This window comes from Malus domestica, chromosome 10 (genome assembly GCF_042453785.1).
Source record: "Malus domestica chromosome 10, GDT2T_hap1".
Taxonomy (NCBI): Eukaryota; Viridiplantae; Streptophyta; class Magnoliopsida; order Rosales; family Rosaceae; genus Malus; species Malus domestica.
The window spans coordinates 37,297,472-37,441,650 of record NC_091670.1 but is presented as its reverse complement, the minus strand read 5'-3'; the positions used below and the strand labels follow the sequence as shown (position 1 = coordinate 37,441,650).

Genomic DNA, 144,179 nt, shown 5'->3' with positions numbered 1-144,179 from the left:
TGAGCTCGACTTTGGTGAATACAAAGATCTGAAAAGTTATATTGATCTAACTTGACAACTCAAGAAAAAGTTTGATGATATTCTACTGCACATGAGATGTGTGAATCTAGGAAATCCACGCATGAACAATTATGCAGTCACTACTGTCCCACGCAATAATTTTTCTACTTCAAGGGGACATTAAGTACTACGCATGTTGCTGTTCTTTTTCCACAATTAGAAAAATTATATTTTGCCAAAATTAGACAAACCCTTCAATTATATATGTGCTTTATCCACGCATGAACAATCATGCAGTCAGTACCGTCCTATGCAAAAAAATGTCCACATTCAGTGCTATATGCATGATGCTGTTCGTTTTTCAAAAGTAGAAAAATTATATTTTGCCAAAATTAGACAAACCTTTTGTTGGAAATTTTCAATAGAATTTCATTGTCCAACATTGCTCACCACCATAAAGTCCCCTTACTTTATAAAGCTTTGTCCTTTATAGAAAATGATTGGAGTGATGAACCTTGGAGAATAAAATTGAGCTCACCCTTGGAGTTGGGTTTTGAGGTGTGCTAATTAATTGATAATTAATATATAATTAATTATCAAAAGATGGGCCTTGAGCTCGGGCTCTTATAATTAAATACTTTAATTAATTATTTTGGGATTTGATTAATTATTTTTAATTAATTTCGAATTTAATTAATTAATTATTTTATTATTATTTTAGCAACAGACTCATCATTTTAGATGAAGTCTGAAGTGTGAAAGAACGCAGAAAGAAAACACCCTTCTGAGAAGATGTCTCCCAACAGATGCATCCCTTCCTCATACCTCACTAGTAGAAAAAACACTTTGCGCGACGAAAACTTGCGCGACGCAGCCAAATTCGTCGCGCAAAGTATGTTTGCGTGACGTCAAACACAAAGCGTCGCGCAAACGGACTTTGCGCGACGGAAGTTTGCGCGACGAAGACCGACGTCACGCAAAAGTGTTTTGCGCGACTTAACTGAACCTACGTCGCGCAAACTTGTTTTGCGCGACCAAGACCGACGTCGCGCAACTTGCCGTCACGCAAAGGCCGTTTGTGCGACGTTTTGTGCGTCCCGCAAGATTTTGGCGCCAAATATAGATTGCTTTACCGTTTTTTTCATTGACTTTGCGCGACGCAAGGCCACCTACGTCAAGCAAACCAGCTTAGCGTGACGGAGGTTGACCTACGTCACGCAAAGCTGTTTTGCGTGACGTAGGTGGCGTCGCGCAAAGTCAACGACCTTTTCTTACTTCATTTAATCAGTTACCTCCCTCCCCCATCTCTCTTCAAAACATTCTCCATTCTTGGCGTATGAGATCTTGAAGCATATAAAAACATGTTTGACAGTTTGATCGTTGAAATTAATTTCGTACAATGCGTTTCCCATCAAAACAATTGATTTACTAACACTTAGAGTTTAATTATATTTTCATTAAGTATAACTTCATATTTTGTGGTATCCGCTTGTGTAAATACTTTAAATTGACGATCGAATATGTTCATTGTATTCATAAAGGGTCAAGGAGTGTATCTGTAAAAATTCATCAAAATCGGAGTTAAATGTACCGCTAAATCGTGATTTTTCGTTTATAACCGTCGAAATATTTTGTCATGTTACTTGATCTCTGCATGTTCGTTTTTTGCCATTCTTGGCGTATGAGATCTTGAAGCATATAAAAACATGTTTGACGGTTGGATCGTTGAAATTAATTTCGTACAATGCGTTTCCCATCAAAACAATTGATTTACTACACTTAGAGTTTAATTATATTTTCATTAAGTATAACTTCATATTTTGTGGTATCCGCTTGTGTAAATACTTTAAATTGACGATCGAATATGTTCATTGTATTCATAAAGGGTCAAGGAGTGTATCTGTAAAAATTCATCAAAATCGGAGTTAAATGTACCGCTAAATCGTGATTTTTCGTTTATAACCGTCGAAATATTTTGTCTTGTTGCTTGATCTCTGCATGTTCATTTTTTGCCATTCTTGGCGTATGAGATCTTGAAGCATATAAAAACATGTTTGACGGTTGGATCGTTGAAATTAATTTCGTACAATGCGTTTCCCATCAAAATAATTAATTTACTAACACATAGAGTTTAATTATATTTTCATTAAGTATAACTTAATATTTTGTGGTATCCGCTTCTGTAAACACTTTAAATTGACGATCGAATATGTTCATTGTATTCATATAGGGTCAAGGAGTGTATCTGTAAAAAATCATCAAAATCGGAGTTAAAAGTACCGTTAAATCGTGATTTTTCGTTTATAACCGTCGAAATATTTTGTCTTGTTGCTTGATCTCTGCATGTTCGTTTTTTGCCATTCTTGGCCTTGAAGCATATAAAAACATGTTTGACGGTTGGATCGTTGAAATTAATTTCGTACAATGCGTTTCCCATCAAAATAATTAATTTACTAACACATAGAGTTTAATTATATTTTCATTAAGTATAACTTAATATTTTGTGGTATCCGCTTCTGTAAACACTTTAAATTGACGATCGAATATGTTCATTGTATTCATATAGGGTCAAGGAGTGTATCTGTAAAAAATCATCAAAATCGGAGTTAAAAGTACCGTTAAATCGTGATTTTTCGTTTATAACCGTCGAAATATTTTGTCTTGTTGCTTGATCTCTGCATGTTCGTTTTTTGCCATTCTTGGCGTATGAGATCTTGAAGCATATAAAAACATGTTTGACGGTTGGATCGTTGAAATTAATTTCGTACAATGCGTTTCCCATCAAAACAATTGATTTACTAACACATAGAGTTTAATTATATTTTCATTAAGTATAACTTAATATTTTGTGGTATCCGCTTGTGTAAATACTTTAAATTGACGATCGAATATGTTCATTGTATTCATAAAGGGTCAAGGAGTGTATCTGTAAAAATTCATCAAAATCGGAGTTAAATGTACCGCTAAATCGTGATTTTTCGTTTATAACCGTCGAAATATTTTGTCATGTTACTTGATCTCTGCATGTTCGTTTTTTGCCATTCTTGGCGTATGAGATCTTGAAGCATATAAAAACATGTTTGACGGTTGGATCGTTGAAATTAATTTCGTACAATGCGTTTCCCATCAAAACAATTGATTTACTACACTTAGAGTTTAATTATATTTTCATTAAGTATAACTTCATATTTTGTGGTATCCGCTTGTGTAAATACTTTAAATTGACGATCGAATATGTTCATTGTATTCATAAAGGGTCAAGGAGTGTATCTGTAAAAATTCATCAAAATCGGAGTTAAATGTACCGCTAAATCGTGATTTTTCGTTTATAACCGTCGAAATATTTTGTCTTGTTGCTTGATCTCTGCATGTTCATTTTTTGCCATTCTTGGCATATGAGATCTTGAAGCATATAAAAACATGTTTGACGGTTGGATCGTTGAAATTAATTTCGTACAATGCGTTTCCTATCAAAACAATTGGTTTACTAACACTTAAAGTTTAATTATATTTTCATTAAGTATAACTTAATATTTTGTGGTATCCACTTGTGTAAATACTTTAAATTGACGATCGAATATGTTCATTGTATTCATAAAGGGTCAAGGAATGTATCTGTAAAAATCATCAAAATCGGAGTTAAATGTACCGTTAAATCGTGATTTTTCGTTTATAACCGTCGAAATATTTTGTCCCCGTTACTTGATATTTGCATGTTCGTTTGTTGCCATTTTTGGCATACGCGATCTCGAATCATATACAAATAAGTTTGACGGTTGGATCGTTCAAAATATTTTCGTACAGTGCGTTTCCTTTCAAGTTCAGTGGTATATATATTTACTATGTAGATTTTAATTTATTTATTTTGTAGTTATAACACTTAAGAGATTGAATGATATATATGTTAAAAAATTATTATGGATTTTTGTTAGAAAAATATATTATTGTGGGGTTTAAGTAAAAAAAAGAATTGAACTTGAATGGAGTAAAATCACATTTTCAGTAAAATTTTTAATAATTTTTTAAAAATAAAAATAACTTGCGTGACGCTTTAATGTAATCGTCGCGCAAAACCACTTTGCGCGACGTCAAATTGTATACCTACGTCACGCAAACTTGATAATTTTGGCGGATGAAAAATAGGTGAATAATGAAAATTTTTGGCGCTGAACCCGTTGACCTATTTCTTCCCTTTCGCTCTTTCTTTCCCGTATCTCCCCTACCCTTTCGCATAATCCTTCATCTTTCCCCTTTCCCGTATCTCCCTCTCGCTATATCTTTCCCTCATCTACTCTTCCCCTTTCGCATTATCTTCATCTTTCCCCGCATAATCCTTCATCCCAATTAGTTGCAGCAAAAGAAAATTTCTTAATTGTGGATCCGCAAATGCTTCATCTTTCCCCTTTCCCCTTTCCCGTATCTCCCTCTCGCTCTATCTTTCCCTCTCGCCCTCTCGCTCTATCTTCCCCGTCACTCTATCTCCCCTTTCCATAATCCTCATCTACTCTTCCCGTAGTCCTCATCTCCTCTATCTCTCATTTTCGCCTTGATCCCCAAATCTTGAACCCAGTACCGCAGCCACACGAATCTCGAAGCCGACGTGAATCAAGTCTCAAATTCAAGGTAAGGGTTTCTGATGCAAATGTTGGTCTGGTTACTGAATTTAGCTGATGCAAATCTCGAAGGCTTCAACATTCGAAGGCTTGACTGATTAATTTATGATTATGAGATGGGTTTTGTTTAGTCTCCAATAACTCTCAATATCTCTGATTTTATGAGATGGGTTTTACTGATTAATTTATGCAAATGTTGGTTTGGTTGAAATAGCAATTGAGTCTCCAACATTCGAAGGCTTGACGTTCTTGTGTGGTGTTTTTCTCCCTCTGTGTGCAGACGGTTCCTGCTTGTCAAAATCTCCAAGGCTTGACGGTTCCTGCAGACGGTTCCGGCTTGACGTTCTTTGCTGCTCCGTATAAATTAGCTTGAGGGTGAGCCTATCACTGTCCCTCACCTAATTGTAAACAGCAGTTTCTCAGCAGCCTCACCTACTTGTGGGGTTTCCTTCTTTGAATGGTTTTAATATGGTATTCCTGACGTTGCTATTATGTAATTGCCTTTTCTTTTCAAAATTTCCCTTAATATGATATATGTAAGAAAAGGAGGGCGAGGGTTTTGGTTTACAGTGAGGGATGAATGGGCACTATTCAGCTTTGAATTTACAGAAATGCCAAAAATTTAACTCTTGATATGTTTCGTGTGTTAAGGAACTAGTACATCAAACTGTAGAGCCAATAGGTAACTTACTATTGGGCTTTGCTTCTCATTAGACTTGGTCTCCAGTCTCAGCCAGAATATTCTCCAGTGAAGACTCAATTTTCAATACAACTCCAGTGGATGCCTTTACCAAACCAAAAATGAATAAACGTAAAATGAACCAATAGAAATACAATTCCATTATGATTTCTTGAAAAATGTGTAGAGTACCTTTTAAATTGTTGCTCGTCCTCAGGTCTTTGAGAAGTCTCTGCTATGCACTTTAACCCTTGATGAGGTACATATGTTCTTATAATTGATTTGTCTTTCTGTCTTTGTATCTAAACATGTGACAATATTTTTTAATATCTTTGTTCATTGAGCTTCTTTTCTTTAGTACCTAGATTTGTACCTCATCCGCGTAGATGGCTTAAGAAGAAGAATATCATGCGCTGTTGAAAGAGAGCATGGCTTGGAGTATTCATTAATCAGGGAAACCTTTCAGGTTTGTTTTTATTTTTCACTTATATAAAAACGTAATTCATTTTTGCGGCGAAGTTACAAGGAAAACTAGTTGGGATTAAACTTACCACAATTACTAAATTGCAATTAAATTGTATGTGTCTCTTGGTCTTCTAAATTAAGTGAGGTTTGGTCAGGGGTGGGTGGGGTGGGATTACAGGTGTTACATTGTTGTTTGCATATTCACTAGCTTGTTATTTTGTATATAAGCGTAACTCAGCTAAGTTTATTACGAAAGTTGCTTGACAAGTGCTAAATTGCTGATCGGGCATATGTCAAGTTTTGTTTAAACTGCTGAAATGGCATGCTGTTAAATGGAAGAATGAATAGAGAGTACTAGTGTATTTGGATATGTTTTCGGTGATTACTGCCTAGTTGGTTGTTAACATAATTTTGTTATTCTTCTGCCTGGAATCAGGTGGAAGGTTGCGTTATATGTTTGTTAAAATCATTGTGTCTCCTGCTGTCATCTCCGGGATGCCTAGAGCACATGTAGTGAGCAGTCTTGCAATTTTTTCACACATGGTTTATTTGTTCAGTTTTCTTGCCTTTTTCTTCTAGTTTCAAATGCAAGAAAGGATTAGTTTCTAATGTTATATTTTTATGGTTCAAAAAGTGTAGATGTCGCGGTTGATCACTCGTCGTAGGAGTGTGACCAATGCGCCTCCCGCATTATCACCATCTACTGCTCCGGCCGTGAGTGCTCCATTGATTGGGGAGCCTACACCTTTCATTGAGGCTACTGCTACGACATCCCAGGTGCCATTATCATCGACGTCATCAGTGTCCGTTCAGTTTCTCAATGCACGGCGGCCTCACCGGCGTCGCCGTGATTCAGAGTCTTCTATTCACAGTTCCTCGTCATCCAGAGTCGAGGATGGGGGCTCCCCTCCAGGTAGTTTTTTTTTTCTAATTCTCATTATGTTGTATTTTTTTTTCATTTTAAAATTATTATTTTTATGATTGTGAAAATCTGCTGGATTGTGAAAATCTGTTACGGGTTGTGAATTACTGTTATTTTACTTTTTTAAGGTTTTGGGAAATGATATATTGTTAGGGGAGGTTTTGCAGAATTTTTTGTAGAAATTTAAGCTTAGGGTTTTCACCATAGTTTTTTTGGGCAGCTAAAAAAAACACCAGGGGGCCTAATCGAATGCTGAAGGCGGCACAAATGGTACGTCTGTCCGCCTCCTTGATCAAGATTGCATATGACTCGCGACATCGTGGAGCGGCTACCTCACAGCAACATAGTATCGTCGTTACTAGCTGTGGTTATGTTATTAAAAATTGTTGTCCTATGCAATGGAAATCTTGGGCAGAAATTCCCGAGGAGACGAAGATACTGGTGCGAGACAAGTTGTCGGTTAGTATATTAATTTTTAGCCTTTTGTCATTTTTTTTTTCAATTATGTTTACAAATATTATAAGCCAAAGTGTACTATCTTAATATTATTAAATTTCTTACTATTATTTTGTTGTTTTTCATATTTGTAGGTCAATTTTGATTTTAAGGACATATCCCCCGAGGTCATCACCTACTTAGATGAGACCTTTGCAAACCGGTACAAAAATTGGAAGAGCGATCTTCATGCGCATTTTAAGATATGGGGTGATGTGGAGACTGCTCGCCTACAGGGTTGCCCATCCGAGTTGGCGGACCGGCGAGAGGATTGGGAGTGGCTTTGCAACCATTTTACGGACCCAAAATTTGTGGTATGTACATAATATTTTAATAATAATTCATTAATGTTTTAGTTATTTTTTTAAGCATTTTAAAATAATTGCTTTTAAATCGTCACACTAACATCTATATTATGTGTTTCACAGAAGAAATCTATTGCTGGCAAGATTGCTCGGGAGTCAAAGACACTTCTCCACCATTCCGGTTCGAAACCCTTTTCGTATAGGCTTGAGGCACGACGTGAGGTAAAAGTATATTACTTTTGAAATTTTATACAATTTATTTTTTATTATTGATTAATAAAATTTTCTTAATGTTTTTTTTTTCTTCAGGAGGGTTCTAAGTTCCCAGAGATCGACGTGTTCAATGACGTTTACGTTCAACCTGGCGATGAGACCAGTGAGCAGCTTTATGTAAGTATATGTAATTGTTATTATTCTTATATTTATGAATCGTTCAAATAATATTTATATTTTGTTATTAAACATTATATGTTTTTTCTTTATTATTACAGGCTTCTATGGTGGAAAAGCGTGATGTTGTTCTCCAAGAAGCAACATCGCAACTTCCCCCGGATACCCCGATTGAGGACGTCACTGTATCCGATGATGCAGGTTTTGAGATCATGACTGAGGTCCTGAATCAGAAGTTCGGTCGTCGTCATGGCAAAGTTGTTCGGGGCATGGGGAAGGCGCGTGTTCGTGAAACGGGTGCCTCCTCTTCCAGATCGACCACAGGAGAGGTCAATGCTCTGAAGGAGGAAGTGACAACCTTAAAAGGTCAGCTTGTAGCCCAGAATGAGCAGATGAAGGTTCAGAACGAGCAGTTGAGGGCCGAGAACGAGCAGATGAAGGTTCAGAACGAGCAGTTGAGGGCCGAGAACGAGCAGATGAAGGCTCAGGTTAGGACCCATGACGACAAGATGAATATGATTCTACAGGCCTTAGCGATATCCGGTCTTCAAATCCAGATGCCATCACCTGATCTTGTTCCACCTTCGACTTCCCAGCCATTTCATCCAACTGATACCTAGTAGTTTGATGTATCAAACCTAGAAGACTACTTATTGTAGTTTTTTCTTTTTTTGTTCGGACATGTTGTATGTATATTTTTATGTAGTTTATAATTAAATACTTTTTATTGGTTTATTATTTATTTTTTAGAATTGAATTACAGTATTTATTAAAAATTATATCAAAACTTTTTTTGTCCCCAAAAAAAAAAAGTTTGCGTGACGAAGAAGTTGCATAGGTCACGCAAAGTGCCTTTGCGTGACGCACAATCCTACGTCATGCAATTTTTTTGTCCAAAAAAAAGTTTGCGTGACGACGAAGAAGTTTCCTACGTCGCGCAAATATCTTTGCGTGACGCATATACGTCGCGCAAAGTAGCTTTGAGCGACGCAGGCAACTTCTTAGTCGTCACGCAAAGTAGCTTTGCGTGACGTATATCTACGTCACGCAAAGCTACTTTGCGCGACGTAGGTAAATGCGTCACGCAAAGTGGCTTTGCGCGACGCATGCAACTTCTTCGTCACGCAAACCCTGCTTTCACAGGCTTGGCGCGACGTGTGGTGCGTGACGAAGGTTCGTCGTGCAAAAACTTGCGTGACGTTTTTATGACTTTGCGCGACGAAGGACCTACGTCACGCAAAGTGTTTTTTTTACTAGTGCCTGTTGCGAATAGGCATAATCATATTATATATACATCCATCTGCATGACATTTAGAACACAGAAAATCAACATTCTTCTTCTACATTCACAAATATCCTTTCTGAGAGAACCACACAGAAATTCGCCAGAAGTCAAGTTTTCCGATGCTGAAATTCTGACTTGATCGTTGAATTCTGGTGAAGCAAACGTCTGTAGAACTACAAACACTGAGTATGTGCGAAATTTCTGTTTCAAGGACATTGCGGTACACAAGCCTCGATCTTCAATATTTCTGTTAAATATTATTTCACTGTTCATACATAGTTTGCATTTTATTATTTATTAGCATATATAAATTCATCACAGATTGTTAACATAGACCCAACACCTTTGAATTATATGTGCTTTTTCATCCTTAAAAGGTAATGTTGTTAAATCTATGAGTATTATATATACTAGCCTCCCTTCACGCACTCACGAGCATACGAAAGATCCTTTTATAATTACAGCGTTTTACGTGCAACTTATACAATTTAGATGTATTTATCTACGTGGATTTGAAAAGTGAATTAACATCAAAATAATGAATGTAATCTTATCATATATTTGATGGAAGCAAAATATCTTTGTACACAACATTTCTTGTGAAGACTCATTCGTGACCGTGTAATTCACCTTTCTTCACCAAGATTTTTGTTGAAGACAACAATACTCCCCTTGATAAAGCCACACACAATTGTTCATGACTGAATACTTGATTTGGTAGATAAATACCCACCTTTGGTAATGTCTGCCCTTGTGATTTATTTATGGTTAGTGCAAAACTCAATTTCACAGGAATTGTTTTCTCATCAGTTCAAATGGGAGTCCGGCACTTTTTGTGGTCTTTAAAGAGATTCACGGTAAAAATACTCTAGTTCCAACAAATTGGCCAAATAAGATTTCAACATCAATTAGATTATTATAAGCTCCATGGCAAGCTAGTCTTGTAACATTGCACAACCCCATCTTCGAATCGATATTTCTTAAAAGCATTATGGGGGCATTTTTTTTTTTTTAAGTTAATTGATGAGGGGGCATGCCACCAAGTGAAATTGAATTCAAGAATTCTTGTTGATACAAATTTCTCACATTGTCCTCAACTAAATCGAAAGAGTATAAGATGCGTTCAGACCCCCGAAAAATTATCAATGATCATTTGATTGAGTTTGTTAGCATCCTCATTTTTTGGAGTTATAACCGCTTTTTCCACCAAGTATCTTGCATCATTTACATGACATTCCAAATTGGGAAAAACTTGATTAACCAATTGGATAATGGATTCTTCGCCATTCCATGGTATGACTATAGATGATGGTAATTGCATCATGTCGTCAATCATTGTTTCTCATTCCCCATTACCAACACGAAGTAAGAATTCTGAAAAAATCTTGATCGTTGATGGATCTCTTGTTTTGCCTAAGACGAAGGATTTCCACACATCCCTAAAATGAAGCATTAATAATACTTGCTTGCATCAATTCAGACCTTGTACCTTTCGGAACAACAGGAAGAATTTGTCCAAAATCTCCTCCAAAAATCATAACCTTTCCTCCATAAGGCAAGTCAACTCCTATTATATCTTTGAATGTTTGATCAAGAGCCTCAAATGCAAATCGATGTGTCATTGTTGCTTCATCCCAAATAACAACTGATGTTCTTCTTATCAATTTTTCCAAATCAAACTAGATACTAATAGAGCATGTGGAAGATGCATCTAGACTGAGAGGAATTTTAAATCTTAAGTGTGTTGTCCTTCCTCCTGGCAATATTGATGTTGCAATTCCAGATGATGTTGTTGCCAATATAATATGACTATTGCTCCTTAAGGTTGCTGACAATGCATGATATAAGTATGTCTTTCTCGTCCCTTCAGGGCCATCCACAAAAAAATATGGCATTGTCTCGATGTTGAATTGCAGATACAATCGAGTCATATATCGCCATTTAATCTTCAATTGGATTATGCATTGCATTGAGGTCTTCTTCAAAGATATCAAGTGAAACTTCATCCTATATAATCCTTGGAAGTGTGTTGTCTTTAACACAATCTTGTGTTATTTATTGTAGATCGTAATCGGACACAGACTTACTATGTTGTACTAATAGCTCGTTTAAGTCTTGCAAAAGCTTGTTCAAGATAGAACTATTACTTGTGGTACTTGAAACAGAATAATCTTCTACCATAAATGAATTAAACTCATCTCACAATCTTCTTACTCCATGCGGCTCATAGTAAACCAAGATGGTAACAAATAACCTTCATAAAGCTCATAGCATCTGAATGTTAAAGGCCTCACGAAGACACTGTCTAATGTTATCATCATCTTCTAGCAAACCTCGTTGTTGCGTTGTTTTCTTAAATGTTGGTTGAACGATGTCATTGACTGTTCTTAAATTCTCAAATGATGTTGGTCCTTTAAGATGATTAAAAATGATGCGTAAGTAGAATTTTTTCACCCTCATTCGGAAAGACTGCATATATTCGGCCAATAACTTTCTGGTTATTGTTCTTCTCACTCCAGATTTTATCTTTTTGACTCCATTTGAACCGTTCAGGGAACTTTAGGTATAAGTATTGTCATGCTTCCGTGCAAGTGGCATTCTTGGTAAAAAAAAACTCTGTCAACATAGTCATTGAGTTTGTGTCATCTGCCAAAATATTTGATACTCTTTGGTGCAGGTAAAAGTGAACAGTTTGTCATTCGAGAAGATGAATCTGTAGTAATTTGACCGATGGATAAAGTCGATTAGTTACAATTTTGAATATTCTCCATAAAGCTTCAGGTGCACAAACCTATCTGGCATTAACAAACTGCTTTATTTCATCTTGAATAGGTTCCAGATGAACTTCGAAAGCTACTGTGTCGGGACCTTTGTAAACATATTTATACAAGTACTTAACACGTTTAATGATGCAACAAATCTCAACATTAATATGACAAACATATCTAAGGAGTAGCCATGAGTTATACGGAATGACCCACCGATTGTCCACCATTATACGTGCATTATAATTTAATGGAACATGATCATGATTGTCTCTTCTATGATAGACTGGATAAGAATCATTTCTTTGAACTGTAGTTGGTGCAAATGGTTTGGGATAATTTCGTTTACAGTTCCCACGTTTCATGCAGGGTGATTGTGAATTATGCCTTCCACATGGACTATGTATCATATGCCTTAACACAACATTATACAGTTCAAGCTCTTCGTTTGAATTTGGTATTTCAGCTCTCACCATCTGGTCATAATCATCGAGACTAACATGAGAAGCAGGTGGACATGGGGGAGACCACACTTTTGAAACTCAATGACATATACATATGCAAGAACTCTACCCAAAACAACTTTTTTTTTTTATAACATAATTCTTCCACTCTTCAAATTTTGCACGAAAAACCCTTGTAAGCAAATCTGGTCGATCTTGTAGTGCTTGGTCAGGTAGTAGCTCATCACTTATTTCTTCCCAAGTTGGATTACATGTCATTGTTAAGAAAATATCTAGTCTTCCATACTTTTGAACCAAAGTCATTGCATCTTGATACCTACATGTCACGAGGGACCACCAACAAAAGGTGATGGTAATATAGTCCTACATTTCCTGTATTTGTTTTGTTATAAATAATTAATAAGTTTGATTATATTTGTTTTGTTATAACTCATTAATAAGTCTCATTTGATATGATAGAACATGAAAATGAAGTGCATTATTTTGTCCTACAATTAATAAGTCTTGTAGTCCTCGATAAAATTTAGATCGAATTGTGTGTTGATTATCACACGTCCATCTAAGCTTTTGCGATTCAATCTTTACGTAGTTATCAACTACATATTGCTGCAACAGGCGACCACCACGAAGTAGAAGCGATTCATCGCGTTGACGAATCTAAAATGATAAAAAATTTCGCTCACCATAATATAATTTATAAAATTAATATTATGTGTACAGAGATGAAGGTCTTCGGTTACCTAAAGAACATAAGAATAATAGTCACAACATGTCACTTTTCTGCAGTTGTTATTTCGAATATTCACATCCCATCTATATGTTCCATAAGGTAACAACAATGGATATTGTAAAGGGTCATAGAAGTCGACACAATCTTTGATACTCTTAAGTTGATCATCTATAGTTTGCACAATGATATCCTGACCTCTAATGTTTTTTTATCCTTCACCACCTACTATGATTGCAGCAACCTGAGATATAGACAGTAAACAATATTGTTGTTGATTTGCAAGCTGCCCCTTAATAATCAATCTGCAATTTTGCAAATCTTGACATTGCACTAAGTGGTGAAATGTTTGCACAAATGGATTATATTGATTCAAGATTTCTTGGATTTTTTTAACAACATCTCTGTATAGTGCTTCATTTTCTTTCATCCAATTGTATATTTCATGAGTTGTGTCATATTTATACATTTGTAGGAACCTCAGTTTACTATCTCCAACAGGCAATAAACTTCCTATTTTATGATATATGGAACCTTGAGCACGAAAGTATGTAGTCATTATTTGACAAAAGGTTGATGGACGTATAGGAACGTGCATGTGATCCAATATCTTAGTGGATATGATATTAGGGTTTTATCCATTCACCCCGGGTTTGAAACTTCCTTTTCCCTAAATTAAGTAATAGTTTTGAACTCTCTCCCTCCCCTTAATAATAGTAAATTAAAAAAAAAAGTATAGGAACGTGCCAACTTATCACAAACAATGAAGTTCATATGGTTAACTGTAAATTGTAAAGTTTTAATAAAGATTGCATTTTTGCTGACCGCCTTTAGTGGTGGTAACTCTCACCACCATATTCAATACTGTTGGGCGAGTTTAAATTTTAAGAGTTGTGTAATAAATGGACTCATCTAACAATGATAAATAAGATGGTGAACATTACCATCATTTAAACGTGGTGAGCAAAAATATTTTCCTTTAGACCAACTTCAATGATTGGGGTTAAAACGAAAATTTTTAACTTAGAAAATTTAGATTTTAACCTAGACACAGTTTTTCTACTCCAAAGATTATGGGTAAAATTTTAGCACGAGATTATTAAGAATGAATTTAGGCTAGATTTTTTTTTCAGTAACTTTTTTAGAACAAAATTTATGTAGATTATCAAATTTTATTTTTACATTTTGACCTAAAAATATTTAGATTCCGATAAGCGTTGAATTTTTTTTCACTAAATCGACTCCATGAAACATGTATTTTTAGAGTTTTTGGGTTACTTTTGATTTAAATAAAATCTTTAATTTTTTTAACCGTTGGATTTAATTTTGAGTCGGTAAATTTTTTTTACCGTTAGATTTGACATATTCAATCTCATATGTTGGATTCAATGTATTTAATAGAATCTAGACCGTTGGATTAACCAAAGGTCCAATAATTAAAACCGTCGGATAAAAAAAAGAGTTGTTGGGCCCCTTTTTGGTGGTCTATACTTCCTGTCAACTCTTGTGCATCTCGCGCCTGGGGCACATCGCCTTGATGTGGCCTCCACTTTTCCAGGTGCGTCCACACCCTTAATATGGGCCAACCTTTTAACCGTGATCGGAATTCTGGATCAAATTTTCCCAAATTTTAGGTTTTAACTCAAAACTTATTTTAAACCCAGTCAATAAAAAATGATTGAGTTAGTTTAAAACCTAAATTTTAGATTTTAACCCAAGGAGTTGTTCTTAAAATAAAGAGAACTTTAACGAAAAGCTCTCGGTATTGTTTACTTTAAAGAAAAACCAAATTTTTACATTAAAAAATCAATTCTGATACTATTCATTTACAACACATTTTAGTCATTTTCGTTAAAACTCAAAGTTTTATTGTCATTTTCATTAGTTTTCTTTAAAATAAAACCCACTCATATTGATAAAAAAAAATGTAGTGTTATTGGGCCAGTGTTTTTTGGTCGATGTATTATCGGGTGAGGTTGAGTACACAACAAGGAATACCAACACCCTGCATCAAAGGTCAACCAGTTGGACTGAATTCAAGTACCCTGTCTTGGGTTGGGTTGGGCTCGTTAGGTTCGAGACCAAGCCCATAACTCATTCTGGACTCCACTAGCCCATCATTATTTTCCTTTTATTCGGTTACAAGCCCATCATTATTTTCAACTCACGATTTGCCACTTTTTTCTACCAAAAAAAAAAAAAAATGGTGTTTACCTTGTTGTTCATTCAATTCCTATTTATTTTGTACAATCAGAAATTACCATAATTAGTGCGCTGTTAAAATTTGCATTACAGATTGGAATGGAACAGAATCATGATGGTAATGGAATAAAAACCAAACAAGAATTAAGTAAGAGAGAAAACAACAAAAACAAAAAAACATATGGCTGGATTAAAAAAGGGAAGTGATTTTAGCGCACACTTTTTTTCTTTTTATACACTTTGTTTATTTTTTGCTTTTGGTTGAATAAACCCGAAAAAATAAATAAATAATAGAAATAAACAGGTGTGTATAGAGAAATAAATAGGTGTTCCATTAAGAAATTTGTTAAATTAAAGTTAATTAATTCATAATCTTTTATATAAGGGGTGTGCTATTCACGCACCATTTTTACTTCTCCCACACCATTTGTTAATTTCTGTCATTTGATCTTCTTTAATTCATCCGATCTGATGACCGAAAATTAAAAGAGTATAAGAGAAGTAAAAAAAGGTGTGTGGATATCACACCCCTTTATATAATTATTGTTGTATAATAGGAATGTAATTTCGAAATGTAACTAGGGTAGGACTCCAATCTAAATAGGCAATGATATAACCCAATTATATTGTAAAACTTTACACAAATCAAGGAGTCGTATTTCTACATACTATCATTCGTCTAGGTTTTTTTCCTCAATGTGTCATATTTCTATATACTATCATTCGTCTAGGCTTTTTTCCTCAATGTCCTGGTGTTTCTTTCTTCTTCTTCTTCTTCTAGATTTGGATTTAGGTCCCCTATGTTATTTCTTAGGTTTACATATGAATATTGTTGGCTATCTCACTCTCACTTGCTCTGATATTTCTTTTGCTGTCAATATTATTGCTTTGTTTATGAGCTCGCCTTGCCCTACTCATATGATTGCCGCTAAACGAATTTTCCGGTATATCAAATGTACAACGGATTTTGGCATCACATTGACTCCTTAGCTTGTTTCCGCTACCTTATCCACCTACTATGGTGCTGATTGGCCCGGCTATCCGAACACTTGTCGTTCCACCACGAGTTACGTTGTTTATCTTGGTTCTAATCGCATATCTTGGTGCTCAAAAAAGCAGTCGACCGTATCTCATTTCAGTACCGAATTGGAATACCGTGCCCTTGCTCATACATGTGCCAAAACCACCTTGATTTGTTTTCTCTTGCACGAGCTTGGTGTTCGTTTATATTTTCATGTTCTCTTGCATTGTAATAATCTTAGTGCCATTTACCATCCTTCTCACGTCATGTTGAACTTGATTATCATTTTGTTCGTGAAAATGTAGTTCGTGACAATCATCTAGTTTATTACATTTCTTTCACTGATCAAACTACTAACCTCTTTACCAAGGCTCTTCATCATCCTCGGCATAGTGTATTTTGTTCCAAACTTGTCCGATCAGGCTCGTCCAGTTTGTGGGGGGTGTTAAATTAAAGTTTAATTAATTCGAATTTTTTCCGTAATTATTGTTTGTATTATAGGAACGTCAATTTTAATTTAGCCAGTGTAAAATTCAAATCTAAATAAGAATACTATCCGATATATTATAATACTTTACACAGATCAGTACAAGGAGTCATATTTTTATAAAATAATTAATCACTAAAAAGAAAAAAAAACATGTTTAAACAGCCATGTAGAGTGAGCATTTTGGTTATTAAATAATTAATAATTTGGCGAACCTTTCTTAATTTAATATAAATGAAAATTCAGAGATCACACACGCATTTTGTTCTACATGTTTCCGAGCTGTATAATAACTCACCAGAGTGAGTGGCGACAGAGACCGCTTAGAGAGAGAGAGAGAGATCCACAAATCTCTCCTTTTCTCTTCTCTTCTCATTTTTCTCCGCTCCAGATTTGTTTGAGCAATGTCCGACGAGCCTGCTCCCAGTCGCTGGTCCTTTCAGGTACTCACTCACCAATTCGCTTATTATTTTCTGTTTGTTTCCCGAGAAAATGCTGGTCGAATTGAAAAGTTTGGCACTTGAACGAAACTATGAGTAGAGTAGCTGTTAGCTTTTTCTGGGTTTGAATCAGAAACTGAAGGAACCCAATTTCTATTTTTGTTTGTTTTGCTTGCTTCTGTTTTCTATGCTGGCAAATATGTGTTCACTGGCTCAGTGATCTCAATTAGTATAATTTTTGTTTTGGGATTAATTATATGCTTAGAGTTGAGTATATTTGGATTAAATTCTGGTTGTTGAGATTATGTAGTTGCGAATTTTGATCTGATGGATAGGATTGAATCAAGAATTCTTGGATTTATCTCAGCTAAAATTATGTGCATTTCTAGGATTTTAAATTGTTTTATGATGCTAAGTTTGGTAGAAAAAAAGCACCGGAGCCGCAGCAAAACGGGCAGTCCACTAATGGAGATGTGAGTAATGGAAGTAGTTCCGGAGTGACCGCGAAGAGGACAGCTGACTTGGCCATCTACGAGCAATTTCAAAACCAGGTAGTGGATTTGATCTTACCATGTAGTGAATTGGATTTGACATATTGCATGAACATGTACAGTTGCATTCATTTGTTCTTCGGTTTCATCTGTTTTTCAGGGTAGGGGCTCCGTGCCTTACTCAAATGGAGTCTTATCTGATCAGCATGATGAGATACCGTATGTTTTCTTGCAACTTTTCATTGAAGAATGCTTCTTTAAGAACCTACTGACATTTTTTTGTGAACTCCACAGGCAGAAGTCCCTTTTACCTGCTTTTGAATCGGCAGAAATGCGTTCTTTAGGAGAGAGTTTATGCAGGTGATTTTAGATGAATGACTTCACATGATGGAATACAAGTTACTGCTATTACATTTTTTTTCCCGGTGGCCAAGGATGATTACAGTTGCACCCTGAAAGTTTCGTCATTTATTTACCATGCATTGTGTCTTGTGCAGGGATATAATTCGGGGTAGTCCAGATGTTAAGTGGGAAAGCATCAAGGGATTAGAGAATGCCAAGCGTTTGCTCAAAGAAGCAGTGGTCATGCCAATCAAATATCCCAAGTACGTCTGGTCAATGAGCACCTCATGTACCAAATTTATTTAATAAACAATTAACGATTTAACGTGTTTGTTCTTGCATTTTTATGTACTCCTATATTTTTTTTGTTCGTAAAGTTCAAGAGAATCAGATTGCTGAATTGCTAGTTGTTTACTTGTGAAGCATGGTCTCAGTTTACATTCCTTTTTCTGTGACATTGAAACCAATATTAACTTAATTTAATCATGGTTCATGCTAATTGCTTTTAGTATTTCTTTTAAATTCGTGGAGTACCAAATGTTTTTCTTTATGTTAAGCTAAATTAATTAATATGTGCTAGAATATTTTGATACAGTTTCTTGCAGCTACTTGTCTGGAAACTGGGATAAAACTTTGAAACAACCAGATTGAATTAACTGGCAATACTTTTGAAATGATGGCATGATGCAAGATCATTCAAATATCAAACCGATCTTTCTATTTTCCTCAGGTACTTTACTGGACTTTTAACACCGTGGAAAGGTATTCTCCTTTTTGGACCTCCAGGGACAGGAAAGGTTTGTAATTCCTTCCAATCCTGTTGATTGTTTATGTTTCTTTTTCTGTGCTTTGGTTATACAGTATTTGCTCTTCTATTTGCTTACCCAAGAAAAGCTGTTAACCATATTGCATTTGTACCTTTCCTAGCTGAAGTGATCATGCTATTTGGTGGGGGTGGGGGATTGGGAGATGGGTTTTTTAAAATTAATTTGTTAAAATCTTACTTTCATCGAAAATTGCTCTCCATGCAATGAGTTCTTATGAAAAACTTACTCTGAAATGAAGATGCATTTTCAAAGTCCTGTTGATGCACAACCCAGTTAATCTTTTACAATGATACTTTGGACACAAATTAATTTAACATCTAATGGTGCAGACAATGCTTGCCAAGGCTGTTGCAACAGAGTGCAAGACCACATTTTTCAACATTTCAGCATCATCTGTTGTCAGTAAATGGCGCGGTATGTTAGGGTTGAACAATTTTCTGAAGATCATGCTTGTTTGTTTGCTTATTTGTCATAAAATGGATGGGGAAGAATTTAGTAGGGTCCAAATTTGCCACCTTGTTATTTGAGCTTCCTATCCGTTCTTTAACATTTCCTTCAATTTTAACGTTTGCATAATCTTTCAGGCGACTCAGAGAAGTTAGTGAAGGTGTTATTTGAGCTTGCTAGGCATCATGCGCCATCAACTATATTTATTGATGAAATTGACGCAATTATTAGTCAACGTGGTGAAGGACGAAGTGAGCATGAAGCAAGTAGGCGTCTGAAGACAGAGCTACTCGTACAGGTGATGTTTGTTTTTAAAGAGTGCTGCTTTCTTAGTGTTCTCTCCCATCATATGTTACTTGTGTTGATCACAGAATCTTGTTTACTGCATCGTATCAGTTTATAACATTTGAGAAACTATGTTAACACTGTGCTTAGAACTTTTAATTGTCTTGGTTCCGAGCATCAGGATATTCCACATGTCAACTATGCTTTGTTCAAAAATTGATTAGCTTGTATTAGATTGCAGATGGATGGTTTGACGAAGACAAGTGAACTTGTTTTTGTTTTGGCTGCTACAAATCTTCCCTGGGAACTGGATGCAGCCATGCTCCGGCGTCTTGAGAAGCGAGTATCCTTTTGAAAAGTTAAATTATGCTCAGTGAAATGTGCCAAGTCAACTATATGGAAACGACAGAAGTTATAATTATTAGCATATAATGTTATACACTTTGTTACAATCTCATAGGTCTGAATGCAAATCATAGTTTCACAAACATTAACGGAGTACGAGTTAGTTGAGTGCTGGTATCTATATTTGGGTGTATATGAATATGCATTACATGCCAGGATATTCGAGATGTCTAAATAGATGTAGGATCATTTTGCGGTTGATTATGGTATAGAATACGGGAAGGTTCACCTGCAGTATCACATCCATTATCCGTTATTTGCATTCTCTTCTAGCTAGGTATCCAAATACGAGGCAGTTTTTCACATGATCAAGCATATTCTGTATCCAGCCATTTTATTCGGGTTCTCCATTAACCATGAAAATTTTAGATTCTTGTGCCTCTGCCTGAACCAGAAGCAAGAAGAGCAATGTTCGAGGAGCTCCTGCCCGTACAGCCTGATGAGGAGAAGCTTCCTTATGATTTGTTGGTGGATAAAACTGAAGGATATTCAGGTTCAGATATTCGATTGGTGTGCAAGGAGGCTGCTATGCAGCCTCTGAGACGCATAATGACATTCCTTGAAGACAAAGAGGACACGGTTCCTGAGGATGGTATGTGACTCTAAAAGTATTAACCAAAATTGGATGCATATGAGCTTAATGTAAATATGAACTGGGCAACGGGATTTTGTTTAGACACGCTCGGTAAAAGGTTATGCCATGATGTTTTTGGTTTCAGAACTGCCCAAGGTTGGACCGATCAAACACGAAGATATTGAGACGGCTTTGAAGAACACAAGGCCGTCTGCTCATCTCCAAGCTCATCGTTATGAGAAGTTCAATGCTGATTATGGTAGTCAAATACTCCAATGACGGCACACAATCCCTCTCGTCTCGTATCATTAGATGATCTTTTCGTAGTTTTGGAGATCACTAGATTATCATTTCCTATTCACATTTATAGGGTTCTGAGAAGTGTGATTCACGTAAAACCGAATAAGAACTTGGCTTCCTTGACATGGAAATATGTTACTGTTTTGTATTTCTGCGGTTCCGATTTTGTGATTCCGATTTGATATGAGAACTGATTAGCCGGGATTGGCTTTAATCTTTCAAATTCAAATTTGTGCTCCCCCAGTGCAAGCGAACGGACGTTCTTTTGCCGGTGAAATGATTTTACAACTTTTAACTCACATAATTCCATTTCACAAAACCGTGCCAAGTGACATTCTAGGATTTATACAGCTGGGGATAAGACTGTTATTTATAACTCATGTTACTCCGTTTCCCGCCCGTGTTATGATTTGAGTTTCATTTGAGCAAAGTTCGGTTCTTCTTGTTACATGCTTGATACATGTTTGGTAGAGATGGCTTGACAAAGGACCCTCTAAACCCTAAACCCCAACTAACATGCCAACTATCCACATGTCATACCTCAAAACACCAGAACCCCAATGGAAAGGGATCCTCTCCGGATCCCTTTCCACCTAATCCGCCAATTCGGGATCTAGGCCATTGAAATTTGATCCTCTTTAAAAGTGATAAAAACTGTAGCCGTTGGATCGAATTTCAACGGCCCGGATCCCAGACTAGGTGGATTAGCTGAAAAGGGATCCTCCCTATGTCACAGTGAAACCATACGAAAATCTAAACCCTAAATTCCAGAATGCAACATTCACCCTTCCAATCCCACAAAAACACATCAGATCATCAATTAGCTGCTACTCAGGCGAGTTGTTCTGCTAAACTGTAAACTGATATTCTTCCAGTCTTTTACATAGAGCTTTAGAAAAGCTACGTGCAACAGAGTTTCATAACACGAAGAACCATCCTACCATGAAAGAACTCACTGAGGATTAAGATCATATAAACGAAAAAACTACTAAAAAAACAATGTCAGCTCCATGTTTAGTTGAAACCCCTTTGATAGATCACCCGGTTTGTCCAAACTTTGCATCAGTCCACGCTTTGGCAATTGTTCGTTTCATGTCCGGATCCCCTTCATCGTACATATTCTACAAGATCCGTTGCATACGGTAATTAACAAAGCAGAGAAGAAACACAGTACACATTTTCATATATGACAATGTAAATATTTGGTAACCTCACCTTCATCAAGTCCATGATTCCTGCCATGGGATCTTTCTCTTTATCCAGACTCGGCTTCAGCTGCAAGATCAAAATAACGAAAACATTCAGTTACATTTCTCCGTTTTCCGAAGCATAAAATGGGAGAGTTCAAAGATACGATGAGATATACCTTGTCCTCCTTAAATTTCAAGTCTAACCAGTAATCCTTTGAAGTTTTAGCCAAATTGATAACAGCCCTTGTAGGCTTAACCAGCACCCTACACTTCTCTGGATTGATCTCCTTGTTCAGCTTACCGAACCTGTAATTCTTTCCTTCCACATCATGGAGTTTGATGTCAAATGACATAGGCTTGAAGTCGGTCTCTATCTTCTCCTGATCAACTCCCTCCAGAAATATGTATATCTGCACGGAAAAAAAAAGTGAAGGTGATCAAACCGAAACAACAACCACTGAAGAAACCTAAAGTTAACAATGGAATAACATACGACCAGTCTAAACCTAAGGCAAAAACACATGGTGAATATGTTCGCACCTTCACTTTGTCGTTGTCCTGATCCCAGCTGAACGACGAAAGCGCAGTGTAATGCAGAGTTGGGGTGGCAGTATCAGTTGAAATTGGAGTTGGGATTTGCAGTGCAGGTGAAGCAGCAGCCTCTTGTGACATCTGCAATGATCAAAGACCACATTATTTCCCATACATGAACATAGCAAGATTCCATATCTGGCCTTGAAATGGCGGGTTCATACGATCTTAACAAGCGCTTATCCGTCACTAGATACCATAAAAATCTCATAATCTTTCAAACATTACAACATTTCAAAATGCTAAAGCAAAGACAAAGTTATGAAGTTGGTTTGAAACAGAAAATTTGATAAGACGATATTCTAAACTAGTCTAATATACGGAAAGAGAGATTCAAACTTGGGTTCATGACCCTTGCCAAATCATACTGCAACAACACATGTGAAAGAATCCATAGGCATTAATAATACTGAGCTCATATGCTCACTTCACACTAAATTCTAAAATCAAATACAAGTTTCCATAATTTTTTTTTCTGGGTCAAATATAAACCAAATTTCACACAAAAATGTGGGGACATAGCCAAAACAATCACATTGTGGCAAAAATTTCACTACATGTTAGAGGCATGTAAAAAATGTAAATATTAAATAGCAAATGCTGAGATACAAAACAAAAAATGGGACCTTTTTCTCCAGAGTGCGAATCTCAGTGGAAATGAGGTTGATGACACGGGATCGTTTCGCAATGCTCTGAAGGTGGTGGAGCTCCTCCACGTCCAGCGCCACTTCCTCTGCCATTTGCTATTTCGTTCTCCAAAGAAATGGCTTTTCTTTTTGGGATCTTTTAATATAGGCACATTATTTTTTAATTTTCTAGATCAAACATCTATGTCTTTTAGCGATTTGATTAAAAAAAAATTTTGTCATAATTTTGATGCTATATGCACATTATATTGTAACAAATTTTCTATAATTTAGCCTTTTGATTACACTCTCCTCCGTTAGAGATAATTGTAAAAAAAAAAAAGTTGGTTAGATTCAATTTATTTTCATAATAATGCTACAATTTAGTAATAATTATCTACGATTTAAGATATTTTCTTTTCAAAATAGTTTAAAATATTTTTAAATCCCCCAAAATTAAACGTACAGAAATAAAATTTTCTTTTAGTACGTTAAAAGAAAATAGAATTAAGAATAATATAAACATCATCCCCTAAAAATCTCTCCCGCTTCCTTCTACTTTTCTTTCTTCTCTTTCCATTCCCCGTCTTTTTTTTTTATGCTTTTTTCTGAGCTTTGTCTCATCTACCTGAGCTTTGGTCTTAGTTTTGTTCCCTCTCCTCAATCATTGATCGCTTATTGTCATCCCCCCCCCATACCTCCCCATCACACCCTGTTCTCCTACCTCCCTCCTGCTGCCCTTCATCTTTCCCAATTTTGAACCATGATTTAGATCTACGAGTATTGGGCTCTATCGTGAATCAAGACCCAACCCGCATAGCCCCATTGTCGATCTGGCTTATTAGAAAAATTGGGCGAAGTGTGGAACGATTCACGTCGGAACAAGGGTGTTTTACACACCCCCTTCGCCCTCCCCCTTCCCCTGTTACGTTTGGTGACTTTTCTTGCAGGTGTGGCTACGGTGGCTTTGGCTCCTGGTGGATTGATTTTGTGCAATACTCTCAGATCTGGGTTTTGCTTCGGGTGCATTTTTCTGTTTGGTGCGATGTCTTTCTTCAGGGAGGTAACGACGGATGTGGAGGTGGTGACCAAGTTTTTGCTTCGAGATTTGAGGGTTTTACTGTTTATTGTTTCTTTTGTAGCCTATGGGCCTAAATCAGTGCTGACCTTTGTAGCTAGAGTTGTAGCTCTCCCTTGTTTAGGCTTGTCCTCTATCTTATGTTTGCTTTGTTGTGTAGGGCTTAGTGCTCTGTTTAGGTTTAGACCTCCTTTAATTAATGAAGCTTCATTTTCGACCCAAAAAAAAAAAAAAAAAAAAAAAAAAAAAGTGAACTTCCGGCCATGGAAGTAAGTGCTCTACCACTAAAAATATGAATTAAGTACTCTAGCACTGAAGATATACGAACTAAGAAAATCGATCAAACCCCTTGAGTTTTCGAATTTGAAATTTTTTCTGTGCATCTGATTAGAGTTTTACCTCATCGATGCCATTTTTCAAAATTTGAACTTGCATTTGACATTCCAAAGCAAACCTCACGACATTTTGCTTGAACTCCTTCATCTCAAATCCCTTCAACTCATAAAAACTCTTCTTCTCCTTCTCCAACTCCTCAAGCTCCTCCACCTCACTCTTCAAAACCCTAAAATGATCCCCAATTCAATTTCAATTCCCAATCTAAGTCACTCCAGTTCAACCGAATTAATGAATCAAGCAACCGAGAACTTGATCAATCGAGAAACTTAAGTAATACCTCAGGTCCTCAACTGATGTGAATCGGATTGATATTTCTCGTCGAGGCGATCGATCTCGGAGAAGAGAGAGGCGCTGGTTTCGGGTACGTTCCATGTGTTCGAGTCCTTCCCGGAACGCGGCGGAAAGCGCCATCGCGATTTGCAGGGGGCGAAGGCGCGAAGAATTGTGGTTCTGTTTCTGAAGGTCAACGAAATTTTTGAACTTTGGGGAATACATAGTGGCAGTTTCGAATACGTGGTCTAATGCAATTGGTTGCAAAGTGTGTGGCATCCAATTAACTCTTTTGTACCTAAATTGTTTGCTAATGTATAAAAGCGTTGTTTATTTTCATAATTATTATTGAAAGATTATTTTTTGAAAAAAAAAAAAAAAACCATTCAACTTGGTGCTTGTTCAATCATCTGTATAGGATAAAAATGAATATTTTTGCTCACCACCTTCAAGTGACGGTAATGCTTATTACCTTATTTATCATTTTAATGAATTTAAATTTCGAGATTTGTGTATTAGATAGACACAAATATTAAAATTTAAACCCCTACAATGTTGATAAAAAATTTGGTGAGTATTATAACCACTTGAGGGTGATGAACAAAAATATACCGATAGAATAAATCAACGTTTTCTTAATCATTGATAATTTCATGATGAACCAAGTATTTAGTTGAGTAGATTTTTTCTAAAGAATTAAGTTTAATCTATAGAAACAACGCAAAGTGCAAACATCTTCAAATTAGAGAATTAGTGAAGTGCACCATTAGTTTCTCTAAAATACTAAAATTTAGCACCTGAAAAAACAGTGATAATTAAAATGCACCATGTACTAATCAAAGTGGAAGCCAGCTAGTTAATTTCTACTGCATTACTAGTACTTTTACAGGAGTGGAGATCCTCTCCGAATCTCTGTATTAGAACTCTAAAGATTCGAAGATCCAGACTGTTGAAGAGAGAGAAAGAGATACAGATTCTTGATTTAAGGTGCGTCAATAAATAGGCTAATGATGACAGCAAAATTTAAAATAAACACTATGAAATCTCCAATTCCGTCGGCCACGACATGAATATCCAGATAAGAACTCAATTCCTTTCTACAGGGAGTGTGTTAATTTACTAACCGACTTTTGTTAATATATTGAGGTAACAACGAGGACAAACAGCCCTTCGAATCTAATTGTCAAAAGAAAATATTACTTTGAATTTAAAACTGTTATTCCTCAAAGCTCTCCTCACTTTCTCCAAATGCTGACACGGTTATCATCTTACTTATAAAATTTCATACAGCTTTCAAAGGAAGATCCTACTGCACATGAAGAACTATTTGCAGATCTTGGAGAGCTTTCTTAGTGAGAAAGGATTTGAGAATTATTTAAGACTATTGACTTGCATTGTTAGATATATACATTGGCAGTTTCGGAGGAGGGATTCCTAGTTTTTGAGCTCTACATTGTATGCATGCAACCGGTTATATGAATTGTGACTAAAAAATAGACGGTTTGAATCTTTGAAATACAATGTAAAATGAAGGCTCATTTGGAAGTGCTTTTAAAATAACTAAAATGTTTTTGGTGAAAATATTTTTGAAATCATTTAAAATGCTTTTAGAACCAACGTTAAATTTTAAAGCACTTTAAGTGAATTCAAAAAGCACTAAAAGTGCTTTTAATCCTTTTAAAAGCGATTCCAAACGAGCACTGAGTCTCACAAATAGACAGAGGATCAGGATTCCCTCTCCTAAAAGTGTCTTTTACATAGAATGTTCATTACCATTTTAATAAAAATAACTAATGGGGCATTTGTTTGGCTTCATTAGTTTTCACTGGACTAGACTATTTGGGTAGGATTATTATTCTGTGTTTGATGCAAGCCAGGATTGAGTTTAATGGGATTAAGCCAGACTCGTGTCGACTAAATCCTTCGTTAGCTGGGCTTAGTGAGAGCCCCGAAAAGGAGGGGATTGCTAGTCCCGTTTCCCCGCTTCCCCTCACTTCGCCTTGCCCTAAGCCTGAGCTCTTGCCCTCCCACTGTCTCTCTCCCCACCTCCCTCTCGTCTGTCCAGAAGATTTCCAAGTCTGCAAGAATTTTCAGGTCTGCAAGAATCCCCAAGTCTGCACCTGGATTTGACAGAAACGATTCAAACGAATCTAAAAAGTCCAAGTATGCAAGACTTGATTTGCAAGTATTTTCCCTTTTTCTGGGTTTTCGAATTGATTTTTTTGGGTTTTTTAATCGATTTTTCTGGGATTGGATTTTTCTAGGTTTTCAATTCATTTTTTTCTAGGATTCGATTTTCCTTCGGAGTGGAATCCCTAATTGGGTTTCTGAATTTTGAACAGGATAAACGGTTCTGGGTTGGGCACCCTGCATTTTGTCTCGAAGGATTACAACTATGGAGGATTTCAAATTATTTGATGGAAGGTCGAGAAGGAATTTGTTGTTGTTATTGAAGAGCTATTCGGCTACAAATCTGCATAAAATAAACAGAGGACTTATGAAGGAGATGAACTCTCATATATCAGGAAAATGATTATGTGCATTGGGTTGGATTTGTGAGTTGTCTGTGAAATACCAAATTGAAGGATTTGATTTTTCTGGGATATTAGAGCTTTTGAGCAATTTGGAGTGGTTGAGCAAATTGAATGATTTCAATAGTTCTGCTTTTTCTGGGATAGCAAATTGAATGATTTCATTTAGTTCTGCTTTTTCTGGGATAGCAAATTGAAGAATTTGGTTAATTCTACAGAAACTTTCATGTTGGGGTTCACTTTCATTAGATGAGAATATTTTGTTACAGATCATCGTTTTTTTTTTGTCATTATTTTGCTCCTAGTTTGATATTGCACCAAACGCTTCACTAAGTTAGTCCAGCTTAATCTAGTCTAAGGCATTCCAGCTTAGTCCTTGAAGCTAGTTCAGTCCGAGATAGTCTGGTGCAACAAACGCATCCTAAATTAACTTCTAAGATCTAAAATGTTGGTGTGTTGGTATTGAATCTTTAATTTTTATGCACTTTTCCTTCCACATGATCACTTAAAACTTGAAAGAGTTTCTGTAAATACCATGTAAAGACACATAGTTCACATTTGTTGTGACTTAATTGTAAACAGTTTTATTCTACATATTGTTTACTATTGATGTTAATTAGATCCGACTAAGCAAACTTCCGAAAACTGAAAACTTCCACGTGAAAGAGGATGCCTTTGATGGCCTAAAATATATGAGGAATTGAAGCCACTTTATAAAAGCATCTTCCACAATTATGTACCAATTAAAGTTATCATTAAACAAGTAATTAAGGCCTAATATAGATCCCCCTAAACATGGAATGTGAAGCTAATCAACCTATCATTGTGCGCTTATTAAAACCTACCACAATCGGACAATTGCCTTTGACCTTTGGCAACAAAAGCTGGGGTTGTAGCACTGTATTACTTTGCATATGTAAATTATAAACTCCATTTTATCATCCATTAGCTTTTTATAATTATAAGAGGTAAAAGACATGGAATTTCGTGTATATGTCAAGTTAGGGAATGTTGTAAATGCTAGAGAACGTTGTAAATGAATCTTACATGTTTTAACGCCTAACAATTATTCACGGGCAAGGGAGGATATACATTGGGACCAAGGTGGTCCCAAGATCATTCGAAGATCAAAAAACACGCATGGTGAAGGTTCTTAGGGGACCCTCTGAATGTTTGGCATGAGTCTCATTTGTGCCCACAAAAGGCTTAATGTAATGTATGGTAGACATATCTCGACAGTTTGCGTTGATAATACTCGATAATAGCTCTTGATAGCACTCATCAAATTATCGATATGTACTGAAGGTGTGCAACATGGTTTGATTGATGACAACAAGCTTACCAAGTGTATGACAGTTCCTCAATGAATAAACTAATTTTTTTTTTCATGCTTCGTGCTCTATTTCTATCTAAAACACTTAGACATTTAAATTAAGACCTACAAAATTCGAATCCTAAATTCGCCATTGTTCAAAGGTAAACCTCCACACAAAAGTTTTGTGGGATATACTTCTACCATGAATTATTTTGTTTCAATCATTTTGGAATATTACGATCATGATAATTCTCATCATGCTAATGTGGCGACAAATGATTAAACTAATTCTCCGCCAAAGATCATATATAATATACAAAAGGAGTACCATATATTCTATGTCAGATCATTGTGTCGACAGATCATTTCTAAGAATTATAGCCGCAGCATGTATCCTGCTCTTTTGGCTTGCTAATAATTTCTGATATCAAATCTCATTTTAGATGCCCATACATAACGTAAAAGCCACCTACAACGTGTCCTTTCCAAGCCATGCAATATATATACCGCGGATTCGCGACATGATAAAAAGACACGAGTTTTGACACAATTTTTAGATTATTAAATTTATAAATTTTGAATGGTTGAGATGTAATCTGATCAGTCAAATTTATTTTTATTATTTAAGTAATTCTCTCTCAATCTTTTTCTTCTCCTTATTTCTTTTCGTTCTCTACGATATCCTAGACTGCTCTTTCTTGTCCATTTGTGATCTTCTAATATTTTCATTTCTCTACCTCTTTTTTCCTTTCTATCACTCAATTGTCTAACTATGTTGATGTACAAAATCAGTGAGGACTTTGGTATAACAGAAAGTGTCAAGTTTGTGACCTTCGCTAGATTGCTCCGGTCACTAGTGTGGATAAGTATGTAAATGGATAGAGACAGGGAAACAAACACAAGATGTACGTGGTTCACCCAGATTGGCTACGTCCATGAAGTAGAGGAGTTCTCATTAATTGTGAAGGGTTTACACAAGTACATAGGTTCAAGCTCTCCTTTAGTGAGTACTAGTGAATGATTTAGTACAAATGACATTAGGAAATATTGTGTGAGAATGATCTCCTTTTATAGAATAGAGTTTCTAGCTTTGTTCTGACATTGATATGTGTCGTGTTGTGATTGGCTTCTGATGTTAACACGTGTCGCGCTATGATCAGCTTCTGATGTCGACATGTGTCACGCTGTGATTGGCCTCCTGGTTGAAGAGAAACTCTTCTGGGTCCTTGACGGTATAACGTTGACCAGTGCTCAGTAGTTTCGGGATTGGTCAAGTAGGGTACAAACAGTGCTCCCCTAAGTTCCTGAGTGAGGGAAGCTCCTCGGTTGGGGACTTGCAAGATCCAAGCTGCTGAGTAATCACGAAACTTCTAAGTACCGAAGTGTGGTATCATTTTCACTTGCCTTATCTATCTTACAGGTAGATGTGGCATCTTCTCTGGAAGTACTTTTCCACCATTCAGGGGTGGTATCTTTAACCGGTGAAGATGCACAAGGTAATGTATCAATTTGACTTGAAGCTTACTTGTAGTTTCAGGCTTGGTCAAGCGCGATACAAACCATGTAGTAGGAGTCCCCCAAGTCGCCGAGTTAGGAGATTTGCCGAAAGAGGTGATAGACAAGGTAAGCAATCAAAGTTCCAAGCAATCAGTTCCAAATCAGAAGTTTGATTTCGAGTTCCGGCTGATTGTTCTCATTCTCTCTATTTTGCAGGCAGCAAGAATGATAAAGAGAAGAAAAATGAGAAGAGATGATATGAGATACTTTTACTTTTGAAGAAGTAACTTTCCACAGGCTTATTCTTGAACTGGGCTGGAGGGTTTTCTGGTTTCTTCCAGAGTATAAGGCCGACTCAAGAATTTGAGGGTCAAAACAAGTCCATCAAATCTAGAGTATGTTCGACCCTGATGATATGTGATACTTTTGATGTTGACAAAGTAGTGGATGTATCGGCACGTGTTCTGTTATGCTTGTCTCCACATGCTTCCTTGTATCCTTCTCACTTGCCCTATCTGTTCCTCAGGCAGATGTGGTATCTAATCTGGAAGCATAAGATGTTGAAGATGAGTACTCGAGAGTAATGCCAGGTAAGTAATCAGGCAAGGGGTTCCAGGCAGTCAATTCCTGACTGGAAGCTTGATTCCAAGTGCTGACTGATTGCTCTCTTTCTCATTGTCTTGCAGGTAAGAACAAGGGCAAAGGAAAAGACAAGGAAAAAGCATGATATGAGATACTCTTGCTTTTGACCCTGATGATATGAGATACTCTTGCTCTGGTATGGCTGGTTGCATAGGTATTATCGGTAGGGAAGAAAGCTGAGTATTTCGAGAGGCTTCGTTGGGAGTGCAGTCTCAGATATGAGGAAGGGTTGAACAATTTTGCAGGTCTGCCTATCCGTGAAGGATGAAGGTCGACATATATATGAGTTTCTCTAATAACAAGTAGTAATCTATTTATTTACCCTTCTTAGTCATAGCAATGTAGTGGGAGCTGCAAGCTTCACATGTTTTAACTTTGTCAGAGCACTTTGAAAAAGTGGTCTGTGGTAGTTGGAAAGCTAATGTTATGTGTGAAGATTACAGACAAGCTTTATCGAAAGAAATCTGGCTCTCGAAGTTCGGAGAGTGGTGCCTCTTTGGTTTTCGAACAAGCAATCCTGTCGAAGATCTGGTTTTCGAGATTCGGAGAACGGTGCCTTTTCGATTTTTGAGAAAGCAATCCTGTTGGGAGATTCGAAAAGCGGTGCCTCTTCGATTTTTGAGAAAGCAATCCTGGTGGGAGTCTGGCTCTCAAGATTCGGAAAGTGGTGCCTCTTCGATTTTTGAAAAAACAATCCTGTTGGGAGTCTGGCTCTCGAGATTCGGAGAGCGGTGCCTCTTCAATTTTTGAGAAAGCAATCCTGGTGGGAGTCTGGCTCTCGAGATTCGGAGAGCGGTGCCTTTCGATTTTTGAGCAAGTAATCATGTTGGGAGTGTTTTCTCAATGTGAGTAAAGGTTGGGCATTTTTGCCAATCTGCCTTGCCACGGAGCACGGAGGTTGACACACATAGAGACTTTCTAGTTATCAAACAGTGGTGTTGTTCCTTTACCCTTGTGGGTAATGGTAGAGTATCTGGACCTTCAAAATTTATGTGTCTAAACTTTGTCAGAGATCTTTGGCAAAGTTATCTGTGTTACCCGAGGAGCTGATGTTGCGTGTGGGGATTGTTGACATATTTTACTCAGGAAAATCTGCTTCTTGAAATCCGGAGAGTGGTGCCTCTTCGATTTTTGAACAAACGGCCATGTTGCCCTTTCTTTTATAAGGGCACCAATTATGTGCAAGAAGTACATTAAGAGAGTTATTGCTTGTAGGAATTTTCTCCTTATTTTTGTACTTCAGAGATTTATTGAACCTCATTTCTCCTTCATCATTTCTGAAAATGTCTGGCCCATCCGACCGTCGTTTTGACTTGAACTTTAGTGAAGAGGCAGCCATGCCTCCTCAAGACAACATATGGCGTTCATCTTTCTTATCCCCTATTGGTTTTCTTACCGTTGGGGACTCTGTGATGAAGAATGATATGACCACTGCGGTGGTGGCCAGGAACCTTCTCACTTCCAAAGATAGCAGACTACTTTCCAAATGGTTTGATGAGTTGGCTGTTAAGGATTCTCTGGATTTCAGTGTTCAGTGTACATGTTATGTGTCTAATATGGTCCAACGCCTATTTGCTCGAACCTGCCAAGTTGAATCATTGGTGGCTGAAGTGATAAGTCTCAAACAGAAGATTATAGAGCTCAAACATGAGAATAAACAGTTGCACATGCTCGCACATGACTATGCTACAAACATGAAGAGGAAGCTTGACCAGCTGTAAGAATCTGATGGTCAGATTTTACTTGATCATCAGAGGTTTGTGGGTTTGTTCCAAAGGCATTTATTGCCTTCATCTTCTGGGGCTATACCGCGTAATGAAGCTCCAAATGATCAACCTCAAATGCCTCCTCCTTCTGGGGTTCTGCCCAATACTGAGGCTCCGAATGATCACCTCACGGTGCCTACTCTTTCTGGGGCTCTGCCGACTGCTGAGACTTCTTCTGAGCAACTTTTGTGAATGCTTCATCTTGTTTGTTTATTTTGATTCATGTATATGTACATATTTGTAACTTATTGGAGATATCAATAAATAAGTTTTGCTTCATTTCAACGTATTGTGTTAAATACACCAAAGACTCATTCACTAAGTTCTTTGAAATTTTTTTCTTTTGTTGAAGCTTGTATGTTGAAACTTTGTGAGTGAAGCATGAAAGTTGAGGTAGTGCTCTCTTAATTTCCTGAGTGAGAAAAACTTCTTGGTTGGAGACTTGAAAGATCCAAGTCACTAAGTAGTCATGAAACTTCCAAGTACCGAGGTGCAGTAGTATATAGTAGGAGTCCCCCAAGTCTCCGGTCGAAGGAGTTGACGAATGAAGTGTCTTGCTAGTATCCAAGTTTCCAAAGTAACAAAACTTCACCATTTTCCTTTCTAAGTGGTAGCTCAAAATTCCTCTTTCATGTACATTTGTTATGAAAGTTGTTAGGCCCAAAGAATGGGAGGTCTAGGCTCTCTTTTTTTTTTTTTTTTTTTTTTTTAATTTTCAAATTTTCAAATTTTTAATTTTAATTTTTATTTTTTTAAGCTTTGGTGTTGAAGCTTTTTAGGTGAAGTTTTAGGAGTTGAAGCTTTTATAGGTGAAGCTTTGGAGTTGAAGCTTTGTAGGTAAAGCTTTGGTGTTGAAGGTTTGTAGGCGAAGTTTTGGTGTTGAGGCTTTGTAGGTGAAGCTTTGGTGTTAAAGCTTTTGTAGGTAAAACTTTTGTAGGTAAAACCTTTGTAGGTGAAGCTTTGATGTTGAAGCTTTTGTAGGTGAAACTTTGGAGTTGAAGCTTTGTAGGTGAAGCTTTGATGTTGAAGCTTTGTAGGTGAAGCTTTGGTGTTGAAGCTTTGTAGGTGAAGCTTTTGTAGGTGAAGATTTGTTGGGTACCATGAATTGATTTTGCTTCACACTATCTTGATCAAGATAGTGTGAAGCTTTTGAGAATTTGTAGTTGCCCTTCATTTGTTGAAACTTTTGTTGGTGAAGTTTTTGTGGTGAAGCTTTGTTGGGTACCATGAATTGATTTTGCTTCACACCATCTTGATCAAGATAGTGTGAAGCTTTTGAGAATTTGTAGTTACCCTCCATTTGTTGAAGCTTTTGTTGGTGAAGCTTTGTTGGGTACCATGAATTGATTTTGCTTCACACTATCTTGATCAAGATAGTGTGAAGCTTTTGAGAATTTGTAGTTGCCCTCCATTTGTTGAAGCTTTTGTTGGTGAAGCTTTTGAGGTGAAGCTTTGTAGGTGAAGCTTTGAGGTTGAAGTTTTGTTGGGTACCATGAATTGATTTTGCTTCACACTATCTTGATCAAGATAGTGTAAAGCTTTTGAGAATTTGTAGTTGTCCTCTATTGATGAAGCTTTGTTGAATTTCCCAATTTCCTTTTTATTTTTTTGGAAAACTAGAAATTTGAAAATGTGGTAGAGACAACATATACAAATTTTGTTTCCCCACTGTTGAGCAAGAGATTGTGATGCAAGCCACACCTTATAGTAGTCGAAGGTTTGGTTGAACCATATAAATTGAATTTGCTTGGAACAGTCTTGATCAAGAGCATGTGAATTTTTCTACAAGTTGTAGTGTTTGCATTGTTACAGAGGAGAAATGTCTGAAGCAGATGCAAGAGGACTGAAGAGCTTGATCTTTGTATACCATGCACTGAAGTCATTGTTGGCTTGCAATAAAACTTTGTTGGTGACTATAACTATTGTTAGACATAAGTGTTCCCCTGGTTGAGTTGTAAAGCTTGAGGGTTTTTGATTATTTGTGAATGCTAGGACTTCACATGTACAAGTTGTACCACTCGTCTTCTGGTTGGTGGAATGAATGGTGAGTTGCTTTCATCACTTGGTTGGTGGTACGAAGGTGAGTTCCTTCATCACCTTTCATCACCTGGTTGGTGGCATGAAAATGAGTTCCTTCTTCACCTGGTTGGTGGCATAAGTGGCAAGTTGCCAAATGATATTAGAGTACGGGTTGTACATTTCATCACCTGGTTGGTGGCATGAAGGAGAGTACGGGTTGTACATTTTATCACTTGGTTGGTGGTATGAAGATGAGTTTCTTCTTCATCTAGTTGGTGGCATGAGTGGCAAATTGCCAAATGATATTAGAGTACGGGTTGTACATTTCATCACCTGGTTGGTGGCATGAAAGAGAGTATGGGTTGTACATTTTATCACCTGGTTGGTGGTATGAAGATGAGTTCATTCTTCACCTAGTTGGTGGCATGAATGGCAAGTTGCCAAATGATATTAGAGTACGGGTTGTACATTTCATCACTTGGTTGGTGGCATGAATGAGAGTACGGGTTGTACATTTCATCACCTGGTTGGTGGCATAAAGATAAGTTCCTTCTTCACATTTCATCACCTGGTTGGTGAGAATAAGGGCAAGGTGTCAAGGCACATTGTAGCAAGTGTCTAATGACACAAAGTATGTTAAACCTTTTTTAAGCACAGTTGGCTTATGTATGGATGTGTTGGAATGTATGATGTTTATGTATGAATGTGTTGGAATGTATGATGTTTATGTTGATTGACATGAGTGATGTTTATGAATGTTTTGTTATGCATGAAGGGATCCATGTTTTTGATATGTGAACCATATTGGTTGTAACATTTAGTATCACATATTTTGTGTCAAAGTACGCATGTTGAAGCTCTGAGTTGGAGTATAGGGGTAGGTCAGCATAGACCAAGCGTTCCAGTGCTAAGAATGCAAAAGACTCAAGAGAAGTTGTCTGAATTCCCTCTTCTTTAAATATTTGCCGAATGACTTGTGTGACAAAAGATCTCAAACGGTTGAAGGTCAAAACATTTGTAATATGCATGCTTTCTTATAATAGCATTTCCTTCGGTACCTAGTCCTCCACTTTGAAAGAGTGAGGCTTGGCCCTATAGTCATAATAGTTGACGGTACGTTCACCCCTGGTCGTCTTGATACGAACTTGTATCTCACTTGTTGTAATGGGCTTGCTGAGAGTAAAAATCATTCATCTTACCAAGAGACAAATACGTTTGGTGACTTAGCGAGTAGCTAAATAAGGCAGGAGATGATGCAATGAGCGTCTGAATGGTCAAGATTTCCTCACTTGGTAGAACTTGACTTCCACTTCCCACTGGTTAATAGGGGTTAACCATATGGGGGTTCCCTTGGTATGTCCTTGCTTCAGCGGATGCGTGGTTGTAAACATGTGCCATCACCTCAAAGTAAGTCCTCCAAGTATTGGCATTGATCATGTACTTGAAGAAACAATCACGTAGGCCTGCCGTGAAGGTCTTGAGGGCTTGTCATCTACCTCAACGCAACGAGAATACTCATGGTTGAAGTGACCGGCATACTCTCGTAGTGACTTGTCCGGTTTTTGGCTAATAGTGTACAAGTCATTAGTTTAGAGCTCCGCTAGAGAGGGTGGAAGGGAAGAAAAGACATCGCTCTTCATCGGTGTGCATCTGATATGCCATGGTGGACTCAAAGAGGTTAATGTGTTCAATTGGGTCCTCAATTCCAGTATAGAGTTGTAAACCAAACTTTTGTTTTGTCTTCGCTTGAAGGGGGTGTCAAGGATCCTCCTTATGAGAGGGTTAGACATGGGTTGGTTCTAGTCAAGTATCTCGGCCTGAAGTTCGGCCTTCAACTTGTTTACTTCCTCAACGAGCTGTAGGACAAGGGGGTCCTAAGTGGAGTCATGTACCATTAAAATTTTCTTTCGTAAGTCTCCATCGCCTTTTGGAAGTAGGAAAGTTTGAGCAAGAACGTGTGGTTTTTCCTTGGACTCGTCGTACTGACTTCTAGGGCGAGTCTGTCGGAATACCTCTGAGTCCTCTGTACCTTCATGTTCCTCTGGAACCTGTCGTTCCTTCCCTAGATTGGCAGCTGGCCTAGGTCTTGGGAGGGGACCGAGTCTTTCAAAAACCCTTGGGTCATTGATCTTCAAGCATATGTGGAGGGGATTCTCTCGACGTTGCTTTAGGAAGTCTCGGCAGTCACGATAAACGGTTTTTGATCCTTCCAACCCTTCTGCAAGGAAGTGTCTTCCTCCACTTATCCTACTTCGAGTCGAAGCAGCTGGGTTGAGAGAAGTCTCATGTTGATCAATGTTTTGATGATTAGCTCGCTCCTCATCAGGGATACCCATGTCGAATGAATGTGACCCTCCATGTTGGGGGGCACCCAGATGATGGTTGATGTCCATAGGGGTAACGAGCTTGCGTGTTTGATTACGCCTAGTTTCGTGGAAAATCTCAAAGAGCTTTTCATTCTGCTCCTGGAGGACTTCATTCTTCATTGTTATCTTGTTGTTCTGATCTTCTAACTCATCGACTTTAGCTTAGAGAGCAACCATTTTTCCTTCCTTCTTTCGTTGCTTCGCACTAGGTGCAATAGGGGTGTCATTTTGTGTGTTGTGGCTTCCTTCGCTCCCCATGTTGGAAATAGATGCCTGGTCAAAAGAGAGTGTACAAATGGTGGAAACCAGCTTGACAAAGCTGAAGAGAGTGGGAATAAGTGTCGTTCCCACAGACGGCGCCAAATATTGATGCACAAAATCGGTGAGGACTTTGGTACAATAGAAAGTGTCAAGTTTGTGACATTCGCTAGATTGCTCCGGTCACTAGTGTGGATAAGTATGTAAATGGATAGAGACAGGGAAACAAACACAAGATGTATGTGGTTCACCTAGATTGGCTACGTCCACGGAGTAGAGGAGTTCTCATTAATTGTAAAGGGTTTACACAAGTACATAGGTTCAAGCTCTCCTTTAGTGAGTACTAGTGAATGATTTAGTACAAATAACATTAGGAAATATTGTGGGAGAATGATCTCCTTTTATAGAAGACAGTTTCTAGCTTTGTTCTAACATTGACATGTGTCATGTTGTGATTGTCTTCTGATGTTGACATGTGTCGCGCTATGATTGGCTTCTAATGTCGACACGTGTCGCGGGCCTCCTAGTTGGAGGGAAACTCTTCTGGGTCCTTGACGATATAACGTTGACCGGTGCTTGGTAGTTTCAGGATTGGTCAAGTATGGTACAAACAAACTATAAGGGCATCAACTTATCTTCATCGGCAAAACATCAAGCTTAATATATAGATATTGCTTAATGAACTTAAAAAACTGGCCTTTGCATCATTTTAATGGAATTTGTATTTTAGTAGGCTTCAATCATATCCCACGCTGTGAATCAGGGCTAATTAAGTACAAGTATATTGGCTATTTTAGACATTAGTTAAGTTAGTGTTCTGCAATCAAATAAGTTTGCTATTCATGGGATGCGTGACAATTTCATTCTTTTTTTCAATTAATTATAGTCCAAGAACAAAGATTTTAGATCGAGTTTAACAAGTACCTTTAGATTATAGATAATTTTGGGTGGTGCTATATTCACACATTCTTCTTAATTTTCAGTTGTTCAATCGAATAAATAGACGAAGATTAATGGATAAATATTAACAAGTGTATATGAAAAGTAAAATGAGGTGTATGAATAGCACTACTCATGATTTTAAGTGGGAGAGAATTCGCGCTACCTAACTAGGTTGTGCAACTTCTTATATGGGTGAGATTCTGTATGTTTTCAGCACATTCCAAGGGATGCCATAGAAAACAAGATGGCTGGGAAGGATGAACAGCGAGGAAAAGGAAGGGAGAAGAAAGAGTTAAATGGGAAAGAGAGAGTTCTAATGAACAACAATAACCAGAATAATAATAATAATAATGAGTAGTCAGATTGCATCTCAACCACTCAAAGTATTTATATAGATTTAGTGGTTTAAGAGTTGTGTCAAAACTTGTATTTTTTTTATGGTGTCACATATCCGTCCATATATGTATGTGTTTAAATATATGGAAGTGGGATCAGAATCAATGACCCTGCATTTTCAATCAATAAGCTTCATCCTCCCTTATATATATAGCTCTGGTTATTGGATTTATTATGTGCCTTCCAAACCTAAAAGGTTAAGGGTATTAAGAAGAAGAACACAATTAAGAAAATGGCATGAAATGACACTAAACTAAGTGTTTAACAGATAAGCATGTCTGCTGTCAAACACATCGGACAGAAACCTAAGCATGTCAAAGAAAATGGACAATGACACATATATATGACATAAACATTTCACTCATCACGTGACCGTAACTTTTGCTTGTCATCATGTGCAAATCCTGGTATTCTCATGTTATTATATCTTTAATCGTGTGATCATCTAGAGTTATATCTGGGAAACATATATTATCTTTCTATCATTAAACAAAACCATATATATAATATAACTTTAGGCCTTAAAACTTAATTTTCTCTACATAAAACCCGACATAAGTTTTTTACTTGAGTAAAACCTATTGACTAGATTTCACATCAGCAAATTCATTAATTATGCTTGACTTCACACATTAAAAAAAATTTGAATGCCTAAAATACCCCAATTTGATTTGATTTGATTTTTTGATAAACCCTATTTGGATGTTTGATGTACATAATTAATGGCGTGCAAATTGTAAGGAAGAATTAATGATTTTACAAAAAAAAAAAAACATTAATGTTATAAATTCAACTCGTAGTACTCGTTGGTACGAACACATAGGCAAAAACCATTTGCGAGTCCTGATTATAACGGTATAGTTACGGACCTTTGAAATTGGTTATTCAAAGTTTAGTTTTAATTAACTTGAATTCCCATCTTGTGGGAAACAAGCTCAATTAGCTTTCAGCAAGGAAATGAGTAACCAATCATATTATTCCTTTTAAGGACCAATCAAACAAGGGGAGAAAGAAAAAAGGACCAATGGGAAGAGGAGAGAGAAGCATCCATCCCCATTTCATCAGCCCGTGCACACCACACAACCCATTTCGACCTCTCTTTTTCCAAGGTTGATTTCGGCAAACTCCGGTGGAGTTTTTAACGCCACCACCGCCATCTTGAAGCTCTCATTCCTCTCTACAAAACCCACCCAAGAACCACCTTGATTAACCACGGTATGTGGCGGTTTGAGGCCACGAAAGTCGACGAAAATCAACGGTGCTCCGGCCACTCTTTTCAATATTCCGGCGAATCGGCAAAGCGATGGCCAATGCCACCACTTGGGCTTTGTAGCCCATCATCCCAGGAGAAAATCCCAACCAACCTTGACCCCGTTGGACCACTATAGACGACGAATCGACGTCGAAAAGCTTTAGGCACCCATCGGCTTTGTGGGCAAAATTGACCACCTTCCGTCCACTTTTGGACTTTGTGGCAGGTATGAAAGTTGTTCCTCTTTTCAAGATCTTCATTTTTATGAAGTTTGAGAATTTTTAAAAATAGTTGGATTTTCCGGCAAGTCGGAGCATCCGACCGCCGTGTGTGGCGGCGCGTGAGCCGAGTCACCCCCTGACCATTATAAGCTAAGTTTGACACCCCAATTCCATAGGTGAAGTCCGATTGATGAAATCTCATCGTTTGAACATAGTTTTGATTAAGACCACTACTTGAACATTGTGTGAATGAACGGTCCAACCGTTGGATCATCATCAAACTTTAATACATTATAGTATGTAATATTTAAGGATATTAGAAACTTACAGATTGGGAATCTGACATACGGATCTTTCCGAATTGGATTTGTAATTTCGTAAAATAAAACGTTGACCGCCACTTGAATTGGCAATTGGCGGAGATCCAACCGTTGGATTGTAATGAAACTTTAGTATAATGTTTTAGAAGTATAATGTGAATATGTGGAAGTTACGTATATGAAATCCGAGGTGCGGATCCTCCAGATCAAGTTATGTAGGGTTATGGACCCTACCTTTGATCGACGGATGACTTTTGGTCAATGAGTTACAAATCATTCTAGAACATCCTTAAGGATATGTTTTATGTAAGTTACGTGTTCTATCGATAAAAACTATGAGATGTGATTTGATAATTGTTCTAGGTGAGGATCGTTCGTGACATCTCGATGTTCGTGCTAGGGAGTCGTAATGCAGACCTCAGGAGAATGGGTCTTTTCCTTTTATCGTATATATATATGATTGATAATTCCACAAATGCTTTTAAATTGATTTATGCATTTTATGCCCTGTCATATATATTTATATATTCTAAAATTCTATGTTATGCGTATTATCTACACATAATTACAGTGAATTCTTTGAAGTACTAAGTTGAACTACGAATGGCTTGATCCAGTTTGAGGGTACGTAGGTAGTCTAACAAGATAGTTAGATGCAGTCATAAAACAATCCGAATTTAACATGGTACTTGATTTCTTTAAAGAAAGAAGTTATGAGGGTTAACATCGTAAAGATTAACCTTGATTTTGTTCTGGCCTATCACTGGGTATAGTTCCGATTGAGAATGTTGGGACGTTAAAATGGTTATGCCAAATAATGCCGCGAACTCCAGGTAAGCTTCAGGTGAGTACATATTGATGATAGTGATTGCAATGTGTATGGTTATGTTTATATGCATTTATTGCTCATTATCATGCACCTCGGTGTTGGTGTTCCACCCGAGGACAGGGCCTAACCTTCACGTGATTGTTCACCTCCCACACCACAAGCTCACTTTGGATCCAAAGTAGGTGCTAGCCTGTTGTACATATCACATTAGGTGGTTCCGACTCATAGGTGACTTGCGATACTTCGCACAGCCTTCACGTGATCGTAGCACTTGAGCGTATTTATTTACACCTAGCCTGTCGTACAAACCACTTTAGGTGGTTCCTAATCATGTGCAGGAAATGATTGATGAGATATGGGTAAGTCGTACAGGTCAATATAGGTGACTCCAACTTACGTGCTAGCATTGATTGATGAGATATGGGTAAGTTGTACAGGTCACTATAGGTGACTCCGACTTACGTGCTAGCATTGATTGAGGAGATATAGGTAAGTCGTACATGTCACTATAGGTGACTCCGACTTATGTGCTAGCATTGATTGATGAGATATGGATAAGTTGTACATGTCATTATAGGTGACTCCGACTTATGTGCTAGCATTGATTGATGAGTTATGAGTGCAGTCGTACAGGTCACATTAGGTGACTCCAACTTACGTGCTAATATAGATTATTGAGTACATGCTTATTTATATTGCTGATAAGATGTTGTGTCGTGGTATATTTATGGAATTACTGTTGATATACTTTTGATTTCACATGGATACGTGGTATGATTTTCTGAAAACTATACAGGTGTTGTAGCGAGGGGTAATATAGTTTAGAAGGTTTTTATTAAAATTTTATTTACAGGGCCACTCACCCTTGTTTTGTTTTCACCCTCCAAGTTTATTAGCTAAGTTTTCTTATCGATGAGGATTCGTGGCAAATCTTAGTATTGGAGATTTCTTTCGATGGTATGATCCTCAACCCACCCTATGATACTTATTTATACTTTAACGTCACGTGAGAAGTGGGTTCATCCCCTCTCACCAGCGCACTCTGGTTCTTATGCACTCTTAAGTTTAAATTTATTCACATTTTTCCATATCATCACTTTATGGCTTCGTCACCTTCGAGGTGTCGTCCAGCACAACTCGATTCGGAGTCCTAGTGAACATTCCGAGTCAAGGTGTGTCATATATATATGATATTGATACATACAAAATAAATTACGTACATAACAAAAGAATGCAATTTGATTCAAAATTAATTTACTTACAAAATAAAGCAATGTTATTTGATTCAAAGTAAATTTGCCTATTATTTGTACATATATCTTATAATAATAAAATGTGTCAAATATATGTAATAATATATGAAAATAAGTTACCTACAAAATAAAAGAGTGTAATTTGATTCATTATTAATTTACCTACAAAATATATATTATTTGCTAATCGTAAATTTACATATAGGTAAATTAAATACATATATATATATATATATAGATATATTTAACATATATCTTAGTACTGTGCATATATATTTGAACGTATAGTAGTACTATATACATATTGATAAATTATATATAGGGTAAAAGACTGTTTACTACCCTCATGTTTCGTGATTTTCAACATTTAGTACATCATGTTTTTTTCGTCTCAGAGTCATACCTAAAGTGTAAATTTTGGGACAGTCTCATACATCCGTTAGTCAAACTGTTAAGTTTTTCGTTAACTGTGACGTGGCGCACTGACTGGGCGCTACGTGTCATCCACGTTTTTTTTTTCTTTTCTTTTCTTTTCTTCTTCCTTCTTCTTCTTCTTCTTCTTCTTCTTCTTCCTCCGACTGTAACTTTCCTTTTCTTTCTTTTTTCTTCTCCTTCTTCCTTCTCCTTTTTCCTTCCTTCCTACTTCCTTCCCTTTCTTCCCCTTCTTCCTTCTTCTTCCTTCTCATTCTCCTTCTTCTTCCCGAATCTGGGGAAGCTTTTTTTTTTTTTTTTTTTTTCTCTTCTTCTTCTTCTTCTTTCTCTTTCCTCCTTCCTTCTTCTTCTTCTTCTTCCTCCGAATCTGCCCAGATTCAGTTTTTTTTTTTTTTTTTCTTCCTCCTTCTTCTCCTTCTTCTCCTTCTTCCTTCCCCTTCTTCGTTCTTCTTCTTCTTCCTCCGAATTTGGGGGAAGATGAAAGTGTTTTTTTTTTTTTTTTTTTGAGGAAGAAGAAGAAGAAGAAGGAGGAAGAAGGGGAAGGAAGAAGGAGAAGGAGGAAGAAAAAATTGCAGTCGGAGGAAGAAGAAGAAAGAAAGAAAAAAAAAAACCAAACTTCCCCAGATTTCGGAGGAAGAAGAAGAAGAAGAAGAAGGAGAAGGAAGAAGAAGGAAGAAGAAAGAAAAAAAAAAACAAACTTCCCCAGATTTCGGAGGAAGAAGAAGGAGAATGAGAAGGAAGAAGAAGGAAGAAGGGGAAGAAAGGGAAAAGAAGGAGGAAGGAAGGAAGAAGGAGAAGGAAGAAGAAAAAAAAAGAAAGAAAGTTGCAGTCGGAGGAAGAAGAAGAAGAAGAAGGAGGAAGAAAAGAAAAGAAAGAAAAAAAAAAAAACATGGATGACACGTGGCGCCCAGTCAGTGCGCCACGTTACAGTTAACGAAAAACTTAACAGTTTGACTAACGGATGTATGAGACTGTCCCAACATTTACACTTTAGGTATGACTCTGAGACGAAAAAAACTTGATGTACTAAATGTTGAAAATCACGAAACATTAGGGTAGTAAACAGTCTTTTACCCTTATATATATATTGAACTTATAGTAGTACTATATACCTTTGACGTGTGTGTGTCTATATATATATATTCACTGACTCGTTGTAGATTGAAAGTACATATAACACTTACAAATTCTTCTGTCTAGTCACAAAAACAAGGATATACTTATTTGTTTATAAAATATAGGCTGGTTTAATTTGTCTTAAGCCAAAAAGGCCAACAAAACGCCGAGCGACACAACAATTTTCTGCCGAAGTCTAGACTATTCGATAATGAATTAATTAATTTCCAGTTAAAAGGGTAAAAAAACAAAAAACGAAAAAACTTAACAAAATTGCCTTTTTCTTTATGATTTAATTTAAAAAATTAAAATCTGGAAATCTTAGTGGAGGTGTGAGAATTTGTTGGAGTGCATGTGCAGCATGTTGGCTGATGTCAAGAGGAAACTATCCTCATCAGGTTGAACTAAGGCTGAGGTTACATTGTCTCCCCCTCTCAGCTCTTATAACAGACAAGCAAAAGCTAAATAAAAGCTCCTTTGCGAAAAGGAATCGGCAAGGAAATGACCAATGCTGACGGTTTTAATAGGCCATGGCGGAATAAAGCTATAGCTTTGGCCGTCCATTCTCTGCTTCTTCAGGATAATAAAAAGAACCAAACGAGGCCTTTCCCTTTTTTACACTTTAAGATTTCATTATCCCATTTTTCTACGTGAACTTTATGTGTCACATTTGATTTTTGAGGTGGAGAAAAAGAGATTATAGTCATAGAGAAAATTAAAGCAAATTGAGGAATATTTATAGATATATGCAGCAACAGTTATGGATTCCACGTTCCAAAGGAAGGAGCTTTTCCTTGCAATCTATCAGGAGACATATTGCTCTCGTTATTATTCTTTTTCTCTTTCTTTTTTGAATACAAGGAATACTGAGAGAGGAATAGACCCGAACGGAGGACCTCGGGTACATGAGCAAATGTTTTAAGTTTTAGGGTTTCTGACTTCAAGTGCATGAGTAAATGTATTAGTTTTTAGGGTTCAAAACCCCTAAATGCTCCAAACTACTTGAACGACAAGCCATTGTATATATTCTATTTTTTTTCTCTAGCAACCACAGAATAACGTACATACATATTTTTGTAAAAATAGTAATGACATTGAAATTAAATTGAGGAATAATGGTTTTTACAATATGATGAGCTTGAGGACTTTGTCACAGTTACTAAAGTGAAATAACGGCTTTGTGTCTTCTCTAACAGAATACTAATTAACTAAGCTGCTGCATGACAACTCAATGTTGATAAAGGTCATGGCCTGATGAAGTAGTCTTGTTTTTGAAGAATAGGAGCTTTTGAGTTTAATCCCTTTTTTTTTCTCACCCCAAAATGTGATATTTACATAAGCTCCCCCATTTGCTTAAAGTGGTCTTCCCATAAAAACATGGAAGGTCACCATGCAAACGGTAATCCAGCACACCCAGCTTTGACGATATTCCATGGTTGCTGCCTGTTTCAAAATAAATTCCATTAATTATTAGGAAGACAAATTATATAAAGGAATAAAACAAAAGAAGCAGGTCACATATCACCAAATTTAGCACTTTAATTTACTAGTCCGGTGGACATCTAAAGGACAAACTGACTGGCACAAAAAAAAAAAAAAATTGTACACACATGTTACCGATACATGCTCAAAATATGTATACATTATGGATGTGTATCTGTACTTTAATAAAGAGATCACATGCACAATATATGTTTAATGTGCTTATATGTAGAAATTACTCTTATTGCATTGATATATGTATTATGTATACACAAATTTCTATTACACCTTTGCCTTTTGGCCTATATATTTTACACATTTCTCTACCATGATGAATCATATGTTAAGGAAAAAAATAATCATTCTTTGGAAAGTGAGAAGGAGCCTGTGGTTTTTTTACCTTTGTAGCAGAGGAAAAGACATCAGAAATGGAAGCTGATGTTGTTGATGATGACGATGATGAAGTTGGTGTTCTACTAGTTGATATGGCAGACAATCCAACATTGTAAACCATAGTCCCATCCGGCTGAAATAGCCCGTAGTTCCTTTCTGACGTTGGTCCGGGCTTCATATCCTCATTGAACAAAGCAAACACATAGACCTCCAGCCTCATTTTAGGCCTCAGAGGAGTGCCTTCATTCTGGAGCTGCCTTCTCAACAGATTCCTGTTGTAAGTGGCAGCATTCTGTAGCGTTGCACCGATTTCATTCGTGTCCCCTCTGGATGGCCAGCCGGTTTCCGAAACCTTGACCTCAATACCATTGAACCCTAACCTAGCCATGGCATAAATGGCTGCATCTACTTGTGCATACAACATGTTGTCATAGTGTAGCTTGGTGAAAGGGTCGACCATCCCTTGGTTGGCGTTAAATAGTACATAGTCCAAAGAGACTCTGTTTGGATCACCTTTGTACGCAAAATATGGATAGGCATTGATCCAAAAAGGTGCCTTTGTGCTTTGCAAGAACTGTAACAGTTGTGTCATGACCTGAGCCACCTCGGGTTTGAAACTCCCGGCCGAAGGCGGGTAGGATTCTTCGAGGACCGCCAGAGAACAAGGGGTGGAGATTTTAATGTAGGAATCAAGGCCTAGCTGAGTTAGTGCCGTCTGGATGCTGACCATGGCCGGGACAAGATTGGATAAGAGTACTGTTGTGTCATCATCTGTGAAGACCTCGTTGCCTACGGCAATGCTGGTGATTTTGGTGGCTGGGAAATAAGGCTTGATGTGGGAGCTAACCCATTGGAAGGCTGTTTGAGGGTTCTTCAACTGGCCTAACATTGCATTTTCGATCGTCACCATTAGCTCGACACCAGAATTGGCAAATGCCGTGAGGACTTGAGGATTCGTGTCGTAGATTCGCGCTTTCGTGATCTTGAGGGAGCTCAAGAGGTCCAGGACTTTCTCTGGCGGAAGTAAATTGTCGCCAAGTTGGCCATAGTTGATGCCAAGTGATGTAGCTCCTTGTAGAAAACCAATATCTGTGAGGAAAAAAAATCATTAGAATTTGTGATCAAACATGAACAACTTGAAAAAATAAACACACAAAAACAAGAAAAATATGAAGAAAAATAAAAAGGGTACCTGAGAAACATAGAGTAAATACAAGAAAAATCTTGAAAATGGAAATTCTGCTGAAAAATGCTGCCATCTCGAGAGAGAAATATGTGTGTGAGAGAGAGAGAGAATGAAGAATTGGGAAGGGAGGAGAGAGGAGAGAGAGATATAGGAGATATAGAGCTGTTATTTTTTGTGTAGGGAGAAGGAGAGAATTCCTTTCTTTTCTTGGCTGAAATTTTGGGGTTTTCTGGTTATAGCTTGCCTTGGCAATGTTGTCTTTGGTTTGGCCCTTTACCCTCTCGACTGGTTTTTAAATGACTTGTGGGATGATTCTTTTATTTTCTGACTCGATGGGTTTCTTTTGGTCTGGCAGACTTGTTTCTTTTCCAACCCCCGCCAAGTGCCCTATATATATTTCCTTATGACCACAATACCCCGGACACTAACTTGCAATAAAGGCAAAGGGAAAATCGCACTAAGTCTGTTAAACTTAAATATATATATATATATATATATATATATATATATATATGCAATTAGATCACCAACTTGGTGATCCGATCGAACAGTGAGAATATGAGAACAACAACTCAAATTTGTTCCAAGAGAGAAGAGCCTCAAGAATTGGAATCTACCACAATGAGAATAATATCAAAGCTAAACTGAGGTTTATATAGCCACCACCAAACTAGAAAAGTAAAACCTAAAAGTAACAAAGATCGGAAAACTTTCTTAAAGTCTATTAACGCAAATTCGACGCACCTAAACGAAAATTCCTTTTTCATGTCGTAGATTAAACCTCCTTTTTGGATTCTTTTTTTGTTTGCAACACTGTTGAGATTCATGACTTGTACCCCTTTTGATGCACATTTTGAATAATTTTATCCAATAAAAGTACGCATAAATTATCAATACAAATTTGTATTAGCGTCCAGATAATGTCGGTATTTGCATCGATAACATGTCGACATATTTTGCTACTTATTGACGTCTTGCCCATAGAAGAAAATGTAGGGACAAGATCATCTGATATGCTTATGAATTAACCAAACGCCGAAAAGTTTAGTCAAAGCTAGCTATTTTGCTTAGAGTCAAAATTATCTTCTTCTTTTTTTCCACGTACACTTGCAGATACTAGCTAATTACTGGCTCATAGTTAAAGCTAGTGAATCAAAACGACCCAAGTGAGTCCACCTTCTACACTTTGGCAAACACTAGATCTGTTGGCTTATGGATCATAATTACGTACCATTTTTCTTCTCTTCTTCTTCTCAAACATATTAGAGGTAAAAAGAGAGAAGAAAGAGAAAGAGAAACGTACGTTTTACTTTTTTAAAATATTCACGAACAATTGTGTTTTACTTGGAACAATTTATTGTCTTTCGAACCTCGTGTGTCCCCCTTTTTTTTTTTTTTTTGAAGAACAAGGAAAGTGCATTCCAGGGCACAGAGGCCAGAGAAGAAACAAGAAAGCCTACGAAGAGGCAAACAACAAACAAGATAAAGTGGCAAGGTAGTGTAAGGAGTTACAGACAGAGACACTTCAACTAAGCAAAAGCGTCACCCCTTACACTACCGCCTACAGCTAATGAGGACATGGAAGACCATCATTGTTTAAAACAAAAACCATAGAAGATGGTGGCCTATCGACCCAAACAACATCACACAGCTCCGCAGGTAATCCTCCTAATAAATTGTAACGAAAAGGTAAAAGTCAAATCTGGCCCTAAACGGAAAACACATTAACCATGCATGCATTGGGTGGAATTGTTGGTCGAGTAGGATATACAAGGGAACCCTAAAATTAATTACTTTCGAGAAGAAGACAAGCAAGGTGTAATATTATTTGCTCTTATCTCTACTAACTAATAAAACACTCAGTGTCAACTAAAATCCTATAAAATTATCAGTTTAACTCTCTAATTAAAACAGAACATGAATAAGAAATATGAGGCAGAAATGTAATTTCACATAACCAAATTTTGCTGTTTTTTTTTTTCAAAAGTAAAATTTACGTGATTAGTGTAACATCTCACATCGCCCAGGAGAGTGGATCATGCAAGCCTTATATGTATATTCTCATCTCTACCTAGCACGAGGTTTTTTGGGAGCTCACTGACTTCGGGTTCCATCGGAACTCCGAAGTTAAGTGAGTTCGAGCGAGAGCAATTCCATGATGGGTGACCCACTGAGAAGTTCTCATGTGAGTTTCTAGAAACAAAACCGTGAGGGTGTGGTCGGGGCCCAAAGCGGACAATATCGTGCTACGGTGGAGTCGAACCCGGGATGTGGTAGGGGCCCGGGCCGGGATGTGTCAATCAGGCTAAACATAGACCTCTCTTAAAAAAGGTCAGCCAAAAATTAGTTAAGTGGATAAGGGTTGAATCATAATACGTGGGGATGATGGAGACCGAATGAGTGTCGTCCTACGTAGTTATGTTTTTCTTCGTTCTCTTTTCTTGCTTACTTTACCAGGTGGCCTTTGCATAAAATTCATGTAAAGTTCTTGTCATCTGATCGACTCACTCCAATATCCAATACACCAATTTAGACCGTCAAATCTACACGTGCAGAAATAGGAGCTAATTAAGTTTAATTAGCCATGAAGATAAGAAAGGAGAAAGAACCATCGATCATATATTTATGTGTAATTTGTTCAATTTTTTTTTAAGTTAATGATTAAATTATGATTAGGGTTCTTGTTAGGAAAGCAATCACGAAACTTAATTTGATCAAAGTTAATTAAGAAAATTACACGGTAGGAAAGAATCAGAGCCTTGCCAACGGCAGAGATTAATGTATTGGTTGGTAAGGAATTTGATATAGCAAGAGATAACAAACACTATGTCCTTCACATGCTTAATATTGATACAATCCTTTGCTTATACATTTCTTTCACATTTTTCTTGTGTTTAAAATAGGTTTTTAGTCAAAATGGTCCATGAGATTTGCATAACACATAACTTTGGTCCCTGAGATGTAAAATCAATAGAAGTGGTCCCTGAGATTGTCCACCATCCATTATTTTGGTCATTCCGTTAACAAACTCCGTAAAGTTGAGGGTATAACACATAACTTTGGTCTTTGAGATTTGCATAACACATCATTTTGTCCTTGAGATTTGCATAACATATGACTTTGGTCCCTGAGATTGTTCACAATTCATCATGTTGGTTCTTCCGTTAAAAATCTCAAGGACCATTTAACGAATTTTTTTAATGGAATGACTAAAATAATGGATGATCGACAATCTCAATGACCACTTCTATTGATTTTAAATCTCAGGGACCAAAGTTATGTGTTATAAAAAACTCAGGGACTATTTTGGCTAAAAAGCCAACTCAAAATTACCACCAAATCAACCTATCAACCGAGCCGAGAAACCAAAATTACAATATTCTGATGTTGTATATGTTTCAAGGTTTAGATTTGTTTATTATTTAGGGACTTTAAATGTTAGAATGTGGTACAACTTTAGGGGTGAGCAATTGTTATTTTTCGGTACTATTTATTTCTTTGTAAATCCTACAAGTGAGCAATTTCTTTGTAAATACTACATGACCAGGGGCGGAGCCATTCATCAATTGCAGGTGGACTGGCCCTCTCACACAAAATTTTGATTTTGTCACTGTACAAGAAGAACCATTACTCATACTATGTTTGCGTAATCTATCTATTCTATTAAGAGAAGAGCCCTTGTCAAATTTTTTTCCCACTTTTTTCCAATTTTGCCCTCACTTTTGAATATACAATGTTGACATGAGGAGGACAAAACAGTAATTATGTAATATTAAAAAAAATGCACTTATTAAAAGAAGGGATACTTTGGATGCGGTCCCTAATCCTTAACATTCTTTGACTAAAACCTTAATGATATTCAAAATTTGATCAAAGTCTCTTGATTTTGTACAACTCATTATATTACAATTAATATTTATATTTTTATAGTTTTGACATTAATTGTTTGATATTTTATGAGATTTATAATCCTATAAATTTAAAATCCCTCATTATAATACTATTAGAAACGGTTACAATAAAAAAATTCAAACATTTGTATTGAATAAATGGATAAAAACTTTGTAAAAATAAGAATAATAAATGGCAAAAGAATGTATCCATAGTGTTAAAAAAATTGGTACATTTTACAAAAAAAAATTGGTACATTTCACATATAACAAAGTAGTACATTAATAAAGAAGAATGAGTACATTATAAATAAATTAGGGTACAGATAAAAGATTAAAAAATTATGAGTACAAATGAATTTTAAAAAATATAGGCGCTAAAAGAAATTAATACATGGGTACAAAAACAAAACTAAAAATAGAATACTACAAATTTAAAAAAGAATTTGCAAATTAAAAGTGGGTACAAACTAAAAATATAAATATATGATACAAAGTTTAGGCATAAAACATAAATATACCATTTGTAATTTTTCTATCATTGATTAAATATACAATGTCGCGTGACGGTATACACATGAGTGCAAACACAAGTAAAACTTTAAAAAATATGGGCACAAAAAGAAACTAATATATGGGTACAAATTAAAAATGAAAAAAAAATTGGTACAAACTAAAAATAAAAATATATGATTAAAAATTTAGCCATAAATATAAATATATTAATTGTAACATTTTTAACACTAAAGAAATATATTTAAAAAAAATTATTATTCAAATAATTAATGATGTTATTAATACCCAAGGACCTTAATCAAAAATTAAAAATGAATAGGATTTTAATCCATAAAGTAGCACAAAGAAAAATATGAACCTAATTTCTCCTTAAAAGAAATTGTTCACACATTCTCTGCTAGTTGGCTATTAAGTAATCATCTATTGAACAAAAAAGTAAATGAATAAATGATCGAGACATTAAATTTGCTGTATTTACACTAATAACCGACCTAACGAACAAGCTACAGTGGTGATGGAATTGGGAGTATCCAAGTTGGAGTTGACAAGCAGCTTTGAAGAGATAGATACCTAAGCTAGATAATGAAGTGCAATAGTGTGTATATATACTTTATGAACTTTTGTATAATCTGATCTGCAAGAGAGACAAGTTGATCGGTGAAGTTTCTCCTTTAGCATTTTGTAAACAAAGTGTGGCTGGGAATCCGCAGCCAAGCATGTGGTCTCTGACTGCTAAAAGTGGTAAAAAGAAAGGGCTTACGTTTCAAAGGTGAAGGGCCCTTTAATTTGATTAAAAGGCTACCGCTTCTAATCGTCATCAAACCTTTGAAAACAGCTAGTAAGAATTAAAGCATGCACCATTTTATCTTCTTGCTTACTTCTTTCTACTACTTATCTGATTTGTCCACCGACGTTTGTGCATTATTAATCTGATAAATTTTTTTTCAAAAATCACGAACGTTGTCCCCGTGATCGTCTTTGAAATTTTAAATAGGGTCCTTCTTAATATAATCCTTTAAGAAAATACTAATATTTTTTAAAAATAAATGCTAATTTATATTTTAGACATTGTATAAGGGCAATGATAACATGTCATTTTTAGCCTCTCAGACACTTATGTTTAGTCTTGTCTGTTAGTTTTGTTTGATTTATTTAATTCGATGGCTAAAATAGAAAAAGATGTCTAAGAAGCTAAAAATTATGTGTGAAATTCACCGGCCAATAAACAAATCAATTATTAAAATTACCAAAAACTTTAAAACTAAAACGCATGATCAATTAAGAAACACTTAAGTCACATTCAACGGCAGGAAAAACATAAAACAACTAAATTTACTATATATGCCAATTCAATTCATATTTATGATACATGTCAAATGCCTCACCAGAATCGAATTATTAGCAATTCAGTCCAAGTAATTGAATGATCTCATTTATTTGGGAAGTACTTAAGAGCAATATTATGAATTATGGACTGATGAGAGAGAAAAAATCTATTATTCTTTTTCCTATTAGGCTATGTTTTAATTGTTTGTCATTGAAGAAATTATATATTATATAATATATTTCTGAGGTGCAAAAACATTGGGGACCTGATCAGTTGGAGACCCTGTGCAATGACTTATATTGCTCCCCTACAAAGTAGGCACTTGTCCCTATTGCTACATTCGAGTGAACTTTTAGGATCATGATCCTCTCTTGAGTAAAGGGTGAGGATCTTCTTGACCAAGCTTATCGAGTCGTTGAAATTTTATCCAACGATTACGATTATTATAATTTTTAGAAGGACTTCCTGTTTATAATCGTTGGATAAAATTTCAACGATCCGATGAACTTAGTCAGAAGGTTCCTCACCCTTTGCTCAGGAGATGATCCTGATCCGAACTTTTATTGATATTCTTCTTTGGACTCTTGTTAAGATTTTTGGTGCGACTTTAGATGTCTAAAAATGGTTAGCCCCAAGTTGTTAAAATAAGCAATTAACTGTCAGTTTAGTGATTTTTTTATTCCAATTTATGTAAAAAATCTAAAGTTCTAATTCCCCAACAAATAAAAGAAAGTTGTAGTCTAACATCCAAACTGGACTTGCCTTGAACTGTAAATTGAAAGGCATCATGCATTTTGGAACCAGTTAGCAGAAAAATACCGCTTAGGCCAGACCATAAAATCTAAAGAAAGAAAGAAAATTGAAAACTTATTCAATAGCTATTCGTTTATTGCAAACATCATTAAATCTAACTTAGTTTTTTTTTTATTCGCACCATGAAACATTCTATAATTTAATGATACCTTCATTTTTTTCGTTCGTCAGAAAAAAAGAAAGCTCTTGCCTTTTCTCTCCCTTGTGACCCAAATACCAAACCCTGACCCAAGTTCTTCTAGCCGCCGGCTTCCTGCGACGGCTTGAGGTCGGCGACAGCCCCCTTCTTTCTCCTTCTACTCCTTTTCTCTACCACCCCTTCCTAGCGCCTCCCTCTTCCCATCTCTCTATTCACTATTTTGTGAGCAACAGCTTCCAAGCTTTAATAGAGTGTCGTTCTCAAAACTATCTCTATGTTCTCATTTCGTAATAGATTCATCGATTGATTCGGGCTTGTGGTTGTGGTGGGTTGAAATCGCCTTTTATCGGTTAGTTTCCATAGTGGTCGTGTGCCCCCCGACATTAGTGGTTGAGCTGCTTTCCTTGCTTCAGATTCGAGTCCAATCCACTCTCCAAGGGCTATAACTGTTGCGAATCTAGCTTGGGACCAACGCGGCCTGCTTTTTTGTGTGGAGATAAGCCTACAGTGATTTTCTTCTCAACTTAGTTATGTTTTTTTGTATGTTTATGCCGTCTAGCGGTTTGTGTGGCCTCACTTCTTAGCGATGGTTTTTGTGTTCCTAGGCTTTGGATCTGCTGCCACCTCTGATCTATTGTGTCCAATCTATACCGATGGTTCTTGTGTGTTTCTTTGTTCATCGTGATTCCCACGTAGGGGATTAATTAAGTTTGCATGTACTTATTCTCTCCAAATCAAGAATTTAGTTACTAGAAAAGTTGTACTCAGTTGACACTTGTACCTGTGTTGTAATTTTAACATGTTATAAGAGGCTCCAATTTGATAAAATAAATAAATAAATAACTTGAATATTCAGTCAATTAAAATAAGATACATGCATGGTCGTAGACAATTATGTTCATGTCCATAGTTAATTAATTATTAGTTGATCAATGCTATCTTTTTCCCTTTCTTTCGCCATGGATCCAAAAGGATTTGTATACGTAATGCTTTTGTTAAAGAGGGAAACATAATGGAAGAAGAAAAAATAAAGGTGCTTAAAAGTTAGAGCGGTGCAAATGTGATGCATGAACGAACGAATACTCACTGCTGCACATGTGTATGTTTACTCAAGACATGCTTCTTTTAAAGGATCGATCAATCCTCTATATATCATTCTCGAGACCTGGGTGGATGCATGGTTTGGAAAATGTAACAATTTGATAGTATATAATATCCATACGTGCATTTTAATTTGTTAATTTTACACGTCATTGTGGGCCTCTGCCCAACGAGAGAGGAAATCTATGGCCGACGAAATGTTGACCAGCCTTACCAACTGAAAATTCTTCAGGGTAAAATCTTGTAGGACAAGCCCCAATTTCTGGTAGTGCAAAACATTTTTGTTTGGTATATGACTAAGAACTCTAGCTGGTAGTGAAATCCGGTAAGTGCAAAGTCTAGATTTAAAGACTTGGAATCCTAGTACTTGCTTGTAGACGTATAACGTATTAAGTTTATCTTTTCGTTTCTAAACCACTTGCATATAGGGGTCACCTGGCCCTAGCCATGCATGCAAATTATATATATTTTTCCTTCTTTTGTTAAAGCGATGCAAATATGTTGAAAAACAACAGTAATTTTGCAAAGCACGTTATCATGATAAGATAAGCTAAATGAATTGGTCACAAAAGGTTGAAAAGCAAGAATGGTTATTGGGTTATAGTTATATAGTGTTGTGAATTTCTTGATAAGGGTAACAAAACCTCTCAAGTGTATATATTAGCTTTTGCTTTTTTAGCTTAGCTAGGCAGGTGGTACGCATCTAGCATGGTCGCATATTTTGGTGGTCACCGGTCATCATGCAAGTCGGCGCTGCAATGAGACTTAGTTAAAGAAGAAAAAGCCTCATCCTCATCATCCTATTGATTCTTTTTGTTTGGTGTTATATGGCTTTCCATAGAGTGGGAAATTCTTAACATGCAAAATCCACCAATGCATAACTTGTGTTTTATATAGTTTTACACAATTTCTATGTATAAATTATAAAATCGTGATCCACTATATTATAACACATAAGTAATTAGTAATGTTACGCAATTGTATAACATGATACAACAAAGTCCATTAACCTTTTATTCACGGCCAAAGTTGATTTCTCGCTCTTTTTATTCGGTGATATATTTTAGGGTAAATATCAGTTTACTACCCTCAAGTTACGTGATTTTCAACATTTGGTATATGAAGTTTTTTCCGTCTCAGAGTCACACCTAAAGTGTTAATTTTAGGATAGTCTCATACATCCATTAGTCTGGCTGTTAAGTCTCTCGTTAACTGATGACGTGATATCCATGTGAACAATAACTGGACACCACGTGTCATTAAGGGGTCCACGTGGAAATTCAAAATTCAAAAAAATAATTAAGGGGTCCACGTGGGAATATGTGGCTGGCACGGTAGGTGTGGCGTAGTAGGAGGGAGGGTGTGGCGTGCGAGCAACGGCGTTGGACGGCGCCAATCCCTTTAGGTAAGAACATTAGACCCTCCCAATCCAAAATCAAATCCATCCCATGTCACTTCCAATTCAAAAATCAAATCATTTAGGTATGAAATTAGATTGAATTTTAATTTTTAAAAAAAAAAAAAAAAACGAAGAAGATGAATTTCAGATTTTAAGGTTTAATGGCCGCGGGGAGGGGAGAGGATCCTCTCCGAACCCAAACCCACCGGATCGTCCGGATCCTCCTTCTTCTTTCTTTTCTGTAGATTTTCATCACTCTCATCCATTTTTTACTGTTGACACATTATTTCCAGTCATCTGATTCCCAACACAACCTATACACACACACACACACACGGAGGATAAAAATGAAAGAAAAAGAACTGAAATCTTCATACGTGGAGGAGTTAAAGAGATTAAGCTCCCAAAAATTGAAGAAGCATAAGGAGGGGGTAGATTCGTAGAGTTTGGAGATTTCATGGAAAAAATGGATGAGGGTGATGAAAATCTGCATAGAAGAAAGAAGAAGAGGATCTGGAGAGGATCCTCTCCCTGCAGGGAGACCTGTTTAGTTTTTAGGGTTATTTTTTAATTTTTTTTAATTTTTTAATGTCCATGTGGCATCCAGTCATTGTATACATAGACGCCACGTCAGCAGTTTATGGAAGACTTAACAGCCAAACTAACGGATGTACGAGACTGTCCTAAAATTAACACTTTATGTATGACTCTGAGACGAAAAAAACTTCATATATCAAATGTTGAAAACCACGACACTTAAGAGTAGTAAACTGAGATTAAGTGAAAGTAAGTGCTAAATTCATGCATTACAGCATCTCCGACAAGCTAGCTATCCCAGTTTGTTTGGCTATTTTAACGTAAAAATCACAACAGTCTACTTCCAATAGACTACCAATCATATATTTTAAACTAGCAAAATAACAGTTGCTTATTAAATCTAACTTAATCATGTCATTTTGTTGAACATAAATTTTTGCAACGTTATTTGAACGACTAAAAGATTTATATTTTTTGTCGATTTTCCACATAGTAAACTAGAAAGTAGATCATTTCGATCAGAATGCAACATTACACTATAAGAATGAAAGCAGAAAAAGTAGAACAAGAATTTCACTCATAAGGTCACTCATCCTCCTCCACGGAAACTTCCCGATCAACGGGGGAAACCGGGTGGACATAAGAAGCTTGTCCCTGATCAATGCAATCCTCAGGAGATTGATGGTGTTAAATATCAATCCACTGATAAACTCCTAACAATTTACTTTGCGTCTAATAAACTCCTAACAAAAATCCTTTCAACTTCAATCAAAACTTCTAATAATCTGTATCAAAATGAATTCGAATATCATCAATTAGTAAATATGACAACATACCAAATACCAAATACCAAATAAACTAAACTGGTTGTTTTGAAAATTTTCAAATATGGAAATTACGAAAATGCATAAGAGCTCAACTTTTCTCCTAATTGTTTTTAAGCTGTCACTTAGTATTATGGTCTGATAATGTTTCTCTTCACTTCACTTGTAAGTGAGAGGTTTAGGTTCGATTCTCGTAAAAAAATGAACTCGAACCATAGTATATGGCTAGCTCATTTTTCCCAATCAAAGATAAACAAAGAAAAAGAAAAAAAAATTTCTTTGTCATTCATGCTAAAACTTATCGAGCACTTTTCGGCCTTTGGTGGTAGCTCATTAGGGTTTACAAGTGAACTAAAGTGGGCTGCCCGATTTCAAAAAAAAAAAAAAAAGTGGGCTGCCCTCCGTCTTAATTGGCTCGATCCTTGGAGCGTTTCCACCTTTGGGCAAGGGCAAAGCAATTGCCCAACAGCGGGCCGAAAAAGGAGGGCAAGGGGTGGGTCAAGCTATGCCAGTCCAAATGCCCGTTAATTTAAGGCTCGGCATTCCATCAACGTTAGTCACGTTTGTTTGTTTGTTTTTTTTGTTTTTTTCTTTTCGTGTCTGGCATGTGTATTACACGCGCAAGGGATGAGAGTGCCAACAACATCTATTGTCGCGTGGACTGCATCAGCACAAAAAGCAACTTCCCAAACGTTTGGATACGTGGGTAAATGCTTGTGGTCCGATCTTCACCGGTGTAATAATTTCCGAAGTTCAAAATTAAAACAAAAGAAAAAATACGGAAAAAAAATTAAAGTTATACTTTATGAAAATACAAAAAAGATTATACATTTTTGGCTTAAATGTCAAAATGGTCCTTGTGTTATAGTCATATGGTCAATTTAGTCCCCATGTTTTCAATTTGGCCAATTTAGTCCTTGTGTTTAAATATGTTAGCCAATTAAGGACATTTCATTCAATCTTTGTTAAAAAATTTATAAGAAAAATTATAAGAGATACAATTATTTTTTTCTCTTTACAAAAAAAAATGCAAATCAATAAGAAATAACACATATGAGAGAAAAAAAACTTAAGGTTATGACATAGAAAAGAGAGGGAAGTAACGTTAGGAAGGAAGTCGGAGAGTTGGGAGGAGAATATTTTTTTCTTTTATTTTTAAATTTTATTATATATTTTAAATCAAATAAATAATTTTATAACTAAGTTTATAATCATTTATGAATTTTTTTAGAAATATTAGATGGAAATGTCCTTAATATTAGCGAAATTGAAAACACAGAGACTAAATTGATTCAATAACTAAAACACAAGGACCATTATAACATTTAAGCCTACATTTTTTCCTATAAATACCCAATCATCCTTTATTCATCCCGCATCAAAAATTTAACATATCTGCGAATTATCCAATAACTTAACTATTCTCTAAAAACTTTAATATATATATATATATATATATATATATATTTGTGAATAGTACCGTCATTATCCTGGCCTAATGAATGAAGTTGCACAAGAGTAATTACTATTTGAAGTGAACAGTACCTTGCTATAGGGCTACCCTACGGGCCTTGCCCTTATCTTTGCTTAATGCCGGAATTCTTTGGGGCTGCAATCTGTGGCCCAATGGCCAAGACTGGTTCATGAAAACTCAAATTAAATTGGATCATCTTACTTTAAGAAAATTGTAGCAATGATTACTTTACTATAACCCAATTAGAGTAATGGTTCATAAGCTAAAAATTTATGATCATTGGTCCTTTAACCCATCAAAATCGTGTAGCTATGATCATTTTCGTTAACTCCGTTAGAATTCCGTCAAAATGAGTTATGTGGAAGGACCATTGCTACAATTGAGTTAAAGTTAATGGACTATTGCTCCAATTGAGTTAAAGTTGAGAGACCATTTCTCCAGTTGGGTTAAAGTAGAGGGACCACTGCCACAATTTTTCTCATTTGGTTTTTCATATTTGCTCCTGGATTCAACTCATATGCATGAAATGTGACTCATTTTGACAGAAATTCTAATTGAATTGAAGAAAATTACTATAGCTGCACGTTTTAAGAAGTTAAGGGTGCGTTTGGTACGCAGACGGGACGGGATGGAACGGAACGGAACGGGACGGGACGGGACGGGACGGAACGAAGGTGTAATTTTTGAAAAAGACATGGGGTATATTTGTCTTAAAATGGTAAAACATTGTGTTCCACAGACGTGGAACAAACCCGTTCCAGGGGGGAGGTGGAACGCAAAAACACCAAAAATCTGTCCCGTGGAACAGCCTGTTCCACCCATTTTTGGCACACCAAACGCGGGACGGAACGCCTCGTCCCGTTCCGTCCCGTCCCGTCCCACGTACCAAACGCACCCTAAGGAACCAATGATCATGATTTTTACTCAAATTTGATTAAAATTGAGGGAGCACTGCTATAATTTCCTCTATATAACAAATCTAACAGTTGAATTGAACAAATTTGATCATTTTGGGTGCGTTTGGTACGCAGACAGGACGAGACGGGACGGGACGGAACGAATGTGTAATTTTTGAAAAAGACATGGGGTATATTTGTCTTAAAATGGTAAAACATTGTGTTCCACAGACGTGGAACAAACCCGTTCCAGGGGGGAGGTGGAACGCAAAAACACCCAAAATCTGTCCCGTGGAACAGTCCGTTCCACCCATTTTTGGCGCACCAAACGCGGGACGGAACGCCTCGTCCCGTTCCGTCCCGTCCCGTCCCATGTACCAAACGCACCCTTTATCTCGTTCAACATTTTTCTTGCTACATTAAAAGAAATCAAGACCTTTAAACATAATGTAATTTTATCTCTTGGTCTCACCCAACACTTTCACCCTCATCATCCCCCTCACCAGTCAACATGTCAAATTGGCATTGTGAGGAGAGTACGGAAGGACTCTAAATTCAAGTCTTGATTTCAATCACACATTTAAAGATGCGGTATAATTTCAAAACATTAACAAACACTTGATTGCGTTCGTAATAACTATATGCGTTTTCTTATCAGAATTTATGATTCTAGATAGTTACAACCAAAAGATTAAATTTAATAACATTAACAATCTAAACAACAACATTAACAAAGTATAAACCACACAAAATGTTATGGATAAATAAAAAAAGTAAATTAGCAGATGACGCTTAATTGCTTTGAAAAATAATCATGCGTATGCACCTTGATGTGAATTCAATTCTCACAATCACTCTCCCGTCTAATAATTAACAATTAACCCATTAATGTATCATTTCCTAAATATAGATAGTATCTTTTGTTAAAAAAAATAAACATCTAACGTTATCATTTATCCAAAAAAAAAATCATAAAACCTCATAAAAAAAATCTTAGTCATTATTTTCGAAAAGATATTTGGTCATTTATGCAAGAAAAAAGAAAAAAAAAGAATTAACACACACTCTCTCTCTCTTCTCTTTCTCTCTCTATCTCTGTCTCGTATCGGGCTCTATCTATCTCAGCTGCTGCCTTCTCAAATCTTCGTCTCGCTTTCTCTCTCCTCTCTTTCTCTCTCATCTCTTTCACTTACAATGCGCTGTTGATGAGTTTGATGTCTCACCCCAACAAACGCTCCTCAGCGATCAACCACAGCGGCACCTCGTCCTCGTCCTCGTCCTCCTCTCTCAACCCTTCTTCCGCCGGCCCACCCATGAAAAAGGCCAAGTCGCAGGCGGTGGCCGGTTCCCTCGATTCCAGCAAAAATGGCCTCCACCACCATCACCACCACCACCCTCACACTCACCCGTCCCAGGATCCCGATAACGACGCCGTATTCGACCCCTCTTCCATGTCCCTCGACGAAGATCTCAAGCCCGACGACCCCTCTCCCCGAGGCATCGCCGCCAATTTGTCCCGCAAAAAGGCGCAGCCCCCTCAGCCCTCTACCAAGAAGCTTGTCATCAAGCTCGTCAAAGGTACGCCTTCTCGATCCTGATACGGTGTCGTATTTTGGGGCTAATTTTGATATACTGGGTTCAGATAGTCATTTCTAGGTTTTGTAGTATTGGATAGGATCATTGATTTTGCTTTGGGGTTTGAGGACTAGGGCAATTTCTCAAATTAGGTTTTGGGTTTGATGGTCTGCAATTTGTGAAATTAGTTGGAATTGAGAGGTGGGGTTTAACTTGGATACTTCAGTTTCATGTGGGTTTTATGCAAAATTTCAACCTGTATCATTTGCAAGGCGCGAATCAAGAAACTCTTTTATGTTTTTGAATGTGTATTTGCCCTTAATTTTCTTTCCATGCTAGTACTTCTGCAAATTTAGTTTGACATTGGTGCTCGAATCTCGTGCGTGTCCCATGCAATTTACATGCTTCTGATGAAATTGTTTAGTCTGCGGTTACTGTGATTGGCTAGCTGATTTTGATGGCAAGAACTCCCTTGTCCACTTTCTGGTCAGTCATTGAACTATGGAAGTTCCAATTCTGTTTATAGTAGTCATAATTAGGTTTCGTCATTGCTTTCCTAGATGCTCTCTGTTTAGGTCGCATTTGGTGCGATAGTAAGTGCCTTCGCCCATGAGCGGTAGGTCTCGGGTTCGAGACTTGGGAGCAGCCTTTCCATAAATGGGGTAAGGCTAGCCGACATTCACCTCTCCCAGACCCTGCGTAAAGCGGGAGCCTTGTGCACCGGGTACGACCTTTTTATTGTAGTGTCCTTGTAGTATATTATTCACAATTGAGTTTAAAGTTCCTTGGTACTTTTGACATCCCTCATTCAAACATAGGGTAATGTTCTTCCTAGCATGATTGGGTTTGGACTAGAGTTTAAGCTTTTTCTGCAATTCTAGTTAAGAGTGGATTTTGCAGTACACAATACTTGTTAACTTCGCAAATGTACAGTGTTTCTACTTGACATGACATAAGTTCCAGACTGCTGGTATTTGGGCTGGTTTGCTGGTTTCATAGCAGCAAGTTCTTGTACTGGCTTCTGCACACACAAACTCATAGACATGCCTACACTTAAACATGAAGATAGAGAGTTACTCACCAATACATGCTCATTTTGCTTTGCAAGTTGACTGCATTTTGAAAAAGGTTACTGACTAATTACATGCTCATTTTGCTTGTCTCAATGAAGCTAAACCCACGTTACCCACGAATTTTGAAGAGGAAACATGGGCAAAGCTGAAATCAGCTATTTCTGCTATATTCTTAAAGAAACCTGATTCTTGTGACTTGGAGAAGCTTTATCAGGTAGAACAACCACATTTATCTTTGTTTTACAGTATGAATTTTCCATGCACTAGGGTTAACAGAAAGCAAAACATGTTCTCCTCAGGCTGTTAATGATCTCTGCCTGCACAAGATGGGAGGAAGTCTTTATCAACGAATTGAGAAGGAGTGTGAAAGGCACATAGCTGCAGCGCTGCAATCTTTGGTTGGCCAAAGCCCAGATTTAGTGGTTTTTTTATCACTTGTTGAGAGATGCTGGCAGGACCTTTGTGACCAGATGTTAATGATTCGTGGTATAGCTTTATATCTTGATAGGACATACGTGAAACAAACTCCAAATGTGCGTTCGTTGTGGGACATGGGATTGCAGCTTTTCCGCAAACACCTTTCTCTGTCTCCAGAAGTTGAGCACAAAACTGTCACCGGCCTTTTAAGAATGATCGAGAAAGAAAGGTAAGTTATGTTCCGCCAATTTCAATGAATGGTAGGTTGTAGGACAGATTAGATAACTTTCGTGGTGGGTTGGTTTGTAAAAAAGCAGGTCCAAAAAATGATCGTAAACTTTCAAGACCATAAATTTTAAGTCCTTACTTCCCAGATTTCTTCTATTTCTAGAAGGTGAGTGAGGGTTTTAGGCTGTATGGTTGGATTGGGGGTCAATTAAGTGAGGTTTTGATGGATGAATGTTTGTAGGCATATGTTATACGTTGTAGGCGTTTGGATCTTCTTGTTTCACAAGGAAACTTCGCATATTGAAGTTCATTATATATAGCCAAGATTGTGCCTTTCATCATCTTACCTAGAAACTGACTTTGTGTACAATAATATGATAATTTTATATAACCTTTTCTTCCGTGATGTTGGGTCTGTGAGGGTAGACATTTTAAGCACCAAATTTTTGTCTTATTTATGGGTAGGCGATGAGTAATAATAGGATATGTGGTGTGCCATAGAGCACTTGCACCTTAAAGTAAAAAGCTTAGTGGCCAGGTGTTAATTAAAACCTAAGATTTGAATGTTGATTGATTAACATAGTACAAGAATCTTTATTAATTTGTTGGGTTTGCTTTTGCAACTAGTAAAATCTACAATGTTGTGGTCTTGGTTTTCCAGATTAGGTGAAGCAGTGGCTAGGACTCTGCTTAACCATCTTTTGAAGATGTTTACAGCTTTAGGAATCTACTCAGAAAGCTTTGAGAAGCCATTTCTTGAGTGTACTTCTGAATTCTATGCTGCTGAAGGCATGAAATATATGCAGCAAGCAGATGTTCCGGATTACTTGAAGCATGTGGAGGTGCATATTTCTTTCTCCATCTCTCAAGTCTTCATGAGGCCTATTTACTTCAGCAATTTTTTCTTTTCATCTGTATTTTTTGAACATAATGACTTGTTCCAATTACTTTGCACCTATCTAGCTTGTCTCTTTGTCACTATGATGACTTATGCCTACCATTGGAGATATTTGGATAATATGTTGCAGACAAGGTTGCATGAAGAACATGAAAGATGTTTAATCTACCTGGATGCAAGTACACGAAAGCCATTAGTTGCAACAGCGGAAAAACAGCTTTTAGATCGCCATATACCAGCTATTCTCGACAAGGTTTTTAACTTGCCATGAACTTTATTATTCTGTCCTTAAGTTTTTGAATTCTACCCCTATGTATTGAATTTAGGTACTTATGGTTTCTCTTATAGGGTTTCACATTGCTGATGGATGGGAATCGCATTGAGGACCTTCAAAGGATGCACACTCTTTTTTCCAGAGTCAATGCCCTTGAATCACTAAGGCAAGCACTTAGCTCATACATCCGGAGGACAGGGCAGGGCATTATCATGGATGAAGAGAAAGATAAAGAAATGGTTGCTTCTCTTTTGGAATTTAAGGCTTCTCTTGACACTATATGGGAAGAAAGCTTTTTCAAGAATGAAGTATTCTGCAACACCATAAAGGATGCCTTCGAGCATTTAATTAATCTCCGACAGGTAGTCTTTTATCTAATTGACTTTTGCCTTGTTTTCTTGTGTTTCTTTTCCTTCATATTACAACGGGAAATCTTGACGTGTTTTCAAGTGATGCGACATAAGAAAGGCAGAATTTAGCAAAGAAATGATACTAGATACATGATAAGAGTTTGGATAAGTTTTTGTTATAACATTTAATAACCATCTATAGATTTCTTTCAGTTGAATATAGCCAGTTTAATTCCATTTACATTCCCCCCTTCCCCACTTTTTTCCAGTGTGTTTTGAATTCAAGTTTAATGCACTGCTCATATAGATCTAAATAGACATGTTTGATCAAGAGTTTATTTTTTCCTATTGTAGAACCGACCTGCTGAGCTGATAGCAAAGTTTTTGGACGAGAAGCTTCGTGCTGGGAATAAGGGTACCTCTGAAGAGGAATTGGAGGGAATGCTTGACAAAGTCTTGGTTTTATTCAGGTTTATACAGGTAAGATTGAAGTGTTAATGTCCAAATTAATGAGTTGATTCCTGGGTTAACTAGCATTTCTTGTAAACATGTTTTCTCTTATCCATGCTTGCAAACCCTTGTTACTCTGTTGCTTGTGTCTGTCTAGATACTGATTTAAGGTTCTTTTTTTTCTTAATCCAGGGTAAGGACGTGTTTGAAGCATTTTATAAGAAAGATCTTGCAAAAAGGCTACTTTTGGGAAAGAGTGCTTCTATTGACGCAGAGAAGTCTATGATTTCCAAGGTAAATAATGGATTTTGATTTTCTATGACTTATATTTAAATGAGATCTCTGTCACTTGATTGTACTGACCAAATTTCATCTCTGTACAGCTGAAGACTGAGTGTGGCAGTCAGTTTACAAACAAACTCGAAGGAATGTTTAAGGTATGTATATTTTCTAAGTCATATGTTTAATTGCAGTGATTAATTATTATTGCCTCCAGTATTTCATGCCAAAATTGGAGGTGGCAGAATTTGTCCTTGCTGATCTACTTTTCTTTGGATTGACAAGATGCATCAGATTAACTTTTATAGAGTGCAATTTTTAAGGCATAAAAAAGTGAGGTCAAGATTGTCTGGGTTGATTAGTTCTTAAACTTATTCCAGGCCCAACGTTGCTTATCTCTGTAGGATGTAAAATATGGAAAAGGATCTCAAACAGGCTTGTTTAACTGCTAAGTTTAATGAATTCTTGTATTAATTTAATCTACTCCACGTTACATGCTGGATTCTGGAAGGTCGTGTAATTGACAGCATGATTAACGTATTTTCTAGGCTTTACTTTTTCGCTGTTATCTTTTGGCGAGTACTCTTGCTGGATTTTGTTATAGATTATAGATTTGATTAGCTGTGCAAAGCATGGATACATGAAACACGTATCTTGAAGAAATGTGATAGCCATTAGTTGATCACAATATGCGTTACCACATCAGGGGGTTTAAGTGAACCATTTTGCTCGTGTAACACTATGATTAGTACTTGGGAAGGAAACTAGGGAGGATGGATTAGGGTATGTTGCGAAAGGAATGAAAAGTAGGAACGATGGAGAGGAGTGTGTTCTGTCATGTTGTTTGGTATGCATCATGCATCATGGGAGGAAAGGGTAGTCGAAATGAAGGAACAATTGGATTCTCATTCTGAATGTTTTACTTTATTGCTAGCCCATTGATAGCCATTAGTTGATCACAATATGCGTTACCACATCAGGGGGTTTAAGTGAACCATTTTGCTCGTGTAACACTATGATTAGTACTTGGGAAGGAAACTAGGGAGGATGGATTAGGGTATGTTGCGAAAGGAATGAAAAGTAGGAACGATGAAGAGGAGTGTGTTCTGTCATGTTGTTTGGTATGCATCATGCATCATAGGAGGAAAGGGTAGTCGAAATGAAGGAACAATTGGATTCTCATTCTGAATGTTTTACTTTATTGCTAGCCCATTGTGAGGCTAAGCACCCCCCCCCCCCCCCCCCCCGCCCAGCGGAGGAGTGTTCTTCTCTCGTGTTGTTTGGTATGCATCATAGGAGGAAAGGGTAGTCGAAATGAAGGAACAATTGGATTCTCATTCTGAATGTTGTACTTTATTGCTAGCCCTTTGCGAGGCTAAGCACCCCCCGAGGAGTGTGTTCTTCTCTCGTGTTGTTTGGTATGCATCATAGGAGGAAAGGGTAGTTGAAATGAAGGAACAATTGGATTCTCATTCTGAATGTTTTACTTTATTGCTAGCCCATTGTGAGGCTAAGCCCCCCCTCCAAGAAATCCATATTTATTGATGGTAAAACAAACGGAAAGGAACTTTCTATATAGTTGAGTTCCTCATGTTATGGGTTGTAGTTTTTTTTCTTTTCTTTGGTGGGCAACAGGGGAAAAGTAAATATTATAGCACTGGGCTGAGGTCAACAAAGTCCATTTGTATATGAGCTCTTGTAGTTAGTTTGGGATTCATAAGCACTTTATGTATCATCTACTTTCTTCAGTTCTCAAAATCATATTTACTTTATATAGGAATGGATTTGTGATTCACATGTGGCCAGAGATATATGTAAGGGTATTAAATTCTTTCATTGCATGTACATCTTTTCAGGATATTGAACTCTCAAAAGAGATAAACGAGTCCTTCAGACAATCATCCCAGGCCAGGACAAAACTCCCATCAGGGATTGAGATGAGTGTTCATGTCCTTACAACTGGGTATGCTTCAAAGTATTTTGTTACTTCCTATAATAGTTGGATCTACTTTAAAACTGTTTATAAAGTTTGGTGAATTTGATTTATATGTCATATCCAGCTAATTCTTCCTCATTGCGTTCTGTCAAACAAGATTTATACTATATTTATTTAAACGTATTAGTTTGTGCATAGACCTTATTATTAAGAATATACATTTTAGTGAGAGAACATATGGAACCTATTGCGAAGAACTTAACTTATAACCTTACTTTTATTTTTCTTACATTATTTATTTTCTCCATATCTGCTAGGAGTTCTAAGTGGTGCTTTGGTACAGGTACTGGCCAACGTATCCTCCCATGGATGTTAGACTTCCTCATGAATTGAATGTATACCAGGTATACATGCTACTTAACAGATGCTTTCATTACTGGCGAGGTTATTGTGCTTAGTAAATCTTCTGACTCTCATTTTTCATTGTCCAACAGGATATCTTCAAGGAGTTTTACCTAAGCAAGTACAGTGGTAGGCGTTTAATGTGGCAAAATTCATTAGGTCACTGTGTCTTGAAAGCAGATTTTCCTAAAGGCAAAAAGGAGCTTGCAGTTTCTCTGTTTCAGGTTGGTCACTTCTAGGCCATTATGCTTCTGTTTTCTGGCATGAATTCTTTGTTATCCAGTAGAATTCTTTAAATTCTACTTGTGTAAGTGATTGAACTATAATCGTTTGGTTTGCCAGACTGTTGTCTTGATGCTGTTTAATGACGCTGAGAAGCTAAGCCTTGAAGACATTAAGGATTCAACTGACATTGAGGACAAGGAACTGAGAAGAACTCTGCAGTCCCTTGCATGTGGAAAAGTTCGTGTCCTACAAAAGGTGGGTGCTTGGATGAATATCCAGATTCATATGCAAAATTTCTGTCCGTAACATAATTGGAAATGTTGGGTCATATCCCTTACTTTTTGTCTTTTTCCTTTTTCTAATTTGTGCTATAGTTTCCCAAAGGGAGAGACGTTGATGATGGTGATACATTTACGTTCAATGACACTTTCATTGCTCCTCTGTACCGCATAAAGGTAAATTTGATTTGAATGTCCATTAGCACAAATGAAAAATGGTTATCAAAAAGGTCCCAAGCTGCATATGCAGAGAACACGTCTAAATCTGAGAAGTTATAAAAGTAAATCTGTCTATATGAAAGTATTGTCCTCTCAGTTTTCTCCTGTGCTTTAAAAACCACTTAGGTTCACTGCAGGGTGACCTTATTTTGATCACTCCCATGATTTTACTTACATTATTTTGATGGATGCAGGTGAATGCGATCCAAATGAAGGAAACAGTGGAGGAGAACACGAGCACCACTGAAAGAGTATTCCAAGACCGCCAATATCAGGTCAACCTTTCTTTGTGTTCCAGATTTTTCCCTATTTCGCGTGCTGGTCGCACCCCAATGACTGTTATCTTTTAGATTGAAAATTTTGTGTTACCTGGTGCATTGCAGGTTGATGCTGCTATTGTTCGGATAATGAAAACTAGGAAGGTGCTGAGTCACACTCTTCTGATAACAGAACTGTTCCAACAGGTAAGTAAAAAGTCATTTGATTTTTTTCATTCAAATCCATTCAGTTATATAAATCAGCATGTACGGGCCTGGAAATAAGGAATGAGTAAGGAAAAATATTGAGGGAAATTGTGTGGTGCTGGTGTTTGTTCTGGTGAGCAGCTTAAATTTCCGATAAAGCCGGCAGATTTGAAGAAAAGGATTGAAAGCCTGATTGACCGGGAGTACCTAGAACGGGACAAGAACAACCCTCAAATTTACAACTACCTAGCATAATAAAGGAAACCCAGCAGATTTTGAAGTTTTCTCCTCTGTAAATGACACGGGAAAGACTTCTTCCGTCTTCCCTTCGGGTTCGGGAGGGAAGACGCAGGATGGTACGGTCCAGTCCCGTCTGATTCATGTACAGCGACTTGTAGTTTTTATCTTTTTCTCTTAATTATTTGTTGGCGGTCGATACTTGATTGTAAAGAATGTTTAGTCTCCGTTTTCAGATCTGTATTCCTGCGAAAAGAGTCGACTGCGTGAATGAACTGCGGATTTTTTCCTTGTTCTTATGAAATAGGGTAATATGTAACAAAGAAAAGAAGAAGAATATCTTGACACGCCTGGTAGTTTCGTTTCTTCTCTGTTCGAGTGTTGTTGTATGTGCGACAAACGCGTCCTTTGGCACACCTTTCCCTTTCAACAATCGCATTTTTCGCTCTGTTTTTACTTGGTTTTGTGAATTTCAATTTTCAACCAAAAATCTTTTGTAGAATTTTCATTGCACCATGAGCTTCCCAAAGACGGGACAGAACGAAATGAAATGGGACGGGGTGGAACGGAACGGAAAGGGAGCAAATATGCCCTCAGATGGAAACAAGGAAGGAGACGGAGATGTTATAATTTTGTGTTCCATAGATGTGGAACGAGTCGTTTCAGGGGGTTGAGGTGGAATGAAAATTCACAAAAAATTCGTCTCGTGAAATAACATGTTCCACCCGTTTTAGGTGCACTAAACGTGAAACGGAACGTCACGTCCTATTTTGTTTTATCCCGTCCCACGTACCAAACGGTACTTGAATGTCAAGTTGACGAAAATCAGCTTCTGGTTGTATCGGTTTATACAACAATGTGACAAGGAACTACATGGTTATGGACCATCGATTTCAAATTTAACGATGTGTGACCCCGAATCCTTACTCGGATTTAAACAATCACAATTCATGCAACCGTTTTTACTTAATGGAATAAAGTTTGATTGTTGTGTTGATAAATATCCACGGTCTAATATAGCCTTGCGAATTGATCTTTGCTTAAAGACTGGTCCCACTGACGGAGGGCATAAAAGACAATTGAATTATATTTCAGAATTTGAAGTCCGAAGATAAAAAAAAAAAAAAAAAAAAAAAAAAACCACATTTCTCATTGTAATTCCATTTCATACAAAATTAGACAATTACATTGATTTTCCTCTAATTTAATTTTAACCAAAATAATAAATAATAATAAAATACAAAATAAAAATTGAAAGCAACAATGTAATTGTATGATGGGAAAAGGAAAAGGAAGCCGATCAGACGGCCTTGATGGCATCGGAATGAGAAGAAGCTGCGATGGCAGCGGCGCTTTTGGGATCCTCCGCCTCGAGAACCACGGCGGTGGTGTTGACGGCGGGAGGGTTGAGAGGAGCGCTGACGTCGTCGTCGGGATCGTAGTCGGGATTGAGACTGCGATCGATGGCTTGGCGGCCCTGTTCGAGGCAAGGTTTGCAGGCAATCTCGATGGCGATCCAACCGAGAACCACTCCCACTATCGCAATCACTGAGGCCGTTATTGCCCCCATTTTCTTCTTCTCCTTTCTTCTCCCTTGGTTCTGCTTCGTCGATTCTCTACGGTCTCAGAGTCTCATCAGACAACGGTCATGCGCCCACACAGAGTGGATTTGATAAAGCTATCCGATTGGGCTATACTCACCACTACCTAACCCTCATCAAAGCCCACGTTTTTTTAAGCCATCAAAGCCCATTTTGTAAAATCGTGGTCCAGTGGAAAAGTGCAGACAACAGTTTCCTAAAGAAAATAACGGGAGGTCCTGTGTTTGATACTTTGTAAGTTGTGAAACTGCTATAATGCAAATCATTTCATTTCATAACCTCCGTTAAATAAGAATAAAATGACAAAAATATTCTCAATTTTTTACTCATTGTTTAGTCCTTATTTAACAGAATTTTTCACAGAATGAACAAAATAATTGATGGTAAACAAACTTAGGAACAACTTCTATCGATTTCAAATCCTAAAAACCAAGGGAGAAGTTATGTCAATCTCAAAGACCATTTTAACTAAAAAACTCATAAAAAAAGGGTTAACTAAGATGAACAACGTTGACTAAGAAACACAATACAAGCCAGTATACGGTAAAAATTTAGGAAATGTGTGAAATCCCTTTCCTAAATTTTATTGTTATAATCTACGTATTTGTATTATTGAGATTTTATATTATTTCTCGAGAATTTATTTTAATTTTTTTGAATTTAGATTTTAATTAAACTAGTTACGAAGTTTGAAGTTTAGAAATTAATTATTTAAAATCTGTAGACCTTTGGATGTCACAATTTATATTTTCGAATAGATCTTGAAACCACAAATGTATAGGTGAAAGTCGTTTGCAAGTCCGGATTATAACGGTATAGTTACGGGTATTTGAAGTTGTTTTACTAAACTATAGATTTTAAATCATTTAAACTTCCACAAGGAAGAAGCCTAATTAGATTTAAGCCAAAATAAGAGGACCAATCAGTTGGAAGGAGGAAGGAGGAATCAAATTAAAAAGGGGAAGGTTTCTAAAAAAGTAGAAAAAAGGCTGTTGCTAACCCATTTTGGGGGAGAATTTGACCCTTTAACCCACAAACTTAACCCGCTTGTACCTCCTTCATCTGAGCTCCATTTTGGGTGATCTTGGTACCATGGAAAGTTCTTGACGAGCCCTACATCTCTGTAGTATTAGATTTCCCATTTTCTTATCCATTTTTCCAGTTTGAGGCAGCAAAGTTCCATGGGTTTCCAGCGATTTTGTCATTTTTCCAGTGATTTCGGCAACCATTTCTTTCGAGTGAGCTATTAAAGTTCATCTACTCTTCATAATCTTCAAGTTGGTATGCTTGGTTTGTGCTTTCATATTCGTTTTAGAGTTAGGTGTTTAGAACCCTAGAAACCCGGTTTTCCTCGATGAATTTGGATGGTTTCCGGTTATAATTTGTTGTTGGCCTAGTTGTGAATAATGTTTCCCTTGTTGAGCTCTAGTTACCACGTAAATTTGAGCTTTTTTTGTTAAGGTTGAAAATTTGGGTTTTCAAACCCTTCACCATGGCTGCCATCGCGTGTGGCGGTGCGTGGGACCGTCTACGAGTGTTGTCTAAGTACCAAATACCTTCTAGTGATCCTATGAATCTATGTCTAGCTCGGTTTCCCGAAATTCAATTGTTTGGTTTGGTGATCAAATTGGACCACCATTTGTTTGTATGATTGATGACAATCCGATCGTTGGATCGTTGTACAACTTTGTGAGCACCATAGTTATCATCAGTTGGACCTTTGAGAACTTATGGATTGGAAGTCCGATGTGGGGATCTTTCGGATTGAATAACCTTAGATTGTTAACCTTAATGGACCTACCTTATCGACGGTTGACGTTCTAGTCAACGTGCTCTACTCTAGAGTGTCGTTTATCTCTAATTTGTTGTTGAGGCTTGGTAGCGCTTAGTTGGCTCATCACGATGATGTATCGTTTCCAGTTAATGTGTGTCTCGATATATGTATTAGTGGCACCATATTGAATTATACTTGTTCATTAAATGTGATTTCTATTGAATTGTTATTTTTATTTTTAGCATCGATCTATGTTTATTAATTGTGAATCGACTGTAGCTTGGAAACGTTTATGAAATGTGGTTAGATATGTATGATGTGTATGATTGTTTTTATGATGATGTGAACCCAGAATCTTATGAGAAGTATTATGTAGAACTTTTATGCTTGTATGATAAGATAGTGATCATGAAAAGTTGATAGTGCAAGTGATTACGAGGTAAATCATAGTGGATGAGATAAGGGTAAGTGGTTTGTGTGTTGATCTAACTGCACCATGTAGCAGTGGTACATGGATGGTCTTGCTTGGTTAATCCGCGTTGGGCGATGCTTATGACCATTTATACGTAAGGGTGATCATGCTTGGTTAATCCGCATTGGGTGACCACTACCTAACAATTCTGTATGTGTGACTTTACTTGGTTAATCAGCGTTGGGGGGTCACTACCTACTTGGTTATCTTGACCCAGCTTGGTTAATCCGCATTGGGGGATCATACTATATATGGATCGTGCTTGGTTAATCCGCGTTGGGCTATCCTTATGGCCATGTATGCTTAGGAGTGATCATGCTTAGTTAATCCGCATTGGGTGATCACTTCCTAACAGCTGTAGAAGTGACTCTGCTTGGTTAATCCATGTTGGGGGGTCACTGTCTACTTGGTTACTTTCTCAGGGGTGGTTCTGCGTGGTTAATCCGCTTTGGGGGGCCACTTCCTGTTTGGTTACTTATGTAGGCTTCGGCCGAACTGCGTCCCTTTAGCCCTAGTTTTTAATGCACATATGAATGATGGTTTTGAGAAACTTGTGGGTTGAATTAGAAAAGCCGTTGGATGTTTGGGCGACTCATTCGGAGTTTGCAGCGACTTGATTATGATTTCATAAAGCATGATTCTATACTCGATGTTTATAGATTATGATCGATGGTCTGTTTTTACTAAATATCACATACTTGTATTATTGTCACTCACCCGAGCCTCGCAGTTTATCTAAGTGTCTGATTGGCCTGATGTACCATTTCCATGATGTAGGCATTGATTTTATATGTGACAAATCTGGGTAGATTACGAGAAACGCTTGATATTTTGGATTCCATTAAGTGGTCTAGAATCCTTACTCTTGCTCATTTCCATAAGGTTAGTCTAGAATCCTGGATTCGAGTGAATGAGAATTACCCACAACAGACCTTGTGAATATAAATTAGAATTACCAGGTTATTACTTGGAATCCAAGCATGGAATTATGTAGAATTCCTTTATTAAATTTCGTGCATTGATATGTGATCTGGTTGACTGATTAATGTAATTAAATGTTAATATCGTGTCTCCTTGATTCATGGAATGGGTTACTTGAGGTGATTGTGGAATGATGTTGAATATGATTGTTATTAATACAATTAGATCAGTGATCAATGCAACTAGAGGATACTATTGTGCTTTGTCAATTCTTTGATATATTACATGCTATGAATTGCGATTTTATGTTGAAACATAATGGTTTATATGATGGATGAAATATAAACCTTGATTGTCATGTGGGTTCATTATGTAGCTTGAATTGAATAATTCATGCTTGTCAAGTCCATATGTTTGATGGAGGAATGTTATGCCTTTCGGCTTGAACGGGCTGTGATATATGTTGAGTTCTAGCGAAGGATGAACTACGAATGACTTGATCTCTATTGAGGGTATGTATGCAGTCTAACGAGAAAGTTAGATGCATCCATAAAATACACGGAAATTACTATGCAATTTGGACCTTGAGTGGTGCTTTATTCATATTCCGGAGGCAAGGCATGTTAGATATACGAGTATTTCATGACGTCATGTGTTGATCCTAGACGTATGTCAGGATCAAGGCATGACAAAAGGAAGTAACCATTTACAGTTTACTAGTTTTGTGAGGTACCATTGACACTGTTTTCAATAACAATAGCCCCACATAATACATCCAGTTTTCGAAGATTCAATAATACGTCAATGTATGTCATGCACTGCTTAATTTAACGATCGGATGTGCACTAAATTTTTTTAAGAGAATTTAATGGGTGAATTAGAGTCACATAAAACGCAATGTATTCTTCTACTTTTCAGCTTTTGGTAAATAGCTTACATGCACAATACTTAGTATCCCTCGTTTCATAACCCTCTTCCTCTCTCTCATCGTATGGGTAGTCATGTGATGAGAGAGAGGAGAGCGGTACGAAACAAGGGATATAGGAGTTTCTCCCCTCACGTAACTCTTCAACTCCAAGCTGCTGTTTGTTATTCTGGTAGCACTAGCTGTTGCCTCATCCTCTCTGTTGTGGTGTCCTTTTCAACCCCAAATCCAGCTCTTCTCAGCCACAGATAACACAAATGCTCCATAACTCCCAATTATTGAACAATCCTGGAACTCAATTAAGGCCATGGCCCTCCAACAGTTTGGTTCCAGCCTTCCAGGACAGCTATACCTACCTTCACCCTTTTCTTCGAAGCTCGCACAACTTTGTGATCAATCCAGATGTCGATCCCCATAACTGCAAAGCGCTGAAAAATCTGATGCAGCACCCTATCACGAAAGCAACTTGTCCAAGGGTTTACTAAGATCATGTACGAAAACACTATGAACATTGTAAACCAAAGAAAATCTTGGAGGATTAAGTAAACCTAGCATCTACTCCATTTGGAGTATGATTATGTAGTCATTTGTTCGAACGACACCCAATAAGGAGCAAAGGTAGCTAGCTCAACTGAATCGTATGTCACATAGTGGCCGAATAGAGAAAAGTCTCGAGAATAAGATCTTAGGCATACATCAGAGGAAAAACTACTAAGGAAAATGGAGATTATATGCAGGAGGGTAAGAAATCACTTGCAACTTGACATTTAGCCTGATGCAGAAGATGCAGTAAGGAAAGATGACTAACGTTCTGCATTAGTAAGGGGAGCAGCATATTAAATTAATCAAGAGACAAACCGAACACGATGCTTGAACCGAGTATAAGGATCCATGCTTAGTATAGAAACAGATAAGATACATCAATGCTAAGCTAACACTTTGTAAAGAACAATGGTTCACACTTACCCACTTAATGCATTGCCGACCTCGTTCTTACGATGCTTGAAGTTCATTGACTTCATGCTTTGGTTTTGATCAGAATTCTCAAAAACGAAATATCAAACTGTCACTAAATAGGCACTTACTGAAAACAAAGTTACGGAATACAGCACAAACCAGTTAATAGAGGAAGTCGATACAAGAGTAACTACTGGTTTCGGTACTGAATAAACTAGTTTCTCTGTTGCAAAGATATATAGTATTCAATAGTGCCAAATACATGTATGAAAAAAATAGTGCCAAATATAAAGTTCGTCCGAAAACATGGGGAAAATATCAGGGGTATCCAAGCAAGAGTACAATAGTATACGCAACACACAATGAGAAATCAAGTAAAGAAAGGAAGAGAACACAAAAGATTAACAACCATATAAACAGAGGAAAAACAACCATATACTTGAATACATTCCAATAACACAAAGCCATTTTACACACGTCCATGCGCTTTATATAGCTTAGGTATTCTATTTAACCAGAACTTATTCAAGGACATACAAAGTGGCAGAACATGACACGAGAGATTGACCAGCTAAGCAAACAGGACCTGTGAACTTGAGGGCGTTAAGTCAGAGAAACAATCTGGCGCATCAACCACATTCCATCGAACACCAAAGCTCCACTTCTTCTCGCAAGTTCCCTTATGGCTAACCCTTGAGATTTGACCGACAGCAACATGAAGGTTCCTACCCACAACATATATCATGCAATCACAGGCATTAACAGCAAAGGGTTTACAGATCTGCTCTGGCAAAGGGGGTCCTTCTATTGGTTCCCAAGAATCAATATCCGCATCATAAACCTTAAGCTTCATCCTTTCAAGCTCCGAGACCACAAACAAATGGCCATAAATCACCACACTCGAACCTGTCCAGCCTTCTCTCAGTCCAACAGCCATGCTCTCCCAATTATTGGCTCTCGGGTCATAAACCTGACCCCTGGGAGAGACAAAGAAAGGCCACAACCAGCCTTCTGTAACAAGAAGCTTTCCGTTGAGAACTGCTGCATCATAAGAGGCCATATTTGCTCCCATGCTAGCTATGGGATGCCAACTCCCTTTAACAGGATCCAAAACCTCGGCTGAGTCAAGCTCAAAAAGATCTGAACTGTTTCCTCCAGCCACATAAATCTTCCCATCAATAACTCCACTTGCAAAAAAAGACCTAGCACTTATCATCTGATTTATTACAGTCCACCGATTCTTCTGAACTTCGTATTTCAGGACCAAGTCAAGCGGACAATCCACATCAGAGACCATACCACCGCAAATAAAGAGAGTTCCTTCATGGGGCATCGAAACACATCTGAAACCATGGGGGAAAACCTTGTCTCTGCAGGGCATGGGAGGGATAGTGTGCCAAGAGAAATTAGTGAGATCAAGAACCTGCCACTGAATCCTTCCAGTGCACTTGTGAAAGGCAAAGACAAAAAGCCAAGGGTCTTTGAAGCCTAATTGTTTTCTTCGAGTAAAAAACCGCTCTTTACTACCAAACAATAGATGCCAACGCTTGCAGACAGCTTTGCCTGCTGTGTGGCTTTCGACTGGAACCCGAAGGAGGCAGTTAAGTGCAACATCATCAGGAAGGCCAGGAATGAGGGAGTTTTCCTCAAGAGATAACTCTAATGCCGGGGAAGGATTCAACAACGAAGACTGGATAACCGCTAACCTAAACTTCGGGGATAATGCAATTTGAGAATCCCCTAGCTTGTGTACCGGCGCCTGCTGGGAGGACAATCTAACCCGTTGCATATTTCACCGTTTGAGCAAAATATACCAAAACCCTTACTTTACATGCAACTTAGTTCTTATATTTGTCTCCGATAATCTTACTAAGAAAAGTACTTATCTTTCACAGATTTTGTGCAAATAAAGCAATCCCAGTATCCAAATTTACACAAAATTACAGCAGCAAATTATTTTACATGATCATAATCTAAACATCCAAACTTAACTCAAATGTATGAACAAATCATAACTTTGTTCTACATCCAAACTTAACTCAAATGTATGAACAAATCATAACTTTGTTCTTTCTATACACACAATCACCACTATCTCCAATTAAAACACCAAATTCAAAACCAAAAGCTATGAAATTTGATCCCAAGATGAAAAAACAGAAAACACCCAAAACTCGCACTATCTGATAAACCAAAAATACCTCAGAAAGCAGCTCAAAATCCAATCTTTTGTCCTTTAGTACACAAAAAATCCAACCGCCAACAAAAACCCAGTTCAGAAAAATCACACAGAATCGAACTTTTTGTTACCTTTTCAGCTTCAACATCCATCAAACACTAAACCCAGAAGAACACATACAAGCTGTACAACTTATGAACAGAAGCAGCATAGGAGAGATAAAGAAGGAAGAGAGAGAAAGTGGCAAGAAGAACAGTAACTTACAACCAGAAAAGGGTTGAAAGATTGTTATATAAAGATGGTGACTTGATGAGATTTAGAGAGGAGTGGTTTTTGCAATTGCATCCAAATAGGAAGAGAAGGTGGTGACCCATCGGCCTACTCTTCCTCCATTAACAAAGATTATTTATTATGTGGCAAACAAAATTCCTTGATGCTAGATTAAGGAATAACCACGCGCCCAATGACCGAGTAAGAATACACGTGGGACAAAAGACTGGGGAATATTTTGGTAGAAGTTGGAGAGTGATTTGCACGCTCCTTGATGAAAGTGGAAGTAGTTGTACACTGTTACCCAGAAATATTGAAAAGGAGATTGACTATAGAATAGGATAAATGATAACCCTTTGCTGATGTGTTTATTGGAGTACGATCCTCTCCACTATTTTTTTTAGATCCAATTTTATTTGAACGGTTACGATTAAATCAAATTAATATTTTTCATTGACGTTTTTATAAAGAGAAACAAAGAAGAAAGTGAGATAGGAGTTGAAGGGAGGGAATTTGGAGGGGAGAGAATCCTACTCTATGTTTGTTTTAGCTCCAAGTGTTGTGTTTAATTGATAATTTAAGTTCAATTCTAGCAACCGGATGGTATTTACTGAAACATTCATTTTTACTCTTCACACATTTTTTGTTAATTTTTTCATTCGATGTCTCAATTTATTCGATTCAACGGTTATAAATTAATAAAAGTGTGAAAAGTAAAAAGAGATGTAGAGTTAGCACTACATTTGACGTAACATAATCCTAATGCATTACTGATCGTACAGTCTTAAAAGCTTGAATATTTCATTTTCGATTTTTTGTATAAGATATAAATATCGTTACCTCTTGCACGTTAACACATATTTTCGAATAAAGATCAGAATCAAAGTTATGATTTCATGCAAAAATAGAATAAGTTGTCAACTCTCTATCATGTACATTCCCATATGATATTCTCCTTTATTAAGAAGAAAAGAATTTTGGTGTGATTAAGCCTTGGAGTTGGAGGTACCACAATGCTAAAGGAGAAAGATACCATTATCCTCCTTTAACAAAAAGGGAAGAAAGAGGATGTCTCATTAACCAAAAAAGAAAGAGATAGAAAAGTGGTGTTTACATACATTTGCTATGATAAGGTTCTACTTCGTCATGCATTACAACGATCTAAACTATTTATATTTTAGTATATCGTGCATAGATCATCCTTACGAAAAATTAGACAAATCCAAAATCAATGGACGTTCATTTGTAATGAAAAAAAAATGAATGAATACGATTCTATAAAGAAACACGAAAGAGATTGTTTGGATCATTAAAATACATTACGAAGTAAACCCTATAAAAATGCATGTCAAAAACGTGTGTTCCCGAGTCCTAACCCAATAAATAAAGAGAGTTTTAACGAAAAGTCTACGGTACTGTTCATTTTAACAAAAAACCACACTTTTAGACTAAAAAGTCAATCATGATACTATTTACTTTACGCTTTATTTTATCTTTATCGTTAAAACTCAAAGTTTTCAAGCTCTTTTCATTAATTTTCCTATAAATAAAAGGCTACAAATATCAAATATGTTGGTGAGGAATAAACTTTAGAGATACGTTTTGTCTTTACTCTTTTAGAGATGATACTGAAAACGAAAGAAATACAAGTGGGAATGAAACCGAATCCACACAAAGCGTGCTTGCTCACAACACCTTCCACCTACCACCTACCACCCCAAAACTCCTTTTTTAATTTTTATTAGGGAAAGCTGTGTTATTTTACTTAAAAATCCCTTTATACCAAGTTTGCAGACAATTTCAAAGAAAAATACAAGTTGGGTTTTTCAGCTGAATTTAGGAAGATAACAGTGAAAGATAGAGACTGTCACCAAACCCCAAACCACATTGTTAATAATCTGGCTTTGGTCAGAAAAGAACAATTAACTATCAAAGCAACCGGTCTTATTAGCAAGAAAAAAACTTGGCTTCGTGGGTTCAAACACTCACGTTTTATGTCTCTCTCATCACCTAACATGTCGTGCGACGAGAGAGATAGAGAGAGCATAATTTACCATTTCTCACCGTACTCAGCAGCATAGGATAAATTTCCAATAAGAAGCTATAGCTTCTCTTGACAGATGACTGCAACTGCTCATTAACATCCTTGATCATGATCTGCAATCTGCACATAAACAGAACAACGTCCAATCGACCAAGAAAGAAAAAGAAAAGCAGCAGTAAGTTTCCAGCAATGACTCCATAAAAATAATGCAACGAAGGTCTAAACACGATTCTCTAAAGGGGGGGAAGAAAAACAAACAGCCCTAAGATGCTTAGCGTGGTCACTCCAAATCAGGGTTGTAGCTCCATTTGCCATCCCGTGTGCCACTGCATTCTTCTCTCTATAGACATGCAGTAATGTATAGTGTTCAAATTGCTGCATAAAAAATCTGCACTTCAAAAGGGGCGACGGTGGATAACATTACCTTGTTTCATCAATTTTGCAATAATAGCCAAGTCCGTCTGAAATCTGAATACATCTTTTAGTGCCTTCTTCTAAATTGCAAACTGCAAGCTTAAACTGTAATCCCCAGATTTCTACTTCAATATCCCGTGCCAAGATTGGTTTAAATTACTTTCCCTGCTCTAATTCCGCCAGATGCCATTCTCCTCGGCCCATCAACATTCATATTCTGCCATTCCATTTCAGGAGGCTCCTAAGCAAGAAAGACCTGTACTTCCAGTTGGTTTTGGAGATTAGGGGAACTGGCTTCCAGCCAACCTCCCACAGATACCATGTGAAGATCAACAGGCTACTCCCTTCAAGATTATCACACTACAGGTGTTTTTCTTTAAGGATTAGCCAGCATTGAGGCCATATAATCCAATAAAAGGAGTAACAAGCTGGCTTGGCACTCTGATGTCTCCCAAATGCTTTGAGCTCTGCTGCAATCTCTCTCAATATATGAAATATAGATTCAACGGGTCAATGCCATAATTGGCATACGGCAATTTTCCCACAGAAGCTCCAGCAAGAGCCAGGCCGTTTGCCACCTTCAAAGAAGAGGCCATATGCAAACGCTAAAGTGAACAATTCAAGTGTCCCCCATAGATGTGTATCGCCGACAGATCCAATTACACCGGCAGGATCACAGGTAATAGTCGCACCAAATGCTCTGTGCGCACGCAACTGCAAAATGTTTAAGAATAAAAAATAACAAGTAGTTCTGAGAGTGCAAGGACCATATGTCAATTACCGACAAGGTACTTATCTCTACTGTGCAACCCTATTGAATAACAGAAATAAAATTGTTGTGATAACTTTGTTGCTTACTAATCATGTAAGGTAAATCAGACAATTATATGCATTGTAAAGATAGTACAGAAAGAGGGACACCAAGACTTGAAAACCTTATCGTATTCAGGATAATAATGTATAAGAACAATAATCCAAGATGATCTTAAGACGTAAACAAGTTTAAGTGGATCGGTAACTCCACCAAACTTATAAACCAAACTGAAGGTGTAGACTTTATATAAATAGTAGTAAAGTAAAGAGGCACACCACAATAACCATATCAGTCTATTTCCTAAACGCAATACATTTACTTCGAGGATGAAAAAGAATCAGAAAGACAACCAGATGTGCAGATATAGAATCAGAAAAGTATGAAGTCATAAATGAAAAAAAAAACAGAAAAGATTTCTTTTCATTTTTAGAGAGAGAGAGAGAGAGAGAGAGAGAGCTAATGTCCTTTTATCAAACCTATATCTATTTATAATATTCACTGCTTACTAACACATTGCATAGATAAAGATACAAATTAGAGACCGGTCTAGACTTATTTGGAGAGAGAGAGAGAGCTAATGCCCTTTTATCAAACCCATATCTATTTATAATATTCACTGCTTACAAACACATTGCATAGATAAAGCTACAAATTAGAGACCGGTCTAGACTTATTTGGAGAGAGAGAGAGAGAGAGAGAGAGCTAATGCCCTTTTATCAAACCCATATCTATTTATAATATTCACTACTTACAAACACATTGCATAGATAAAGCTACAAATTAGAGACCGGTCTAGACTTATTTGGCCCTCCTCTTTCGCATAAAAGTTATTTGTGACCCAGAAAAAGGAGTTTCATCTCTAGAAAGCTCTTTGGAGGCTTATCTGGTCCATGCTCGCTCAGGGTTTTGTAATATAGCTCATACAAAGCTACAGATGTAGAGAGAGATCAAGATTTGTTTGGTTTTCCTCCACATTTGAAGCTATTCCTGATCCTGAAAAGTAGTTCTCTGAATCTTTAAAAAGAAGAAGCTCTCTCTTTGGAGGCTTATCTCTTTCCATTGACGGTGCATTCATGATCTCAGCATTTCCACCTCCTTCACCAAAGCAGTGTCTTTTACCTCCTATAGAGTTTAATGCAGTTTGTGTCTTATACAGACCAATTTCACCTTGGCCTGAAGATTGACTGAGATGTGGAGGCTTATCTCTTTCCATTGACGGTGCATTCATGATCTCAGCATTTCCACCTCCTTCACCAAAGCAGTGTCTCTTACCTCCTATAGAGTTTAATGCAGTTTGTGTCTTATACAGACCAATTTCACCTTGGCCTGAAGATTGACTGAGATGTGGAGGCTTATCTGTTTCCATTGACAGCTCAGAGTTGATCTTAGGCCTTTTTAGTGCATTCATCATCTCAGCACTTCCTCTGGCTTCATGTAAGGAGCACCGCTTCCTTTTCTTAGAGGTTAAGACAGTCTCTGTCTTACACCGACCGATTTCGCCTTGGCCAGAAGATTGACTGGGATGTGGAGGCAAGGAACCACCAGTACTACATTCCTTGAAGCAAGCTGACTGATTTGAGCGGAGATCTGATTCAAGATCAGTTACAGCTTTCACATGATATGAAATTATACCATCAATGTGAGCCCGAAGGTATGGCATCCATTGGTAAAAGATTGAAATTGATCATTATTAAGCTCACAAACACCATTTATGACAAAAGAGAATGACAGGCCGGAAGGGATACCAGTTGGTACTGCGGTACAACCTGATGCAGCCATAAAGGATAAAGGTTTAGAATCTGGGATTTTGGCATGACCACTGCTAGATGAAAATTTTGGAGGCATGGTGCTCGTATTGTTCTCATAGGACTTGCTCACAAACCTCACATTCACCTGGCTATTTTGATTGGACTAGAATCTCTTGGAGAAATTCAAAGGAGAGGTTAACTTACCAATGAGATTACTTGGATTGCTACCAGCAACTCCAGAAAAAATTTCAGGATGAAGCATGCTGAAAGGACGAGCATTGTGAGTCGTAATTTCTGAGTTGCTGAAATGGCTATCATACCTCTGGCTCCTCTTTGCATTGATCTCTTCCTTATGAACCTTAAGATGACCCCCTAGAGCCTGGCGATTTTGTAACACCCTTTTGCAATATAAGCAATGGACGCCCACATGTTTCTCTGCCTTTTCTTTCTTAGGGGTTAAACGGAAATTCATTGTTGAAGTGAAAACGGCAACCCTTAACAAGGCCTTTGAGAAGAAGAAGAAGATAGAAGTATAAGCAAAAACAATGAAGCGGTGAGGAAGAAGCCTTACTTCTTTTCTCTGTTATATTAGTGTGTCGGGATGCTACAAAACCTATTGATAAAGGAGATATTTGGAAAATGACAAATCCTCATAAAACTCATTTAAAAATAGAAGACACGTTACACAAATACAATAAAAAAAAGTTGCCACATACAGCTCATGCATTGGAAACATTAAATCAATCCTATCGGCATGGATATATATAAAGGAGAGCCATTAATACCCAACAAACCAACAACCAAGCCTAATCCCACCAAGTAGCGTCGGCTGTATGAATTCTAGAATGCTATTGCGCTCGATTTTGCGCCATGTCTTCCCTTTAGCTCCAAGTACTCCATATCTTGTCTTAAAGTCTATTTCCAAGTCTTCCTAGGTCTTACTACCTCTTTTGCCCTAAGCTTCCGTCTCATAGTCGCATCTTCTAACCAGAGCATCTACAGGTCTTCGGTTCAAGTGTCCAAACCACCTTAACCGATTTTCTCTCATCTTATCTTCAATTGCGGTCACTCCTACTTTACCTCAGATATCATCATTTTTAATCCTATGTTTCTTGCATGCCTACACATCCATAAGCATTCTCATATGCACTACACTCACCTTTTTGCATGTATTGACTTTAGACCGCCCAACACTCCATGTCATAAAGCATTGCTGGCCTTATTATCGTCCAGTAAAAAATTTCCTAGAGCATTAGCAGCATATGAAGATCGCACAACAAACTCGATGCCCTCTTCCACTTCATCCATCCAACTTGTATTCTATGGTTGAGATCTCTATCTAATTCTCTATTCTTTTGCAAGATAGATCCAAGATGACAAATCATCCGCTCTAATGCATAAGGAAAATAAAATTACATGAGTAGTGAACTCGGTGCAGAATAAATGTCATAGACCTTGTTACACATAGGGTAATAATTGCAGTTCTATGACAGTTATTCTGCGACGTGTTTGCTGCTCATGTAATTTTATTTTTTTATTATTTTATTTTTTTTAACAAATCAATTTTATTTTTCTTAAGCATTAATGACTCTTCTTCATGTAGATGTCCATAAAGAAAACTCAAAAAAAATCAGCGAGACAACTGCAAATTGCAAACCCCCTTGCTATGGAAACTCATAAAGCTAACTGATAGCAGCTTTCCAATTAAGCCAAATAACTGAAAATGATAAATCTTTAAAATCTGTGGAAACCGAAGGCCACAATAAAGACCATACTCTTGTAAAAAAATTTAAAAACCCGTAAATTAAAATTAAAAACTACACATACCTTTGCTTCACCAGTGGATCTAGAGAAGCCATAAAGCCCCCTGTTTCACGCCATTCTTCACTGCTGGAGTATTAAGCCAAAATAACATCATTTTCACATGAATAGTAAGCATCATACCCCTTTTCTGCACTGCTCCTTTTGAGGGTAAGAATATACGACATACAAAGGATGTCAAAATCTTACTCCAAACCATAACAAGCCCAAGCAGTTGGGTTTTATGTAGTTCTCTTCAACATCGTTCAAAATGCTAAGCTTGAACCATTTTGGGTTGGACTCAACTTGTTTTCAGTAGTCTTTTCATAACCATTTTGAATGTTCAAATGGTTTCATGTACCATACTTGAAATCTTTTCCAGCAGGCTCAGAAGGTTTCAAGTAAAGTACTTCAAAACTTTTTGTTTCAGCTACATCACTTGAAGTTATGTCAAGCTAGTTTCAAAGCTTAATAAAAAGTGTCAATGAAAACATGAAAAGTTTACGACAGTAGAAAAGATGAAAAATGCATTGTCTCTAGATAATAATTTACTACAGTTTAGGGCTATCCACGCCCCAGTTCTAGGCAGCAAACTCACTTTCGGAATTAAGATGAAGAGTAATAGGGTTCTTGCAGGTTTTACGGTAATGACCAGTTGAGCCACATTTTCCACAATTCCGTGTAGACTGCTCTTCTCCACGGGACATTTTTTTTGGTTGAGACGGAGTTCTTTCCTTCTTGCACCTTTCACTTGACCCCTGTTTAGAAGAAAGTTCTGGTGATGATACCCCAACATCTTTCAATGCACAATCCAAAACCCTCTTAGCTGTCGAATAACTTATATTCACTCCAAGATCTTTCTGCACATCCTCAATGATATTTTTCGGCTTGCATTGGCACAAAACACCCTTGTATTTTGACTTTACAAACTCACCAATGAGCAAGCTGCTTGCTTGTCGGTGACTGCCATTTTTTGCATCTAACGAACTGAGATTTTTAGCATCTGATGAACAAGAGTGGCGACTATCATATTTTGTTATCATGAAATAATCAGAGTCTGGCGACTTGGTTGCATGGACTTTCCATGCGCAGTTGTTATTCACACATTCAACAGAAAATCTCTTTCTCGTGGACCTCTTAACTTTGAACTCAAAACTTCTTTTAATTGCAGCAAGGGCTAACATCTTCTGTAAATCCTTTTTGCTCTTGTACACTGAACCTAGTTCCATATCTCCCCCTGCTTTCAACCCCGAATTCAGCATCCTATTAACCATTTCTTCTGTGAGTTTACGCCAAGACCGAGCTCGAGGTAGAGATTTAGGAGGATTGAGATGATGATCGCAAAATTGCACATTTTCATGATACATATTATCAAATTGCCTGCTGTCATGAGGCAAATCATCAAATTGCAAGTTTGGCTGAGGCACCTCAGAAAGTTGCAGCTTGTCACAAGGCACATCATCATGTTGCAGGTTGTTTTGTTCCACATCAACTTCTATATTATCATGCTCCTTATCATTTTCGAAATCATCATGGATCAATCCATCAACACAATCAGAATTTGCTTGAGTCCCTGAACTGAAGTCCATTGGCATTGGACTGGAAATGAAGTCAAAGGAATTTTGTTCTTCATGTTGAGTGTGGGGATCTAATGAATGAGATTTTGTAGTATGAATTGCAAGGCCGATTGGAGCTTGTTGATTACTTCCACTTCCAGAAGCTAATACCCTGCGTTCAAGAGTAACGCACAATGGAATTTTCCAGTCCCGTGCAACACTCTCACAAATAAATGCAGCCACGTCATTATCATCTACTACTTCCGCAGGATACGGATGAGACTTTCCACTATATACAGCTTTCATTATAATTCCATATTCATTTGGGTCGACCTTCATGAGACCATACAGTCTATCTCGAAGCTCCTCATAAGTAAGTTTTTCAGAAACAACTAATGCCTTAGTTTTGCCACCCTTATATGAGGAATTCACCCACTTCCCATCATACTTGATCAAAATTGTCAAATTAGTCATTTTCCTGAAAGTAAACAATCTTTAACAATCATATAAAAGTAATACTTAACAAAACAATTTCAAAACACAATTTTCAGAACTACGTGCTCGAGATGGCTTCTACGTTCTAGTAGGTACTCGAAGGGGCATCTAACAACACTCCATTAGCAGTTCAACAATTCTATGATTTGATTGGACAGTTAAGTGATTAAAAGGCTCTCTTTACCAATCTGAGCCAGGATCAGCCTGGTCAGCAGCCTAACAAAACGAGTACAATGCAAGTGTCAAAACCCAAATACATAACTCATTTAGTCTATACAGTAATAAGATTTGTAGATGAATAAGTTGCTAACTGGGATTAAAATGTTGCACACAAATAAATACACAATATCAATGCACAAGGGTACAAAAGAATGCGGACTTATGTTCAACAATCTACCGATAACGGCCTACCAGCTCTTAGATGTGCAAAAACAAAGAGAGAATTGTCATTGGCTACAACCGGGTAAGTTCTTCCATCATGGGCTACCTTTTGCAAACAAAGTTGATGCTTTGGAAACAATGTAGCTTGTGATTTCTGCGTCATAAACCCTAAACCCTAACTGAATCTACAGCATAGCGTTTCATCTGTTTTGGTGCAGAAAGGGGGCAAAATCGCTAAAGCAAATCAATTGCATAATTTAATCCAACAAAATCAAGATATAATCAATAAAGAGTATGAATTTTACCAACGGCGAATGCTACAGAGTGTTGCTGACGATGGGCACGGTGGCGCCCGCGGCGGAGCCAACGGAGTCGTTTGGAGAGCTTTGGGTATGGACCAAGCTGTTGTACGACGGGCGTGGTGATAAGTGGTTGAAAATGGATATTGAACCTCGGTGGTATCGGTTTTGGGCCTTGGGCCTGGCCATGTGAAATTGGATCACAAATTCTTTCAAGGCCCATTTATAAAAGCCTATAGAATTACTCAACACCCCTCTCTCTAGAAAGCTTACTTGTTATATTCCATCGGTGCAAACGACCTCAATTGGACTGTAGAAGTAATCTTCATTTTATTATATTAAAGGATTTCGAACCCTATGTCTTACTCCTGTCCACCACACTACTTATCCTCGCAACATATTTTCTATGTTACCATAACACAACCTGGTACACCACGTCATAAAATAATTGGAGAAATTTTTATTTTCAAGTGTTCCTCCAAAGTGATGTACCAGACTAGGTCCCGAGTACATTGAAAAATCTCCCCCTCCTCACCAATAGTCTAATCCTAGTGGCTTAGATTGTACAAATAAATACTTGAGAAAAAGTACTCTTGTTTGTGAAATGATGTCGCAACGTTGGATTGATTTGAAGAAAATAAGTGATTGACTTTCACACAGAAAGAGAAAACAAGAGTGAAAAATCGCCTATTAGGAATTTGATAGTTCCACCATTGCCCTTTTTTATCAAATCACCAAAACATGAACCATACAAACACAACCCCAAATGTAGAGTAGGCCCTCTAATAATAATTAGCATATTTTGTTGGTGTAGGGTTGAAAGAATACTTGAATTTAGGACTCTCAAGGACAAGGATTTTGGGTGGAGGACCAATTGCTTTTTTTAAGTGGTTGAGAGTGGCTCCAGGTTTGTCCAGTTGGGTAGGCCATTGGAAACACAAGTTGATTCTTTGTTTGTTTGTTTCAGTTACTCCAAGACCAAACTAGGCCCCAAGTGATGCTATTGCACTCCTAGAGCTCAGTCTTGTCAGCCCACCATAGTAGTCGAGTGTTCTCATACTATCGTGATCAATTCAATGTGATACATATGTGTTAGCTCTATAATTAATTAATAATTATTAGCAATTGTACACGTGTTATGCATGTGCTTATGAAAGTTTTATAAATAAAATTTATAAAGAGAGAAAATATAAAATGATGCATGCTCTTATGAGCAATTGAAATATTGCTCCTAACTTTTATTTTGGTTATTTTTCTTTAATTTTGTTGATAGAGTTGTTTGATTGTTTTACACTATTTTAATTGACGAAGAGGATTTTGTTAATAGATAGTTTAGGTGTTGGTTCTTCATAATTAACTTAATATTATGGCAATCATTTACCAAGATCAAAATCTGGTTGAAATGATTTGAGAAGCGATCTGAGACCACACTATGTGGATATTTATATATTTTTGTTGCATCCAAATCATATTTACAACAATTCAAAAACGTCCTTTCAAACTAGTGATGACAAATACCAGCATGAGGTTTTGTCAACCCATATTTGTTCTTCTTTCCGACTCAGAAAATATAATACGTCAAATATACTTTACAATAAAGACAAGTTCTGTCAATTATGTACCTCTATGAATATCTAAATTCAGATTCGGTACAACTGAACTAGCTTTCCGCTAAACTCTATGACATCTCCTCTAAATAATTGTTCATAACTTGCTGCATTTTGTCAAATCTGGCAAGTGGTCACTTGCTAAATGGAAGTCAATTTCACCTTATATGATTTGCCCTTTATTGCTTCGAGTCCTGAATCGGTAGATCTCCTATCCAATACCTCCAAGTCCTAACCCTGAATTCCAAGGCAAATGCAACTCATGAATGACTCATTTTTAGCAGCAACTTCTCCTAATATTAATTAGATATAAACTGCTTGCATGCAGATTATACAACCTATTAGGTATGCAAAGCCCTAGAAGAACCAGATCGAATTCCCTTCTGGATCTCTTTGGCATTAGGGTCTAGCTAGGGTCATTGCAATGGAGACCATTGGGTCAATTTATCCACTGTTTTAGGGTTTTGGGTTTCAACGAATCAATTACATAATGCAATTCATGATCATGATCACATCAAATAGTGCTTCTGTAAAATATAGTAATAAGTTCAAGGGTAAATTACACAGTAGCCTCTCAGGTTTTGAGGTTTATTACAACCCCATACGACAACTTTAAAACATTTCACTTTCATACCTCAAGTACTATTTTATTTCAATATAATACATCCGTTAGATTTTCCATCAATTAATTCGTTAAATGCTGACGTGGTTGCCACATTTGTGCCACGTGGCAAAAAAAATTTTAATTTTTTAAAAAAAAACCTGAATTTTCTCAACCAAAAAAAAAATTAATTGAAACCCACATCTACAACCAGCGATCAGAAGGAGGAAAAGAAAAAAAAAATATTTGTCCCTCCCCCAGCGACCAGAAGAAGAAAGAAGAAGAACCCCCCTCCAGTCCCCCCCCCCCCCCCGCGCCCAGCAACCCTCCCCCCACCCCGACCCAGCTCCCTTCCTCCTTCTTCTTCTTCTTCTTCTTCTTCTTGCAGATCTGGGTTTTTTTTTTTTTTTTTATTTTCTTCCTCCGACGACCCTCCTCCCGTCCCCCCTGCGCCCAGCAACCCTCCCCCCACCCCGACCCTGCTCCCTTCCTCCCTCTTCTTCTTCTTCTTCTTCTTCTTGCAGATCTGGGTTTCTATTTTATTTTATTTTTTATTTTCTTCCTCCAACGACCCTCCTCCCGTCCCCCCGCGCCCAGCGACCCTCCCCCCACCCCGATCTCTTCTTCCTCTTCCTCTTTTTCCTCTTCTTCTTCTTCTTGCAGTGGGTTTCTATTTTTTTTTTCTTTTTCTTTCTTCCTCCCTCCTCTTCTTCTTCTTGTAGATGTGGGTTTCAAATTTGTTTTTTTTTTTTTTGAGAAAATTCAAGTTTTTAAAAAAAAATTAAAAATTATTTTATTTGCCACATGGCAGACATTTGGCAGCCACGTGGCATATATGTGGCAGCTATGTCAGCATTTAACAGATCAATGGATGGAAAATGTAATGGATGTATTATTTTGAAATAAAATAGTACTTAAGGTATGAAAGTGAAATGTTTTAAAGATATTGTAAGGAATTGAAATAGACCCCAAACCTGAGGTATGAAAATGTAATTTACTCTAAGTTCAATGATTTGGCAAAGTACGTGTAATTTCTTAAAAAAGGAGTAGAAAGTTCCATCATTTTTGTAAAGGATAAAGAATTTCTTTGTCGAAATAAGTTGCAAGAATTGAAGTTTCTACAAGTGGAGAGAGGACTATCAATCTCAATGATCAACTAGATGCGAGTGTGGTGACAACATGACCAAGGAAAATAATTTTCCCACATTTTTTTTTCTCTCTTTGGACATTTGCGTTTAATTATGGTCTTTATATCAATAAAATATAAAAAATTCAAGAGATAATTATAGATAAAATGTATCAAAAAGAGAAAGTGCATAAATCATTTTCCTTTGTGCAAGTGGAGAGGACTATCGATCTCATTAATCAGCTAGAGTGGTGACAGCATGACAAGTGACATGGGTGTTTATATAGGATTATATATGTGGCTGCCCTGCCCTAGCTAGGCAGCCTGTTGGGTGTGTGCTTTGTCACTGTTTTTGCCAGTTATATGCTGCAGCCACTTAAGATGTTGATGTGGGATTTCTTTGACGTTTATACGCCCCAACTTGGTTGCTCCAGAATGCTCGGATCCAATTGGAAATATATACAATCACCAACACGCCTTGTCCATTCAGCTTGGCAATAGCACAAGCAAGTTATTGGTCGCACTCTTCTGGTGAAAATTTTCTGCCAACTACTTGCATATATACGATCCAAAGCAAACATGCATGCCACATTCTATTGTTAAAAAATATTGACAGGTTCAAATTCACATATTGACAATATAACACATTTGTCCGATAATATAAGTATGCTGACAAGAGATATTACCCACACATGTATATAAGTTAATGATATGCATACATATATTCAAATATGTCGGAACTATATAAAGAAGTATAAACAGTGTCTTAGAGCATCTCTAATCATTCTCTCTTATTTTTAGTTCAATTTTAGCTAAAAACTAGAAAGTTACCTTAGAAGCTCTCTAAAAAAATTATGCTCCAATGATACTCTTTAGTTTAGGGAGTCATAATGATTGTGGACTAATAAGAATAGAGTTTTTAGTTAAAATTAGCAATTAATGCTAGGAGCTCTTGTCTTGTCCCTTAGATTTAGAAGGTGAATAAGGAGTGTGATTGGAGATGAATTTTTCCAAATTCTCTTTAAAATTTAGCTAAGAACTCATTTGAGATGTCCTTTAAAGATGCTCTTACACTAATTAGGTTAATTTTAATAAGAAAGTAAAGTTAGTTGCATCGTTAGGTTGCATAAAGTGTAGGGGGGCAGTCGGCCCTACATATCTTGACTCATGATTTATGTCTTCTAACCCCACCTGCCTAACTTTAATATTAAGATGCTTTAGCGTTTTCCATTCCCAGATATAGTCAGATCTCATTGGTCTGGTTCATGCACCTTGACAAGTCCTAGTGATTATATAGAAATACACATAAGTAAGCAAGCACAAAAGAAAAAACAGAAAGGAAAAGTTAATTAAATTGGAAATTTAGCAAACTGATCGAGAAGGCTAAGAACTTTTAAGAGAGGCATAGAAAAAGGGCGGTGGAAAAGTAACAAGTCCTGTATATTGAATATGTGATTTGCTCAAACACCTACGTACAGAACAAGAGTCTGACATATATCATTCGAATATTTTGTGTTGCAATCAGTCCTAACTGGAAAAACACACCATGAGAGTTTTTCTTAAGAAAGAGTCAATTTCCACAAACATAAGATAAGATGCTTTTTTTGATATCAAAATTTCCAACCACTTCACCTTCATATTCCTTTTCGTCATACATTCCTTTTCGTCATACATCTCACTGCTTCGAAATTCAATCCTCCCTCTCGAGTATGTAAATTTGTTCTGCGTAAAAAGGTAGTCAAAGTGCTTATTCCACAAGCCACTTGTTAGACCTTGGTCAAAGGGCAAGACATAGAACAGTCTACTAGAGAGAGAGAGAGAGAGAGAGAGAGAGAGAAGAGAAAACGAACTTAAGTATTAATTCTGTTCTATGGCATTAAGTATTAGTTAATTAATCAAAGAGTGGTAAAGTTTGGCAGGTCTTGGCAGTTGGTAGTTTATTCAGATCAGTTGCGGGAATATGTTTTGTAAATTCATCCATGTGGGCCTTCTCCATGCAGTCAATTATTCTATCAGAAAAAAGAAAGACAAAGCGGAACACATGATTCGCATCCCAATCTGCATACACTGTGCTCCAGTGAGCAGTGTTTGGTGCGTAAAAACTAGAAAGCTCGGAAAGGAGAGTTTGGCGGGGGTACTGTTCTCCACATACCTAAACATTGATATGCATAATCTCGACCTACCAAAATATTAAGAAAAAAAATTAGGAAACTAAAGGGGTTGGGTCAAAAGGCAAGGGGCTTTTCTTGATACCTATAAAACTTACTTGGTGTGCGATATTACTTTAAACTTTTTAGTCAATCTTCATTATCCCACTTTTTGTATAAAATAACTAATTAACATGGGATATCATTCAACGATATAGCGAAAGAGGACACATAAGTCTTCCTTAATTGCGTTGGTTAAAATAGAAAAAAGCTTAAAACAAATGTATCACAAACGCAAATGGTTCTCTACCACAGTGATGGAGAAGAGTATTACCCTTACACTACGACGTGGGCTCAAACCCTGTTGGCTTTCTAATATAACATCTAATTTAACAAATTTATTGTTTGACAAAAAAAAAAAGATGACAAACATTAATTAATCTAATGGAGAATGTAATCATGCATTCTTATACATCAATACTAAACAAGGTTAAAGAGTCTCACACATCGGTGAAAGGTGAAATCTTGAAAGGGCTTATAAAAAGTTAGGCTACTCACCATATTGCTAATTGGTTTTAAGGTAGAACCTCAATTTCCTTCATGATATCAAAGGAGGTTGGCTCACATATGAAGCTCAACGACCACACGTGTTTCACGTCACTCAATTTGATTGTCTACATGCGAAGGTAAAAAGAGTTCCACATTCTTACAACCTCTAACCAGAAGTCATATAATGAGTTAGAGTTACGATGGATCAACAAAGTTGAACACTTTAATAGTGTAACAAATCAAAGACTAGGGTTTCTCTAATGTGCGTGTGCACATGTGCAACCGTGTGTGCACGTGGGAAGAATGGAACCGAACACTACATGATGTGCTTTTCAGCCAACCCTTCCTTGGAGGTCACTGACTAGTAACCTCGTAGATTCGTGGGGGTTTTGATCTCTTGCCTTCTTAATATATATAGTTATATACAATATAACAAAATTCATATTATATAATCCTTGTAGAATTAGGCTTAGTTAAATTAGTTAACCCAATGTATATATTCTTTTATGACACTCAAGTTTAAGTATCTTTTTCCGTAATTTAAATTAACTTAATGCAAACTATCGCCTATATAAAAAAATATATAAAAAAACCCTCTATTATCTCAAACAGTTCATCATAGTAGTAATTAGTTTTAAGTTCCTTATTTGCATCCAAAATCTTCAATATATGATTCATCACTAATATAAATCATTATAATATTTTTTTTTGGCCATATAGTATCATAAACTACGTACTGCATATGTTGTCTCAGTCATTAGGGTTGTTGAACACTACGATTGACAGGCTATGTTTAATCATAAAACATGGGTGTCAATTGTTTCTCCCTCGTATGGAAATTTGTATAACAGCAATTACAACCAAGTTCTTGATTAAATTCCTATATGATCTTTTCCAATCTTTAACCACTAAATTCATTGGTTATCAGACCTCACAAGGAACATCATACCTTCTGCGATTGAAACTGGTAGCATCTAAACACACACACACACACACACACACACACACACACACACACACATATATATATACATATTTGTTCCTCACCTTTCCTTTTTCTTATCTTTTAAAATAATGGTTTAACTTGCTTTTACTTAATTTGTATTGATCATATTTGCATAGTTTCAACTATCAAGAGTTGGTGGTACCGTCCATGAATCCAATTAATTGCAGCTTGATTAATATTGCTAATAATTTGTCATCATCAGAAACCACTTTCTAAAATCTCAATTAATGACTGCACTAATCAACTATTATTGCTCTAAATTATAGTCATTCGCTTTCTTGTGTTTTCATGTGCCAACTGCTAACTACCACAATAACCAACTTCTCCATTTGAAATAATCAGGTTTCTGTGCTTTAATCCATCCGTTAATTCATTATTGGTTCATGTTATAATTATAGTACTTTGGTTTAGTTTATATGGTTTAAATAATTAAACTTTTGGGTGCTAACATGTGATTTGCCCGGCTTCGTGGAGCGCTAACTTAGTTATCCTAAGTTTTTCATGATTTTGGGTAATCCACTCTACTAAATAATTAATTTTAAGACATACGCGTTTAAGGCCTTACCCAAGCTAGGTGGTGCGTTTTCAGGTTAATAATATATTGATACATCTACTACTACTAAATAAAGGGAAGAACATAGCGAAAAAATAAATGTTATATACAAGTAACACGGAGAAACCAAAACCGACACACAAAACGAGTTTTGATTAATACTATTCCAGAATTAGTGGGCCAAAAGAAGAATACCCACTTTTGAGTTGAGATGCTATGAGTTCAAATTCCACGCACAAAAGTTGGCACTCAAGTTTCTAAATTGGACAATAATAATTATAATAAAAACGTCATAAGCTAATTAGATTTTTCGCTCTGCGAGTATCGGAAGAGAAACATCTATTGTACTCAGATTATTCTTACTTTGCAAATAGACTATTTTTAATAATAATAATAATAATAATAATAGCCGCACCTAAATTTTGTGTGAGGATGTCAAAGGAGAATCCAAAATCGAATGTTATGAAAACATAACTGTAAACTGGAAGCAAAATTTGAACTGAGCACAAACCATTCATTTCCGCCAAGGTAGATGTGTCTGTCACTATAAGTGCTTCCCTGTAGTAGTACTTTCTGTCCCCGTACGTATTGTGAAGCGATTTGTGTGGTTTGTCCATGCCAAAGCCAGTCGGATGAGATGTGGACAGGGCCTATATCTATTTGCATGGCCAACGAAAATTAAGTGTCTTTCTTTTTACTAGTGGACTGCAACATTTTCCTTGACTAGTCTCGGTTGTTTGAACGATTAAAACCATTGTCCAATTCTATTTTTTTTACTTTTTGGCCTAAGTAATTAAAAAGTTGCTTAGAAACAATGTTCGAGTCATGAGATTTGACAGCGGACTTAAAAATCACTTACATATGTTTACGCCCAATCATATGCATTATAACTAAGAAATATTAAATTGATATCATGAAGAAATATTAGATTGAATGGGTGATTTTATTCATAGGGTAATCCCTTCATATAAACATCACAAGCCTTGAACTTTAAGGATTAAAATTCCTTAAAATGTAGGAAATTTAAAATACATTAAAATACAATTCTTGTAAAATAAAGAATCTAACTTATGTTGGGTTTTTTTTCTTTCGATATGTTGGGTTTAATTCTATCAAATAATGACCAAATTAAGCACTGCAAAGTTTGCAAGTTGGTCGGGGAGTTGGTGCTAGGGTTTTCATGAGAGATTATTTTCATTTAACTTACTTGGCCCAATTTTCATTTTCCTATAGGCATCCGGTGGCTCTTATATATGGACGGCATACAATGCAAGCTACAAATCCGTTTAATGCTGTGCTTTGGTACCATTTGTCCCCGAATTGTGAAGCAAGTAATTGGGTGGTTTGTCATTGTCATTTGTCAAAGCCAATCAGATCATATGAGCTAGGACAGTGAAGTGTCATGGCTCTTCACAAATTGCTTAAGACTGCAACATTTTTCCTAAAAGATTTTTGCAAGTTGTATGTTGGATGCTACTAGTATTGCCATGCAATTACCCTTTCATCATTTCACCAAGCACTCATGGTGTCGATGATGCTATCCGATCTTGTCGCCTTCAAAATTTTCCTACTCACTTTGATGTTTTTTGTCATGGGCGGTCGACGTACGTAGTAATTAAACGTGTATCGCATGTTCCATGTTGTTGAGATATATAGCGAAAGGGTAATATTAGACAATCCAAATTTTTAAACAAAATTTTGAAAACCAAATGATGTGGTTAAAGATAATCGAATTATTACTTAAGTGTTGATTAACATGTTTATTTATTATTTGTGACATATCATATAATTTGCAAATTTGGTTTAAAGATTTGGTCTCTAGCATTACTCTATAGCGAAAAGATGAAGAAAAAAAATGACTTTCATTGATGAATATTTGGAGAAAGATTTCGTAAAGAAGAGAGGGAAAGAGAGATCATTTTACACTTAACAATATAACAGAACCTAAAACTAAATCTTATCCTCTCTATCCTTCTTAACAGAATGAATTACAAAACTCTCTAAGTCCAGTACAAGGACAGAGGAAGACCCATGACAAAATTACTATCAAGGTCCACAGTAGTAAGGCTGGAAATGGAGTGACTATTTCCTACCATAGTAGCTCATGCGAAAGAGAAGTCCTTGACATTGATAACACTTGATAGTTAAAAGAAAAAATAAAAATCATTTTGCACTGCTCTATTTGAAATTATAAGGAAGAAATCATGTACGTTTGATTACGTTAAAGTTAACTATATGTTTATTGTTGAATGTGGCTCTTTTACCACAATGGTGGAAAAATGTTGTGTCTTTGCATGACAGCGTGAGTTCGAACTCTGTCGGTGGTTAATCTAACATTTAACTTACTAACATTATCACTCGACTCGGAAAAAAAAAAAACTATATGTTTATAGTTCTTGTTTGCAAATGAAATGAGCTTTTTTTTCCCGAAATCTATGGTCATAATAGGAAGGAGATTTTATAAATATTTGTTCTGGAAAATATATTATTGCCTCCTAATTACTAGCCCGTAGATTGCAGAGTTCAAGCTTAAAGTTAATGCTAGGGAGATCAAATTTGGCAAACCCTAGCATTATCCCAAGCTTAACAAGGCATGCAATTAATTTACAACGTAATTTTCAAAAGTGAATACACGTGTCATGCCATTTATTGGTTACTGATATTGAAATATTCACTTGAAAATCAGGTAATTAAACTACTATTAATTAGAGCATTTTGGTTAACCATGATAGGGTTCTAACTGATTTTTAAGGTAACAAACTTTGTTAAGAAATAGGATCTAAAACGAACCCAGTAAATAAAGCAGTACATGTGGTTCCTTCTTTTGTTTCATTTGAGCTTTTACCGTGTGTAAAATGAAAATGACTCTGAGTCTCTGCTTGTTGTTGGATGCATCATCCTTGTATTCTTTTTAATTTTTTCAAGTGTCTGACAAAAATGATAAATCCAGTGAAAAATGATGATATAGACTCTTGTAAACTGCTGTTAATTGTGAGTAATAGACTTTTCTTGCTATGCATGCAACGAAAAAGAGGAGAAGCATTCGAGATACTTTGAAAATCAAGTACATTACTTCAGTTAGGTTATCCTGTTAATTAAAATTAAAGAAGGAAGTCCCAACTCTAACCTAGGTGAATTTTTATAAGTCTTCTCCAACAGGCAAAATACAAGAACAGTTGCTTAAACAAATTGAAGATATGTTATGGATAATGGAGAGATGAAGATCATACACCATCAGCCATCTTTATCATCCGTCTTTGTCCAGTGGCCCTCGAAAGTGCCTCCGGTGTCCCTGGCAAGTGCCTCCGGTAGCTTTGATATTGGACAGCAACCAGAAGCCCATCTTGGGGTCCTGGATATGTTCACCAAACTACAAATCACACACCAAATTTCGACCTTCGATCCCATCATTACTCAAATCCCTAGGGACCTCCCAATACTAAGAAGATAACCATTCGCATTTTGGGGACGCAGCACCTCGGATATATAATGATAAATCATCTTAACCACTTGAGTTTGGAGTCTCTTAAAATTTATAATTATATATGTAAACTCATGCATGATGCAACTCTCTTTCATATATAATTTTCAGCAAATAAATACAGTGATAAAAAAAAAAAGCAAATAAAACAGAAAATAAATAACCATTCATTCTTCAATCTTGTCAAGCTATATACATGATGTGAACAATAAATACATACATACATACATACATATATATATATATGTTTATACCATCCTAAACCTTAAAAGTGCATGCATGATTTAATTAGTATTTGTAACCTTGATTAAGCAGTGTATCATGATAAGAGGTCAAGAAAGATCGATCCATTTTTATTTATTTTTTATTGCTTTTCCATGATAGCGGTTGAGATATGATGGAAAAATTTGGTTGCGATTTTTAATGCAAAGAAACACAACCTATATGGTATAAATATGACAATAAAAAAGACAACACTATGGTCGCAACAATTACCATATCTAGACAAAAAGAAAGTTTTGAATTAAATCAATTGGACACAACATTTACAATAAAAAAAAGGGTCGGGAACGTGCTATAGTCACATAGGGGGGCCATGGATGTTGATATAGACCATGACATGGTTTCATTTCATAATAATATGTGCGATCTCAAACCAATAAGGTTCTCAGCTTGCGAGAATCTGAACATCTATTGTATGCAGTCTTACTCTTGCTTTGCAAGGAAGATGTTTCCATAACCAAATGGATAGTGGAAATGGCTAAACAGATCATATACATGTTCTTTTTCGCTTGATTTTCAACTACTCTGTAAGTTATCACACTCAAATTCTATTTGACAATATTTTTAAAACAACCAAAATGTTTCTCAATGACGAAAGCGTTTGTAAGTTATATAAGTATCTTTTTAGTGCATTCTTAAGAAGCTCGTGTCATATAAACCAACTGCTACATCATATATCACTTATCATGTATTGTGATTAACTTATGTAACTAAAAATGCGATCACTTATGTGTTACTTTGGTATAATATATGTACGTGTGACGTGGGACAGTGGGAGGGATGAGAGGGAGGTGTGGGGGCAACGATTTGACCACGATTTTAGTGGTGGAAAGAGAGTAAAAAACGGCCACGTGGGGTGGGGTGACCTTACCATGAGGGCCTGAAGAGGGAGGGACGCGGAGTTGCATAAAAAAGGGCATCACTTGGACTTGCGGTGGAGACTGGTGCCGGACATGGTCACGATTTCTGTAATCTTCACACTCCATCCTATCTCCTTGATCATCCTTTCCTTTTTTGTGGGCATGCATGTGTCATTGTGTTTCCTCTCTCTTACTCTTATTTTATTGGTCCCTAATTCTAGGACCCAATAAAAAATAACCCAATTATTCATTCGTTTTGCTTCAAAGTAAAACCCATCTGGTCTTTTGTAGTTCAGTTCATTATTAGAATCAAAGTAATGCCACCCTTATTACATATATGTACCATTATTTGTATCATTTAAGACATGTAGGACTCACCTGCACATATGGATCTTATCTCTATTAGAGGGATGATACAAATGTGTGGTAAGAATAGAATTTTGTTAGAATCTACATTCACTGATATTTTGTGTTTGACTCTCTTTTTAAGAAAAGACTAAACTTAATAACAAGAGTAATGCTATGGAGATAAATTTGTAGATAAAATTTGCAAATCAAATGATTTGTCACCAATAGGAAATGTGAACATTTATCAATACTTAAGGAATAATCAAATCATCAACTTCTATATCATTTAGTTTACAAAAATTTATTTACAAATTTAGTCTCTCTAGTATTATTTTAGTAACAATAGTGCATCGCCTACTATAACGCTTCATATCATGTAAGTTTTGCTCTCGTCTTGATGTATGGTTAAAATTATGTCGTATCACCCATTTTTTTTCATTTTCGTTTTGTTTGAGGAAGAAAAAGAAGAAAAAATTGGAATTGCACCCTCTCATAGTCTTAATTCAAATGTCAATTCCCAAAGAGTAATGTTATCCATACCATATTTTCATACTACATTTCTATATCACCTTAGGTGGCATCTGATGTGAACAGCCACATTATTTGAAAAATTTGCAAAACCCAAGGAAATGAAGGAGAAAGACTTCTCGTATACCACAATCATCATTTAATTAACTAGTTTTTCTTAATTATTAGTTTATTAAATAATGAACTAAATTAAAAAATTTGATTAATTCAAATGATGTGGCTATCCACATCAAATGCCACCTAAAGTGATATAAAAATGTGGTACAAACGTCCTTCCCACCAATCCAACACAATACGTGGTCTTCTCTCAAGATGTCTGAGGTGGACTGCACCTCCTTCACAAATAAACAACTTCTCTTTTCACCTCCCCTCCCAACTCTATTTATACTCCACATTTCCTACTTCCTTTCTCCCCAAACCTCTCACTTCCTCTCTCTCTCTCTCTCTCTCTCTTCTCTTTGCTTTCACCCAGAGGTTTTAACGAAAGCAAAAACACAAAAACCTCCGTAAGCATACACAAAGCTATGTCAACTCTTCCAAAAGCACCTAACTCTAATAGTTGGGCACAAATGCATCTCTCTTTCTCTTCTTCTTCATCAGTAGTGGATCCTATGGGCTTCTCCAAAAGGTCCATCTCCTTGAAGAGCAGCAAAAACCGTAGAAATTCGAGTATCATTCACTGTGCTTTACGATCTCCCTCAGTTCTTCACTTCCCAAAACCACCCTACAACACACCAGTAATTACCAAGGAAGCCACTCCAGCAAAACCCAAAACACGTCAGCTTCCACAGTGGAATTTACTACAGAAAGCAGCTGCCATGGCGATCGACGTGGTCGAAGGAGCATTAGTCTCACGTGAGCGCCAAAACCCACTTCCCAAAACCTCAGACCCACGTGTCCAAATGGCCGGAAATTACGCTCCTGTGCCGGAGCAAGCCGTCCGCCACTCCTTACCCGTTACCGGCACCATACCCGACTGCATTAACGGCGTCTACGTCCGCAACGGCGCCAACCCATTACACGAGCCCGTGGCCGGGCACCACCTTTTCGACGGCGACGGCATGGTTCACGCCGTCAGCATCGATTCCGGTTCTGCCAGCTACGCCTGCCGGTTCACCGAGACTCAGAGGCTCGTCCAAGAAAGGGAAATGGGGCGACCAGTTTTCCCCAAAGCCATCGGCGAGCTCCACGGCCACTCCGGCATCGCTCGCCTCCTCTTATTTTTCGCACGTGGGGCTTTAGGCCTCCTCGATAAAAACCAGGGCACAGGCGTCGCAAACGCCGGCCTAGTCTACCACAACGGCCGCCTCTTAGCCATGTCGGAAGACGACTTGCCGTACCAGGTCCGGGTCACTAAATCCGGGGACCTCGAAACGGTCGGTCGTTACGATTTCGACAGCCAGCTGGGGTCAACAATGATCGCACACCCAAAGGTCGACCCGGAGTCCGGCTCTCTCCACTCCCTCAGCTACGACGTCGTTCAGAAGCCGTATTTAAAATACTTCCACTTCTCCCCCAATGGCGCGAAATCCCCGGACGTGGAGATCCCATTGGCAGGGCCCACCATGATGCATGACTTCGCGATCACCGAGAACTACGTCGTGATCCCGGACCAGCAGGTGGTGTTCAAGCTCGGAGAGATGATCACGGGTGGGTCTCCTGTGATCTACGACAAGACCAAGATGTCGCGGTTCGGAATTCTTAAGAAGAATGAGGAGAACGCCGACGACATCATCTGGGTTGACTCTCCCGACACGTTCTGCTTCCACCTCTGGAACGCGTGGGAGGAGCCCGAGTCGGACGAGATCGTTGTGATTGGATCCTGCATGACTCCCCCCGACTCAATCTTCAACGAGTGCGGTGAGAACCTCAAAAGCGTGCTGTCCGAAATCCGGCTCAATTTGAAAACCGGCGAGTCGACTCGGCGGGCGATTTTGTCTGAGTCGGACGCCGTGAATTTGGAGGCGGGAATGGTGAACAGGAACCGACTTGGTAGGAAAACTCGGTTCGCTTACCTCGCAATTGCCGAACCGTGGCCGAAAGTTTCGGGTTTTGCCAAAGTAGATCTTTTCACCGGGGAGGTGAAAAAGTTTTTTTACGGCGATAAGAAGTACGGTGGTGAGCCGTTTTTCGTGCCGAGCACGGCCGAGGGCGCGTCGGAGGACGAAGGTTACATTCTGACGTTCGTTCACGACGAGAAGAAATGGAAGTCGGAGCTTCAGATTGTTAACGCGGTAAATATGAAGTTGGAGGCTACGGTAAAGTTACCTTCAAGGGTACCCTACGGGTTTCATGGGACGTTTATAGAATCGAAGGACTTGGTAAATCAGGCATAGATAGAACGGTGAAAAAAAGAAGCAAAGTGGTGACAGTGTTGTTAGGGATGGGTGAAAATAGGGAAGGGAGACATTACCAGAGGGATTTGTAGAGAAGCAGACAATGTCCCCGGATTTTCTCCTGGAATATTTTTAAACCCTAAAAACTTTCTTGGTTTTGCTAAGCAGATGGGTAGATTTTTTTTGTTTTGTTTTTGTTTTTGTTTTTTTTTACGGTCATCCTTTGGGTACGGTAATTAGGTTTTGATGATGATGATGATCGGAGATCAGCTTGTAGCTTTTGGAGTGTAGGTAGCCCTTCGAGCTCAGCTGGTTTATGTTTCTTCTATCTTTCTTCACTCTGTGAAATATTTTTAATGCAGAAGTTCGATCTGTGTTTTATCTTGTCTTCTCTCTGTTCTAAATCCAGGAGGATCCTTCCTGTGGGGATCTTCCAATCACATATGTTTATCATAAATCGTACTGTTATCATTGTAATTTTTTTATTTAAAATTAAATATAAACAGTACCTGATAAAAATTGGCTGCACGATGTAATATGAACGGATGTCATTGGAGCATCCTCGGATCCTCAGAAAAGGGATATGGCGAGGATCCTTTCTTGTTCTCAATGATGTGATAAATATACATTTATAGTTTGGATAATGTTAAGATAACTAAATTTTTAAACCTTGTAAATCATATGACATGTTTGTTAATGATTAAATTAGTGATTAAGTTTAATTAACGTGCTTATTCCTATTATTTCTGGAAATGTTTCCAATACTAATTAACTAGGTTGACTAACATGTTGGAAGTTTCGAATCTATTTAAGTGTCTTTCTAAGCTCAAAATAGAATTGTGGAAATTAAGAAAAACGTGATACATTCAAAATAAGAATTGTGAAAATTAAAAAAAAAATGTCATACATTAAAAATTAAGAAAATTCAAGAGCTAAAATAATTTCAAAAAGAATATTGAGAAACATAAACTAGCATGTACGTACACTTTGTCGACACACTGTCTAATATAATTTGGTTGGACAGTATGTTAATAAATAATAAATAAGTTAATTTTACGTGTCCAAATAGTAACACTCAAACAATTTTTCCTTTAATATGTGGAAATAATTATGTCCTTTTTATATACTCTGAATGCTTATACTCTTACGAATTAATCATTGCTATTCAATGTACAACATACAAGCCATATGAATCCAATTCTCCTCATTTTTCATTGCTGTTATACAAAATGTTATTTAAAGTTCCTACTGTGTTTTAGTAAAGTGTTTGTAGAGTACATTTTGGTAGACCACATTGTACCACTTCTCTATCAAGATGAACAACTTCTCCAGTTCTCCCGAACATTCTTTTATCAGTAAGAGGTCTCTGAGACCAAACCCAACTTGGGCTAAATGCTATTTTTTAGGTTTTATTCCCCCCCCCAACTCAACCCATGCTAAATGTGTTGGCTAAAAGCTAAAAGCCAAACAAAAGCCAAATTTCCCCCAAGATTTAGCCCAAAAAATGGTGTGGGCACCACCAGCAGGACCTCACCCACATGGGCATGTCTTCCAGGATTTATTGAATTCAACGGCTGAGATCGAATATAATCAAATCTAATAGTAAAAAAAAGATGTAACGGCTCAAATTTAAATCCAATGGCTAAAATAATAAAAAAAATTATTTAACTCAAAATTCACCCAAATTTAATGATTTTTCAATATTTATCGGAATTTAAATATTTTTGGGTTAAAATGTTCATAAAATTAAATTATGATAGTGTACATAATTTTTTTTTAAAATTACTTTAAAAGAAAAAATTAGCCTAAATTTATTCTTTAATAATTTTAGGCTAAAAAATTTAGGACTGTTTCTGGGCTAAAACCTAAAATCCTAAATTTTCTGGGCTAAAAATTTTAGATTTTAACCCAAGTATTGGAGATGGTCTAAGGAACTAATGTAAATTTCGGTACAAACTAGGTAAAGCAACATGCATACTTTATTTGCGCCCACGAAGAATGGTTCATTAGTTTGTCAAAGCTATCAAGAATTGAAAGGCTCGATTACCTCAAGGAAAAAAGAACATAATTTATACAAACATTGTAATCTATCCATCTATGGATTGATTTACTTGTACACAATAGTATGAGTATGTCCCTTGACAAAAGGAAAATTCATACTAATAGCGTAAATCTGTAAGTTTGGAATTCAATTAGCTATAGTAATAATACTCGAAAAAATGGGGACTGTGGGTGCAATTTTCCAGTCATTCTGACGTGACACTCCCTCAGGCGCTGAGTTCAGCGATTCTGGCCCAAATGAGCAGTCGGACCTCCTTCTTTTTACTTAGCTCAGCTTGTTTGGGTTGCCCCTTGAAAAGGAGGGGTGGACTTGCTCTTATATGCCCATCCACGGTCGCTTGCAAAGCTTTTTCCCAACCTGTGCCATGACCAATTAACCACGGTCAAAGCCAACATAATTGACGCCTTATCTTTAGTAAGAGAGTGACAAATTTAGGATACAAGAAACTCATTTTGGGTATAAATTTTCTCATTTTTTTTTAAATATATAAATTAGTGTCAAATATCATTTTGTACTAAAAAAATCCAAAAATATCGTCATGTTTCCTGAACAATTTTTCTAATATTGACTTCTTAACTAAACATAGCCTTACGGTTTTACTTAATAACATTGAACATTGTTGCATGGAAGAATCAAGAATGTAGTTAAATTAAAGTAACATTGAACATAATAACATCGAACACCTCGTAAAGGTTTGGTCAATATACGCACATTTTTTCACTTTTTAATTTCAAAGCATCATGTATGAAAACAAGATAGATCTATCATATTTTAAAATACTTTAAATACTTGGCTAATTGTTCTATACTAGTAAACATTCTCGATTTCTTGAATTTCATTTTGCTTTTATACGACATTGGTTTCATGAAAGCATTCTTGCGACCTACGCCATACAAAAAAAGTTTAAAAATCAAATAAAAGATGAATTTGTAAAAGTTGTACTGAAAAGTGCTACAAATAAAAAGCGTTGGTGAATAAAAGCGCTTTATAGAGTAACACTTCCAAATGAGTCATGATATAACTAATATGGATGAATAATGATTCAATTTACAAGAAAATTATGTTAGTAGTACCGTATGAATGTTATCTTGATTCCATAATAACATATCTTCTTCTTTGATAAGGTAACGCATAACGTGTACTATCTATCGCTAGCAGTGCATACATACACGATATATAAGAACATACATTTAACAAACCATCTAATATGTTATATGTCACATGACCAAGTAAAAAAAATCCGTAGTATTGTTATATTATACAGATGATGACCACCCCACGGGTACGCATTGAATATATAGTTTCGGTATTGCCACATATGTTGTTTAGCATATGAGGAGTAGTGATGATGATAGTGAAACCCCACATGCAGCTCTAATACCCTAATTATCTTCAATACAATAAATCTGCATGTATGTGTACTATTGTTGTTTAAAAATTAAAACATTTTATTCTTATTTTGCCGCCGAACCAATGGTGGCCATAACTTTGCAAAATGATGTTTATGGGTAATGACAGTTACAGTAAAGTGGGGTGGGGAAACAAAAAGTCCCACTTAACTTTATCGCAGAGAGGTTTGTCCAAAGGGTCCAGGCTTTGCTTCCAACTATATCAGTTGGAAATGGACTAAGAAAGGTCATCGTTTACTTTTCTATATATATATATATATGCATGGTTGCTCTTCTTCTAATTGATTGAAAACGAACTGTTAATTATTAGCAATGGATGGAGATATACACTATTATAAATTATATAGTACTTTTTGAGGAAACCAAAATTATAATTGACAATGATATCATCTTACGATGAAATTATTGTTTCTTTTAAACAAATATTGTTATCTATACTAAAGGGGATGAGGCTGAATTTAGCCTTATAATGACTTAGCAATAATGTGATCAAATTCGGCTATAGAGATAATCGAACCTAAGACATCGCACTTACAAGTGAAGAGAAATATCACCTAACCACAGTACTAAATGGCTCATGATTAAATTACTTAAAATCATGAGAAATGTTAAGGGGACTTTCTCAAAAGTGAGACTCTCTATGAACATTTTGCCATCTCATAATTTAACGTCTATTCTCATGTTAACATTATAAATTCCCCTAGCCCTAATTTGATATGATTGATTAATGTACCAAACTTCCTCCAATAGTGAGTCGTCCTCATGATTTTTTTTTGGGAACTTTAACGAAAAGCTCTCTATACTGTTCACTTTAACGAAAAATCATATTTTTACACTAAAAAGTTAATCTTGATACTATTCATTTTACCTTTTATTTTGTCTTTATCGTTAAAACTCAAAATTTTCAAGTCATTTTCATTAATTTTCCATTTTTTATATATTGTGTGTGGCGGGGGAGGTGAATATCGTAATGTTAGGGAATGCAATAGACAATGGCTAGCTAGGGTTAGAGTGCCAAATATATATGGAAAATTTTCATTATTCATCACATTTATGTTCACTACTATATATTATTTATTTGAATTACAATAAGAATTTTGGCAATCAAGTTAAGTTTTATGTTAAGCTTGAGTTGTAAAGAAATGTTTTCTTCACTAAGGTAGATTAGAATGGATAGCGGGTGGATCGAAGATCAAATTGAAAGGATCAAATCAGGCAATGAAGTTCAATTTTTGTAAATTTAGGTTTCAATGTTTCACATGGGCAAATTCTCCGCTATTTGGAAGTGACATCGTCACATGTGCAAGTGCAACTCACCGCTTTGTTGTGATATAAGGCTTTTCTTAGGCCAAATCAATTTAAGGAATATTTTAATTTTTTTTTCTCTAATTCGTTTCTTATTTGAACTAAAACCTAGGGTTAAGAGGCATTATATAAACAAACTTTTTATTTGTCGAATATAAGCAACCTTTAGACCAACTCCAAACCTGGGCTAAAAGCCAAATTCCCCCCAAATTAGCCCCCCAAAACACTCTCCAACCCATATTAAAATTTTGGGCTAAATGCCAAATGTTATTTCTGGGCCAAATACCCCCCAGCTTTCCCCCCTCGCGCGACTGGACTCACTAGCCTTTGGGCCACTCTCAACCCGTTCACGCTCCAATGCGCCCTACTCAGAGCGCCTGCATTTCGTTCCCGACAGCGTGGGACCCAGCGTCAGGGCCATGTCGGCCACTTGTCTGAGCCCAACGACTATTTTCCGCATCTGACGGCCATCGTTTAAGGACCGTTGGTTGATCCAACGGTCCAGATTCAAATTTCATTTTAAAAAAAATATATTATTTTAAAATACATTGAATCCAACGGTTGAGATTGAATATACTCAAATCTAACGGTAAAAAAAGATCTAACGGTCCAAATTAAAATCTAACGGCTAAAATAATTAAATAAATTTATTTAACACAAAATTTACCCAAAAACTCTATAAATACCTATGTATTTGTTCAAACATCCACACAAAATTCAATTTTCTCCTACAATTCTTCCAATTTATCTTTCTATCATTTCTTCCATTTCCAAATTGTTCAACATGGCAAGAGAGCATGTTAGAGGTCGTAATTGGACCTTTGAGGAAGATGTTTCTTTATGCTTGGCATGGGTTTCTGTTAGTGAAGATGGTGCAGTAGGCACAAATCAAAATAAAAAGGTTTTGTGGGATAAAATCATTGCAAAGTTTCAAGAAAACTGCAACAGCGACGGGCGGGACGGTGGTGGTGTTTATAATTGGTGAAAGACTATCAACAAAGCATGCACTTTATGGAAGGGAAGCTTGGAGAGAGCCATGGTTGGCATGCCTAGTGGAAAGTGCGCCATAGAAATTGTGAGTTTTTTTCTTGATATTTTATTTGTCATGTACATAATATTATTTTGCAACTAATTATTTTTATGTATTTTTTTGCATAGGGTGACTAAGCAATGGAAATTTACAAGACAAGAGTAACACCAAAAAATCAAGTTTTTAAGTTGCAACATGCTTAGGACGTTCTCAAGGATTGTCCAAGGTGGGCAACTGATGCAGACCAACAATGGGGAAGATTATTTCAACGTGAAGCCGCATCGAGAAATGAAGGTGTCGATGAAATAACCCCATCTCATTCTTTAGCAAGGCCCTCGGGAAGAGATAAGCAAAAGGAAGCAAAGAGAAAAGGGAAGTCCCAAGATTCGACGAGTGGAGACTTTGTTACCGGAATTGCAAAATTGCGCGAAACTCATAGCGCTCGCCAAGAAGAAGCGGCCCGAATGCGTTTGCAAATGAAGGAAATCTCGGATAGGGAGGAAAATAGGTTTGAAATTGAATTCATGATGAAGGACCTTAGCAAATACACTCCAAAGAGGAAGAAGTTCTTACGTGATAAGCAAAAGGAAATTATGCGAAAATCTGCCTTAAGGAGTATGTTTCAAGATGATGAATCCTCTGAACCCTATATCCCAACATTTCAACGAAGTCCATCACCAAGTGAAGATGGTGGATATGATTGTTAAGTTTATGTAGTGTATGAATTATGTGCTTTATTAATTAAGTTTATTAATTGTCATTTATATTAAGTTTATGTTGTTTATTATGTGGTTTATGTACTTTATTAAATTTATGTCTTATTAATTATTGTTTCTATTTAATCTAGATGTCTTCAATAATTGTTGTACTTATTATTCCACACTTTGATGTAGAATAGATGCCTTTAATAATTCAACCTCCATTCAATAAATTATCCAACGTAGTAGACAAATAACAACATAGTACACTTAAATTATTACATAAATGCTCAACCAACATCATCAACGTTCACCTTTTAGGCGCCACACATGCTCAACCAAATCCTTGCGGAGTGTGTCATGAATTTGAGGAGCTTGAATTCTATTTAAACATCTCATATACTCACCCAAGGTGACCCTATCATGTCGGGTCTCATATGTGGTTGGAGCGAGATATTCAACATTTCTTGCAATAGCTCTTGCATGTGTTAGTTGGTCATCATCCACATCTTCATCTGAATCTTCTTCAATTTCGATGTACTCATCTTCCACAATCATATTGTGCAAAATTATGCACGTCATCATGATTGAATGGAGGTCTTTGGGTTGCCAAAATCTTGCAAGCCCTCTAACAATGACCCATCGAGCTTGTAAGATCCTGAACGCTTTCTCCACATCCTTCCTGTACGACTCTTGCCTCTGCGAAAATAATTTCTTCTTTGCATTATCGGGATGAGAAAAACTTTTGACAAAGGTAGACCAACTAGGATAAATACCATCAGTTAGGTAGTAACCTAGCTCATACCTATTACCATTTACCTTGTATCGAAATTCTGGTGCCCATCAATTCACAACCTCATCGAACAGAGGAGAAGACCAAATAACGTTGATATCGTTGTTTGATTCGGGAGAGCCGAAGAATGCATGCCAAATCCATGTGTTGTAAGATGCCACAGCCTCTAGCACGAAGGTTGGCTTGTTATGACGGCCCTTGAATTGGCCAGCCCAACCAATAGGACAATTCTTCCACTCCCAATGCATACAATCGAGACTTTCTATCATGCCAAGGAAGCCTCTTTTTGTCTGCCTTGCGTAAAAGCCTCTTCAAGTTTTCACGAGTTGGCTTGCGGAGGTATGTGGCTCCATAGATGGCTTGAATTGCTTGACAGAAGCACTTCAGGTTCTCAATAGCAATACTCTCCGCAAGTCGGCAATATTCATCAGTTGAGTTAGTAGAGCACCCATTAGCTAGCATTCAAAATGCAGATGTGAGCTTTTGATGAGGTGATAGACTTTGTCGGCCTACGACATCTATCTTCCTTGCAAAGTAGTGGTCATGATTGACAACTACGTTTAAGATGCCTTCAAAAAGCTCTCTCCTCATCCGAAACCGCCTTTGAAAATCATGAGCAGGAAATCTCAGTCGCTCAATGAAATAATCTTTCATCATTTGGTCATGACACTCTTCTCTATCACGCTGCACGAATGAACGTCCCGTGACAGAACCACGATGGCTAGATTCGCCATGGTGCTCATATTGCATAAACGAGTTTACAAGTTCAGCTTCGGCGTTGATCAGTTCTGAATCCTCAATGTCAAGCCTTGCTTGGTATTGTGCCATCTCCATTGCCCTACTACGCCTTCTTCTATCACCCATTGATGAGATATTGATAATTTTTAGGAAACAAAAAACTCTTTGAAAGTTGAAAGATTGGTGAATATAGAGGATAATTGAAGGTTGAAAGATTGTTTGATCAACTAATATTAGACTTGTGTTTATATAGAGGATGATTGATGAACGGTTGGTGAAAGTTGAAAATTTGGTGTTGAACGGTTGGTGAAGTTGAAAGTTTGATGTTGAAAGTTGAAAGTTTGGTGTTGAACGGTTGGTGAAAGATGAACGGTTGGTGAAAGTTGAAAGGTTGGTGAAAGTAGCTTGCTTTGTGAAAAATTTAATGATTTTTCAATATTTATCGGAATTTAAATTTTTTTTAGATTAAAATGTTTATAAAATTAATTTACAATAATCTACATATTTATTTAAAAAAAATTGATTTAAGAAAAAAATAAGTCACGTTCATTCTTTAATAATTTCGGGCTAAAATTTTAGGTCAGAAGGATTGGAGCAGAAAAGATGTTTCTGGGCTAAAAGCCAAATTTTCCGGGCTAAAAAATTTGGCTTTTAGCCCAAGGGTTGGAGATGGTCTTAGGGTGGTCATATTTTTTTTTTTTAAATTCATTAACTTTAAGATTTTCCCATATTTTCTGATGGATTCTAATTTATTTGTGTTTTAAAGCTATAGTTTAATTAAAATCCGTTCAGTTATATTAAACTGTTATATTGAATCATCGATTAGGTTGACCTTGCAAAAGTCGAACAAGTGTGGCAACAAGTAAGAAAGCATTACTCCGATTTCTGGTGTGTATTGACGAACAACTAGTGAAACATGTTGGGATATATTGTACACTATATATGCTAACAATTAACTGCAAACACTGATAGAATAGAGATATTAGATATTGGTGCATAAGATGTTGCCACTTGTAATTAGATTAGAGAAAGAAGTTAGTTAAGGAAGTTAGCTGTGTAAAGTGCAAGACTATAAATACCTCAACACTGTATTACTTGGAAGTTAAGAAAATATATCAGTGATATTCATCTTCTCTCTAACTTTCTCTCTCTCTCTCTCTCTCTCTCTAAGTCTGTTACATTCTTATTCTTCCTTACTGTATAAGATTGATCATAGTTAACATGGTATCAATCGCCATTGTTGCCTGCGCATAATCTTCGATCCTCTGCTTCCGCTCCGATTGAAGGTGTCTTCGTTCTTCTTGATTTGTGTTTGTTGTTATCTGAGTCTCTTCGTCTTCCTCTACTTTGGATTTCTAGGGTTTCTTGGGTGGTCGTGATCTTTCTTCGATCATCTTTCCTGCTTCCTTCCGTCTTGCATATCAACTGTTTGCTATAATTCCTCAGAGAGTTTTTTCCAACGAAATTTCAATGGTGACTGCAACACAACTTCAAATTGTGCAATCTCCGATTACTGCTTTAATCTCCACAATCTCGACTTCAGTTAATGTCAAATTGGATGACTCAAATTATCTCAATTGGAATTTTCAGATACAACTTTTGTTGGAAAGCAATGGTATTATGGGGTTTGTTGATGGCTCGCACCCGTGTCCACTTCAATTTGTTGTTTCTCCTACTGAATCTGGCTCTTGTAATTCTGCTGAATCTGATGCATTTGTGGTGTGGAAAATGCATGATCGTGCTATAATGCAATTGATCACAGCCACTTTGTCTCCCGTTGCGTTGTCTTGTGCTATTGGTAGTAAGAGTTCTCAGGATCTTTGGATTCGTCTGAAAGAACAGTTCTCTACAGTGTATAAGACCAACATTTTTCAAATGAAGTCGAATCTTCAGACGATAAAGAAAGGGTCTGATTCGGTGTCTCAGTATCTTCACAGAATTAAAGAGGCTAGAGATTACTTATCTGCTGCTGGGGTTTATTTTGTGGATGAGGACATAGTCATTCTTGCTCTCAATGGGTTACCCTCGGAATATAATACTTTTCGTTGTGTTATTCGGGGTCGTGAGAATGTGATTTCTCTTAAGGAGTTTCGATCTCAGTTGCTTGCTGAAGAGGTCATTATCGAAACCTCCACAACTGCGCCTTTTCTTACTGCCATGGTTGCTAATACTGTCCTTCATTCTGGCAAGAATCATGCACCTAATCTTGCATCAGGGCAGTCTCAATTCTTTTCTGGAGGATACAAGCAGTTTAATGGGACTAAAAACAAAGGGAAATGCAAGTTTCATCAAGGGGCTCGGTTCTATTCACCCAAACAGTATACTCAAACCCATGTGCTTCCTACACCAAGTCCAGGCATTCTTGGTCAATCACCAGTACCATATTTTGGTCCTCCAAGTGCACCATTGCTGCCTACTTGTCAAACATGTAATGTTGAAGGACACACTGCTCCATATTGTCAGTCTAAACCTCCTGATAGAGCTTCATGTCAAATATGTGGCAAGCACAATCACAGCACATGGTACTGTTTTTACAATGACAAGGGTCCTAATTTTGGTGGTCCTACCCGACAGTTCTATCCTTCTCAAGTGCAACCATCCACATATGGTGCTCCAAGCTATAATGCTTCATTTCAGCATTCATCAATGCACTCTCAACCTTTTCATTCTCCTCAACAATCTCCACAAGCACTGCATACTGTGATGACTCAGTCACCATCATCACCATCTACTTCTTATTCTAATCCTCAAGTGTGGATTACTGACTATGGAGCTACTAATCATATGACTGCCGATCTCAGTAACTTATCTTTGGCATCGCCATATCCTACATCTGAGACCATCCAAACTGCCAATGGTGAAGGTTTGCCTGTGTCTCATATTGGTAGCACAGTTCTCAATGTTTCCAAATTGAATTCTGTGCATCCGATTAAGCTCAATTCTGTACTTTATGTTCCGAAGTTGACACAAAACTTGTTATCTGTGCATCGAATCTGTTTAGATAATAACTGCTGGCTAATTTTTTATGCTTTCTGCTTCTGGATTCAGGACAGGCCACAAGGAGGATCATTTACAAAGGAAAATGCAGTAATGGTCTCTATCCCATCCCTTGTCTTTTTGCCACATCTCATTCTACACATTCAGCTCCATTTCAAGCTAAAGCATTCCTTGGTTAGCATGTTCATTCTACAACCTGGCATAACAGACTAGGTCACCCATCTAATAACATTGGTTCTTTGATGTTAAAGCAGTCTAATATCCCTTGTTCCAAGTCTTCATTACCTGTAATGTGCTCTAGTTGTTTGGAGGGCAAGTTTTGTAAACTTCCCTTTTCCCTAAGTACCAATAAGTCTGTAAAACCTTTTGCTGTTATTCATAGTGATCTTTGGGGTCCAGCTCCTTCTATTTCCATTGATGGTTACCCCTATTATGTGACCTTTATCGATGAATATACAAGATATTGTTGGTTGTTTCCATTGATCAACAAATCTGATGTCTTTGCTACGTTTGTTGCATTCTATTCATTTGTTCTTACTCAGTTTGCCACTGCTATTCAAACCTTACAGAGTGATGGCGGGGGTGAGTATGTCAGTAAGGCTTTTCAGTCATTTCTTCTTGATAAGGGAATTACTCATCAACTTTCTTGCCCACATACACCCGAGCAAAATGGTCTAGCCGAGAGAAAGCATAGGCATGTTATTGAAACCACTATGACCCTATTACAAACAGCTAAGTTATCTGCTAGTTTTTGGTCGTATGCTTGTCAAACAGCTGTCTACCTCATTAATCGAATGCCTTCTTCTGTGCTAGGACATAAATCTCCTTTTGAACTTTTGTTTGGTCATCTTCCTGTTATCTCTCATCTCCGAATATTTGGTTGTGCATGCTATCCTTTGTTAAAGCCTTATAATGCTACTAAATTACAAGCCAAGACCACCAAGTGTATTTTTCTGGGGTATGCTACCAAATATAAAGGGTATATATGTTATGAGGTTTCTAAACAGCGCGTTTATATTTCTAGACATGTTGTGTTTGATGAGGATCAATTTCCTTACACATCTTTGTTGGTCCCCTCTAAACACTCATATCAATCTTCTTCAGTTCCTAATTTCACACTTCCCGCACCTGTGATTTCTAATGACAATGTTGTGTTACCTGTGTCTCATTCATCCTCTAGCTCACCATCCTCTCATACCAATCCCCCCTCTTCATCATCACCTGCTCCTTCTCCCATATCCCTCTCTCCTATTCCTTCTTCACCCCTATCTTTTCCATCCATTACTGGTTCTTCCAATTCTCATTCTCCAGTCTCTGTCCCTGTGGCACTTGTCAATGGTTCTGATGGTTCTCCAGCAGCCTCCTTTGGTCCAGATACTTTGCAAGTGGTGTTGGAGGTTCCACCTCTCAATTTGCATCTTATGCAAACTCGGAGCAAAAGTGGAATTATCAAGACCAAAGCTTTATTAGCTAATATTCAAGAGTCTGCTTGCACTGATTTGTCCCTTATTGAACCTACTTTTTATAAATCTGCAATGAAGGATCCTACTTGGTTGAAAGCTATGCAAGAGGAGATCAGTGCTTTACATAAACAAGGTACTTGGAGTTTGGTGGTCTTACCTTCTACAAAGAACTTGGTCGGTTGCAAATGGATATTCAAGATCAAGAAACATTCTGATGGCACTATTGCTCGCCATAAAGCTCGGCTTGTTGCTAAAGGGTTCAGTCAAGAGCCGGGTCTTGATTATGGGGAAACCTTCAGTCCTGTGGTTAAACCTACCACGGTTCGCCTAGTATTGGCTTTGGCAGCTCAATTTAATTGGCCCCTTAGGCAACTAGATGTAAAGAATGCCTTTTTACATGGCATTTTAGATGAAGAGGTGTATATGACCCAGCCTCCTGGTTTTGCTGATGTTGCCACTTCTCACCTTGTTTGCAAGTTACACAAGTCCCTCTATAGACTTAAGCAAGCCCCTCGAGCTTGGAATGACAGATTTACCAAGTTCTTGCCTCTTTTGGGTTTTCAACATACTTATTCTGACTCCTCCCTATTTGTCAAGACAGTTGACTCTGGTATTGTCATCTTGCTGCTTTATGTGGACGATATTATTATCACAGGGAATGCAACTGCAGCTATGCAACAGGTCATTAGTGCTTTAACCAAGGAATTTGATATCAAGGATCTGGGGGATCTGCATTTCTTTCTGGGCATTCAAATCTCTCGCACTGCACATGGCTTATGTTTGTCTCAATCTAAATATATTTTGGATCTTCTTACTAAAACTGAGATGCTTGAGTCAAAGTCCTGTGAGACTCTCTGTTTGCCTTATAACCGCCTTCTCAAAGATGATGGTGCTCCTTATAACAATCCAACGTTGTACAAGAGTGTAGTAGGTGCATTGCAGTACCTCACATTCACAAGGCCGGATATAGCATTTTCTGTCCATCAAGTATGTCAATTCATGCAACAGCCTATGATTGCTCATTTCACTGCTGTCAAACGCATCTTGAGGTACCTAAAAGGTACCATTCATCATGGCCTCTTTTATTCACAAGGACCACTGCAATTAAAAGCCTTTAGTGATGCGGATTGGGCCGGTGACCCTAATGATCGACGTTCTACCACTGGCATGGCTGTGTTTTTAGGCAACAATCCTATATCCTGGTCATCAAAGAAACAATTGACAGTTTCTTGCTCATCCACGGAGGCGGAATATCGAGCCTTGTCCTCTACTTCCGCTGAATTAGACTGGATTCAGCAACTGTTAGTCTTTCTGCAGGTTCCTCTTCCATCACCTCCGGTGTTATTTTGTGATAATTTGTCCACCATTGCTTTGGCTTTTAATCCGGTTCAACATCAACGTACTAAGCACATCGAGGTTGATGTTCATTTTGTAAGAGAACGTGTTGCCAAGAAACAACTTTCTGTTCAGTTTGTGTCCTCTAAAGAGCAGTTTGCTGATATTTTGACTAAAGGGTTGAGTTCTCCTCTGTTTCATACTCACTGTACCAATCTCATGCTTCGAGCATCGAATCATGTGTTTGCGGGGGGATGATAGAATAGAGATATTAGATATTGGTGCATAAGATGTTGCCACTTGTAATTAGATTAGAGAAAGAAGTTAGTTAAGGAAGTTAGCTGTGTAAAGTGCAAGACTATAAATACATCAACACTGTATTACTTGGAAGTTAAGAAAATATATCAGTGATATTCATCTTCTCTCTAAGTTCTTTCTCTCTCTCTCTCTCTAAGTCTGTTACATTCTTATTCTTCCTTACTGTATAAGATTGATCATAGTTAACAAACACTACAGTATAGAGCAATATATATATATATATATATGGAGATAGTGGATGTTGCAGAGAGAAGGCTTGTCACCTAATGAAGAAAATTTGACCGACCGCAGAACACGATTATAATCCCTACATAAAAAACAGGAGCCACTTTATCATACTCACTCTTGAAAGAAAGAAAGATCGGCGACATGAGAGCAGCGGGGGTAGCTAGCAATTATTAAATGGGAGTTTTAACAAAATATTTTCAGTATTGTTCATTTTTAACGAAAAATCACATTTTAATCTTTAATTGGTACTATTCACTATACTTTTAAAAATGACTTTTCGTTAAAAAAAAAGTTTTTTTGGACTTTTCGTTAGTTTTCTTTTATTAAATTGTTATGTTTTGTAGTCGACAGCTCTAGGGCCGCTTTATATCAAAGATGTTTTGTTTCTGTATTTTGATGTGGGGCTGTGGTATTAACTATATAATTGTTCTTCCTCCTTTTCTTCTTATTATTTATTCATTTCTTGTTTTCTAATTAGAAATTTGTGTTCTCTATAAAGCTATGTATGGCCAAGGAGCAAAATAAAAAAGCTATGGTTAAACATAAAGGAAAATTTGTCATATATTGACCCCTCTGCTTAATTAAGCTTGGCAGATATGTATTAGCTACTTTGATTCTAATACAATCCCACTATCTGTATTATAAGTCGATTAAAGTATTAATCAACGTTTATAAAGGGTGATCCCAAGTCAACAAAAACTTTCGTATTGCAAGGGTCTGAAGATTGTATATCAAGGGAAAGTAAATGATGCAATAATAATCTACACCATCTGGGAACAAATTTATGGGCTGTGAATATACCCAAATGCAAAACTACAAGATATCATGCTAATATCAAAATCTTAATCATGCAGTAAATTAGTTTTGTTTGTTGTCCCATGCATGAACGGTTAAAAAGATGACCGGATTCACGTTAGCTAGACACATGTTGGCTGTCTGGGAATCCTTAGTTTCGCATAGCAGCTTACATGATAAGTTATGGTCCTCAACTTTAATCAAATTGGAGTAATAGTCATTCAACTAAAAATCTATTACCATTGGTCCCTCAATCCTTCAAAATGTGTAGCTATGGTCATTTTCATCAACTTTGTTAGAATTTTGTCAAAATAAGTTATGTTGGAATGACCATTGATACAATTGGGGTCCCTCAACTCATCAAAATGTGTAGCTATGATCATTTTCATCAATTTTGTCAGAATTTTGTCAAAATGAGTTATGTTGAAATGACCATTGCTACAATTGGGTTAAAGTTGAAGATCATTGCTCCAATTGTGTTAAAGTTGATGGACTATTTCTCCAGTTGGATTAAAGTTAAGAGACCAATAATAATGGATTTTTATTCGATGGACCATAGCTGCACGTTTTGATGAGTTAAGGAACAAATGATAATGAATTTTTAATTGAGGAACGATTGCTCCAATTGAGATAAAGTTAAGAGAACATTACTATAATTTACTCAATGTTGTTATTGCAACGTCATGCAAATGATACAAGACCAAGTGAAGGGAACTTACTTATATCATATAATATTATTGACACGAAAAATTAAGCTGGCAGTGTAATCCTTTTGCAAGCTTTAGCTAGTAGTCGTATGGAAGTTAGCTAGCTAGCTAACTTGAAACTTAAAGATGATTTGTCTCTCTTTTATCATCTGCACTACCCTCTGGAAAACCCTAGCTAGCTGCTTGCAGTGTGATTTTACTGGTGAACTGTCATGGTGGACTGGATATGTGTGCCATTTCCAACAATAGGAAGCAAACTTAAATTACTTGATATATACAACTAGGAACGAATACAAAAAATGCAAGGGATTTCCCTTTTCTTTTTATATTGTATTCTCTTCAAAATGGAACTTTGCAAATGGAGATATTTTAGCATTTACTTGGACATTTTTCTAAAGTTCAGATATAAAGTCTGAATCATTATCTCACAAGTTTAAAGATAATTAGTCACGAGATAAAACAAAACTATTTTCCTTTTAAAAAGGTGAAAGGTGGAATCAAAGTTGTTTTGTTTGGTAACAAAATTCAAATTTGATAACAAAGTGAATGGAAGTGATAATTTGTAACATATTAGTTATTGATATAGTGGTACTTAATTGTATTTTTAATGCTAAAATAAATTTTAAGTTCGAATCTCATAGCTCATTTTTTTAAAAGAAGTTTATAATTTAATTAGAATATAGTGCTATCAGCTATATTTTTCACTTTTTAAGTTTTCGTTAATTTATAATACAGATCACGAAGTTTTAATTTGTTATATTACATCGGAATAATTCTTCAAATTGATGCCACATGGCCCACATCCGGACAGAAAATACAATTAACATTCCGATAAGAAAAGATTGAAACGACAACGCAAATTACATTTAAGGAAATATGACCAAATTCGTAGCGTTTTCTTCCCTCTGTACACACATGCAGAACATGTGAAACCCACGTGAAACAAAGACTAGAAGCCGAAAACCAGTGAGCAAACATCCAAGGAAAAGGAGTCCTCAAGACGAATAAAAATGGGTCAAACTTCGAAAACAAATAAAAGTAAAAGTAAAGAAAGAAGAAGAAATTTGAAAAAGTTCACAGAAAAATAAGTAAAATAAATATCAATAAAGAAGAAGACTGTAAGCTTGTGGTCGCGTCTGAGTCCGACAACGGCCGCCATTGCTAGGCAGGTGTTGCTTGGTCCTGACAAAGGCCCAAAATCTCAGTGATTGGAATCTCTCTCTCTCTCTCTCTCTCTCTCTCTCTCAACTCACAACTCTCAAGTATTTGTGTGTAGCTGCGGCATACACGTCCTTGCTTTCCCATGTACGTCAGAAATTGTAGACAGAGAGATCAAAAGATCAAGGATTCAAGTGGGAGGGAGTACGTAGAAACACGGGCAGCAAATTAGTCATGAGTTGTATGAAGTTTTGTGTGGACTATATATGTATGTGATGTATATTTCTATTAGCTTTCACAAACATCTCTTCCAGCGGATTCCATAAATTAAATGAAAATAATAGTTATTAAACATGTAAATGAAAGGCTAAAAACTGTGTGTGTGTTTATTATTTCACTAATATTATATAGACATTGTCGATTTAAATTTTGAGGTTACAGTAGTACGGGTAGCATTGTCAATTTAAACTCCAAATTTGAATTGGTTGAGAAATTGTTTTGATTATCTGATACAATACATATATATATGTATGTTGTTCACGTTTTAAAGATAATTGGAGCAGGGGATCGGACCTGATCGAGAGAAGTGGGGAAATGGACACTACTCTCTACTTTGTCACTTCCATTATCCAACTTTTCTGATGTGTTTCAAAGGATAAGCAAAAGTAAAGATTGAAAAGAAACCTTAATTCCATGGACCCTCTCATATCCTTATCAAGTAGTGACCATTGATAAAAAAAACAAACGATTATAAAACCAAAAAGTCTAAACAAAGTGTGCCCTTCTTGTGGTTGGTCAAATATTAATGTAATTACACTCATACACTAGAAAACTTGTGTAATGATCACTAGCTAGCTGTACATACACATTACATATAAGCATCGATTGAAACGGTGGTCATATAAATGTTTATCTTCCCTTTTGTTTTCCTAGCCAAGTCTGGCTGGGTCTAGGCCACAGGATTCGATTCACATCCCAACTTTCCATTCAATCAGAAAACAAAAACGTCTCAGAATTCAACTTGATTGGGTTCCTTTCCAAGATTTCATGAAACGTAGTATGCATTCAGCTTTGATTTTTATCCCAACTTCCCATTCAATCAGAAAACAAAAACGTCTCAGATTTCAACTTGATTGGGTTCCTTTCCAAGATTTCATGAAACGTAGTATGCATTCAGCTTTGATTTTTATCCCAACTTCCCCATTCAATCAGAAAACAAAAATGTCTCAGAATTCAACTTGATTGGCTTCCTTTCCAAGATTTCATCAAACGTATAGTATGTATTCAGCTTTGATTTTTTATCATAGGGCTCCTAGCCTCCACAAACTTAAGCCTCTGATGAGATCACAAGATCCAGTTGCATCATATATATTGCATGATTAATTGCATACATACGAGCAGCATTGTCACCATCATCATCCATCGATCGCTCACCACCACAGGTCTACAACAACAATTTATTTTGTATGACCAATACAATACAACTAATTCAACTCGCACCTGCTCCCTCCTAAGCTGCACCAATGTTCATGTCATGAGTGTATAGATACATAAATGTTATATAGTCACTAGGTGATCGAAAAATGTGTGCTCACTCACTATTAGATTACACATATATATAAATGGTGGAAAATAAATAGATGTGTTCTTGACATTTAATCTCAAACTTGCATATTAAATAAATTAGGTTTTTATCTCTCTTTTTGCTACTTCATTGTTTAAAACCTTATTCATTTTCAAATTTTAATCAGGGTCATTAGGTATTAATAAACATCATTAATTATTTCAATAATAAAATATTTTTTTATTTCTAAATATATTTATTTAATGTTATAAATGTTACATTTGGTATATCTATATTTTGCCATACTAATTTTTTTATCATATATTTTTATTTTTAATTTTTACCCATTTTTAATTTGCAACCCGTGATTTTGGTAACATGGGGTTTCATTTTCCTGGACCTTCTGGTTTGATCTTATATATTATTATTTGGTGAAGAAATTTGGTCTACAAGAAAGAACCGATACCAAATATGTTGATGATGAAATAATGATGTGTACGTAAAGCTCAACATTATATATTTCTTTCATAGTGATGATCAATCTGTTATGTCGCACGCTGGAAACCTGGAATGGATGGCCATGCAGCAGCCGTCTTCGACTTAATTAAAACACACATGGCTGAATGTTTTCTCCACACGTGGATTCATATTTGCATATACACATTTCACCTCTATTATTCTCGAAACCAATTGACTAAATACATTGATAGCTGGTTCTCTTTGTCACCTGATTGTCAAGATCTCTTTCTCATTTGTCTTTAAATTTAGGGTCATTTTGGTTATGGTACTTAATTAACCTAATTATTTGACTAAAATTTTGTTTATTTAAATATTTTGATTGAGATCCTTAACAATTTAACTCATACATTTAATGTCCTATAAATTATAAAATTTAAACAATCATGCGTCAAATCAAATTTTATAGTCATATATAATCTACGTCGTTGACGACTTTGACTTTAGCTCCATAGTACATCGAAAGGGCATATATATTAAGGGTATATAGTTTAATTTCGTATTAAAGTCTGTTCGATTCGAAACATGAGCTAGGGTGAATGTTTCAATCATGGTCACCACCACCACCATTTTCATTAGTTACAAATATGAGAAAACATGCATGTTTTGTTAGAAAAGTGAGCGTAGACCCTAGCAATGCGGATTTCCAAAGCCTTATATACACATCCGGACTTGTGTATGTGTCTGAATCTATAGACACGCACACAAAAAGTAAAAAAAACAGGACTAATAAATATAGACAGTGAAAAATATAAACAATCTCAGAGGACTCCTGATACAATGGAGAGCCAAGCAAACATGTAGTTTGCCCCTTCAAGCGCATAAGAGGGGGGGGTGGTTCTCGGAAGGGTTCAAGGGTAGGGATGGACAACGGTTATGGCGGACGGGTAAATGCGGTTATTTACCCATAACCGTTTATGCCCATACCCGCATAACCGTTTACCCGTTGGGTAATTGCCTAAACGGTTATACCCATACCCATAACCGTTTATAAACGGTTAACCATACCCATAACCGCATACACATTTAACCATAATCGTTTAATACCCGTTTACCCATTTACCATTTTTAACCCATTTATCCTTTTTTTTTTACCATAACCTCTTTTTCACCCGTCTACATGTTTTTTTAACAACTTCAAAATTAAAAAAAAAAATTGTCATAATATTAATCCCTGCAAGGATTTTCTAGCTTTTGCTTGTTGTTTACCTTGTGTTGGCTTTCTGTTTGGTTGGCTTCTTAGCCCAGGTTTTGTTGTTCCAGTTTTCCAAAAAAAAAAAAAAAAAAAATAGAAAGATGCAGTGTTCAAATTGAAGAGAGGTGATTGTTGGGTTAATAACCCAACTTCCCATCCCCTGTCAAATAGCCCCGTATGTGTTTGTGTGTGTGTGTGTGTGTGTGTGTATATGTATATTCCCATCCCCTGGCAAACAGCTCTGTATGTGTGTGTGTGTATATATATATATATATTTTTTTTTTTTTAAATATTCAACATTACATATATAAAATAAATGGGTAAATGATAACCCGTTTATAACCGCGGTTAATACCCATAACCACACATTTAAATTTCACAGGTAAACGGTTATACCCATAATCATTTAATTATCTAAACGGTTACCCATAACCGTAACCGTGAAGTTTAAATGGACGGGTAACCGCGGTTATCCATAACCGCAGGTATTTTGCCCATCCCTATTCAAGGGGCATACGACGAGATGAACTTGTGTTATATATACTTTACCTGTACCGTCTGTTAAAGATCAACACTAGCCCATTAAGATCAGTCGGTACAAAGGAACTAGATTGGTCTAGTTCAAACATGCATGATTTTCTCTAGAAGATTCTATAATGGGAATATGCTAGAAAACTCTAGCAAAGAAGGTTGTTCCTTAAGTTGGTGGAAGATTCTAGAAGAATGGTGAGGTTTCCACCAATATGCAAGATTAGTGTAGATAATTCTAACTTGGGAAGTTAGTAGAATTATCTAGATAACTCTAGCATGATGTTTCCATGCTTCTCCAAGGTTCCATCCATGCCTATAAAAGGAGAAGGCATCCACACCATTTGTATCAATCAACCAACCAACCAAGTGAGAGTGAGAAGTAAGAGTAGTCTTGTGAAGAGTGTGAGTGATCTAGAGTTTGTCTCTAGAAAGTGAGTGAGTGTCATTGCTTCTAAAGTTGTGTCCTTTTGAGTGTTGTAATATTTTGTGAGTGTAATACAAGTAATTTGTTTACTTGTTTTGTCTCTCCAACACTTGTGTTAAAATTGTGTATTCTAAGTTTTTCCCCAACAATTGGTATCAGAGCGGTACGATCAAGGACCGTCTCTAGTGAAGTTTTTGAGAATCGTGAGAAGTTTAGTACTTCGCAAGATTATTCGTTAAGCTTGTTCAGTTTATCGAAGTTCTGCCAACACGATGGGAGATCTTCAAGTTGTTGGAGGAATCAAGAAGTTAAACAACAAAAATTACAACACATGGGCGACGTGTATGGAGTCTTACCTACAAGGCCAAGATCTTTGGGATGTTGTCGGCGGTAATGAAGTTACGCAGCCGGAAGAAGACACCAGTGGCATTTTGAGGAAGTGGAAGATCAAGGCAGGTAAGGCCATGTTTGCCTTAAAAACCACAGTTGAAGATGACATGTTAGAGCACATACGGAAGGCCAAGACACCAAAAAAAGCATGGGACACCTTCACCACACTCTTTTCAAAGAGGAATGATACAAGACTCCAGCTTCTCGAGAATGAGCTGTTATCGATGGCCCAACGAGACATGACGATTGCCGAATATTTCCACAAGGTAAAGTCTATTTGCCGTGAAACTTCTGAATTAGATCCTAGTGCTGCCATTATAGAATCCAAGATAAAAAGAATAATTATCCATGGATTGAGACCCGAATATCGAGGCTTTGTTGCCGCTGTATAAGGATGGCCGACCCAATCATCACTTGTTGAGTTTGAGAATTTGCTTGCCGATCAAGAAGCTTTGGCAAAGCAAATGGGAAGGGTATCATTAAAAGGTGAAGAGGAAGCGCTCTACATCAAAAGTAAAGGCAGCTTTAAGCAGCGTGCTCGTGGTGGATCTAAAATAAATGGTGACAAGGCGAAATGACATCAAGGAGGAGGGAGTTCTCGACCAGGGGGAGCTCTGAAGTATCATGGCAACCATGGTCAGTCCCAGAATAATAAAAGGTTTGAGGGCAAGTGTTACAATTGTGGAAATAAGGGCCATATGGCAAAGGATTGTTGGTTCAAAAAGCCCGCAGAGAGCAACGTCGCCAACTCAGAGAAGAAAAGTGAAGATGATTGGGACGCCGTAGCATATCTAGCTATGGAGTAAGAATGGGACGCTGAAACATCTTCTTGGTGGTGCTCAAAAAATGAGGTGATGCCTAACTCGAGAGAAGTTGAAGATACATTGCAGGAGAAAATGGGAGACAAATCTGCCCAAATCCAATCGAGTCCAGATGAGCTCGAGGAATTGCTTGATGGTGACGATGTCAAGCTAGAAGTACCTAAGAGTCTTTGGCAAGTGGGTGTGTATCAACCACCAGGAGAAGTTAGACCTAGTGAAGTGGAAGTACCAACTCCACGATCACAACTAAGAAGGTCAATGGGAATACGGAAGTCAAATCCCAAATGCGCCAACGCAGCCATAGTAGAAGAAACAAGTGAAGTTGAAATGCGTAAAGAAGAATCACAGACTTCTGAGTGGCACATAGCTGGGAGAAGATGATGCTATGTTAAAGAAATATAAAAATTGGGATCCAGTGGCAAGGCCAAGAAATTTGAAACCCATATCATGCAAATGGGGGTTCAAGATAATGTGTCGACTCAACGAGAAGAAAAGAATGAGCTGGTGTTGAGGGGGAGTGTTAAAGATCAACACCAGCCCATTAAGATCAATTGGTACAAAGGAACTAGATTGGTCTAGTTTAAACATGCATGGTTTTCTCTAGAAGATTCTATAATGGGAATATGCTAGAAAACTCTAGCAAAGAAGGTTGTTCCTTAAGTTGGTGGAAGATTCTAGAAGAATGGTGAGGTTTTCACCAACATGCAAGATTAGTGTAGATAATTCTAGCTTGGGAAGTTAGTAGAATTATCTAGATAACTCTAGCATGATGTTTCCATGCTTCTCCAAGGTTCCATCCATGCCTATAAAATGAGAAGGCATCCACACCATTTGTATCAATCAACAAACCAACCAAGTGAGAGTGAGAAGTAATAGTAGTCTTGTGAGAAGTGTGAGTGATCTAGAGTTTGTCTCTAGAAAGTGAGTGAGTGTCATTGCTTCTAAAGTTGTGTCATTTTGAGTGTTGTAATATTTTGTGAGTGTAATACAAGTAATTTGTTTACTTGTTTTGTCTCTCCAACACTTGTGTTAGAATTGTGTACTCTAAGTTTTTCCCTAACATCGTCATCACCATTATCTAAGGAATTAATAGATCTTTCTGCACGGGTGGGTTTTCTGTTGCCAGGATAGGCATAAGCACTCTGCTGAGTTTTGGTTTCAATATTTGTTGTATATTTCATTATGAAGATTACAAGAGAGTGAAGGCAACTCTTATAGAGAGCCAAAAGAAAGCTACAATAGATTGTAGGATAATTACACAAACACAATCCCTAAAATCTGCTATAACAAGTGGAAAAGCAAAAACCAAATTACAAGTAAAGAAGTTTTTACAAGCAACTAAGAAAGATTGATATAAGGTGAATGACAAGCTATGGTGAGGATGACAACTCATACATACAACCCATTTATACTTTCGAAAGTGATTGGTGAATAAGAAGCTATGGAGAAAGGTTGATGTAAGGTGAATGACAAGCTATGGAAAGTGATTGGTGAATAACAAGCTATGGAGAAAGGTTGATGTAAGGTGAATGATAAGCTATGGAAAGTGATTGGTGAATGACAAGCTATGGAGAAAGGTTGATGTAAGGTGAATGACAAGCTATGGTGAGGATGACAACTCATACATACAACCCATTTATACTTTCAATACACCCTCTCAAGCTGGATCAAGGGGATTGATTAATCCAAGCTTGTACAACAAACGCTGAAACTGAGTAGAGTCTAGTGCTTTTGTGAATAAATCAGCAAGTTGATCGTGGCTGCGTGTGTACACGGTGTCTATCACCTTGGATTGAACTTGAGCACGAATATAATGACAGTCAACTTCAATATGTTTGGTTCTTTCATGGAATACTGGATTGGAGGCAATGTGCATGGCATCTTGGTTATCACAATACAAGGACATATGTGTCATGCTTGTGAATCCGAGCTTGGAAAGAAGACCTTTCAACCATATGAGTTCATAGGCTGTTGCTGCCATAGCCCTATACTCAGCTTCGACACTAGATCGAGTAATAACAGTTTGTTTCTTGCTCTTCCAAGTGACAAGGTTCCCTCCAACAAATGTGAAAAAACCTGTTGTGGATTTTCAATCAAAGGCATTTCCACCCCAGTCAGCATCTGTGTAGGCCAAGATGTGATTTGATCCATTGTTCTTCATAATTATCCCCCTTCCTACTGAGCCCTTAAGATATCGAAGTATTCTCTTGACGATTTTCCAGTGAACTAGAGTAGGAGAGTGCATGAACTGACTGGCTAGGCTAACTGAATATGAAATATCAGGTCTAGTAATGGTGAGATAAATAAGTTTCCCAACCATTCGTTGATAAACACTAGGGTCCGAAAGAGATTCACCTTTTTCATGCCACTGAAGTTTGCTAGCTAGGGGTGTCTGAGCTAGTTTACATTCCATCATGTTAGCTTTATCTAGAAGATCGAGAACATACTTTCTTTGATTCAAGAACAATCCCTTTAAAGAGGTAGTTACCTCAATTCCAAGAAAGTATTTCAAGAGCCCCAAGTCTTTAATGGCAAATTTTTGGTGAAGTGACTGCTTAAGCATCTTCATTTCACTTATATTGTCACTTGTAATAATTAGGTTGTCAACATATATAAGCACAACCAATTTGCCAGTAATACTACTTCGAACAAACAAAGAAGAGTCAGCATGACTCATTTTGAACCCTGCAGCTTCAATGACTGAACTAAGCTTCGAATACCAAGCTCGAGAGAACTGTTTGAGACCATATATGGCTTTGTGAAGTCTGCAGACCTTGTTGGGTTCATTTTCTCTTGGATGACCAGGAGGCAACTTTATGTACACTTCTTCTTCAAGATCCCCATGAAGAAATGCATTCTTCACATCCATTTGGAATAAGGGTCATGCATTATTGACTGCCACAGACAACAATACCCTCACTGTGTTCATTTTGGCAACAGGAGCAAAGGTCTCCTTATAGTCAATGTCATAGGTTTGAGTAAAGCCTTGAGCTTTTAACCGTGCCTTGTGTCTTTCAATGCTTCCATTGGAGTTGAATTTGGTCTTATATATCCACTTACTTCCCACGAACTTCTTGCCATTTGGAAGATCCACCACACTCCATGTCTGGTTGCCATTCAGAGCTTGAAGCTCTTTAGTCATAGCATCTTGCCACTCATGCATGCATGTGGCTTCATGAAAATTCCTTGGTTCGAAAGTGTGGGACAATTTGTTAAGGAAAGAAGTATGAGAAGATGAAAATCTGTGATAAGAAATGGCTGTAGAGATAGGATGCCTTGCAGTGTAAGTAACATACTCTTGTAACCTCACTAGTGGATGTCTATCTCCTGTAGGATTTCTTCTTGGTGCACTTATAGCTTGCTGATTTGGTTGAGCTTCTGATGGTCCAGAGGAGCTTGGCATTGCATCAATTACACTCTCAGTGAGTTAAGAATTATCAGTGTTGATATGAGCAGGAGTGACTTCATGAATTTCTGCTGGAATAGGTAGTGGAAATAGGTCCATAAGATCTTCCATATTTGCATTAGTCTCCAACCCTTTGTGGAAATAAGGTGAATATTCATCAAATCGCACATCTCTAGAGACTGTCAGCTTCCCCGTGTTAGGGTTGTACACTTTGTAACCCTTTTGAGAACTGGTGTATCCCATAAACACACATTTGGCAGCTCGAGGATCGAGTTTGTCACGATGGAGAGCTTGAATGTGCACATAACAAGTACAACCAAAGGTCTTGAGGTGAGACAAGTTTATAGGCATGCCCTTCATGACTTCAAAATGAGATCTAGTATTCAACACTCGAGTTGGCAGTCTATTAATGATGTATGTGGTAGTGAGTAGGGCTTGAGACCAAAATTTCTTAGGAACATTCATTTGGATCATAAGTGATCGAGTCTTCTCCAATAAGTCTCGATTCTTTCTCTCAGCCACACCATTTTGTTGTGGTGTACCAACACAGCTAGTTTGATGCAAAATCCCATGATTGCTCAAGTAATTACTCATGTTATTGGAAGTGTACTCGGTACCATTATCTGATCTTAACATATATAACTTAATGAAAATTGATTGGTGATTAGGTTGTGAAAGTCCTTAAAAGCATCAAACAAATCACTTTTAAGTTTTAAAAGATACAATCAGGTTACTCTAGAATAGTCATCAATAAATGTAACATAATATCTATACCCATCAAAGGATTCTACACGAGAATGACCCCAAATATCAGAGTGAACAAGCTCAAAAAGTTTACTAGTTCTAGAATTAGAGGAAACAAAAGAAAGTCTAGTGGCTTTTGACATTTGACAAGTTTCACACTCCAGTGTGTTTTTACAAAAAAAGGGAAACAACTTGGTCATCACATGTTCTGAGGGATGGGCAAGGCGTTGATGCTAGAGTTGGTGTTCCTGAAGTTGACTTAAGTTGACACTGAGCTTTTTGACAAAATTGGACTCTTTTGAGAGATAGTAGAGTCCATTCAAGAAGAACCCTTCACCAATCTTCTTCTGAGTAACTCGGTCCTGAAACACAACATTGTGAGGGGAAATATGGCAAGACAGTCTAAGGTTTTTGTGATTTTTCCTATTGACAAGAGCTGAAAAGGAAAAGAAGGTACATAGAGAGCAGTGGAATCAGTATGCTCACTTAGCAATCTAATCTTTCCTTTCCCTATAATAGGTTCCCATTTCCCATTTGCAACAGATACATGAATTGGATCAATAGTTTTTTGAAAATCGTGGAGACTAGATGGTTTATTAGTTATATGATCAGTGGCACCAGAGTCAATAATCCAAAAATCATGTGTAACATTTGCATTAAGAGCAGTGGAAATGGCACTGATAATACCTAGAATATTGCCTTTCGATGTGTTCTCCGAGTCAACCAAGAATCCAGCAAATTTCCCTAGCATTTCAGTAGGGTTTTTAAGTGTCATTTCATCAGGCTCAGTGCTTCCTTGCTTCTTTTGAAGAAAAACAACAAACTCGTTGATAAAGGACATATGATTTGTTAAGAAATTGGTTATCCCATCAGTTGAGGAACAAGCTGAATGAAATGCTTTTGGAGTGACTCCACCCTTCCCATCTTTGATCATCCTGCCTTCCCTATCAAACTTAGGCTTTAACTCCGGATGAAGAATCCAACATTTTTCTCTCAAATGTCCCTTCATGTTGCAATAAGAACATTTCCAATCTGCTTTCTTGCCAAGCACCCTATCACCAGTTGCTTTGTGATTTGTCGTGAAAACCCTAGCTTTAAAGTTGGATTTGGGCTCAACGTTCATCACTATTCGTCGAGTTTCCTCTCTCTGGACTGCATGACACACACTGGTAAAAGATGGCAGCTCTTGAGTCATTAATAAGTGACTGCGCAAGTCTTCATACTCCGCTCCCAAGCTTGCTAAGAGTTGAAACACCTTGTCTTCATCAGCCCTCTTGAGTAGCACAGCGGAATCAGTCGTGTATGGACGATACATATCGAGTTCATTCCACATGGATTTCATACTTCCAAGGTGTTGAACAAATGAGTGATCACCTTGCTTTAAACTAGCCATACTCTTCTTCAGTTGAAAGATGCGAACTGAGTTGTTTTGGCTGCCATACATATCTTTGACAAACTCCCATAGGAGAAGGGAAGACTCTGAGTAGCTGAAAAGCTCAAACAGTTTTGGCTCCATGGAGTTAAGTAACCAGGACATGACCAGCTGATCAGTAGCATGCCATGCATCGTAAGTTGGTGAAGTGGATTCTGGGGGCTCAAAGCTTCCATTAATAAACCCTAGCTTCGATCTTCCTCTTAGAGCAAGTGACACATCTCTTGACCAAGGAAGGTAGTTGAACTCGTTTAGTAGCATCGAGCAGAGTCGTTGATTTGGATTGTTCTCAACCCCTTGGGTTAAGTTTGGGGAAGAGAATGAGGCACTGTCGGCACTAGACACATTTTCTTCTGCCATCTATATCGATGATGAGCAAATGAAGAAGTAAAAAAAAAATGAACAGAGTCAGGACCCTATGGTTCCTACTCTGATACCATGTTGAGTTTTGGTTTCAATATTTGTTGTATATTTCATTATGAAGATTACAAGAGAGTGAAGACAACTCTTATAGAGAGCCAAAAGAAAGCTACAATAGATTGTAGGATAACTACACAAGCACAATCCCTAAAATCTACCATAACAAGTGGAAAAGCAAAAACCAAATTACAAGTAAAGAAGTTTTTACAAGCAACTAAGAAAGGTTGATGTAAGGTGAATGACAAGCTATGGAAAGTGATTGGTGAATGACAAGCTATGAAGAAATGTTGATATAAGGTGAATGACAAGCATGGAGAAAGGTTGATGTAAGGTGAATGACAAGCTATGGTGAGGATGACAACTCATACATACAACCCATTTATACTTTCAATACACTCGTACATGCATGTTCTAACATTGACAATTGCCTAATCTTATGGGTAATGCTAGAGAGATTAAATTTGTAGATCAAATTTTGTAAACTAAATGATATGAAAGTTGATGATGAGATTATTTCTCAAGTGTTGGTTAATGTGGTTATTTTCTATTGGTGACACATCATTTAGTTTACAAATTTAGTGTACAAGTTTAGTCTACTTAACATTACTCTAATCGAGTGACGTGTTTATTAGCTAAGGCTACACGAATAATTTTTTAGGGTGACATGTTGAACAAGTTAAAAATGATCATTTACAGATGTACTTCGCATCTATATTTTTTGAAATACATTCCTATGATCATTCATCGAAGTACCCAGAATAGAGCCAGAAAACAAACAGTAAAAAGCTTAGTCAGTTGCTATATATGTTATGCAGGACGTCAAATTCTACCAAATTACCAATTCTGATGTCCCAATTTCTCTCACATCCACAAGCATAAATATCAATTGTCACATACCAGGGCCACTCGTTTATCCAATACCATGTCCAATCCCAAAGAAAATTTAATTGAGACTAAAAAAAGAAAAATGGATCACATTGCTTTCCGGCCAGTCAGTGACTACACTTATATCCCGATTGCTATCTGCGGGACCACTATATCAACTACAAGGAATAATGCGTGACTACATGCAGAAAGAGGGACAACGATGGATATTTAGGGTCCTTTTCGTGGAGGATTAAGGTGTCAAGCTCCAATTGGTTCCCCAGATCCACAATGTGACATTGCCTTACTGTGTAATGCACTATATGTCCTCATCCACGTAGAGCCACATCCATCCAACATTCACTAAATGACTATCTGCAAGTCCCCGTATTCGTATATACCCCTAATGCGACAATAAAGTATTAGTGTGTTGGTCTAATCGCGCACAGTCTTTATTATATTGAAAAAAATTACGATCAGTAAGGTCGCATGAACGATAATGGTTTAATAAAGAAAACAGAATATTAATTTTCACTTGTATATTCAGTTCAAATCACACCATCAAGTTTCAATTATTGTTAAAACTAATTGGTACGCTTATGTTGATTATTAAGGGCAGCAGTGCAAAGTGAAAGAACTAAAAATAATGCAGGTTGCAGGACATTTGCAAGGTGGAAAGCATGCATGATGTCTGAAAACTATATGGTTCTCTAACCTAGCATATCTATAAGCAGATCCCAGAATTAAGGCAGAAAACGAAACACGTTTACAGTTTTACTATGAGATGAACGACAGGAAAAATGCCAAAAGCCATGCCAGTTTAATGAACAAATCATATCCAATAATTATGATAATATATACTGATTAATGCCAATAATTTAGCAGAACGAGCATATCATATCAAAAAATCTAATGCCATCTCACCCCACATTCCAACTTCGATTCCTCCTCTACATAGTTGTAATTAAATGAAAATTTAGGCAGCGCCCATGTCTGAAAGAACAACCCGAAGACAAAAAAGGTCGTACCCGGTGCACAAGGCTTCTGCTTTACGCAGGGTCTGGGAGAGGTGAATGTCGGCTAGCCTTACCCCCATTTATGGAGAGGCTACTCCCAAGTCTCGAATCCGAGACCTACCGCTCATGGGCGAAGGCACTTGCCATCGCACCAAGTGTGACCTCTAAAGAACAACCCGAAGACAAAAGAAAAAAATTTGAGCTCAACTAATTGCATGCCCTGTACCCACCATATATATTGTATGTATATACTGATATGTTCATGCATGCGTATGGTTCAATTTAATGGTCTTTGCTCCTTTGTTTCCTTGATTTGCCTAGGTATGCAGGGAACTAATATCCAAAGATTAATCACACTAGTCGCTAGGCCTCGGATTTATGTTAGCAGATAACACAGCATGCCCATGTTCATGTGTGACAAGTTCCACGAGAAACATGTTTAAGCATGTTTTTATAAGGATCAAAATCATCATATATTAGTAGGGCTGAAATGTTTATCAATTGTTCAGTTTGAAAAACAAGCACTCTCCACTGTTCTTTGCCTCTGAGGGCATACCCGGTTCGACCAATATATTATCACTATATATTAAGTTCTGCAAAATTGTTATTAGCACTCTAGCTAACATAATTATCTTTCACTTTTCATAATTAAAAAAAGATGAAGGAATGCATGAATACTATTTTGGCATGTCAATAACAAAAGAATAATAGTATGTATCAAACTTGTTATCCAAATATGGAAAACTCGAGGTCTCTCACTTACAAATGGAGAATAAATCACTAAACTGTAGTGTTAGTGACGATTTTAAAGTTGAATTTCATTAGTTTGGAAATTAAACTAATAACTATTTTATCTTCACATACGAAGATTTTATAATTTTTCTTCTTCTCAATTTTATATGAGTATGTTGAGATTAGTTGAGACAACTGGAATATAGAAACAAACAAATTGAATAGGTACCACCAATACCATTAATGTAACCCTATTGGTTAGGCAGTACAATATGGCATTGTTCTGCTACAAATCTAGGCGAGTTTGATTTTGTTCCAACCATTTCACATGGGTGGATCTTGTTGCGGATTTATAAATTATAATACAATTACAATTAATTCACAACAATTTTGCTGAAGGATTCATTTCCCTGATTTTGGGTATGAACATCCACATGAGAAGCAGAATCCCCAGTTGTCAATTTGGCATGTTAATTAGGAAACAAATTCACGTACATGCATTGCAAAAACATGATCGCTCACAAACTTTGTGTATTTCTTCTGGTTAAAGCTAAGTTTTTGATCATTTATATTTGGATGTGATATGTTCAACTGTTAATTGTTAATATTGAATTCGAGAATGAGGAATTGTGCATTCTTTGATTGATCTATTTGTCAATTTGCCTCCCAAATTTGTATAGAGTTGCCAATTTTCCTCCTGAACTTTGACTTTACCCGACTACCCTCTGAGCTTTTATAACTAGTCAATTTCCCCTCTCACGTTACATTTTGAAATTTTCAATCAAAAATTGTACGGAGTCAACTAGCAGAAGAGAAGAAGAAAAAACAATAGCGTCATTGAAAAATTGACTAATTATAAAAATTCAGGCGAGCAACTAAATAAAATCAAAGTTCATGAGAAAAATAAGCAACTCCTCACAAAAAAAACAGAGACAAATACCTCTTCTTTGATCAGGGTTCAGCTGGCCTAATGGGCAAGTCAAATTGAACAAACCAAACCATAGTAGGCCTGTTGCTTGGCCCATCATTAACATACGGGCATCCAAATAATAAGAAAGCTCATCAAGTTCTTCAAAAACTCAAGGAGTCGGGCCTAGTCCCAAGTTGCCTCAAAATCGTAGCCTCAAGGAGAAACAATGTTTAGTTGAGCAGAAAAATTTAAAAGCGCTTCTAGGAGTTTCTGAATGTTACTTTTTTAGGAAATACTTTCAAGTGTTCGAAGTTTTGGTAAAATTTTCAACATACTTATAATAGAAGGGCTAATGATGAAAGTGTTTTCCATAGAAGCAATTCCAAACAAATCCAAAATGTCCCCAACAGAACATACCATGAGGAAACAAGGGTGAAAATGTTCACGTAATTTTTCCTTCATTTTTTCTCAAATCATCTAACGACATCATTCATGTCCGATACTGAAACTAAACTACTTGAATTTGCTCGTGTAGTGAAAATGTTTGGGGTAGAATGTTCCTAATTTCAAAGGAGCAATGAAGCACTCACCGGAGATGCATTTTCATGCGAGTTTGATTCCCACTAATCCCTCTCTCCTTAACATTTAATAATTTAACCTAATAACATCGTTTGTCATAAAAAAAACCAAAAGATTGGAACCCATAGTCAATTTAGCAATTTGACCTATCTATTACATGGGTAAATTTCCACTGCTAATCCTTAGTTTGAAGCTTCCTACAGGTTAAACGCGATCTTACATGCGATTATGATTAATAAAAAAACCAAGCTTGTACCACTTTGAACTGTTTCAAATTCAGACTACACAAAACTGCTAACAAAGTCTGAAACTAACTGGAGACTGCTAGAAAAGCTGCTAAAAAAGAGAGGTAATTTCATGCTGCTGCAATTACCTACTGGCAGAGCTGCTCAACCGCCGTCACAATCTGGGCAGGTTGAACAACAGTCACTTCCTCCAATGTTGCAGCATATGGAGTGGGCACATCCTGCGAAGACAAGCATATAATAGGGGCATCTAAATAATCGTGGAAGTTCACAGTGATTGCGGCAGTCAAACTAGCACCAATTCCACCCGTCCGCATGCACTCCTCCACAATCAGCACGCGGTGTGTTTTCTTCACTGAGTTCCCGATGGTGTGAAGATCAAATGGCTTCAACGACCTAATAAATCAATCACTTCGGGATCGTAATCCTTGTTCACCAAAGTTTTGGTAGCCTGCATTACATGGTACCTCATCCGAGAATATGTCAAAATAGTGACATGGTCCCCAGGCCTTACCATCTCAACTTCCTCGAGATTGCACACATACTCTTCATCTGGAATTCTATCCTTGAGATTGTATAGCAACACATGCTCAAACAGAATCACTGGGTTATCACTTCGAATGGAAGCTTTCATCAAGCCTTTAGCATTGTACGGGGTCGAGCATGCAACCATTTGGATCCCGGGAATAGATTGAAAAAATAGGACTCAAGACGTTGCGAGTGCTCAGCCGCAAGTTGCCCTCCCACTCCACCCGGGCCACGGATAACTGCTGGGATTTTAAACTGACCACCAGAAGTGTAGTGGAGCATGCCACAGTTGTTGGAGATCTGGTTAAAAGCTAGAAGGAGAAATCCCATGTTCATACCCTCAATAAGTGGTCTGAGACCAGTCATGGCAGCTCCAATACCCAAACCCGTAAAGGCGTTCTCGACAATAGGAGTATCAAGAACCCTGAGATCCCCATACTTATCAGCCAGGCCCTTGGTCACCTTGTACGATCCTCCATAGTGGCCGACATCTTCACCCATTACACATACAGTGGGATCCCTAGCCATTTCTTCTTCCAATCCTTCTCGCAAGGCTTCAAAAAGCAGAAGTTCATGCCTACGGAAAGAATGTGTTTATGCTGTTAATTCCCTCCTCAACAATTAACAAAGGAATCAAATAACTAACAAATGAATACAATGAACCTACAATTGTGGTTGTATAGTGTTGTCTATATATATAGCGAAGTGTTATTAGCATTCCAATAATCTTATTCTGCACTCCTCATAAGTATATTTTTTTTCTAGATATAAAAAGTTTAAAATGTAGAATGAGAATTTTGGAATGCAAATAACAATTCTCTATATATACACCTTATGTTCCAAAAGATAAGTCAACCTAAAAGGAAACATCCAGTACGACTATTAACAATCATTTATTAATGTACATTGACCATGATGAAATTAGCGGAAGTCGAGGGCCATTAATAACACGTAGAAATTTACAAGGTTCACTAAACCGAAAATTCAATGAGTAAAGTAGAACGAGTCCCCCAATTCAATTCACTTTAATAGGTGATTATTAGCTCGTTGGAAATCCATAGTTGAGAAGAGAGTCGTTGAAATGCTCTATTGCATACGCTGCAGCAGGGCCGATCGCTGCAACTCTTGTCGGCTCCCACTCTCATTTGCGCCTGCAATACACGTGTCAAACACAACAAGAAAAAGAAAAGAGTTAATCCCAGTTTACTATCTTGAAGTTTCTTAGTTTTCAACATTCGACACATTAAGTTTTTTTTTTGTCCCAGTTTAGTACCTAAACTCATAATTATGGGACACTCTCATACTTCTATTAAGGTTTCCGTTAGAAACTCTGTTAACTGATGTGGACAATAACTGAGCACCACGTGTCAATATGGGCTCACGTGAATATTACAATTTTTAAAAATTAAAAAATTAAAAAATTAAAAAATTAAAAAATTAAAAACATAAAAAATAAAAACCAAAACTCTCAGGGTGTGTTTGTTTCCCTTCACTGGCCCTCACTGGACTAGACTAGACTAATAATTAGTCGAGTCCCATGTTTGTTACTTCACGGGACTAGCTTTAGTGGGACTAAGCCGGACTCGCCTCGACTACGGACCGTGCTATACGGTCTTAGCGAGAGACGTCGCAAACCATGAGACTAGCTAATCTATTCGATCGCTCTCTACTCGCGTTCTCTCATTTTCTCCTCGTCCCCAACCCTGAATCATAAACAAAGACCTCGATTCAAACTTCAATCGGGGAACTCACGGGCTCCGTTGTCCAATTCACCTCCGCTCACACCAAGCTCATTGGTCGCGCCCTTCGATTGGGCTCCTTCCTTCTAGACCTCAATTTTCGATGGCAAGGACTTCGAGCTCCGTCCTCCTTGACCTCTTCCACTGCTACCTCTACTCCTCTTTGCCCCTCACATCTCCTTCTTCCCTACTTCCCACAACCAGAAAACCCATAAAAATTGAACCCAGGAAACCTAGAAAACCCAGAAAAGGGAAAGGGGAAAGAGACAGTGGCACATATAAAATGGCAGAGAAAGAGGAGAGGGGAAGGATGCAGTGGGCAGACAAAAAAAATGAGAGAGGAAGATAAAATGGCAGAGAAAGAGGGATGCAATGGGCAGACAAAAAAAATGAGAGAGGAAGATGATTCTAGAAAGGAAGATGAAATGGCATAGAAAGAAGAGAGGGGAGGGATGCAGTGGGCAGACAAAAAAAAATGAGACAAGAAGATGATTCTAGAAAGGAAAATGATAATTTAATAATAAAATGTTAGTATATATAGATTAAATTAATGATAAAAATATTGTAAATATAAATTTAATAATATAATATATGAGTTATGCTTTTTAGTTCGACACAACACCAAACGCTTCACTAAATCTGTCCAGCTTAGTCTATTCTAAGCCAGTCCAGCTTAATCCCTGAAGCTAATCTAATCCAAGATAGTCCGGTGCAACAAACGCACCCTCAAAGACTCTCACAATTCTCACCCCCAGCATCCACATTTTCAAAGCCTCTTACATCTCTGAGATTTCTTCTAACCCTCTCACCTCTGACTCCCAATTTTTCAAAGCCTTCCCTCTCTCTCTCTCTCTCTCTCTATCTCTTTCTTTCTCTCTCTCTCTCTCTCTCTCTCTTTCTTTCTCTATATCTCTCTCTCTCTCTCTCTCTCTCTTTCAAAGCTCTTCTATCTTTGTCTCCATTCCAAAAATCTCCCATCTTCAACTTCTATCACCAAATCCAATCAATTTCAACCATCCAAACTTCTTAAATCCACCCCCAGAAAACCCTAAAATTTGAAAAAGGAAAAAAAAAACCCCAAATTTAGAAGAGATGAGGAAGAAGAGGATGGAGAAATTTAGTGGGCTTGTTAATGGCAGTTATGGCCTTTGGGATTCCAGCGCACGTGATGGAATAAGGGATAGAGGTTCTGGTGGTTATGGACCATGGCGGTACGAGGGGTTGGGGTTTTGGAGGTCGTGGTGGCATAGGGGATGAGGGTTTTAAAGTTCTCTCTCGAAGCTCTTCTCTCTCCTCCGCATCTGTATCTTCTTTTTCTTTTTGGGCTTGTTCTTGTTCGGTGATCCTTAGCCGTTGATTTATGGCTGCATACACAACATAAGTTTTGGGGTCCAATTTCTTTGATATCTTAACTTGTGGGTTTTTAGAGAAATGGGGGAAGAGAGAGGTGAGTTGGTTTTGGGTTGTGAGGAAGTTGGAATGGCTGTAATGGGTGAGTTGGTTTTTCTTGGGGAAGAGTTGCAGACATGCGCATAGCTGCTGAGAAAGTCATCAGCTCTTAACATTTAAATTTTTTTAATTAATAGAGTTTTAATGGAAAACTTAATGGAAATATGAAAGTGTCCTAGAATTATGACTTTAGGTACCAAACTGAGACGAAAAAAACTTGATGTATCAAATGTTGAAAACTAAGAAACTTCAAGATAGTAAACTAAAATTAATCCCAAAAAAAAAAATCAAAACATAATTGACATCAAGTTAACGTCAACCTTGCTCGCTAGCTCAATGTCATACTTAAGATGCTTGAGTTTTGAGCTGGCAATACTTGGCCCACCATTTGCCCTCATCCTTTTTGGGGTTTGGAGGTTTTATGCGATCATTAATACGTCTCGTCACCTTCGTCTAAAAAAATTAAAAAAAAGATAGTAAAAAAAAATTTAAATATATATATATATATATATATATATATATTTCCAGACCAACCAATCCCCTAAAAAGGAAATAAAAGAAAAAACAGAGAAAAATGGCGCGTGAACAATGGAGCTATTCTATCTGTTATGCTCAATCCTCTCCACCTTGCTCACTTCCCTCACTCTCTCCCTCTCTCCCTCAGCCTCCCTTTCCACAATCTCATCTGCCGCTTCTCTTCACGCGCCGCCTCTTCCTCTTCCTCTTCCAGCGTCCTCTACGAAGGTACCGTCTGGCACGAGCGCCGCCCGTCCTGTTCACCACTCTTTTCGCTATGCAGTCCACTACGCGCTCATTGACCTGGACCACACGCCGCAACCTCTCCCCAACCACCTCTCCGCCGAGGAAGCTCGCCGCATTGCCGGCACCGACGGCCGAACGTAATTATTAGCTTAACTATCACTGAGTTTTGGTTAATTAAACTGTTAGAAATTATTGTGTTAGTTGATTGATTTGGTGTGTGATGAATAGTTAGTTTGCTTTTGACAATTCCGCAAAGCGTGGGATATGAACAGAACCCACTGAGCTTGTACTACTGCTATGATTTGGTGACCAGCTTTTGAAAAAGTGCATTGCTGAGGTTTGCTTTTCCACTTTGCTGCTCGATTATGATTAATTAGATATCGCAGATTTACTAGTGAATCACAGTTCGATGAGTGTATATTTATTTATTCGATGCTGATCCTGTTGAATGCTGATATGTATCTGAATTTAGGTAACAACACACCATGGGGAGAAAGAGTGACATTTTTGTTCAACCCGAATTCTGACTTAGGGGCAAAACCATGCCCTTTCATGGTATTTTACTGTTTTTTTTTGTAGTAATTTGGTGTGCCTTACTGGTGTTTGACACTTCTTGGTATTTTTGAACTGATTCTGTTTTGAAATGGATGAAATTATCTATAGCTTTTGTTATAATGTTATGTCATTCGTTTAGTAGTAGCGTTGATTGATTGAAATGGCAGTGTGCTGATTCAGAAGTTTAGATACACAATGGATGAAGGGTGCATTGAAATAGGATCTTTCCACGTTCTGACTAGAGAGGGAAAAGTTAAATATCATATTGTGCAACGAACGAGACTAACAAAATAATAATATTATTAAACGAACGAGAATACCGAAACAGCTACAAAACCCTAAGATATTACATTGTGAATGATTTATTATTCTACGAGCTACAAAGCATCATATATATAGAGAACAAACCTAACCCTAATAAGTAAGAAAACGAAACCCTAATACTAATGGGCTAAGCCCAAATTCAAACAATAAAATAATCCTAAATTCCAATACCCCCGTCAAACTCATGGTGGTACACGTCATGAGTTTGCCAACAAGCAGATGTGGATGCAATCTCCGTTAGGCGGACAAGACAAGACAAACTCCGTTAGGCGGACACGACAAGGCAAGCTCCGTTAGGCGGACACGACAAGGCAAGCGGGCGAGCAGCAAACGAACAATCCATGCTTCAATCAACAAGGCCCAACCAATGGCCTCCAAACAAATCATAATAGCCCAACAGATTGTGAGCTCCATACTTTTTTTTTTCTTTCCTTTTTTCCGTTTTCCTGTTTTCTTTTTTGTATTTTTCGGCTTCTGTTTCCTTATTCCCTTCTTCTATCTGGGCAGTGTTCTCCAGAGAAAACAAATCTGAGTGCAGGTATGGGATCTCAATTCTGGGATTCTTGATGCGATGGGATAGCAGCGGCGGTGAAGTGCTGATCAAAGTGGCGGCGAGGATGCTGGTACGGTGCGAGGGCAACGTAATCAGTGGTGGGTAAACGATTTCACGGGTCTGGTGCGGAGGTGCAGGTGGTGCGGATCAGATCAAAGGGTGCAGATGCAGTGCATGAAACAGTGTGGTGATGCGGCTTGTGTTGAACTGCAGGTCGGGTTCTGCTGTAGAAGAAGACGATGACGTGATGCAGCAAACAGATTCAATTTTTTTTTTCAAAACTAAACCAACGACAATCTAAACAATGAACAAGACTGATAAACAAACTGATATGAATCAAGGGCAGATTAAATCCCGAATGATCAAACCTACTCTGATACCAAGTTGAATATTAGAGTGCGCAACGAATGAGACTAACAAAATAATAATATTATTAAATGAACGAGAATGCTGAAACGGCTACAAAACCCTAAGAGGTTACATTGTGAATTACTTATTATTCTACGAGCTACAAAACATCATATATATAGAGAACTAACCTAACCCTAATAAACAAGAAAAAGAAACCCTAATACTAATGGGCTAAGCCCAAATTCAAACAATAAAATAATCCTAAATTCTAACAAAAAAATGCGCAAAAAGCGCGTTGTGCATTTTGAAGCTGGATATAAAGGAAACTAGGAGCGGTTTTTGGAATTCCTCACAAACGGGGTTGTAATTCCTGGCTTCCTATAGATGTTATACAACAACAACAACAACAAAGCCTTTTCCCACTAAGTGGGGTCGGCTATATGAATCCTAGAACGCCATTGCGCTCGGTTTTGTGTCATGTCCTCCGTTAGATCCAAGTACTCTAAGTCTTTTCTTAGAGTCTCTTCCAAAGTTTTCCTAGGTCTTCCTCTACCCCTTCGGCCCTGAACCTCTGTCCCGTAGTCACATCTTCGAACCGGAGCGTCAGTCGGCCTTCTTTGCACATGTCCAAATCACCGGAGCCGATTTTCTCTCATCTTTCCTACAATTTCGGCTACTCCTACTTTACCTCGGATATCCTCATTCCCAATCTTATCCTTTCTCGTGTGCCCACACATCCCACGAAGCATCCTCATCTCCGCTACACCCATTTTGTGTACGTGTTGATGCTTCACCGCCCAACATTCTGTGCCATACAACATCGCTGGCCTTATTGCCGTCCTATAAAATTTTCTCTTGAGCTTCAGTGGCCTACGACGGTCACACAACACGCCGGATGCACTCTTACACTTCATCCATCCAGCTCGTATTCTATGGTTGAGATCTCCATCTAATTCTCCGTTCTCTTGCAAGATAGATCCTAGGTAGCGAAAACGGTTGCTTTTTGTGATCTTCGCTAGATTGCTCCGGTCATTAGTGTGGATAAGTATATAAATGGATAGAGATAGGAAAGCAAACACAAGATGTACGTGGTTCACCCAGATTGGCTACGTCCACGGAATAGAAGAATTCTCATTAATGGTGAAGGGTTTACACAAGTACATAGGTTCAAGCTCTCCTTTAGTGAGTACAAGTGAATGATTTAGTACAAATGACATTAGGAAATATTGTGGGAGAATGATCTCGTAATCACGAAACTTCTAAGTATCGGAGTGTGGTGTCGTCTTGACTTGCCTTATCTGTCTCATAGGTAGATGTGGCATCTTCTCTGGAAGTACTCTTCCTCCATCCAGGGGTGGTATCTTTAACTGGTGGAGATGCACAAGGTAATGTATCAATTTCACTTGAAGCTTACTTGTAGTTTCAGGCTTGGTCAAGCGCGATACAAACCATGTAGGAGGAGTCCCCCAAGTCGCCGAGCTAAGGGGTCTGCTGAAAGAG

The 144,179-nt window shown here is 37.3% G+C and overlaps 11 protein-coding genes, 1 long non-coding RNA gene and 1 pseudogene across 12 annotated transcripts; 6 read left to right on the top strand and 7 right to left on the bottom strand.

The window, feature by feature from the left end:
- The first annotated feature begins 5,041 nt into the window (after positions 1–5,041).
- LOC139187717 (uncharacterized) lies at positions 5,042–8,604 on the top strand. The gene is made up of 9 exons (XM_070806670.1): positions 5,042–5,051; positions 5,510–5,551; positions 5,651–5,758; positions 6,397–6,670; positions 6,900–7,138; positions 7,270–7,488; positions 7,603–7,701; positions 7,789–7,869; positions 7,971–8,604. The coding sequence occupies exons 4-9, from the start codon at positions 6,397–6,399 to the stop codon at positions 8,487–8,489; spliced, it is 1,431 nt and encodes a 476-aa protein (XP_070662771.1). The 5' UTR covers positions 5,042–5,051; positions 5,510–5,551; positions 5,651–5,758; the 3' UTR covers positions 8,490–8,604.
- An 8,416-nt stretch (positions 8,605–17,020) lies between these two features.
- LOC103446184 (uncharacterized) lies at positions 17,021–21,079 on the top strand. Its single transcript, XM_008385255.3, has 11 exons — positions 17,021–17,263; positions 17,677–17,811; positions 17,912–17,970; positions 18,046–18,111; positions 18,249–18,356; positions 18,824–18,890; positions 19,250–19,334; positions 19,505–19,665; positions 19,894–19,995; positions 20,427–20,649; positions 20,777–21,079. The coding sequence occupies exons 1-11, from the start codon at positions 17,225–17,227 to the stop codon at positions 20,908–20,910; spliced, it is 1,179 nt and encodes a 392-aa protein (XP_008383477.3). The 5' UTR covers positions 17,021–17,224; the 3' UTR covers positions 20,911–21,079.
- Positions 21,080–21,771: 692 nt separating this feature from the next.
- LOC103446185 (uncharacterized) lies at positions 21,772–24,621 on the bottom strand. The gene is made up of 5 exons (XM_008385256.4): positions 23,339–24,621; positions 22,662–22,793; positions 22,298–22,531; positions 22,147–22,206; positions 21,772–22,052 (listed from the first exon to the last, which is right to left on the bottom strand). The coding sequence occupies exons 1-5, from the start codon at positions 23,450–23,452 to the stop codon at positions 21,969–21,971; spliced, it is 624 nt and encodes a 207-aa protein (XP_008383478.3). The 5' UTR covers positions 23,453–24,621; the 3' UTR covers positions 21,772–21,968.
- A 20,615-nt stretch (positions 24,622–45,236) lies between these two features.
- Positions 45,237–47,921, bottom strand: LOC103446183 (glucan endo-1,3-beta-glucosidase 14-like). The gene is made up of 3 exons (XM_008385252.4): positions 47,305–47,921; positions 46,120–47,201; positions 45,237–45,680 (listed from the first exon to the last, which is right to left on the bottom strand). Exons 1-3 carry the CDS (start codon positions 47,369–47,371, stop codon positions 45,591–45,593), a joined length of 1,239 nt encoding a protein of 412 aa, XP_008383474.3. The 5' UTR covers positions 47,372–47,921; the 3' UTR covers positions 45,237–45,590.
- Positions 47,922–61,276: 13,355 nt separating this feature from the next.
- Positions 61,277–69,866, top strand: LOC103412398 (cullin-4-like). Its single transcript, XM_029110244.2, has 17 exons — positions 61,277–61,792; positions 62,961–63,076; positions 63,162–63,508; positions 64,169–64,349; positions 64,536–64,658; positions 64,754–65,041; positions 65,384–65,509; positions 65,672–65,773; positions 65,863–65,916; positions 67,615–67,721; positions 68,038–68,098; positions 68,189–68,320; positions 68,439–68,576; positions 68,696–68,776; positions 69,013–69,093; positions 69,202–69,282; positions 69,424–69,866. The coding sequence occupies exons 1-17, from the start codon at positions 61,420–61,422 to the stop codon at positions 69,535–69,537; spliced, it is 2,505 nt and encodes an 834-aa protein (XP_028966077.2). The 5' UTR covers positions 61,277–61,419; the 3' UTR covers positions 69,538–69,866.
- A 798-nt stretch (positions 69,867–70,664) lies between these two features.
- On the bottom strand, positions 70,665–71,183 carry LOC103429650 (outer envelope membrane protein 7). Its single transcript, XM_008367782.4, has one exon. It carries the CDS (start codon positions 71,087–71,089, stop codon positions 70,820–70,822), a length of 270 nt encoding a protein of 89 aa, XP_008366004.1. The 5' UTR covers positions 71,090–71,183; the 3' UTR covers positions 70,665–70,819.
- A 5,399-nt stretch (positions 71,184–76,582) lies between these two features.
- On the bottom strand, positions 76,583–78,738 carry LOC103429649 (F-box/kelch-repeat protein At1g30090). The gene is made up of 2 exons (XM_070807198.1): positions 78,215–78,738; positions 76,583–78,167 (listed from the first exon to the last, which is right to left on the bottom strand). The coding sequence occupies exon 2, from the start codon at positions 77,956–77,958 to the stop codon at positions 76,741–76,743; it is 1,218 nt and encodes a 405-aa protein (XP_070663299.1). The 5' UTR covers positions 77,959–78,167; positions 78,215–78,738; the 3' UTR covers positions 76,583–76,740.
- Positions 78,739–85,883: 7,145 nt separating this feature from the next.
- Positions 85,884–88,304, bottom strand: LOC108172751 (uncharacterized). The gene is made up of 2 exons (XM_017335239.3): positions 88,176–88,304; positions 85,884–87,472 (listed from the first exon to the last, which is right to left on the bottom strand). The coding sequence occupies exon 2, from the start codon at positions 87,466–87,468 to the stop codon at positions 86,020–86,022; it is 1,449 nt and encodes a 482-aa protein (XP_017190728.3). The 5' UTR covers positions 87,469–87,472; positions 88,176–88,304; the 3' UTR covers positions 85,884–86,019.
- A 13,139-nt stretch (positions 88,305–101,443) lies between these two features.
- Positions 101,444–103,974, top strand: LOC103435001 (9-cis-epoxycarotenoid dioxygenase NCED2, chloroplastic-like). Its single transcript, XM_008373388.4, has one exon. It carries the CDS (start codon positions 101,782–101,784, stop codon positions 103,591–103,593), a length of 1,812 nt encoding a protein of 603 aa, XP_008371610.3. The 5' UTR covers positions 101,444–101,781; the 3' UTR covers positions 103,594–103,974.
- Positions 103,975–110,400: 6,426 nt separating this feature from the next.
- On the bottom strand, positions 110,401–111,754 carry LOC114827469 (uncharacterized). Its single transcript, XM_070806387.1, has 3 exons — positions 111,460–111,754; positions 111,141–111,345; positions 110,401–110,860 (listed from the first exon to the last, which is right to left on the bottom strand). The coding sequence occupies exons 1-3, from the start codon at positions 111,752–111,754 to the stop codon at positions 110,401–110,403; spliced, it is 960 nt and encodes a 319-aa protein (XP_070662488.1).
- Positions 111,755–125,131: 13,377 nt separating this feature from the next.
- Positions 125,132–125,641, top strand: LOC139188705 (uncharacterized). Its single transcript, XM_070806386.1, has one exon. The coding sequence runs from the start codon at positions 125,132–125,134 to the stop codon at positions 125,639–125,641; it is 510 nt and encodes a 169-aa protein (XP_070662487.1).
- A 10,645-nt stretch (positions 125,642–136,286) lies between these two features.
- On the bottom strand, positions 136,287–137,537 carry LOC103412454 (pyruvate dehydrogenase E1 component subunit beta-2, chloroplastic-like; annotated as a pseudogene).
- A 3,361-nt stretch (positions 137,538–140,898) lies between these two features.
- LOC139188801 (uncharacterized) lies at positions 140,899–141,558 on the top strand. The gene is made up of 3 exons (XR_011572097.1): positions 140,899–141,033; positions 141,125–141,233; positions 141,369–141,558. It is a non-coding gene; the product is annotated as an uncharacterized lncRNA (long non-coding RNA).
- The last annotated feature ends 2,621 nt before the right edge of the window (positions 141,559–144,179 follow it).

Bases quoted from the DNA above. Each gene is read 5' to 3' on its own strand.
- LOC139188705 (XM_070806386.1), top strand. From the start codon at position 125,132: ATGGGAGATCTTCAAGTTGTTGGAGGAATCAAGAAGTTAAACAACAAA.
- LOC103429650 (XM_008367782.4), bottom strand. From the start codon at position 71,089: ATGGGGGCAATAACGGCCTCAGTGATTGCGATAGTGGGAGTGGTTCTC.
- LOC103446184 (XM_008385255.3), top strand. From the start codon at position 17,225: ATGTCCGACGAGCCTGCTCCCAGTCGCTGGTCCTTTCAG. The intron at 19,335-19,504 runs GTATGTTAGGGT...ATAATCTTTCAG, and splicing joins TGTTGTCAGTAAATGGCGCG to GCGACTCAGAGAAGTTAGTG. The intron at 20,650-20,776 runs GTATGTGACTCT...TTTTGGTTTCAG, and splicing joins GGACACGGTTCCTGAGGATG to AACTGCCCAAGGTTGGACCG.
- LOC103429649 (XM_070807198.1), bottom strand. From the start codon at position 77,958: ATGCAACGGGTTAGATTGTCCTCCCAGCAGGCGCCGGTACACAAGCTA.
- LOC103435001 (XM_008373388.4), top strand. From the start codon at position 101,782: ATGTCAACTCTTCCAAAAGCACCTAACTCTAATAGTTGGGCACAAATG.
- LOC103446183 (XM_008385252.4), bottom strand. From the start codon at position 47,371: ATGGCAGCATTTTTCAGCAGAATTTCCATTTTCAAGATTTTTCTTGTA. The intron at 47,202-47,304 runs GTACCCTTTTTA...TTTTCCTCACAG, and splicing joins ATTTACTCTATGTTTCTCAG to ATATTGGTTTTCTACAAGGA. The intron at 45,681-46,119 runs GTAAAAAAACCA...ATTTTGAAACAG, and splicing joins TCTTTTCCTCTGCTACAAAG to GCAGCAACCATGGAATATCG.
- LOC139187717 (XM_070806670.1), top strand. From the start codon at position 6,397: ATGTCGCGGTTGATCACTCGTCGTAGGAGTGTGACCAATGCGCCTCCC. The intron at 6,671-6,899 runs GTAGTTTTTTTT...TTTTTTGGGCAG, and splicing joins GGATGGGGGCTCCCCTCCAG to CTAAAAAAAACACCAGGGGG. The intron at 7,870-7,970 runs GTAAGTATATGT...TTATTATTACAG, and splicing joins AGACCAGTGAGCAGCTTTAT to GCTTCTATGGTGGAAAAGCG.
- LOC103412398 (XM_029110244.2), top strand. From the start codon at position 61,420: ATGAGTTTGATGTCTCACCCCAACAAACGCTCCTCAGCGATCAACCAC. The intron at 65,510-65,671 runs GTAAGATTGAAG...TTCTTAATCCAG, and splicing joins TTTTATTCAGGTTTATACAG to GGTAAGGACGTGTTTGAAGC. The intron at 69,283-69,423 runs GTAAGTAAAAAG...TCTGGTGAGCAG, and splicing joins TAACAGAACTGTTCCAACAG to CTTAAATTTCCGATAAAGCC.
- LOC103446185 (XM_008385256.4), bottom strand. From the start codon at position 23,452: ATGGCAGAGGAAGTGGCGCTGGACGTGGAGGAGCTCCACCACCTTCAG. The intron at 22,794-23,338 runs GTCCCATTTTTT...TGATCATTGCAG, and splicing joins TTCGCACTCTGGAGAAAAAG to ATGTCACAAGAGGCTGCTGC. The intron at 22,207-22,297 runs GTATATCTCATC...TTGATCTTGCAG, and splicing joins TGAAATTTAAGGAGGACAAG to CTGAAGCCGAGTCTGGATAA.
- LOC108172751 (XM_017335239.3), bottom strand. From the start codon at position 87,468: ATGACTAATTTGACAATTTTGATCAAGTATGATGGGAAGTGGGTGAAT.
- LOC114827469 (XM_070806387.1), bottom strand. From the start codon at position 111,754: ATGGGTGATAGAAGAAGGCGTAGTAGGGCAATGGAGATGGCACAATAC. The intron at 111,346-111,459 runs GCATCTTAAACG...TTTGAATGCTAG, and splicing joins GAGGAGAGAGCTTTTTGAAG to CTAATGGGTGCTCTACTAAC. The intron at 110,861-111,140 runs GTATGCATTGGG...TATTTATCCTAG, and splicing joins CATGATAGAAAGTCTCGATT to TTGGTCTACCTTTGTCAAAA.